Below are 135,635 nucleotides of genomic sequence, written 5' to 3' on the forward strand. Positions count from 1 at the left end.
TGTACTAGGTTTAAAGGGCCATAGACAATGTATTTGAATAGAAATTGCTCAGACAGAATCTCACATTGAGTATTTACCTCTCATTTCTTAAAGTCCCCAATAAAAGGATTCATGCTCTTAACATGACTCAGCTTAGGGACAAGTTCTCTGTGTCTTAGCTGTTTGTGAAACCCACTATCATGGGTTTAGCCCAGGTCAAATATAGCTCTATACCACTAGCACAATGGTAATGTGCACGCACACATGCACGCACGCACACACACATGCGTGCACTGTGCGTGAGCACACGCACACACACACACACACACACACACACGCACACACACGCACGCACGCGCACGTGCACACACACACACACACACACACACACACACACACACACACACACACACACACACACACACACACACACACACACACACACACACACACACACACACACACACACACACACACACACAAACAGTTTCTCGGTTGCCACAGCTGAGGTGCATGTGTGTTTAAATGAATTGGAAATTATAATTAAGGGCACTTCACAAAAAACTTAAAAGAAAACATATTTTTCCGTTTCCTTCGCATAGGCCAGTTCTTTTTTCCTACCCAGCCAAATCCAAAACCAGGAAGTGATAAATGGTTTGACAAAAGGGACAGACAGACAAAATGGCACCAGTGTTGTTTACCTGGCTGGAGGGGTTTTCCCCACAAAAACATCAGAACAACAAAACCAAGTAAACTGAGGAAACACAATTATGAACTCTACACGTACTACTTGTGCAGACCAAAACTAATCGTGACTTAAATACCATGTTATGCTTAAATATATTACAGCTTATTATTGCAACTTTTCAACAAGCCAGAAGTCACCAAACATATTTAGCTAGAAAGACGTTTATAAAGACCTTAACCCTGTTTGATATTCTGTAGATCAGTGGTTTCCAACAATGTCTGTGCCAAAGGCACTCCAAAGGGCATGTCAAACACCTTATTCATAACAGTGCAAAATAGGCTCTAAAATATCAGTCTTATCACTGAGTCTGCAAACATGTATTTTTATTTACTAATGCCAAATTAAAATATTAACCATTAAGCTAAAGCTCTATTTCATACTTTCACAGATTTTGTGAAATCTACAAGCTCAAAATGCATGACATCGCAGCGCATTGTGAGCTTAGGGATTGGCTATTTTCTCCATTTTTGAAAATTTGGGTGAAAAAAAGGAAATTCAAAGTACTGACAAGAGATAATTAATATCTTGTTGTACAGTTGTAAAAAATGCAACACAAATGTGTGGTTGTCACAAAATCCCAAGGCACACCTGGATTTGTCTCACGGCACACAACCAAACAGTGTAGATCACTGACTGTACTCAAACAGAGATACAAATAGGCTATTGCAACACGCTGGATGAGAATCTTTGTAAAGAGTGATAGGCCTACTTTAATTTTCAATTAGCCTGGATATATGTCCTTCTCAGTCTGCAAGTCTCTGTTGCTTGTTTTTCCAGGGCAGGATGAGGATTGCCTCAATGTGTCTAAATGCTTTTAAAAACATACTGTCTGTGGTGATGACATGGCCCTGTAAGGCTGTTACACTTCAGTGAGTTTCAAACAAACAAAAGATTTGAGTCTCATTAATCATTAATATAAATGACTGACAGAGCTGTGTAAGAATGAGTGAAATTGTATTTATGCTTGAACTATTTGTTGAACCTGGAAGTACATACGTATACATTACATATTATACCATCAAACTTGTTGAACCATGCTATAGTTTGTCAGCGGCCTCTGACCCCAAGTGGTATGAGCCTTTATATACTTTCTCACAGCTTGTGCTATAAATGCTCTGGGTCAACATGGGGCAGAAGTACCCCATGTTGACATCAATTAGCAACGAGAAAACAAATGAAAACAAAGTTGTGTCACTAAGTCCAGTTGAAAGTGTTGAATTCGGCACACTCCTCTTAACGGCAGGAAGGAACGGCAGGGCTTACACAACACAAAGGGAAGCTGTCAGTGCTGCTAACAGCAGTATGGTAGATAATTACCAAACACTTATGCCAGACATATCCAAACCAGAGAGCAGTTGGCTTGGTTCGAGGCTTTGATCAAAGGGATTTGCTCTAAATGTAGCAGCACAATATCTGGACAGAAAAGCAAGACTGGATTCTGGCTGATATGTCAAATGACATAACAGTTATAAGAGAAGTCATCAAACATTTTTCTCATGAAGAAGTCAATCCCATTTGCCATGAACTGAAAACTCATATCTTCAAGTAGTACTTAACGCTTGCCTTTCCAATGCTGTTTTCCTCTCTACCTGCAGCTGAGCTTTGTCCTGTGTACAGTAGATGGGATTACAGGATTACAATGGCATAATTTCCCTGTATTAACAAGTACAGTGCATTTAACCAAAAGAAAAAGCATATTGGGTGCATAGTTATAATTGAGTACTTATTGTACTTCAACCACTTGAACCTGGCATCACAGTTTTGGTCATGCCATTACAGGTTAAAATGTTCAAACTGTTTGAAACCGTTCAAAACTGCTGATATGCTAGCTCACTATGAATCACACTTTGTAGATCGCTATTTAAAAAAACGTTTGACAGATCGGCTATTTTTTTATGATTGGCCAAGTGGTAATGGGAGTAAAATAATTTAAGAAGAAAAGTTTTGGAGCAAAACATATGTATTGTATGCTGTGGCTTTCCATCCTATTAGCTGCATCTAATGTTAACAATCTGCTAGTTAAAACATATTTGGAGAGAATGAAGTACAATTAAAGGTCTCCTTACAGCCAGGTTTTTCTGCCTTATGTGTCTACCCGTTGCTGCTGATGACATTTAGATGTAAAGTTGTGTAAAGTTCTAATGGGACCCAAGTCATTGTTTGAGAGAGCACTCAGGACCATCTGGTTATTAGTCAGTCTAAGTGAGTCTTTGTTTTTAACACAGCACATTTTTAAACAGTGTTAAAGAGCTCAGTTTTATACAATAAGCTAAATTCATAGTAATGAGAGTATTATCAGAATGCATTATTCATCATTTTCAGCAAAACACTATTTGCCCAGTTCTATTCAATTCAATTCAATTCATAGTCCCGTTCACTTTGATATTTCATGTTGACATGAGTCAGAGCCCACAGTAAGTGTTTATAATATCATGTTTCTGTTGTTGGATCAGTCTTTTTATCATCAGTTATCTGGGGACACACCTCTGATTGTGTTGCAACAAGGTGTGCAATATATTGAACAGTTTCTTGATGTCCATGCAGATGCATACAAAATGCAACAGATTCTGCTGGACATTAGGGGGTTCTATTTGCAGCTTTGGAGAGATTCTTTGCTAGATATCTCAGCATGCCATTTTGCTGCGCAGCAAGCCTTCCCCTCCCTCACATGATCTTTTCGTGAGAAGACGGTGCAACAGAGAGTTGTCAGGGCAAAGCCACCACACGTGATGCTTGTGCTGTAACAATAACTCCTAACCAGCTCATCTTACCGCTCTACACCCTCTCTGAGCAACCCAGGCCAATTCCTGGAATCCAGAGAAAGAAAAAAGATCACAAATATACACACACACACACACTGACCTACACAATATTTGAACACTCTTGGCAGCACTGTTAAACAATCATTCATTATAGCAACAAGTAATGAAGATTTATGTGATACCTTTTTCATTTCTCTATGTTTTCTGCTGCATCTTAAATCAACGGTTTTAACATTGTAACACAACCTAAAATCCGACAACACTGCTGCTACTACCACTGCTAAATTCTGAAGGACTTGAACTTCGTTGAACTTCAACTGAAAAAGGGGTGTGTGACGGAGTGTACGAGAAGTGTGTGACTTAGTGTACGAGAGTGCGTGCGAGACTTGGGAGATGAGCCCTCGCGTGTTTCTCCTGCTGCTGCGACCTTGCCAGTCCAGTTTGGTGTGTTCCATTGAGCCTGACACATCCTCCATTACCTGGTTACAAAGAGGAATGTAAACTACAAAGAATGTCATGAGCTGGCCTGGAAAAAGAGACAGCCACATACAACAGAACACACAACAAACTTTTATCAATGGAAAGAAGCCATTCACATATACCATTCATAAATCTGCCTAAATGTCCATTGTCATTGTCGGGCTTTGTACGGGCCTAAGTTAACAACCCTTAGTTTCCTCAGAATTGGTTGCACTATGATCAGATCACTGAGCATCAGCTAATACCAAGCCACTAAGCCAGTGTCAGAAATGAGAATGACCAGAAGGTTTTGTTTCCCTTGAGTGAATTGTATGGACATACAGTATATTGCATTCCTATATTTCAAGCCAATGTACTCTATGTTCATAAAACATTGTGCACAATATAATTCTGGTCACATGGATTTTTTTCTTCAAAAGTGGAGACACAACGGACAAACATGCAAATAGAAAGGCACGAGCACATTTACTATTTGCCTATTGCATCTTCCTCTGGAGATTGGCACCAATCCAAACGGGGAGAGGAAGCGTGGGTTCCTCCAACTTGTAAATGTTATCTTGGGCTGTCAGCGCACATCAAAGCCCTGGTGAGACAGAAGTAATCCAGAATGACAGGCCTGCCTCTCACCTCCTCGCTGGAGTACCAAAGCCATGACAGCACTCCTTTATTTTCACTCTTTAAGTCAGAGAAACAAAACAATCCCACACAGTCCTGGCAATGGTTTGTATACCTTGTTAAACACCTTAGCAACCACAGCTTCCAGCACCAACACAGTGGCTATTGCTGCAGTGTTCCGAACATCGGTTCTTGCAAAATAGGACAAGAAAAAAGTGAGTTTTGTATGTAAAAATAAAAGGGGGAAGTACAGCATCTTTCTGCTCAATCTGTCATCTGTCTCATAAATGAACGGTTGCCAAATGTGCTCCAGAACCAAGAGGGTATAGATAGTACATGTAATCAGAAGGTGTGCCGTGACCTACTAAGATGGGCTTGCTGCATTCTCTGAAGCCATAGAAGGTCTTGGGCCTATGAGAGGAAAGCTAAGCAGTCTGTTATTGTGAGGTCCTTCAGTCAGTCCAGGGGAGAGGGAGGGACTACTCCACACTGCACAAAGCAGAAATCTCATTAGAGTTCTATCTGAGTTATTAGAGCATGTCGTCTTTTTGTGCCTTTGACCGTTAAACAGACCCCAAACAGTAGCTAAGAACGAGCACCTTCAGTTGACCTCACATTAGAGGGGGTGTCAATATTTGTGTTTTGGTTTAACCTCAAGACAGAAATACAAACAGTTTTACAAACACTCGCGAATCGGCACAAAATAAAATGTGTTCATATGCAAACAAAATCAGACTCGAGGGAAAAATATACTATGGTGTTTTGTACGGGGCTGCAATATCACACTTGTAGGTTAGGGTTAGGCTTAGGCTTAGTTATGATGCACGTGGTCAGACCAGTGGGACAAAACAATGGACAGTTGGACTAATGGCACCTGATAAAGAAATAAAGATTAAGCAGTACTGTGCACACTGCAGTTTAAGATAAGATAACATAGGATGGGCTTTATTAATAAATGACTGAATAAATAAATAAATATGTTTATTTATAAATTCATACAAATTGGTTGACATAACAGCAACTATTCCAGATACAAGAAAGCAAGAAAAACAGAACGAGAGCAAGTAATACAAATCTAAATGAATAATACAAAATTGAATAAATAGCAATTATATGAGATATTTATTTATGGTACAATAATAATGATCATCCAGAAATGTCTAGTACTGGGATATCATGCAGTGCAAGAGTTTTACAAGCGCTTTACAGTTTCAAGTTAATCTTGCCAAGATAACCTTCACACAATAACATAAATAAAATACTATGTTTGTCCTGCATTTTAATTAGAGTAATTATAAATCCATACATTTTGATGTGATACATTTTGATGCTTTCTTGTCGAATTACTCGTCTGATTTTCCATGTCCGTAAATTCGTCATCTCTGGTTTTACGGTCCAATTGGTCGGCTCCATCTGATTGGTCGAGTCAGGATAGCCAATGGCAGCCTTATGGTAACATGGTAAGAGGCTGTGACATTCTGCTAATGTTGTGGCAACATGATGAGAATGTCATGCTTGAAAGCGCTGTCACCACTGTCTTCTTGTTAGCTTGGCCTTTTGTTGTGTGAGACCGTTTCCTCCGGACACAACAGGGGACCATATAAGTCTTTATAGGTTATGTATTGAAGCACTTCATGGAGAGACAATCCTGAGAGTAGAGGCCAACTCACAAAGGCCCTCATTCATTTATCGCATAAAAACACTGCAACTCTCTCTCTCACGGCCATCTGGTGTACTGTGCATTAAAACATTCAATCCTAATGGATTTGAAATTGAACGATTAACATTTATTTTGAGTTACTTTTTGCTTGGTTGTCAGCTCATTCGTAATAATTAGTGATTTATTCAAAATATGAGTTGATGTAAGACTAGTGTTATTACAATCATCAACAGGATTAAAGAAAAATGTCTGGCATGAAACTAGGAGTTCAATCAATGCCTTAGATGATGCATTAGTTATTTAAAAGTCTATAATGTGTACAGGTATAGTATATGTGTATGTGTGCGCGCGCGCGCGTGTGTGTGTGTGTACGTGCACGTGTGTGTGTGTGTATATTAGGGCCGTCTTGGCATTTGGTTTGGCTCTAATGATAAGCTTTGCTGTGCTGCCCTCCGCTCCGCCCTTCCTTCTCTCAATAGATGTGATCTACTGGGAGCCTGTATTCCTGTCTACAGTTTTTAGTCCAGAGGGAAGAGGCATTTGGGAGGAGAGGAAGTGGCTTGTTTCCACCGTGAGTTATGTTGATACACGCTGGTATGAGGTGGACAAGTTAAAAGAAATTTACAGGAGACCTGTATTCCATCTTTCCCATTCTGTGTGTGTGTGTGTGTGTGTGTGTGTGTGTGTGTGTGTGTGTGTGTGTGTGTGTGAGTGTGTGAGTGTGTGTGTGTCACCCTCACTTTTCAAGGAGCTGTGTTGGGGTTAGGGGTTTACGGTTTAGGGGAAGGGTAAAATTAGGGTAGAGTTAATGTTAGGCATGATGGTGAGGGTTAAGATTAAATGGAATATAGGAAATATAGGAAAACAGCACTACATGAAAGGAAAGCATGATGAGTATTTTATAATACATATTACACAAGGATGTTTACTAGAAAACAAGAACATCACTATAATAATGCTGTTGGACGGTGATTTTGATGTATTTTTTTTCTTTCAGTTTCACATTTCTATTGAGCAATTACATTTTTATTTTAACATTGAATAATACATTTTGAAGACAGTATTTCCCCCTTTCAATAATCTTTGACTACAGTATACATCTGTCATTCACACAGTCTGCATCGTGTACTGTATGTGCAGTAACAGCATAATAAATAACTTTATATATACAACTCTGTTGAGTTTTGGACATCATAAATGTCTGTTTCGTTAACACAACATGAAGGCTGACACAAACATGTTAGTATCTGCAAGATGCCTCAAGGCTCCTTAGTGAACCTTTGACCTCGGCTACATCTTTCTATATGAACACACTGGCTTCAAACTCTTTGTCACTAAAATCTTCTAAACACGAACATTTCAGAAATTATGATTATTTTTGTTTAAACCCATAGAGGAAAACATAAGATAGAGCCACACTATTCCAAAATATTTATACTACTAACCTTTCAACTTATGTCTTCATCGGGGCATATATACATATATATACACACACACACACACACACACACACACACACACACACACACACACACACACACACACACACACACACACACACACACACACACACACACACACACACACACACACACACACACACACGTATGTATTACTTACTATATACTACTAACGTTTCATGGTGCCATCCTGTTCAAATGTAATTATTCTGAAATGACAAATAAGAAAATCTAAATTAAATAAAATGAGTAAATAAAACGAATAATAAAACGGGAAAATGTTCATATAAGTATTTGGTTTTGACCAGTAAATGAAATAGCAAAAACACTCAATAAAAATACAATATGTACCAGTAAAGCCTGACGTAATCTGCCTCTATAGGATGCTATCTGATCAGCCCTGAATACCCTATCAGCAGCAACCGCTGGCTCAGAGGAAATACCAATCCCCTGTGAAACAATAAGCTGAGAACATACAGTACAGTACAGCATCTGAACTGATTGTTATGAGGGACTTCTTGTAAGGGAGGGGATCTCCGCTGCCTTCCACGATCCAGAGTGTTAACCACTTAAGCCCTACAGCATATACTTTGACATTCAACGAAGAGAGAAAATAACCAATTAACAAGCTCACAAAGCATCACATCCAGACATCCGCAAGATGTACATAGGTTTTTCATAATACTGTACATTTTCACAAGAGCGTTTCAGAGTTAAAGTGACACTACGGGTTCTTCTGTGAGTTACTCATTGCCATACAATGCTTTCAACACATGGTACTGCTATACAACTATGTTGTGATTTTTAAATTGAGGATTATACAAAAGCAACCATAGATAAATACAATTATGAAAGCTTTTCTTAAAAGTACCTATAAGTTCACAGACAGTGCTACCCTGCACAATAACATCCTGAGTGTTTTAACTGTGTGACCATTTGTCCCATATTTTATTTTTTGTTCTTTAAGAAACATATTTTCCAATATGCACAAGTAAAATGTTGATATTTAACCCATATCCCAATGTGCATAGTGTTATGCAATGTCCTCACAAAAATGAAAACAACTTCGGGGCAAGGGCCCTCAAATTACAACAGTGGGCAATGAAACTTCAAAGCTTTGAAAATCTTGCACACAAGCAACCTGTTATCAGCCATGTAATCTCTGTTAAATCAATGGAATCATTTCTAATCAGCTATAATGGTCTCGTAGAGTTCATCACACCAATTTCCAACTCCAAGAAGTGTTGCGGGAAGGTTTACAATACTGTTCGAAAACTTAAATCTCCCCAATGAAGTCTCAAATGAGAAACTAAATGTCTGCTGCATCCATAGGAAAGCAAACAGAAATTAATGGATTATACTATCCCAATTCTTGTGACAAGACAATTTAGGAGGAGTTGCGAATTAACAATTTAGTATCAGAAGACCATCAGTGGTGATCCAACATCACGTATGAAAGACTCGAAAACTAATACTCCTGTTGTCTTTTTCCATCACATATGTCTGATACAATTCCACCATGGCCTCCTAAATCAGACTGCCCCACAATTGTGGCTGCACAATTGTATAGGCCTGCACGCTTCATTTTCACATGGCTGGCAAAATATGTCACAGCTTAATGCTCCAGAGAACTGCTTGGCCTATTCCATTTGTTTGTACTGTTCCAGGCCATTAAGAATGACACTGTAAACTACAATGTCACATGTGCATGACTGACTGAAATGTTTTTTGAAAATTCTACTGTTCTTAAGAATGATTTTTCAAATATCTTGGAGGAAAACAAAACACACAAAAAAACAACACAGAATTCTGTTAAATAGAATGGATCATTAAATTCATAAGGTATTGCATATAAAATGGGCAAATCATATAATCCTTCAGAATGCTGATCAGCTCAGCGATAATAATTAAAAACGAATGAAATAATATATAATAAAATTATAATAACAATAATAATAATTATTATTATAGCCTATAATAACAGCATTGCATTGGCCTATCAATCAGCTGTTATAAACAGGAAATAAAACAGTAGCATGTGCATATTTTAGATCACTGTGTAACTAAACCATTCATACATAAAGTAAGATAACATGTATTTGACTCTGGCACAACTATTCTAATATTTGAAAATTCTAACTCTTCCCTGCTTTAACCACAAAACTGTAACAATGTAACCCTACATTTATCTGCTGGCATGTATTTATTGATAAATGATCAAATATTATTCATTAATTTCAAGGTTTTCAATGTACAATTTTCCATGGAGCTTTTGCTTTTGCTATGTTCCAATACTATATTTCTAGGGATCTATGGACATATAAAGATCTTTTTGAAGTGTAGCCACAGACTTGTCTGTTGGACTAATCAGTGCTCATCGTGACAGTGTTGTTATACCCTCTTTTCAGATTGCTCATTATGCTGTGGTTATTATCAGGATATAAAGCAGATAAGACACGGCACCTTGCGTGACTTCCACCTCCGCAGGCCGCAGCCCATCGTGCGTGACTGTCCGTCATCATTACCTGCTTGTAAAAACACCAAAGACGGGCCTGGGGAGGGGGTCGTGGAGGAGAGGCTTAGCTCCCCTTTGAGCATTGCTTCACCTTTCACCTCACACAGGGGGGGAGAGATAAACACAAGGGGCGAGATAGCTAAGCTTCAGTGACTTTTAATGACAGACCCAGTTTGGGTTAGAATAGCAACATGTCATCATGCAGAGACTAGATCAGGCATCATCAGCCGCAACGCTTTATTATCATGCCTGGAAGTATATTCAAAATGGTGCTCTGCTGGCCTTCTGCCTTCAATGTACACACGAGGCTATTGTAGTTAATGTGGATTTAAGTTCAGTTTAATTGTTGGTTTTAATAAACTTCCTAAACTTCCATGTACTTTGGCAATAGGTGAAATTGTGCTAGTTTTACTGGTTCAAGTGGAGGTCATAATTTCCTACAGGAAATATTACACGAACAAACATACCATTCCATTGAACATTCTTTGCTAAATGATTCGTACAAAGGGCAGTGATAGGTACATGTCTACAAGCTGGATAGCTTGGACAAAACTCAAGGACAGAACTCAAGGATTAACACTGAGATTTCTTTTTTTTATTTGTCAGTCATTATCATAGGCTACTTAACGTCATGATTAATTTTCACATAGGCCTATCCCGAGTTCATCCAGTTCACACAGTAAACCTCAGCCTTCATTAGCAGCTATTTTCCTTTGTCAGAGACTTTCTTTTTTCCCAAGAAGTCCAAATCAGTCTTTTCAATTAAAAACAATGACTGATGACAACAGTTACAAGGGTAGACGAGGGCAAAGCTTTTAGAGTTGGCGTGCTTTTTGAAAGCACAGTCATGCGGTGGAAAACTCAATACGCCTCCAATTCATCCCAAAGTACGAGCAGTTCAACTGAACTCCACAGATTTCCGACAAAGCAGTCTTCCTGCAGTACGACAGAAAATGTGGTATGCACGCTGATTCAGAATTCAGAGGGAAAATGCCCTTTTAGTGTGAGAATGAAGGGAGACGCCTTCACGGGCTGCTGACTGCGCTTTGGCCAGGGCCTCCATAACAGTTGGCCAGACACAAAAAAAGCCATACAGATAGAGGTACCTCAATGAGCACTCAGTTAATCTGCAAGGTCATTAGGATACTTGAGAGGCTCATTAGCATCGTTCTCTTTTCATGAACTAAGGTTGACATTTTTTTTGCCGTTGGTAAAAAAAAAAACACAAACATGCACACAGGATTTGCAGTCTTCTGGGAAAATTCGGGAGAGCCGGGGGTTGCGGGGTTTGTTGTCGGACAGTTTGACATTTCAAGTCACGGGGGTCATTCAGTCGTAATGAGGCGCCCACAGTTGGACCACAGTTAAAGGGTCTGCCCCAATGCTCAACTCCCTGACTCATCGCCAGGCAGTTTGGTTTGGTTGTGGTCGGCCCAATCTCACAGCGGCTGGTTGTTTCATCTCTAGAATAAAGTAATTAACAAGATGGGGCCATACAGACAGTCCTGGTATATGTGTGTGTGTGTGTGTGTGTGTGTGTGTGTGTGTGTGTGTGTGTGTGTGTGTGTGTGTGTGTGTGTGTGTGTGTGTGTGTGTGTGTGTGTGTGTGTGTGTGTGTGTGTGTGTGTGTGTGTGTGTGTGTGTGTGTGTGTGTGTGTGTGTGTGTGAGTGAGTGAGTGAGTGAGTGAGTGAGTGTGAGTGAGAGAGAGATAGAGAGAGAGGAGAGAGAGAGAGAGAGAGAGAGAGAGAGAGAGAGAGAGAGAGAGAGAGAGAGAGAGAGAGAGACAGACAGAGAGAGAGAGGGTGAGAGAGAGAGAGAGAATGTGGGTGTGTCTGTGTGTGTGCATGCATGTATGAGTTTGTGTATATGTCCATGTGTGTTCATGCATTATATCTTTCCAGTCAAATTACAAAAAGTTAGTACTCTAGTCCTAGTCCTCTAAAGCTCACAGGAAGATATGATCAGACTGATCTTTGCCTGGATTTGGCTTGAGCCTGAAAGCACCAATACTTGATGGAGTAATGCAGACATTATTGTGTCACTTGAAGGAAGAGAGTGCATGGTAATACATACAAGTCATACTGTATTCAGAAATCTCTTTGAAATCTACTTATGATGTATTGTTACATACTTTACTTTATCCTGCATAGGCACAGGTCAAAATTATTGATAAATAACACACATTTTTATCATCTCAATCACATCTGAACATAATTATATCAACAGCACCTACATAGGGACTCACACAGTAAAATCTTACTTTTTACTCGCAGGAAATTGTTCATGCTATGTTTATTTCTATAATAACATAAAAAATGCTGCTATATTTCAAAGACTTGTATTCACATTTCTATTCATGTTATGTATGATATAAGTTTATCAACGTTAGGCTATCAAAACTGTGCTTATCCTCTAGGAATTCTGCAACAAGACTGTGACATTTGTATTTATAATATTATATCCATGTAACACAAGACACTTCAAACCGTTTCATGTAATTTGTAACTCTATTCTATGTAATTGTTTCCATCCCATGTAAATATTTCACATCAGAATATACCAAACAAAACCCAATTTTTTAATGTATATTATATATATATATTTGGACATTTTCACAATAACAGATGTACTATTTTGACCAGTAGAAATATATTTTTGATTTTGGACATATATTTTCAAAATATTGTACTATTTTGAAATGTGGAAATGTATTTTCTCCAACTTATTTTTTATAAACAGTATATATAATTACTGTATATATTTTTCAGCCATGTTCTTTTTTCTATATTTTGAAACATATGATAGATATAGCCCTTATTTTCTGTAGACCTACGTGTGAGTCGACTGTGTGAATGTTTATCTGTGGTTAGTGAAGTTGTCAGCGGCGTTCTCTGTGCATGTCACCCCTATGATGGAGCACATGTGCGTGACTCTGCTCCACACTTTTAGAATAGCCTAAAGCAGTCCTCTCTGTTCTCCTGTTCCCCCTCAGTAGTTCACAGCACAGATTGTGAGGCTAAGATAAGCCTTGTAAGCTTGGTGAGGTGCACACCTCTTCTGAGGACCCTGCACACGCTTCCATTAATTATAGACATAAATCAAAACTCTTCATCTATCACGCTCATTTGCAAATGATATAACATATTCCAAGAAAGACGTTACTCTGCCCCAGCATGGCTCAAATTGAATAGCAAAACACAAAACATATTATTTATATTATTTAACATCACACGTCGCACGCACGCACACAGTGTGTGTGTGTGTGTGTGTGTGTGTGTGTGTGTGTGTGTGTGTGTGTGTGTGTGTGTGTGTGTGTGTGTGTGTAACTGTCGAGGAATTCTGAATGGAGTTGTAGACACTTATTTCAAGGTGGTGGTAATTGTACTTTGATATCAGGGGGAGAAGTTCATTAGACACACAGGTTGGTGGTAAAGTGGTTCTGCCAGGAACACAGGGATCAGACCACAGTTATGCGCACAATCAGATAGAAGATGCTTGTGTCATCAAAGGACCAGGCTGTACCCGAAACAATAGCTACCAGGCCTGTACCATGGCATCTTGACTCTTTTATTTATTTATAAAGATAGGACCCATGCACACAGTACCTAACAAAGCCACTAGTGCACTTGTTATTGTATAATATTTTTGTACTATTTCTTTAAACTGCTAAACTAACTAAAATGTTATTGTTATTTTATTGCCATTTTTGCTATTTTCATGTTGCCACAATGTAGAAGATCCAAAAACTAGGAAGGCTATTGTCTTTACTGGTATAATGGAATGTAACAATAAAGAGTCTTGAATTTTTAGTCTTCTTCTTTTGAAACTGAACTATACTTTCAGTGCATCTTCTCATTCTAAGCCACTCGTTACACACACACACCTTTCTGAGCTCCTCCATGCTTGCTCACACGCGATGAGCTGTTGAGCTGTCACTCAAAAAGAATAGGAAACCAGTGTGTAAACGATTCTCAGAGGCAGTGCTAGATTTGGGGTGGGCTCAAGACAGAAAAGACACTACTAGTCCTGACTTCAAGCACAACACGAGGAGTGTGTTAAACTCACATTGAACCCAGCATCCCTCTTTTGGGCATGTCATTAAAGGTTAACATTTACAAATATGTTATCCCCCCCCTTCCCCAAAATCTGCAAGCTCACTCACAACGTGTCACATCTTGGTGCGTTGTAAGCTTGTAGATGTAGATATTTTCACCACACGACACTGTTGTACGACAAAGTATTGTATAAATCAGGCTTAAAAGCACAATGACACTTTGGTAGAGGTTTGGGTTGTAGATACCTTGCCATGCCATGATGTAACACCAAATATTGGCCAGATATTTTCAATAGTTGCTCCATTGATTAGAACTTGATAATTCTAAAGATGCTACCCAATGACTTTCACTGCAGACTGTGAGATCTGAACGTCACTCTTTTAGCACACACACAAAACACAAATAAAAACAATAACATTACAAAACCCGGCTTTGTGTAACTACACAACCCAAACCTCTACCAAAAGTATTGTTTTGCTTTAAGTAGTTAAGCAGCCAGGTTTACTCCGTCCATAGGCTGGCCCACACAAATATCTGGGAATTATAAGAATTATTTTAAGTTTTCTATCTGGTTTTCAAAACAGATTGTTTTTACTTTTTCTTTTAAACTTAACTTAACTTTGAATTTAATAGTGTAGGTTTGTTAGTGTAGGTATATGAACAAATTCTCATTCCCATAATCTCATACCCTCCATAGATATAAATGACATCTGATAGAAGCGAAAACAAGGGAAACTAATTGCTTAGGAGCTCTGATAAATGAACTGTTGTAAGATAACCTGTGGATGGAATTCCTCTTTGCCATTCAAGCACTAAATATGTCTCCCTTAAGCGAAACAGACAATACCCCAAACATCACAAGCTCATAAAGCACCCAAAGTGTCTCATGACCAGGGATGTTCAGGATCACTAGTTTGACCGTTGACTGTGCTTTGTTGGCCAACACACACACGCATGCACGCACACACGCACACACACACGCACGCACACCAAAAATCTAATCATGTGGATCTCGGATCCACATGGGAACGGCGTGGCTCCAACTGGATGTAGGACTTAGCCAGCTTGTGACTTCAGTCGTCTATGACATATCAATGATGTATGACTTCAAATTGGGCAATAAAATTAAAGTTAAATACTTAAAAAAGTATAAAACATAATGTGGGAAAATAAACAAGAAATGTGGAGCTTTTCAGTCCACTGGTTTGCGAGATTAGCTACGGACAGACACACACATGCGCGCACACGCACACATGCGCACACACACACACACACACACACACACACACACACACACACACACACACACACACACACACACACACACACACACACACACACACACACACACACACACACACACACACACACACACCCTCTTATAGACAGCTAGCCTCCTGCAGACTAGAGCCACGCCGTAAATGAAGGGTCATGAGGAAAGGTAAAGGGTGAAAGGTAATGTTAGGGTCTGTCCTCAAATGTCTGTCCTCATTTGTCCTTAAATGTCTGTCCTCATTAGTCATTAAATGTCTGTCCTCGTTAGTCATTAAATGTCTGTCCTCATTTGTCATTAGATTTCTGTCCTCATTTGCTCCTCCCCAGTCCCCAGTCAAGTATCATAATATTATATTTCTGGACACTCACGCATTTTTTAAGGGTCAGCATAGTATAATTCTCATAGCTATAATACATTATACAAACACATTTATAATGCATTATAATCCCTGTATTATAGTGTGATTATAAGTGGTCTTTGGGTTATTTATTTAAATTAATGACAGGAATTAAAAAATGTTGTGTCTTTTGATTTCATGCTATGCTTTTCTTTAGTCATTATAAAATGCTTTATAATTTATTATGGTTATTGTTATAAACTAAAGCATTTTGAGTATTCAAGACTATGTATAGATATGTAAAAAAATACAGTGTTATACTGCAAATTATAAAGCATATAAGTATGTTTATATTGAATTGTTATTATGGCTTCAAAGAATGTATTACCAAATAAATTAATGGAGAAATTAATGACACACTGACAGATGGATGGGCCATCCCATCCATCCATCCATCCATCCGTCCGTCCATCCATAGGGATGGGACGATAATCATTTATCGTAAAAGAACACTCACAATAATCGTATTGCAGAGATTTTAATGTATTCTGAAATTGTACTCTGTCATACACTAGGATGAATTATGCTTTTGTTTAGCTGCACATTCGAGTACCACTTCAACCCTCTATACTTGATAAAACGGACTTGTAAAAAGCGCATTTGGTAGGCTACTCTCTTATTTCACACTACACAATTCACCAAAATAGCCTATCAAGCTCAGAACTTGTAGATAGGCTATTTTGAGCGAATGTTCCCCCCAGAATAGGGATGCTGGGGGTTCATGTGGTTAAGTGGCATTTTAGGTTTTAAGCATATTTTGATTATCACTTTTTGACACAACAATCGTGACCATCCCTACCATCCACCATCCCTGTAGCATGCAGCTCCCCCCTACACTGTACAGACAGACAAAGCAGGATTACACACTATGAGATCTTGATAGTCTCCTTCAGGAGACTGCAGGACAACTGCGGAGCGTCCTAATTCACTAAGTTAAATTGAAAATGTAAGGCCTGTCAAAGCAACAGTAGCAGTGAGTAGGTCTAATGATTTTGTTAGTGAATATAATAATTAGTTTAAAGAAAATCTATGTATATTCTAATTCTAATGTATAGTCAAGGAAAGAATGATCGCCAGTTCAGTGATCAGTTGAATTGGCGGAGAAACAGTAAAGTATGCCAGGCCTATCTCGCTATTATTTGTTACTCGTAGCCGTTGTCTCGGTCTAAAACACGCATAAAGTCCAATGAAACTCAGATTTCAGTAAAACAAAACAAAAAACATACACACTTAACCTCCATTAAGTAGCCTAGGCTATATAGGCTACTATAAACTAGCTAGTGTAGGCAGACGCATCACATTTCTTTCTAGCATAATTGTGGGCCATTCTTGCAAGGCTTAAAGGGTAAGACCACTTTGGTAGAGGTTTGGGTTGTATAGTTACCTTGCCATGATGTAACTCCAAAGGTGGGCAAGAAATAAAAAATAATTGCTCCATTGATTAGAAATTGATAATTCAAAATATGCTCCTCATTGACTTACATTGTACGGTAAAACTGCTCTCAAAGTCACTCTTTTAGCACAAAAACTAACGCAAACAAAGTTGATTCAGACAATATAGAACATCACCAAACCCAGTACTGTTTTTTTTTTAAATAAAAATGTCAACTTCCTGTTGATTTTGCCATTTTTAATAAGTAGAAAACCCGGACTGGATCGGCGGATCCGGATCCAGATCTTCAAATAGTAAAATCAACAGTAAGTTGACATTTTTATTAAAAAAACAAACAGTACTGGGTTTGGTGATGCTCTATATTGTCTGAATCAGCTATGTTTGGGTTCATTTATGTGCTAAAAGAGTGACTTTGAGAGCTGTTTTACCGTACAATGTAAGTCAATGAGGAGCATATTTTGAATTATCAATTTCTAATCAATGGAGCAATTCTTTTTTATTTCTTGCCCACCTTTGGAGTTACATCATGGCAAGGTAACTACACAACCCAAACCTCTACCAAAGTGGTCTTACCCTTTAACAAATTCATCACAGAACGGTTTTCTAATATTTGTGAAACGGATTTGTGAAAAATGTCACATTCTATTAAAAAATCGCGGTAGAAAGGAAGGCCTATTTATAACAACGGGGGGAAACCCGTCGAAGAGCATACAGTATATTATTAAATTGAAGGTCATAAGGCCAGATTATTAACATGGCTTCATCTGTAAAGCGCTATCCATGGTGCTGAATCTATAGGCTATAAGATCACACCAGGAGGGACCATGAATGAAGCATAACCTACACTTAATGTTTGATGAAAACCGATTCTTACCCTTATACCAGTGGTTCTCAACCTGTGGGTCGGGACCCCCAGGGGGGTCCCCACATGATTTTGTGGGTGTCCCCAGTTGACAGTGAAGCCACAATTTAAGGACTTTTAAGACCGTTTTAATATCTCAACAAAAAAAAGAATGAAAAGAAAAAACACATTACTGCATAAAAAGTATACAAACTATACTATAATAACTGGTCAAACAATGGCCAAAATTGTCAAATAATATAAGAAAGAGGCAAAAATTGTGAAAACAGCCAATCTACAAGCTCACAACGCCTGACAACGCGAGAGGCGTTGTGAGCTTGTAGATCGGCTGTTTTTTTTCACAATATTTACTGTGGAACCAAGTCAAACAAAATGTATTGCCTCAACTGCTACAATTCCAAGTCCTTATCAGGGTGGGGGTCCCCATTTCAAATATACTTTTTTTCAGGGGGTCAGGCCTGCGAAGGTTGAAAACCACTGATTAGATCACCTCAAATTGTATTTCATTTTTTAAATCATTATTATTCTATAAACAGATGATAATGATCTTTTTCCAGACAGCCTATATTATAACATTTTGGTACACAGTGTCACAGAAGCCCTACACGAAGGCCTATTACTAGTAATCAGAGAACAGCCTATACTATTTAAACGAATGTTGTATCAATTAATTAGTGAAATTATTGCATGCGCAAGATCGTGGGGCTCTCCACCTCCTGGTGGCTTGATAATAAAACGCAGCCTTATTTCTCAAACTCAGCATTTTTATGGGTCACAAGTAAGTCACATAGGCTAAGCTAGTTTTTTTTTCATGAATTAAAAATAAAATTCAATGATTTTTCAAATGAATGAATCAATAAAAGCCTACTGCTAGTTTGCAGTACTGCTAAAATGCGAGGACATGGAAACCTTTTTTATTGACCCAGCACATTTTCTAATGTTTTTTTTTATATTTGGAGAATTACATTTACGACTTAGAAAAAAAATTATAACTATATCAGATAGCCTACTGCTCAGCAACCAAATACGCAACAATGTTTCATTTTATTTCATTTAACTAAATATAACAATCATAATTACCTAGGCAGCTAGGCAGCTGTGTATCATGCACCGATAAGCCAATAGGCTAACTTGTTGATATAATATCATAATTACGGCCTAATAATAGCTATGATAATAATGCCATGAGAATATCTAACGATATATATGTTTTGACACATTTATAATATTTTGTGACGCTTAGCCTATTTATAGCTTCAGAGGCACCATCAGTTGTTATAAATATACCTAGAACATAAAGCTCACACTCCGCTATTAACGCTCAGTGTCAAAAAGTAAAATCCATCCACTTGTAACTGAGTGAAAATGGACAAAACAAACGTAACCAAATACTTTCAGAGTTAAATTGACACGGCTGATTTTACTGATACGGTTTAGACCAGTGGTTCTCAACCTTTTCAGGCCGTGACCCCCAAAAATAATCATTATTTGAAATGGGGAGTCGGGACCCCCACCCCTGATAAGCACTTGGAATGTAGGAGTTTAGGCATTACATTTTCGGTTCCACACATACATATTGTGAAAATAGCAGATCTACAAGCTTTGCCGGCTGTGAGCTTGTAGATCTGCTATTTTCTAAATGTTTGCCTCTTTCTTCTTCTAATTTCGCAATTTGGCCAATGTTTGACCAGTTTCTGTATAGTTTGTTGTTTACTTTCAATAATAGTCTTTCCTCTTTTTGAGGTATCAAATTTTGGGACCCCCCCCCCCCCCAAATCATGCGGGGACCCCCCTGACGGTCCCGACCCACAGGTTGAGAACCACTGGGATAGGCTACTGTGCTTGGCAATAACAAAGATTTCTCTCGCCTCTACAACAACGAGGGAGGCAACATTCTGCACACATTCAACCATTGAATTACAGAGGATGCACACAGAGAGGGAGGGGAGAGGGAGGGAGGGAGAGAAGGGGGGGTGACACCCTATGCAACAAACCCACCCACTGTAACAAACCAGGACTCAGACGCTGACGAGACATGATGCTGCACTGTTTTGGATGAATGATAAAGCAAAGGCTATATGAGTAGGGAGAGAGAGAGAGAGAGAGAGAGAGAGAGAGAGAGAGAGAGAGAGAGAGAGAGAGAGAGAGAGAGAGCAGAGCATAGGAGAACATGGTCCAGTGCTTTCACATAGACCTCAGATGAAGCAGCTGTGGTTTATTCGGTCTTAATAATATCTACATTTAAGGATTTGTTGCAGGGGTTTTGTGTGTTGGTGTCAAACTGTCTTCAGGTCAAAATGTAAAACCCACATCAATTCAAGGACAAAAAAACAAATCTGTCTGAAATGGGATGAAATAAAAGAACCAGTCTGGATCAATCAGTCAAAACGCTGCTGCTGCTATTTATCACCGAGGACATAAGGACTAACATCCAGGTACTCAACATCCTCCAATTATGTTTCTTTTTTTTCTTTCCGATTAATTTAATAGGACCCAATGGAAACAAGCCATGCTTGATTGATTGATTGAATACTTTATTAACAGTTTGCAAAAAAAGAACAGAAAGTACAGTTCTATACACGGTCTGCTAAAAGGATTAAAACCCAAGAAAGCACTATGGCTTGTTTCCATTTGGGTCCATGTGTATTCAATTCATCAAAAGATTTAATTAAACATTTAATGCTTTCTAGGGTTTAATCCTTCAAGCATCTTTTTGTATAGAACTGTACTTTCTGTGCTTTTTTTGGCAAACTGTTAAGTATTCAATCAATCAATCAATCAATGTAATATTCATGGCTACTGTAACTTAACCATGATTATGAATTTGAGTCATTTGTATCAGTTAATTAGACCCGTACACTGACATAATCTGTGCGTAATGTCATCATTAAATGCCTTTAGGATCTACCATGGATGTTTTTTGGGATGAGATCAAGAAGCCATCGTCGTCACTGACTGTACTGCTGGCATCCGTCACCTTTCTGTTCTCCGTTCACCTGTGGCGTTGGTGGTTCCGACACCAGAGCGGATGTCCGCCCGGACCATTCCCCTGGCCCGTCATCGGGAACGCCGCGCAGCTCGGCAAGGCGCCGCACCTCGCGCTGACGCGCATGGCGCGGAAATATGGCAACGTCTTCCAGATCAAATTGGGCTGCCGGACCGTGGTGGTGCTGAACGGGGACTCGATCCGACAGGCGCTCATCAAGAGGGGATCCGACTTCGCCGGCAGACCGGACTTCACCTCGTTCCAGTACGTCTCCAACGGCGACGGGCTCGCCTTCAACACCGTCACCGAGTGGTGGAAGGTGCACCGCAAGGTGGCCCAGTCCACGGTGCGGATGTTCTCCACCAACAACATCCACACCAAGAAGGCGTTCGAGAACCACGTCGTCTGCGAGGCGAGGGAGCTGTTCCAGAGGTTCTTGATGGAGACGCGGCAACACCGGTATTTCCAGCCCATGACATACCTGGTGGTGTCTACCGCCAACATCATCAGCGCCGTGTGTTTTGGAAAGCGCTATTCTTACGAGGATGAGGAGTTCAAGCAGGTGGTGGGTCGTAACGACCAGTTCACGCGGACCGTGGGCGCCGGGAGCATAGTGGACGTGATGCCCTGGCTCCAGTACTTCCCCAACCCCATGAAAACCATCTTTGAGAACTTTAAATCTCTCAATAGGGAATTCAGCGCGTTTATTGGAGATAAAGTTGCTCAGCACAGAAAAACCATCCAGTCGAGCGCAATCAGGGACATGACGGATGCGTTTATACTGGCGATGGACCAGCTGAGACAGTCTGTCGGAGGGGTCCCCGTTGGAAAGGACTATGTGCCTCCCACTCTGAGCGATATATTTGGAGCAAGCCAAGATACCCTGTCGACGGCACTTCAGTGGATCGTCCTGATACTTGTGAGGTAGGTAATAAACTAGCCCAGTGGTTCTCAAACGTTTTCATGTCAAGGACCCCCAAAATGTATTTGGCTGCGGACCCCCCATCTCAAAAATATTTTGTGCCAGGGATTTTTCAAAAATAGCATCTATCTACAAGCTCATAGCATGGCATGAAGTGTCATGCGGTTGTAGATCTGCTATTTATGAATAGCTAAAGTATAAAATATCATATTAAAGTGGTTAAAATGATTGTGACGCTATATTAACACATTTTGCTGGGGACCCCCTGGTACTCCCCCAAGGACCCCTGGTGGTCCCCGGAGGCCACTTTGAGAACCAATGAACTAGCCCATCAAATATTCGAAATAAATACACTAAATATTATAATATATAGTCTATATAATATAATAATAATAATATAATAATTCATATAATATAAGATTTGTTTTTACATTTTAAATGTAGGATAACGGTTGTTAGAATAATAAGGTACAACATAAGTAATGATGCCATGAAAGTAGATCAGTAGCTCTTCACCCTGTTATAGCCCCAAACTCCATAAACCTATAGGTACAGTCAGGCACTACAGTAACACTGTTATGTAATAATAACCTACTGGGTATTAGGCGCCCAGGCAGGATCTAACACAACATCAGAGAGCACATGCTGATAACTGCATGCCAGTGTAAGTGATTCTTGTGCCCAGTTAGCTCATGAACTTATGTTTGTATCTTAATAATAATCTATTATGACTATTTTCACATCTCTGCTGTTCCGATCCCAAATGACCTTATTCAGACACTTGAATAGAAAAGGCACAGCAGCAAGCAGCATAAAAAAATGCACTTGTTAGCACATATTAGTGAATAATATGGCCCATAGGGCACAGCAGTGGCGGCCATTTTGTGGTGCCACAAATATAAAACCCTTTCCTTTTTCCATAGAGATTTCAAAAAATATTTATATAAATTATTTTTTATCCTGGAACCAAGCCATACAGGCTCCTGGTCAAGCATGACCATAAAACATTTGATTCTTTGTCAAAGCATATTTGAAAATAAAAAAACGCATTTTTTTTTAATTTACATAATTAAATATTCAATTATTTGTTTACACAGAATCAAATGTTTTATTCTCATGATTCACCAGGATAAAATAATGTATATAAATATTTTCGGAAATCTCTATGGGGGAAATTAGTGGGTTTTCTATCTGTGGCACCACCAAATGTCCGCCACTGCTATTCCCTATAGCCTATGTTCGATAACACTATCAAACGTCATCTATAATAATAGGCTTATGTGTGTTTTCTTTGTCTCATGATAACATACACTCGCTGTCACTCTGTGTGTGAACTCTGTTGGGATGTAAACCGTAGGTTTCACCTGTCAATGTAGGCATCCTGAGCTGCAACTCCGTCTCCAGCAGGAGGTGGACAAGGTGGTGGACCGCAGTCGTCTTCCCACTATTGAGGACCAGCAGCAGCTCCCTTATGTCATGGCCTTCATCTATGAGGTGATGCGCTTCACCAGTTTTGTGCCGCTCACCATCCCCCATTCTACCACCACGGAAACCTCTATCATGGGCTACTCCCTACCAAAGAACACTGTCATCTTTGTCAACCAGTGGTCCATCAACCATGACCCAGCCATGTGGTCGCAGCCGGAAACCTTTTACCCAGAGCGCTTCTTGGACCAGGATGGAGCCCTGAACAAAGACCTTACGAGCAGTGTGCTTATCTTCTCTCTGGGGAAGCGGAGGTGCATAGGGGAGGACTTGTCCAAGATGCAGTTGTTCCTTTTTACTTCCCTGCTGGCTCATCAATGCCACATCACTTCAGACCCGACCAAGCAACTTACTATGGACTATGACTATGGCCTGACTTTGAAGCCCCATGCCTACTCCATAGCGGTGTCTCTACGAGACAACATGGATCTGCTGGACGAGGCTAGCAGGCAGTCAATGAATGGAGGGACCCGGGAGGACGTTGGTGGACATAGATCAGACTGACAAAGAAGAAGCAAACAAAATGTAAATAAACATAATGTAGGCATGTAACTACAATATAAACAATGAAGGTTGGCAGGACAATACACTGAAGAGACTCAGCACCTGCATGCAATCAGGTGTCAGCTAAATAACTTTGAAATATATATTTATACGTAAGCTGAAAACTCAGGCGAAAGTCATTCTTTACTGCTTCACAGGACTGATTCTAGAGACACGGTTGTTTTTTCCAAGTATTGTGTTGACATTGGTCTCTCTCTCACTGGACACATCATGAAAAAAAACATCATGTACTGTATGCATTGGAAGCCAATTGCATAATTAGGCAGGAGGCATAGATGATTCTTTAATTTGTTGCTCATGATACACTCAAACAGCACAACTAATGCAAATTGAATGAGGTTCTTTACTGAATTAATGGATTCCGACCTATTGGGGGTGCTGGAGTCAACATATATGGTGTACTGGACCTGACAATGTTGTACTGTTAGTTTGACACTAAATAATTAGGACACACTTTGGGTTTGCAAAGAACTGCATTCAAATATGCACTACTGAGATTCAGACATAAATATGACATTCAGATATTACACTGTGGTTTCTGTAGTTAGGGGAGAATTCAAGTAGACTCCACTACAACATATCAGATTGAACCCTATACTGTATATCTATTAAACACAAGCTAACCCTCTGTAAGGGCTTCCGTCAGCCCAAAGCCCTTGAAATCTTTGCTGACCACGATTTCCATAATCTCACCGACTATTAGCTAGAATAGCTGCTATAATACATCCTGGCTATTAAGTGTAAACACTGGAATTCACTCTGTAAAGTACTATGGCAGAATACATATCATACTATGAAACAGAAATTCATTAAGCTTGTGTAAATTTAGCTATTACAATGTTGGAACACCTCACATTGTATTCATATGAGATCTAGTAATATAACTGTCAAGAGGGGAGCGTACCCATGTTCTCTCAGCTCTAGTATGTTCTCTCAACCTTAACCACTCTATTCTTAGACGGACTTGAGTTGCAACTGTACTTGCATCGCCTTTTCCCATCTACACCAAATCTCTTTGCCAAATATAGCCTAGCTACAAGTTCACAATGTGTAGCTTTTGTGACGTGTTGGGAACTTGTAGATCTGCTATTTTTGGCAAATGTTCCCCCAAGAATATGGATTCTAGGGTTTAAGTGGTTAAACGGTAATCTAACACTAACGCCAAGTCCAATCCCAGCCCAAAACTGAGGGAACATCGGAGCTAAGGGAATATAGGGCTGACTCCATCACGAGCATAAGCAATGCAATAATTCTACAACAGACTGATATGCACATGTAGGGCTTCAATCTTTTATCCATTTGTCATCTGACATACTACAAATGCATAGTTACTCAGGAATAAGGCCTATCAAATGCCAAATGTTTTACCTAGAATGCTTCTGAATGTTAATTAAAACAGACCTAGACTTTGATCCAAAGTCTCACTAGGCTAAAGAGCATATGGGTATCAAACATTAACCATTAACTGGCTGCGTGTGTAGCTTACGAATGTTGCTAGTCTGTGAACTGCTGTACTATGTAATATGAAATGACTAATGTTAGATCTATATTAGATCAGTGTTATTAAGACATATTTTTTTGTGACACACAATGATTTTGCTCATGTTCCACTGCATATAAGCTTGAATGTCCAAGACGCTGCTCTTTGAAAAACCTTATAGCCTGTTATTTAAGTTCCTTAGAGAAGATGACAGTTACAGTACCAAATTATTTCTTGTGCAGTTTTAAAACAAACACAGAATATTATCAGAAATTAAAAAGTACACAGCAAAATCCGGAATGTTAATTCAAATGAGTGTCAAAATGGAGCCTTTATAGAGTCAATCTTTACGCTTGCACAATTGAATGAACACTCAGGATTTTGCAGTGTATAATTGGAACAGGGTAAAATTGGTGTGTGTTTTTTTATCCTTGGTTGTGCCTTCATCTAATTTGTGTCTCTAATCAACAGATGCATACAATACATAAAGCAAAGACATACTGCCAGGCATTGGATTTATACTTTTAGACTTCCAGCTAATTCATAGTAGAAAACTGTCAATTTACAGAAAAAGTAAAAAACGGAGATAGATGACAAGCACCAAGCACTCATCTCTGGTTGTGTAAAGCTACATTTTCATTAGTTCAAAATGTGCCACTCGCCTCTATTACTCTAAACATGTGGAAAGAATAGCAGTATCCAGAGTATCCAACAACATTTAAAGGGGAATCACAGTGTATGGCTAGTAACACTTTATGTACAGTAGTTCCCTTGATAAGTTCAGACAAAACAAATGTTTGACTCAGTTAACCCATTAAAACCAGGAAAGAATCTGTGTCATTTTAGACATTGTTGGCTATTCAAAAATAGCAGATCTACAAGCTCACAGCACGTCACTTCGTGCCGCGCTGCATGCTTGTACATCTGCTATTTAAAAACATGTTTGAATAACTTTTAAAACAAATCTTCTCTACTGGGGCTCCTTGGCACGAAAACGTTTGATAAATACTGATTTGGAAGGCATTTGTAGAATCTGCCTCAGCCTCTTAATGGGGTAAGTCAGTGCCCCATTCAATAGGAGCTGCTCCAGGCTGTTCCTAAAACGCCTGGAGCCAGGCTGTTACATAAATGTGTGACATTTAAAATTAACTTTGTTTTCTACAAGCCTTCTACCCTTGGAATACTGAGAATTGAATCTGCTATGAGTGCAGATTGAAAATCCAGCAAAACTAGATTTTAGCCATAAACCTTTTTAAGACCCTCACTTTCACGTTTGTGATCATTTAGTATCGTTAGATGTCCCTCATTTGTGACACGCCACCACGTTGAATCTAACTGCGATTTCAGTCGTTTCTTTCTACAGTACTGTGGTACAGTAAATTGTAGAATACAATAACACATCCAACCCTCGTCCCTCTGTGCGTCAACTACAATGTACTGCTTGTCATAATTCTTGCATCCTTTGTCAGATAACACAAATTAGATGAGTACAGCAATAGGCCAATATTCACTGTATAGCGATAAAGTTTTTACTGTAGCTGTATCTTACAGCTGTGATGTTATTCTTCAGAGTATTTCTTCATATCCTCTTTCTTGAGAGGACAACCTAACTTGTTTTGAGTGATATTGTACAGTGATACTAAATAAACATATTTTATTCATTATTTTGTATTTCTTTGATGCAATTTTACGAACGCGTAACACAGGAATATTATTTCAGGGAGGTAAACATAATACAAAGGGTTTTCTGTTATTCACTATTACATAAGGCAATCGCATGCATTTCAATTATTTAGAGAGATAAGAAAGAGATTCTGCGATTCTTCAAAATCATCTGGTTTCACCTGCATAATGCATATCTTGTAACATAAGGCTTACTATATTCTTCAACTTGGCTGCATAGTAGCTTCAATAGAATGGCATTCTCTGCAACTATGTGCTCAAAATATAAGAGAAAAATAACTAGACAAAGGATTCTGTCTGCAAGGCAAACAAATGTGTATATACTGTAGTAATTTTCCATCACAATCCGCAGTTGATGAAGCATAAGGCTGATTAACATGTCTCATCCACTGTCAAGAGGGAGTTGAGAAGATGTGTACTGTATTTTGGGCACCATGCCAGGTCAGGTGGGAACAAAAGGGAAGTGTTTGGGAGAGCCTTTTCCCTGTGTGGCGTTTTATCTTGGCGTCCCAGAACATCCTGTACTTGAACAGCGAGAGGTTCTCTGCCAGCTAAGCTAGTCAAGTTAGTGTGCGTGACAAATTCAAATGAAGCTAGATGATTACTGATACGGCAACTCGGCAAGCAGTGTGCAGTTTTTCTCGATCTCTCCCCACTTCTCTACTAGGGAAAGTAATGTGTGGACTCTAGGGCCAATTTCAGTTGGGATCTTGGCTTGCTGCAAGAATAGCCTGGTAGTAGAGACCTGCTACTTTTATGTTTAATATAAATACTATACTATGTCATCTTGACTTTGAGAAATGCAATACCGCTCTACAACATTACAAGGCTAGCTTTTATTAGTTTTCCCTCTTGAATCACAGGAAGCTGCAGCAACAACTCCCAGTGCATGAGCATTAATTACTGAGAAATGAATACTGGCCTAACACCTGTTTATGCCAAAACTTTCCCAAGTGGTCACAGAGTTTCTGAGAGAGAGAATGTAATGATGGTCACTTACTGTATGTGTTTGGGGAGTTTGGGAGAATGTTAATTTGTCCATTTGTAACTCAGAGAGTATATACAAATGTAACGTGGTTACATTTGTACACAGAGTAAAAGAATACTGCAATCTATAACTCATTTTATTGTGTGAATAAAACGTTATTTCAACCAATATGTATGCTAGAGTATGTTAATACAATATAACAAACAACGATGGTTGGAGGTGGTCTCCCTTCTCTTCTATTGAGACATTTAGATGCTTTGGCTGGGTAGGACCAATAATGGTTGACAAGAGGTATTGAAATTAAAAAAGTAAATCTCACCTTCCCAAATTTACTGTCCATTATAGCTCAGCAGTAATAATGTAAGGTAGGGTGTGAAAGTAACAGACTGCAGCGTTTTACTGTTTATTATCCCTGCCAGGAGTGAGGGATTATGTTTTCGCCCCTATGAGTCTGTCCGCCTGTCCGTCTGTGAACAGCTAATCTCTTGCACCATTGGACCGATCAGCGTGAAACCCACATTTTTTAAATTGGCCTCATGGTGGTGCTCTAACAGGCCAATTTACATTTTGGCCTGTAACTCTTGAACTGTAGGGGCATACAATCAAAAATATTTCTTCCTCTGGATTCCTTGGATCATGATGCAACTTCCCATATAAGCCACCCCCATTTCCGCCTGATGATATTTCCCGCCATTTTGCATTGTCTTCCAAACACTTTGTGTTACTACTCCCTACAGATTTTGTCCAAAACTCACACAAATTGGTACACATCATCTTTGTGGCCACTTGATCATTATGTAGTCTATACATACACATACTATACATATACGGAACTGCAGCCAACACCACAGTAGCCTGGTGTCTCAATACGTTTATAAATTGACCTCATTATCTCAACATCATGTACGTTAAATCCTTTAACTCCTTTAAAGAGTGTAAAATTGTACCAGTTACGGGTCTCAGGGTTAAATTAACACTGAAGACGTTCCTGTGTGGGTATGAAATCTGTCTCCAAGACTACTGCTGAATGTGATGCCGTATCTGAACCCTAACCTCTGTCTTCAGCGTCCTGAGACTGATTGGCGGCGGAGGAACGGCAAGCATCAAAGCTGTGAATAATGTATCCCTCTCAACTACACTATTAACAGTCTTCAGGAACACCTCTTCGTACTGTACATCTTGTCTGTAATTACGGTATGCCTCATCCAGATGTCAGCGTCTTCTGAAGAACAGCTGAAAACCCTGCACGCTGCCTGGTCGTGTAGGCAAGCTCAAATGCAATCAATATGACTTAATTTATGTGTAAAAATGGGTCAAAATTATGGGTCAAATGGACCTGTAAGGCTCAGCAAAAAAGACACAGGGGTGTAGAAAAGTACACAAGTAATGGTACATTTTTTACACTTTCAGAGTGTAAAATCAGCTATTTTTTATGTAGAGCGAAAACAGAAAAGTCACTAGTCCTGCCCTGAGGGACTCAACCAAGTATATTGTTTACAACGGCTGTAGCCACATTGGAGGAGTCAAGTGGACACGTCAAAACTTGACGACACGTCTTTCAAGGCATTGAGTTCAAATATTGCAGTGTGTAAAGTTTGACCATTTTAAATTGTCTTTTGAGAAACAAGTACGTTTTTTATTGAATAGACGACGGTCGGCACAGATAAAGAAAAACAGGTTTGTCTGTGAAACCACTGTAGTCACATTTGACTACATTTGTTTCACAGCTCTTTAACCACTTAAAACCTATGCTTAGTTGACTGGATCCGCAAGGGCTCTATACCCCCTCCTGTTACGTAAACGTCTTTGCAGAAAATATATGATCTATAAGCTCACAACACATTGCGTTGTGATGCTTTGTGAACAGTAGATCTGCTACTTTCACCGAACGTTAGCCCCAGAATAGAGATACTAGGGTTTTAACTGCAAAAATATGGATGAGGAAAACGACATACAAAAGTAGGCTTCCCTGTTGGAGAGAAAGAGAAGAGGATTGCATGGAACGAGGTGAATAACACAAATGTCCCAGCGTGCAAACATGCTGTGTTTTGGCATGACCCTAGGCCTAGTTTCATTCGGTGCGGTGTGAACACATGGACTAACTTGACCTGTGTCAGTGATTCCTTCAGAATGACAGGACCTTAAGTGCACCCAGAGATAAACATATCATGCATTTGAACAATCATAGAAAATAACAGTTATCTTTGTAATGGTCTTAATTTAATTACGTCTCTCACAGTCTAAGTTGGTCACAGGCTAAAACAATCACAGCCAGAGAACGGAGTTCTTGCAAGACTACACAAACAACGGTGTTAATTTGGAAGCCAGCTCTTTAGGATGATTCCATCATGGCAAAGTAATACATAAAACTGAGACATGACTAGACTGGAAGGAAGTTAGATTGAATCAGATCCAGTGGCAAAATCCTAATAAACCTGGCACAATTTACAGTATATGTCTGCGAAAAAGGAAGGTGGGCCTTAAAACTACAACATCACTCAAAGTCACGCAAGAACCTGCCTGTTGTTCTATTGGTTTTGGACTTGAACCAATGTCAATATTTGGTTTATAATAAAGCAAAAAAAAATCCCCCATAACATTTTAATCATGCACTCATATTTAACTGTTGCCATAGATGTCGATTTAATGTATTTAAATTAAGTATTTAATTTTAAGTTGTATTTTGCTGGATGGAAGAAAAAAAAAAACTTTTGTCTTTGTGTACTTAAATGCTTACTCAATTATGGCATTTCATTCATGTCAAGAACTTTCATCACCAGGCTACTGAATATAGCTTGCAACACTCTTTAGATGCAAGTAAACCACCTGACATCCTGTTGGGTCCAGTGCACTTGAATGTAGGAGATAGCCGTTCTATGCAACTTGTAAATGTACAATACAACATGTGAATTTACATACTAGTGCTAGCCTGGGACAGTGGCATCTTGTGGTATCTATGGAAGACTTCATTATAAATGGTAAATGGTGCATTTATAGTGCCTTCATCCAAAGCGCTTTACAGTTGGTAACCGAATGGACCCTTATAGATCAATTAAGAGAATGTAGAAGAAATATTCAAAGTCTTCGGTCTGAGAGGCAAAATCTCATCAAATGGTGGTCCATGGCTCAAATGCAGAATAAATAATGGACCTTGATATGAAAAAGAGTGTAAACCACTGCTGTAGTTGATACTGTTTTCGATTTTCTCTCTAATCTCTTAGTCAAACCAACCCCTTTTCTTTTCAAATGCAGAGAGAATAGGGGGATGAGCTTCAGAAATTGTTCTGGCCGGCTGGGAATCAAACCGGTGTTTAGTGTGCATGTGGTATGAAAACTAAACACTCAGCTATCCTTTCTCCCAACACCAACAACAATGTTGAGGGGAAGTAGTCTTGGCCTCATTGGTCAAGTTTATTAATATCGGCCTCGACACAGCACAGTGCACCTGTGTAGGGTTGGGTACCAAAACTCTGTGCCAGCATATAACCAGTTGTTATACAGCATGTCTGGTACTTACAGGACCTAATCACAAGTTCACAACACATATATATATATATGTGCTTCGCTTCGATGCCACTTAAATGTCAATTTACCCCCCGCTGCTCTAAAACAGACATTACAGGCAACAGAACGATCAGCATAATTATGACTAAACAACATTACACTGGCTCTGACAGCAGCATGTAGGCTACCGTAGCTTGTTGCAGTATCTTAAACATAGAAAATGCCTTAAAAAAGCATCGTTCAAACTGCTAATAAAGTACTAAATAAAATTAAATCGATCAGAAACTAACTCGACCCTCTCATTGACAGCTCAGCGCCTAGGGGCCACACCATAAAAAAATGTCTTTCTTGTATTTAGATGATTTAGCACGTAGTTTTGTATTTTCAAATTACGAATGACTTTATTGCCAATTAATTTCACCAGTATTTATTTAATTTTGATGAGCAAGTATTTGTAACAAGACTTTTTGATGCATTTGTGCCCATCTGTGACTATTGCAGGTCCACCTGAATCAACAAACAAAGGTTTGCAAACAAACATCATATCAGAATTGCACTCGTTTAATTACAGTCAGGTACCGCTCGACAGTGTACAGTATAATCTCTATGTAGTGTATAATTTATAAGACAACTTCAAGGAACACTGTACATTACCTTGGTAAAACAAAATACTTTTTTTTTTTTCTGATACTCTAGAACAAAGAAAAACAATTTACATTTTTCATGTAGCTTTCATAATTTTGATACTCTAGAAAAAAAAGGAAATCAAAAACAGAGGAAAATGACATGATCGGTACAGTAGGAGAGGCCTGTCCTCATCCCAAAGTATAAAAAAAACCACAAAACCCAAAATTTTGAATAATCTCATCATAAAATATAGCTATAATGGATTAGAACAGTGTTAAAGCTTCCTTGCTAGATTTATTTATTGATATAAATTCTAACATAGGGTTTTCAAAGTATTCAGAAAATAATCTGCGTTGTGATAATAAATTAACATAAGCCTAAAAAATAATCATGTTTACTTTTATGACATAAATTACACCCGTTAATATCTCAAACGTGAACCATTATGTGCAATTTCTTAACTTACTGGGTGCATGTGTGGTTCAAAAATCATTAAAACGTGTGCTGATTCATGTAGATTACATTGGTAATCTGTGTGAGATAAATGTGTGAATATCATCTTTTGTTTGCAACAGAGCTTATTTTGCAAAAGTTCCACTGGCAATCTGCCATGGGAACCCATAGCATAAGTAACTTACAGGTTTGCCTTCAAAAAGACATCATCCCTGTAACACTTGATTAAATTAATAAAATGTTTAATAGGTTAAAGCAGGTGTAAGTTATACATATGTATTTGAATCATTAAAGTGATACTGTGTAACAATTCATTTTAGGCATCTTTTTTGGCAACTTTGGTCTGTAAGAACTGGGATTCACAAAATTCAGTTTGAAACAAAATCACGGAAGTACCGCTCCAAAACAAATGTTGCAGGGTTCTAGTGCTTAAGATTATTTTTGCAAAGCAACAACAACAACCTTGTCAGAAACAGTATTTATGAACTTGTCAGAGTAATTTTGGTAAGTGGCCGGTGTGAAAAAAGAAAATTGAATAAGTTACACAGTATGACTACAGTATGTGTTAAATAGTTCTATATTCTGACAAAAAGGCGGTTCTTATTGCGCATTCCCATCACGCCCACATGAATACACAGCAGACTTTTTTTTAAGACTAGAGAGAGAAGAAGACCCATGTTACTGAACATGTACATTGTGAGCAGTGATTGCTATTGGAATATAGAGCTATTCAACACTTATTTTAACAAAAATACATCACTTACACTCCATTTAAAGACGAGCTGAAATGGCATTTTCGAGCATCAAAAATCTGTTTTTTGGTCTGGTTAATATGTTTTTGAAGCTTAACTATGAAAATCCTGGAGATTTTGCAGTTTGCACTCTGCATATATCTAAAGCATTAATATGGAATTTTACCACAAAAATCTGCTTTCAGATTTCAATTTCTCTCAACAATCCTCTGCCGCTGTGGGAACAAGAGTTTGGAATGGAAGAGGGAGGAAGTCTACACAAAATTTGCCCAAGACTGTTGAGAAGAGGTACACAAGGAGGCTGTCATCGCCCCAGCTGAGAAGCCCAGAAGGAGGAGGAAACAGGAAATCAAGAGTCTAGTGCCTCCTGAATCTACAGAGGTTTAGGACAAACCGCTCATCACCACCACAGAGACACCCAAGGGCCAGCGCCACCTTCGTGCCCATCATGAAGCAGCTATTTTTGAGACAACTGCATGTCCCTATGCCAAATTAAAGTCTGCTACCCAGGGTCAAGGAAGGCCAAAAAAGGAGAGCAAAGCTCAAGATACTGACAGTAAAAGAGAGGTTTCTGCAGGGCCAGTCAAGAAAAGCAGAAAGGCAGCTCTTCCGGCCTACAATGACGTGGTTGTCCCCAGCACAGAGAAGATGGAAGAACGTGGTTGAAAATGTGCAACTTGAAGATGAACAAGAAAATGCATCACATTCCAAGAAATCTGCTGTAAGGGCCAGTCAGGGACGCAAGGCAAGACTTGTACACAATGAACAAAAACCCAGCACCGCCAAAAGAGGCAGACAAAATATCAAGTGGCCTTGAGGTTAAGGTGTCCGCGGTTAGAGAGTCCCGAGTTTGATTTCCGAGCCCAGTGGACGTTTAATGCATGTCACTCCCTGACTTTTCCTCATTTCCCGTCAAATCACCGCTGTACTATCAATAAAGGCAGAAAACCCCCAAAAATATCAAATACAAATAAAGCATTTGTTATTAATGTTATGTAACAAATGCATATTTGTCTTTGTTTTTAAAATGTTACTGCATTGCCTATTATTCAACTGTTTAGCTATAAAATGCGAACCTTTATTTGTATTTTTATATATATATTTTTTTTTATTATTGGGGGACAATTAAATAGCATATTGCAAAAGTGATTGCATATAATGTCACCCATTTTTTTGTTTGTTTTTTACACATCACAGAACAAAAAATGTGATCCTTTTTCACGCTTCCGCCATCCTAAATGTGGCCAGTGCATACAGCACCGCCCAGTAGTGTCTGTCTGTATAATAATGAATCTTAGGCTGAAGATTGATTGACAGGTGGATGTAATAATATTGGTTGAAATTGGCTTGTAAATGCTGATGTAAGCATGCGTATGACACTTTCTTTTGAAAGGAAAGAATCAAGATTGAACACACAATGATGTCCCCAATATGACTGCAGTTATGCTCTAAAAAGATGGATTTCAGCTCGTCTTTAATGTTCCATTCACTCATTTTTAACAGAAAATTTTAAATGTATTTACGTTAAGAGTATTTTTTAAAAACTAGTCAAATCAGCTGCACATTTACGTCACAGTATTATTGGAAAACCAGTCAGATTGAAAAAGGAGTGCTTGTTTTCACCGACGGAGGCACGGCGTCTGAAGGTGACTTGAGCCACGAGAGGCACTGCCAAGCGAGCTCAGGCGAGCGAGTTACCGTGCCATGCCGAGCCGAGAGTGGTGCGCACCTTCAGCCGACTCAGCACTGTCCGAGTTATGGGACAGAATCGTAACCCCCCCCCCCCCCCCCCCCCAGTCTCGGTACCTCCGAGACGTAATTTCGTTTTTTGACGGGGGTCCTGTCCCGCCACGGGGGAGCGCGGGGGGTGAACTCAAAGAAAACAAGCACTCCTTTTTCAATCTAACAGTTTTTTAATCATACTGTAACATATATATATACCTATGTTACAGTACATGTGGAAAATCTGTCAGATCGAAAAAGGAGCGCTTGTTTTACGGCAGGCTTCAATGTCGCCACCCACGCTATAAAACGGGTGCTCCCCCCGGACTGTTCTTCTCCAAAGAGTGCACCGCAGCCGGCTAAAAGTCGAAATCCGGTCCACCGAACGCTGACAGCGTAATAAAAATAAATGGCCAATCTGCGAGCTCGATCGGCATAACGGAGTATAAAATTGTCTCAAAACAGGGGCCGAAACGCTTCCCTGTTTCACTGTTAGCGTTTTAGCTCCCGTTTTAAGAAGAACCAGAGGAGAAAAATAACATAAAATAATAAAATAGCGTTCGTTTAGCGTCGATTCGTGTCGAAAAACGAATGCTCCATTTTCGATCTGACTGATGTACTGTAACATTATATAAAATATCAAATTAATTCAGTCTCATCAGGTCATATTACAAAAAGGGCATTGTTTGAATTGGAATGCAAATTCAAGCACCATGAAAACATACTAGTGAAGACTAGATGACCACTTCCTGCTATTTCACTGTAAATCCAGTAAGCCACTCAATTTTATGCCACCTCTGTCTACAGAGAGAAGCTGGACAACAGCGTTTAGGACGGATCCTACGTTTCTCTCAATAACTCCATTTACATACATGCATACAAATCTGAGAACAATGCGATCAAAGCATGGATAATGTAAACTTACTTAGCTCAAAATTATATTTTGAATTGTTGATACAGCAGATTTAGCTGTGTGATATTTCAGAATTTGTTACATTACAGGAGCGATGACATTAGCTCCAGTGATCCTACATTATACAAGTTGTGGCCCAGGACAGCTAGGGTTATCTATAGTAATAAGAGTAAATGAAATGCTTAGATTATGCTGTGCATGTTGCCAATCTGCATCCACGCTGGTTTGAAGACTGCAGTGAAAAGAGGGCCAAAGGTCATCGAGTGGTCACAGATCAACATGTTTGTTTGGGTGCACCATTGTTGGAGGTCTTGTTTTGGCCAGTGCCACTTGAACGTGAAGCAGGAGACAAAACAAAAACAGGAAATGGAGCAGAGGGAACAGGCTCCAACGATCGCTTTCCTAAAATGTTGACGGCTCTTTGTAGTTAAGGTGTTTTCGAGACACACTGGTGCATATACACTCATCCTCAGTGCAACTGGATATTCAATATAAAGTACATTTTTGATCTAACTTTGACACTGGAATACTGGATCAGGGATCAGGGACCGGGGACACATGCTTGCAACTCACAGTATCTTTACCAATAAAAGACAATTCACTTAAATTCTGTGAAATATTCACTCTTGTTAACAGTATTATCCTGCAGACTTGATTGCAAGATGTCTGTGTAGATGTCAGAAAAATACAATCAGATATAGTACAGTGTAAGTTCAGATATGACTTGTTTGTTTTCCTGAAACGGAATAAAACATAATCTGTTTAGTCTACCTGTTTGCTTTTAAAACTGAAGAAGATGGTTTTAACTCTGACAGTCCCTCATTCCTAATGATGAGCAAACAAGACGATGCAGCAGTTAGTGCGAGTGACCTGTAGCATAAATGTTACAGGTGTAATCCCTTATGCAGCCATGTGTCCAAAATGTAATTGAGCGACACCCTGTACCCCTACTTGCACCACTGTAAGAGTGCCAGAGGACAAAATATAAATGTACATATGGCTCTGAAATATCCTTTAACATATAATGCAATTATGTCTGTGTGCTCACTGGAACACGATAGTAGCTTTTTTATATACCCCCCGCCCCCATACACACACTCACAGAGTGAATACAATTTCAGGGAACACACTCTCACACACACGCAGTCAGGCATACACACAGAGAGTCCAAAGTAGATATGGTACCAGTGGAGCAAACAGTCCTTCTTTTCCAATCCGTGGAAAGAATGGCCACCGAAACATTGGACGATTGGACAGTGTGTTCATACACCAAGCGATGGGCAAAGTAAGTCCAGCTCCTTCTGTGCTTCCTCATCCTAGAAGAGAGGTAACGTTTTACAATACAGTACATACACTAGAGTGACCTCCTTCAGCTCTAATCAGTCTGGCTCTAGCCATGTTATGATGCAGTGTGGTTTGTGCCCCCAGCCAGATTACAGACAATAGCTATGTCTGATCAAAGGAAACGTAACTGTTTTAATACAGTATGTAATGAGAATACAGTGTTTTTTTTCCAGCTTTGGCCATATATATTATACATAGACCATTTGCCGGGTGATGGCTTTAAAGGAGTGGTTCTCAAAGTGGGGTCCAAGGACCCTCAGGGTTCCTTTGTGTGTTTGGGCATAAAAGGGACAAGGGCTGACAAATACAGAGATCTCCATACATGGGCATATCAGTCAGATTGGCAGTGCAATGCATTGCGGCCCGAACTCTAGATGAACCTCTAGTTACTCAAAACTCAATTTGAGGTGCTCCGACACCAATTTTTCATGACCAAGTATGAGTACTGTAGGAATGGGTTAGTTGTAAATGGGCAATTTTATAATGGTTTACATTTTGGTTATACATTTGTTTATTTTTGTTACTGTACAGTCACAGTGATTGTGTATAGTTGGGTCACGGGGATGTGGGTGGGAACATTCTTATCTTAATACAAGCACCTGTTGTTCATCTGCTGATAAGAGAGAGGGTGCATGACCGCTGTTTTTCTTTTGATCGCCGTGTCAATCAGCAAACAGGACGTGTCATCCTCTCAGCGACTTTTCTACTTCTCTCCAATAGTCGTAACAAGTATACAGATACAGAGTATGCTGTAGTATGCATGTTGCTATATTGTACTGCTCAGTCATTAACCAATTACAATGCAGTTGTCCCTCCAGGCAGATCAGTAACTGACACATCCCTCCAATTTATGGGAAATATGACAGTAGGAAACAAGCGTCCGTCCCTTTGGTTGATGGGAACAATGTTTGTGAATGCATACAAAATGCATACATTTTGGACAAATTGCACTGGCTATAAGTGTGCATTCAAATAAAAGGTCAAATATGTTGAGCGGGTATTGTTATTGCCATCGCCAGTAGTACTTGTACATACTCTACATTTAGCGTTTCTGTCATTGACTCATAACCCATTTCAGTGCCTGAAACTGGCGGAGACGATAATAACAATTCTCCAGGGATCTTTTCCTGCTAGACTTTTCAAACCAATATACGCTTTAATATGCATTCAAATGCAACAATAACTTTGACAATTACTAACTGCACAATGATATATTTAGTGTGTTGGATGACCTATCTCAAGTAAGAGATATCTCAAGTCTGCAAATTGATTTTCATACCATACTTTCTTTCTTGAAAAAGAAAGAAAAGAGTATGCTTTGGAAAATGGTCGGCGTTGTGAAGCCGTAGTCAATGGCTTAAACATGACAGACCCCCAGCATAGATAGAAATGTGCTTCTTCTCTCAAAAGCATGATTAGCCCCTGGCCAGTGGAGAAAATACCAAACTAGTAAGCTAGTGAGGTAAAAGGAGGTAAATACACCATTATGGGCCACTAACAATCATTACCTCTTTAGAGACAGTATCCATTGAACAAGCAGCTTCACACATCGTTCTAGCCTCTTTTTTCTGGTTCAGGTCTCTGTAGCACTGTCCAAGAAAAGAAACAATGATATTTATGTCATTATAGTATTCACAGATTAACACATAATGTGGTCCCAGAATAAGATCTGGCTATCAAATAAAGACACTGAATAGATCTGGATCTTAACCACATAAAACCAAGCATCCCTATTCTGGAGATGTCATGATAGTTGAACATTCAGCAAAGATAGTCGAAGATTTAGCGAAAATAGCAGATCTACAAGCTCGCAACGCAACATATTGCGAGCTTGTAGATCACCTATTTTCAACAAAGAGATTTGGTGATAAAAGGATAGACCCCGGTCAACAAAGTATCTAGGGTTAACTGGTTAAAGTCACATACAAACCTTGGCTAAATACGCATAGTTCACTTTGGAATATCTGGGTTGGATCTCCTCGACCTGTGAGTGCAAGAAGAGACAAAGAGACAAGTTCCACGGTTACCAACCTTTTTCATTTCAAAGACTCCCAGTTTTATATACATTAGGCCTCAATTAATTAATAACTACCTACAGTATTCCTCAGTGTATCTCTCAAGAGTTACAGCCCCATAAGGGTCTATTTGGACCCCTGATGGTCCCCGGACCCTACACTAAGAAACAGTGATTGAAACAGCCATTTAATCCAATCTGAATCTCCAGCAGGAATAATAAAAATGGATCTTCTGAACTTCACACAGGTAATCACAGACTGTGGACATTTTCCCTGGACTCACTTGCCTCCCCCCCAACAGCCTTAGCAATTCTGCCATAGTCAAGGCCAGCACAGATAACACCCGGCTATTGGTTAGCATGAGGATATGTTGTATAACCTTGCAGGACGTGTTTGTTGAAGCTAAAGACAGCCTCTCTCCCGAGTCCTTGCGGCCATGCGCGACAAGTTCTAACAGGGAACACTTATATCAAATTGATGGGTGAGATACACACGAGATGTGGAAGACGCATGCATAAGAATATTGGCCAGGAGCACATTTCATTTCTCTACTATGTAAACATGTGAAATGTGGGAACACAGATTAAGTCTTTCTAAACACAGAGGTTTTGGTCTTTAAAAACTGGATGCAGAATGCAACCTGGAGGCAAGTTTCAATTTAACACCAGACAAATAGAGCACTGTGTGCTGCACATGTTGCAATGTGTGTGTTCAATATTTCAGAGCATGCCAAAACATAATTAAAAACAAACAAATAATAAAAACAAATCCAACGGCAATTTGTGGAAATAAATAAATAAATCACAGTAGCAGGGTAAATCCATTTCTCATAAAAACAGTAACTGAATGATATTCAGTTACTAATCCTAGTAACTCTACACAGCTTTTTAGTTTTTTTGTCGATTTCTTTTTCATTTACATACATGCATACATACAGTATGATCCACCATCGACAAGACTGCAAAATGTCACAGAAATAGACTGGTTGCATATTTAGGGATCTAAGGCGTCTAATCGAATGTACGGTTATGTGCAGTTATCATCCAACATGTTGTCATGTGGATCTCACGACGGTGTTGCTCCCATGTGGATCTCTGGCTTCATGTAGCCTGCCTCTATGATGTCTGTCTTCTGATGTATCTGTGATGTAAGGTTTCAGACAGATCTGAGCCCCATTAACGTAAAACTTAATCCAACTAGAAAACAGGCAGGGTGAATGAACGTACCTTAAGGAAATGTTTCAGTGCATCTTGGACTGTGGCAGTTGGAGGCTCCCCAAATAAGGTAGCGGCAACTTTCCTCTCAATCCACGATAACTGAGCCACCTGAAACACACACAAAAATCTTGTTAAGGCATTAGACATATTATTGAATTCAATTGAATGACCAAAAAACCCACAATCCAGTCATTTGAGAAACAAATATATGACTTCTGCCTCCATAAGTCCATTTATAATACTGCCATAGAAATGAACACAATCTCACCTATTCTTTAGCACAGCATATTTCAAACTCTTTAGAAAATGTTGACTATTGAATTCGTTCCGATTTTCTGCTGCTGACAAGTTTATCTGAATGGCCAAGATGTTGCTTTGGCTTCACTTGGAAACTTGAGTAATCAAGCTCAAATCTGGCTTTTGACTTTTTATTCCATCAAAAGGCAATTACATGGAAAAACTGGCTGGGTTAAAAAAAAAATATCCACACTTCCTTTTGTATAGGCTATACTACATATCATTTTCTTTCTATTCCAGCCTTGGAAAATACAATATTAAAATCCCATGACCACAGGAACCCTGTAGACCGGTCTTTTTCCACTGACAGTTGTAAGAGAAGAGAATAGCCAGGAGCAGCCTGGGTCAAACATGAACTGTTCCTTCCTCGCCCTATTCATCTTAGCACAACGTGTAATTGCAGGTGTAGCGTTGCCTTGGCGTCATCATGGGGCCTTTCAAAGAGAACTGCTGCCTCAATGTAAACAGTAGATCATTGTTGAATACGAATACGCCATTGAGAACACATAAAATTCAACCCCCCAAAACATCAGGTGTTACTTCCACCACCAAATGTGCTTAATCACTCACTGCTTCCCTTGCTCCCTGTTTTTGTACAGGTAGAGGGGGGGTGTGTGTGTGTGTGTGTGTGTGTGTGAGAGAGTGAGAGTGAGAGTGAGAGTGAGAGAGAGAGAGAGAGAGAGAGAGAGAGAGAGAGAGAGAGAGAGAGAGAACTGGATATGAACAGTGAAATTCTATCAGCTATTCTACAAAGAAGCCGCCTAATGGAAGCCTGCTTAAGGGAAAATGCTGGTTTTGTCAAGTTTTCTGCACAACCACTTCTGACCCTGCTAGACCATTGCACAATATAAATACCACGGTATGTATTGCACATAGTATGTTCAATGCAAAGTCATACTTCTCCTCCTCACAGAAACCCATTCAATTGAAACCCCAGAGAAAAAGCTGTTCTACATTCTCAGCGATCCAGAGTCATGTGCATTACATAATCCATCAACATAATCTAATAAACTGTGTCTCCTTTATTTTAAGAAAAACTTCCTGCCTTTGAGGAAACCATTATTGTGAACAAGTTACCCGTGCTAATCAACACAAATACTTTGCACTTGTTCACTTGTTGACAGCTGGTTCACTTTTATACTTTGTCCATTTATTTTCATTTATTGAATTAAACGTTCCAAATCATTGTATGTGATGATCAATAATTGTTTCTTCTTTCATTTAAATGATTGAACCATAAGCTATATGGGAAACAGCTCCAAGGAGGAGAAATAGTTTACATATAGTTCTTTCATGCAAATGTAATTTAACCACTTAAGCCCTTCGTTGTAGGACAAATAGAGAAAATAGCCAATCTACATGATCACAGACCATCACATCCTGACACATTGTGAGCTTGTAGATCTGCAATTTTTGCAAATAAAAAAAGAAAAAAGTTTTAGAAATTGTTGAAACCTTTTGAAAATGTTCACCTTTAGTGACATGCCCAAAATAGGGACACCAGGGCTAATGAGGTGTCAATGGGTGGTGTCAACCTTCTGCAGGGCTCAAACAAACACTGCGGAAATCTGAACAGTGGGAATGAATGAGGGGAAACTGTGGGTGGGTTAGCAAAGATGGTAGGCCATGCAGAAATGTCAGCCTCCATAAATTCATAATTGCCAATGGGAGGAAAGATGTGAACAATGGGTGTGTGTGTGTGTGTGTGTGTGTGTGTGTGTGTGTGTGTGTGTGTGTGTGTGTGTGTGTGTCACGTACCGCATAGCACCAACGTCCTAGTAGGTAGTAGGACAGGGGGTCCTGTGGCTTAAGCTCAATGGCTTTATCTAGATGATCCTGGGAGGAGAGACAGATGGACAAATATACAGACGGGTAGAGAATAATATTTAGGAATATTGATCAATGACACGGGGGCTTTACCATGCCTTTTGTTCCCCACTTGATCTGTCCTGCTTCACCAACCCACAAGTATTTCACAAACACCCCCCGACACCCACTCTTTCTTTCTCTAATCTTCCTCTTCTCCGTGTCAAGCCCTCTCTCTCTCTTTCTGCTTCACCTGTCAGAGCTTTGCAGGTAAACAGTGTTGGGGAAGCAGATGACAGGCAGACAAAATGCTACGTGCCGTTCTTCCACCCTCCATCTTATGCAACTGGCATATCACAAGAACTGATATAAGTGGCCTCAGGGCTACAGGCCCTCTGCAACTGTGTGTAGGAAAAGCACTGCCCGGACTATTCATGGTAGATGCAACAAGAACGCTCATATGCGTTTTATTTTATCTTTCTTTCTCCATTTAAACCTGACTTCGTCAACAGCTGATCTACAAGCTGCAGTGTGAGCTTGTTGATGTGCACTTTTTACACCAGGTTGAAAGCTGAGATAAGGAGATGCTTATCAATATGCATAGGAGTAACAAATCTTGCATACTGTTGCCTAGACTATATGCTAGAATGCAACTTACCTTGAATATGTAGCCATTCTTTATCTTGTTCTGCACCGTGTCATATTCTGCCATGATACCACACATGATGGCATACCTGCAGACAAAGGATATTGTGTTCACTTTTAAACATTTGCAGACCACTAGTCCATATACCCGGGGATGTGCGCACGCAAACTATGTGCAGACTGCCCATACGCCATACCAAAAACGATATGAATCTGCTTTAATCAATTTTAAGATAAACAGACTGAGAAAAATGCATGAGAACAGCCATACAACATTGGCACAATTACACAATTGGAAACACCTGCCAATCAATTAACCATGACACTGCTCTCTGAGTCACTCCCCCCGGCTCCACCCACAGCAGTCTTAATTGAGTGAGGGTGCACAAAAGTCCTAATAAACAGTTTATAGACCATCTGAAATGGCTTTTTGCAACCATATCCTGACATATTTCCTAGTGAAACAGAGTCTGGGTGTTTCCTCAGCCAATCACAGCAGTGGGGGCAAGTCTGTCCCGTCCCCTCGGGCTATTAAACTCCTGCACGCCGTGTTGTGTGTCGCGCATTACACAACAAGGCAATGCTGAATTAAGTTTATGTTACTAAACATAAACGTTTGTTTAGCTGCGTCCATTTGTATAGCTGCATCCGCTATATTTGTTTTACTGCGTCCATTTGTATAGCTGCATCCGCCATATTTGTTTTACATTCTACCTTCTACAGAGTAGCGTCGCCCTCTAGTGTCTAGCACCAGCTCTGTATGGAAGAGGGATTGACCAGTGACACAGGGATTAGCCACTGCGCGTTGGGACTGACAGGTGCCAGTCATCATTTTATTGGGTGTAATTGGTAGTGCCTGCTGATGTAATCATACATTATGTTTTTTGTTTGACTGGAAGTACTGTAATTAAGATTGGACTTTTAGGGACTTCGGATATAAAAATACACAAACATTTAATATGTTTGCCATCTATTGTTGACTATGCCTCCATTATGACCACAGATATGCTCTAAAAGTGTGCGGCATCCTTTTCTTCACTCGCAAACTCTCACGAATACATTACTGTACACCCATTTTACAGTCAAGAACTGGAGGCTTGGGTATACGGATAGGAGCAGTGAGCAGTGACTCCCAGCCAGGCTACCCTTTCTCTGGGTCACTAGCTACAAGTCAACCCTGGGGCCACAGCACTCTGCCTTCCTTAACAAGGCTCCTCATTAGACAACATCAGCAGACATAAGCTGCTTTGCCTCTCATTTCCCTCACTCTATTCCCTAATTAAAACACAGACTTAGAACAGTGAGTGATGAAGAAGGGAGTTCTACTTCCCCCTTGTCTGAAGTGGGCCAGGCATTGCTCGGAGAGCTTGCAGAAGACGGGGAAGAAGTGATCAAAGTCCTTTCACCACTATGCTGCCGTAATCCTGCTGGTGCTCTGTGTCAAACACTGCAGTGCAACACAAAACACCCTATTATATGGCGGATTGGGGGTGCAAGGTCATCTTGACAGTGTCATCCGACATGGTGGTACTGATGGTAGATGGAATCCGAGTGTAGAGAGTGTGTGTGTGTGTGTGGTTTTCTTTTCCTTAAGCAGAGCATGATTTGTAGTTGGGCTCCTGTAATCACTCACTTGCACCATCTCTCTGGATTTTGATCAAGTGAAATGAGCCAGGCACAGCGTGCCTAAACAGTGTGAAAAGCAAACAGTGATTGTGAAAAGGGGGGATTATTTGGCGGTTTGTGGCAGAGCGCAAGTTTTGATTCAGGTGATGGGGAAGTACGAAATTTAGTTGGAGCATGGTTTATGCATTTCAATCGCTCCCCGCAGATATTTAATTGATTTATGTGACTTTGGTGATTATTGCTTACAACCGCTGTTCAAAAAGAACATGTAAAAAAAAAAAGGAGCTGTCATCAAGGGGGCTTGTAATTGTGTGCAACCATTTGCGAACATAAATCTCAACCCTTTCGTGCTACACAATGTAACTTCCATTTAATGTGGGCGGTGTGGAAATGAGCAAAAATAAAACAAGTGCCAAACATCATATGCGTTAAGTGTCTTACACTTTCTCTGCCAAGGAAACAAAAGGTGGGCGATCCGTGAGTAACTGTAAAATAAATGCCCATGTTTATTTTCTTAAGATGGTATGGGTGTGCCCACACCACTGCTGGTTGGCGCACATTGAGAGGGGAGCTTTACAACATCACAGGAGCAAAGATGCTATCTGTCTGCAAGTTGTGCCGTCTGGCTTCCAATGAAAACACACTTCTGGATGGGAAGGCTTTGAGCAAATCCTAAAACCATCGCTGGCTACCACTTGTGAGGAAACGAAGCCAGAAGGCTGTTGGTTTCCTCCTGGTCACCACTTCCTACCAACACATGAACTCCCGCTGGACACCCAAATTGTGTTGTCCTCTGGTTCTGCAGTGACCGTCAACTAAAGGTAAGTAAGTAGCCTTGGGATCCAACGGTTCCTGAGCCATGTGGCCCATAGGGGCAGGAGTCTATCTCCTGTTTCTATAGCGTGAGGCGGCTTGATGTACCTTGTACAAGTATATCCCCAGCCATGATGCTAGTATGTCGCAGGGACTAACCCCCAATCCAACCCTTGATACTGAGTGCCAAGCCGGGAGGCATTGGGTCTCATTTTTATAGTCTTTGGTATGACCGGGCCAGGGAATTGAACCCGACCTCCCAAGCTAAGGACGTACACTCTAACCACAATTACTTAATACTTCTATAAATATTTCTCGATTTGCAAGATTTTTCAAATTAAAGTTTGCACTCTAGCGTGTTGTGTTACTATGTAACTAATATGACCTGATAGTCTATCTCTTGTCTCTCTCCAAATAGAAATCCCCCCCAATGCTATGTGATATGTGCTCACAGCAATACAAACATGAATTCAATCCTCGCCATTGACGTTTATATCATCCTAACCTATCAGGCAGCAATTTCTATGTATACTTTATCCTTGCGATCTGAAACATATTATGTTATTAAGAGCAATAAATCTCAACTAAGGGCAAAGGAGGGGAGAGATGAGAGTAGCATACCTGAAGGTAGTACTAATCCCAGTTGAGATCAAGCATTGCACAGGTGAGGGCTGTGTGGGGAAGATTGCTCAACAGCTAGGCTACCGCAGGACATATTTTCCCTATTCTCTGATTGGTGTCGTGTATCATTATTCAGCATGTAGCAATGCTGGCAGTGCTTAATCAGAAGTATTTGGACCCAGGAGTGCAAGTGCCAGTGCCAGCGCTCATTGGCCAAGCACATAATGGTGTTGGCTCACACCCCCTACCTGGAGTTTCCCTATGGAGCAACACTGGAGGGGAGCTCATTCAACACAGGACAGACCAGCGATTGTGTTAATGTTCATGCCTAACTTGTATTTATAGTAAGTGTGCACCCCCCCAGCTATTATTTACAACCATTAACAAATAATAATTGGTATTTACATGCAATGCATCACAAAACATTGGGAGAGAGAGAAAGCACGTACAGTATGTCATGCCGGTATAAATAACGCTCACTGTATAACGAGCAATGATGGCAAGAGGTCTACCTCGTTCCTTAAATAAACTTTACATTTTCGGCGTGTGAAAAGGTGCCGTGCCTCCAGAGGGGAGAGATGCATGGGAGCAGAGAGCCGAAGGAGAGGTGGGAGGGAGAGAGTGTCAGGGAGATGGGATGTGAAGGTGTGGAGAGGTGTGTCAAGCCTCAGGGGCCTACCTGCTGTTGTTTAGCCTTTCCTTTCTCTACCTGTGTTGAAATACTATCTTGCATGACTTTCCACCGTGAGGGGGGGAAATATCGACAAAGTGGGAGAAGGGGGGGGGGGGGGGGATTACAGGGGAAGATGAGAAAAAGACAGAACGCCAGTTGCGCAAGGTGAAGTCCATGCTTTCATCGGGGCTCACTGAAATCCCCCACTCTGATGGGTAAAAACAAAAGTTTCTAAGTGTTGGCTGCTAGGCGGAAACCGCAGATTGATTTCAGCCTTCAAGTCCAAACATAGAGAGCTCATTCAGAGAGAGAGGTATAGGCTGTGCTCCAGGCTAAAAACCGCTCTGTACAGATGGGAGGAACTCTAGGAATTCACGGGCAACCTGTTAGAAACATGGTGTGGGAATGAGCAATGCCTGCTGATATACGTATATATTTTGCCCATGACTGAAGAAATGGATAGTGTTTTTGCATGCGTGTGTGTGTGCTTGTGCGTGGTGGGGGGCATTTGATTAAACCCTGACACTGTGAATGTAAAGAGTGATTCATACTTGGTTGCGCACAGGTGTCGCACAGCGAAGTGAGGCGCGTTGTGAGATCTTTTAAAGTATATCGGCTATTTTAAGTATGACTCAGCCTTAACCACATGAACCCTGGCGTCCCTATTCTGGGCATAATAGTCAACTATTCTGCAAAAATCTAGCCAATCTACAAGCTCACAATGCGTCATGACACATTTAGCTATTTTCACTTGACTTACCATGAAGTACACAGGGTTTAACTGGTTAATACAGATACTTCCACACACAAGCGATGCGTACAATCAAAAGCATGCAAGAGTCGCCATAGCAACAAATAAAACATGAGGGGGGGTAAGGGGTGCATTGTTGTCATGACAACCCTAATGATGACCCAGCAACAAAAGGCATGTGTTCAGTTTTAAAGTTGTCACTCCAGAGGTCAAAGTGACCCCCACACACACACACACACACGCCACCCTTCTGACTGGCACTGGCAAAGGCCCTCTAGCTAATCCATGGGTCTTTGTACCATCAGAGGGGCCCTATAGTCAGGGATTTACATGGGCTAAATTCACACGGAGGGATCAATGAAAACGCACCTATAAACAAAGCCCGCGATACAAGAATGCAATCACATCTCCCTGGCCGTCAGCCTGCTGGGATTATGCAACTGGGCTTCATGCTCGCAGGCACGAATGCACACACGCAACCCCATAACCCCATCCATGCCTACATGCACACATACACGCAAGGCTCACACACTTGCTGAACACCTATAGTATAGATATACATAAGTGGTAATAAGTAACAAACACACAAAGACTAGCTGCCCAGTCAAATCCTCAGTGTTCATTTATCTATTTGTAAATCAGAGTGCACAAATTATTACATTTGTGCACTTTCAGAGTTAGATTTTTTTTCAAAAACCGTATATATACGGTTTTGGCACTCCACGGTTGTATTCCCAGGGGGTTCCAGGGGGTCCCCAGCTAAATGATGGACAGGGACCAAATGGACCCTTATGGGTCTGTAACTCTGAGAGTGTACAAATGGAACCAAATGGACCCGTTAGGGTTGTACACTCTCAGAGTTAAATTAACATTGATTTTACAATATAAATTTGGGTCCCAGAGACATACATGCCATTAAATGGGGTCCGTAGCCCTAATGCATGTCAAACTGGGGGGTCCTTGAAATTTAAAATGGTTGAAAATCACTGCTAGAGAGCCGTACAATCTATTATGAGGGTCCCTGGCATATCTTTTCAAATGGGGGTCCGCGGGCTAATAAGTGTCTATTTGGGGGTCCTTGACACGAAAAAGTTTGAGAACAACTGGTATACAGTATCCCAGTTGTGTTCCACATCAGTCCTCTGTAAAGAGGTTTACGTGAAACAATCTGCAGTAGATACTGGGAGGGCATCATGGGAACAGGCATCTGGTTGGACATGGCTGCTGGAGTTCCAAAGTAAGGGAGTAACAGTATGGAGTGCTGCAGAGAGGCCGATAACATTCAACTCAACAGTGTTCTTTGACAGATGTAAGTGCCTCTCCCCATACACGCAACTTCAAAGGAGTCCTCTCATCCACCTCTTCTGGGAAAGAAGTTCTGCGCAGGCAATTTGGCCTTTGACACAGGGTCAAAAAGCTGCAGTATTCTATTAAATAGTGACGACTGCTAGTCTAGATCACTGATTCCCAAACTTTTTAGCTTGACGCTTGGCACTTTTTTAGATGTTTGCCTGGGACCAAACAAGTGAAAATAGCACATCTACAAGCTCACAACGCGTCGTTTCGCGCCGATGTCCATCTACACAGTGGTCTAGATGGATATCTTACTCCTGCTGCCTAGACTTAATCTCCCGCAAGGCCGCTTACCCCAAAAAACATGCTTTTTTTTGTGTGGTTAGTAAGGCATTTGCATAAGAGAGGCAAGAATTCCCTGACAGTGCAATGGCACAAGTGCCTTGAAGAAAACACAACATGGTTTATGCCAAAAGTCGTGACAAGTACGGCAGCAGTTTGGAAAGTGGGGTGAGAAGTTTTCTCACGACATCGGCATAATAAGTAAACAGCTACTTCAGACAAACTCCCTTGCAACACTTCCTGGCACACTCCCCAGTCTCCATCCCATCCCTTCTTAAATCATAGCTTTATCTAGCTTACTTTTCCCCTGTCCATTAAACTTAGGCAGCATTTCCGACCAGCTTAAGAATCTCACAAATTCCATTAGTGGATATGGGATTAAGCATTAAGCTTCTTTTAAGCTGTTGGTCTTAATTAACTAAACAAACACAGCCTTCTCTTTCACTTGACGTCTGGAGTGCTGTGGTATGTGCATGAGCTAATGCCAATTATTTCCTTACTAATGAGGGCAAATAGGACTGCTTGTTCGACAAGGCACTTTAGGGTAACAGGATTGTTCCCGACTCATAATGGACCTTTGGGGGTAACTATGCATCGTAAGCATGATCGGGCTGCATCGTGACAAAGCGTAACAGTGAAGGCAATGACTCTGTGTTTCTTTATTTGATAGAAATCTGAAGTTTCTGTCATAACACAAGATAACATCTCTCCAAACCACAGAAATAGCAAGAAAGGGGTAGAATAGACTGAACTTGAAACTAGCTATTAGACACACAGAAGATTCAAATAACTATTCTTTTCTCAATTCATATCATTTTGGTGCTGGCTAAAAACTCTTTTAGGGGCACCAAAAAATCCTCTATGCAGGAAAGACGCTGGATAGGTTTTCATAAGAAAACTCCAGAAAACACCTGTTGAATGATGCTCACTTAAAACTAAATACCATGCTGTGCAATAGTGTTGAGACCCATAATAGTGATGGCAAAATTGTGGACAAAATCTGTATAGATCAATGGGTCCTGTATAGCTCAATGAGTTGGAAAATGGCACTTATACAAGGGGTAAAGGATTTCTAGATGGGGCCACCCATGCTACAATACATGCTCTCATGATACTTAAGTTTAAGATTCAAAATACATTTTAATGAATTAATTTATTTTTATTTGTATTAATTAATTTAAAAAAAAAACAATGGGGATATCAAAGTTGATTGGTGGTATCAGGCCAACACTGTGTTCCAAATAATTTTCAAACTCTAGCCGCAAGAGACCAATCTCAATCTCGGTGTGTAATCTAGTGCAATCCTCCTCAGCTGTATTCCATTCACCAGTTCACCGTACGAGAAGTCAAGTCTTAACACGAGCAGTGTTTCAGATGTGGAATGCAGCATTGGGGCCTCCATAAATACAAACAGGATCCATGCCATCAGGCCCACTCCACACAACTAATTAAAAGAGAGGGGATTTTTCCCTCGAGTCACCAAGTAACTTAGGTGATATGCTTTATATACCAAAACACTAGGGTGGAGTGACTGCAGCTCACAAATGGGCCTCACGTCAAAGCCCATCAGCATGAAATCCCAAAACCAACGCTTTCAAAGGTATTTATAACTACTCCTGCTTTATGAGTCTATGAAAAGCAGTGAGCAAAAATAATTATGAAATAAAAAAACAGGACACCCCAAACATGTACTGTATGACTCAAAGGTATGACAACCACCAACCTGTAATAACTGGGGTTCATTAACCAAATGCATATGTTATTCCAATGTAACCATCAGGTTATGTGTGGCAGATCAGACCATGTTTACATTCCAGAAGCCAGAGAGGATGTGCTGCTATCAACTGGACAACCTTGATTGGAACTACAGGAAGGAGAAGCTTGGTAGCCCACTACTCTTATCTACCACAGAGGGCTAAGCCATGTGGTAAAATGTTTTTATTTAATTTTTTACTTATAGTAAATTTCAGTGGTCCTGGGCTGCTTTACTTCGGTCCTAACAGAATCATAAATACACAATTGCACTTATGGACATATCCATGCATTTATATGAAACCGTCTGAAACTTCCCCATAATTGGTACTGACAATCAACTAGGGGAGGATGTCTCAGCGATTACTTTTGATTCACCAGATTGATGATTGGTCTGTCGTATTTCACCGGACGTGGAGCACAACAGACTGTGTGTAGGTGTGCACTGCACACACTGTCTGAAGAAAGGCCTTAGTCATGGATTGAGGGACAGTTGCTCCAGGCATAGACGTCACTCAAAAAGCTGAAGGCCCTCCCAGCTGTCTTATCTGGGGAAAATGCCTAGCGTGTGTTGTTTTCATTCTGTTTCAGAGCTTTGCCATTTGCTCAAAGGGTTAATTGGATGAGAGCTCAACAACACATGACTGATTCACAAAAGGTACTGTAGGTGGCCCAAAGATAGTATCACTCAAAAACAGCATTCTAAAAACACATTTCATTAACCCTTTGTGTCATCAACCACTGGTTTGTGTTCGTAAGAGCGGTTGGGAATGGGAGCACCTTTCTGCTTCTAGTTCTCACTGTGCGTGTGACGTGTGTGCATGGTGATCTCTCTCACAGCGGTAGTACTAACTGCAGGATCACACAGCAGCAAGCGTCCCAATATCCCATTACAATGAACCTCTCTTTGGACAGCCAGTCACAATGTGCTTCACAGGTGGCAACACTAGAGTCGGTTTACCTAGTGCACTTGACCGACCTTGTGTGCACGCCATGGTTGGGATCAGTTACATTACATTTTGCATTTGGGGTATTTAGCTGGCGTCCCTACCCAGGGTAACACATAGTTAAATGAACGAGCAAGTAGTGGTTCAATATTTTTCTCAAGGGACACTTTGACAGCATACAGTTACAGTATACCGTTGGTGGACACTTTGACTAAAGCAGGATTAAATTGACACGGATCATTCACTATTATGCTTTCTATTATGCTTTCTCATTGTGCTGGGGACGAGGCCAAAGACAATTTTCCAGCTGTGGTTGGATAATAAAGTTGGGCATTGGCCAAGTACATTAGCTCATACCTGGGAAGCAGTTAGGTGTTGCTCAAGGACACTTGAGCACTATGCTGGGAGCAGCCAGGATCTGGGAAACTTTTGGTTTCCGGGCTCTATCTCCTGCGGCATTGTCTGAGCAACAGGATTCATACTGTAAGTCTCTAAAATCCGGAGAAATCGTTTTTCTATATATTTGACAATGTATATACAGTATGTGTGTGTGTGTGTTGTACCAGACTTCTATAATTGATGAAACATTGAAAAAAAGAATGAAAGAGGGGGGCGCCGCTGGCCTAGTCGTTAAGACGCATACCACATAGGCTCTAATGCAGCCTGCCAGCAAGTCGCAAGTTCGATTCCCGAGCCCGACAACCTTTGCTGCGTTTCACTCCCCGTCTCCCTCTACTGTGTACTATCAATAAAAGGCAGAAAAGCCCAAAACATACTTTTTTTTTTTTTAAAGAATGAAAGAGGGGGAAAAGTATACCTACCACTGATGACTTTCAGCACACAAAGGATTCAGATTCACGGCTTCTTCTCCTACTTGTTTCCCTGAGTGTAAAAGAAAGGGGACAATGATGCTGTGCTGAAACACACACTAACCATCTAGGACATTCTTAATCACGTGAGCAAAACAAGAGAGCATGGATTAGCTGGATTAGCAGAGTTAGGAGGGAGGGGTTGATTGGATGAACATAACAATAGCTACACAAACCAGAAACGCCACTAGGCAATGCATTATAGCAATAAAAACAAAAGTGATATGTAATGCAAGCCAGGAAGAGATGGGTTGTAAATCCTTCATCAGTCAGTGGCGACAGTCTCATTTCACTTGCTCTATTAATACCAACGTCATTAAGTGCTGTATACGGTGCCCTGTTGCTTTGAATAGGCCCATCTCCAACATTATCAACACCTTTCACAATGGTGTCTTTGAGGAAAGCACCTGACCAGCCTTGATTAAAGGCACATTAATGAGGAAGGATTATAGAAAAACAGGTCAATCCAGTCTGAACTTCAGTACGCTCACACAGCTGCCTCTGTTTGAGGGAAAGGACATTGTGGTCTACATATTGTTATAGTGTAACTCAAGACGTGAAGAGCGTGGAAAGTTATTAAAACCGGCTTTTAAAAGCACCGTGGGAGGTAATTGTAAAATCATAAAAAATCTACAGTCATGGTTGGCAGTGCACATTTGTACCTCAACCATGCAGCTCTATAGGAGTTGCTGTTGGGCCGTCAGCAACAGGCAATAGACAGCACTGTATACTGTAATCATTAATCCATTAAGACCGGGAATGCATCTGCGTAATTTTAAGATTTATTTGGCCATTCAAAAATAGCAAATATACATTGAAACATTTGAACACATTTTCACGATTTTTTAAAAAATAGCAGATCTACAAGCTCATAGCGCGGCACTCGGTGCCGTGCTATGAGCTTGTATATCTGCTATTTTTGAAAAGCCAAATAAATCTAAAATGACAGAGATGCGTTCCTGGATTGAAGCTTTTTATGAGCTGTGGTCCATCGCAGGAGAACATCACAACATAGTGAATGTATAAGTTCAGCCACAGCCTAACGATCACCTTGTCGTTGGACCCAAAACACAGACCAGATCACTGAATTTCTTTCGAGAAGAGACCAATGCTCACTTGGGTTTTCCAGCTAGAAACTGATGGCTACTACGAGAGCTTCCACGCAATGATCAGTTGGGGAATAGCCAGCATCACAGCTGTGTTTATGACCTCGCATCAACTTGTACCCTGAGTGGGAAGCTTGGAGAACAAGGAATACAAACGAGAGATTACCAGTCTCTGCGTGGGTCTTCTTTTCCTCCAGGCTGGGGCTAATGTCATGAACATCACAGTAGGCACGGATTAGTCGCCATAGAAACGTCGAACTCTGTCCAAACTAGGAAGAAAGATTAATTTAAAAGAAAGAAAGAAAAAGATCATAATGACAACTGAGACCTGCCATTTTGAAATTGGATTGCTGATAATAATGTGTCAACATTCAACACACCTCCTCTCGCTTCTCCAGCAACGTGCTGAGGCTCTCTCTTTTGTCGGACGCAGTGCCTTCATGCAAAGCGTCAATCCTATTGAGAAGTATGGACAGATCGTCCGCAGGCTCTTCCTGCCCACTCTGACCTTCATCATTTGACTCCTCTCCCTCAGAGTCTGTCAGGGCAGTTATGTACCTGAAAAACACAAACCACTTTCTTTAGCACAAACAAGGAAAGAAAAACCACGCATTCAATCACTTTAATCAGACATGATTCAACTTCACTGACATGCACTGAAGAGTGAATACTGGTTACAAATACTAAATGTGACTGTCTTGATTCTGCAATAACCACAAGATGACACTTGGCTTAGGGTGTGCACCAATAAATTATCGGCAATGTTTGGCCCAATAAATGGGCTAAAACCAGTTCACCCTATGATCATAAAAACACAGCTTGGGTCGCAATATAAAACACATCTCCTTCCCTTTGTGAGTGGAATGAAATAGACTCTCCTGAGGCATCTATGTTGTGATGACTAAGAGCCATCATAATCAAGTCTTAACGAGTAGCTTTTACTCGCAAAGCCCCCCCCACACGCATATCCCGCCAGACATTGACAATAATGGATCAGCACTAGTCTGTACACTTGTACAGTATGTCTACATGCAAACCGCCAAAAGTTTGCTTACACAAGGGGGGTCACTTAATTGTTTGTTGGAAAGTCTCGACATCTTAAGGTAGATACCTGAAGGCTTTTCTAATGCACAAGGGGAGACTTGTTGGCCGGGACGAGGCACGCGATGTTCGTATTCATATGTGTTACGGCCTCCTTTCAACTACCCTAAGTAAATTCTAACACCCTAAGCTACCACTTAAGCACAAGCAGTAAAAAGAATTATGCATTAATGCCATAGTCGGGTAGAAATGAAAGACGCGGAGGAAAATGAAAATATGAAAGGCCTCTATTAAGCGTTGGCAGTAGCAACACATGCGTCATCAGTGGTTAAGGGAATGTTTCGGGGTGCGAGTGGTCCTGGCGGGATGTGTCAGAGCGGGCTGCTGTGGCAGAAACATTATGGGACTAACAGGTGCTGCCGTGCCAGAGGCTTCCTCCAGACTCCTCCCTTCAATCCCACACTGATGTGATTAAAGGAGTCTGGGCCTCTGAGCTACAGAGGTGTTTTCTTCAGTGAAAGGAAAAAACGCCGTCAAGTAAAACGTGGCTGACATGGGCAACAAATCAAGAGAACACCGCAACAGTGTGGCGTGCCGTAAGGAAGGAATGCTTCTGGCTCCGATCAATCACAGCCTCTTCTCATACCACTAAAACATGCATATTCTATATTGAGACAATAATGACAAAGATCAGGGTAACTGTCTGAGGGAATTTCTACTTTTTATTAAAAAGGTAAAGATTTCAACTAAGATGCATGACCTGAAAGTGCAAATGTCATTGCTAGAGGCCTATTCTTTTCCTCCGTGTTTAAACCGACTGAAGTCAGCTACATGTAGGCACACCCAGTAAGAGAAATGCTTTCTGTGGGGATTACAGCCGTCAATCTCACCTACCATTTCTGTGGCCGACAGGCCTGGCCTGTTAGCTCACAGACTCCCAGCGCTTGTTGTTTTAAAGCCTATTTGCTTGAAAGGAAGACTCCTAATCCCTCTGCACACACACACAGGCAAACTCTGGGAAACAAAGCATGTTCTTGAGCCATCGACCTCTACCTCACGCACATCCAACGATTTGGTGCGAAAAGGATGACAGATCTAACCCGTAACAGCAGGTAGGCTTAGGCCATCATTTGCCACCAGAATATCTACATATGTTGATAGTACACTATAGTCCCAGTTTACGCTTTCTGGTCCATAATGTCTTCTCTGTCTGACTGCAGGGTAAAATCAAAACCGTATAGGCAGACACTCCAACCATTTATTGGAAAGTTTGTTTAATCTAGGTAAGCTTAAATAAATCTAAATGGGCATGCGTTTGTCTGTATAATGGCCATGTAGTTTGATGCTTTATTCTCCCTCTTTCAGGGAGTTTCATCATTCATCCATTCAATCACTAATTCATTCATTCACGTCCTTTCATTCATTCAGTACTCTTCTCTCTTTAACTCTCCACAGTTGTTTACTCAATGGAGGTGGTGAGAGAGGGAGTGCAGAGTAACTGACTGATCAGCGCATTCCTGTCACAGCGTTCCTACAGCTCATGAATCACTTAACCGAGAGGGTACAAAGGTACATCCGTGAATGTGTGTGTGTCATCATTATCCTTAAAAGTGATTATGACTGTACCCGAATGTAAAGTAAAGAAAAGAAAAAAAAACAATCACAAAATGAGCATTGCTATTTCAATGTCAAGTACAGTACGTCTCACTCTCCTATGTACTGTACCACACAATGGTGTTAAATGGGAAACCTTTATTTTCTTGAAAGGAATGATTGCAGTGTAAGCACAGGTTGAACTGGAAGCACTCAGAATGCTGCATAGCCAAAAGCATAAAAAAAAATAATCACAAAAAGGTTAAAAACAGGGTTAACTAGAAAAAGTGCTCCTCGGAGCACAGGTCTCCGCCAGGTCAGGTAGGTTATTATGACCTCCTGGTGGCGCTGTAATAGGCCAATGTGAAAAGGGTGGTATTTCTTCCTAGGCCTTTCATGGCAATCGGATGCTGCGTTCATGATTTGAGGCATTTTGTTCCAAAAATGGGTTTTGCAAAAATCGGCCTGCTGGTGGCGCTATAACAGGCCAATGTGAAAAGGGTGGCATTTCTTCCTCGGCCTAGTGGGAATGTGCGTGCAAAATTTCATGCGTGCCTAGTGGGAATGTGCGTGCACATTTAGAGCCATTTTATTCAAAATGGACCAATCCTGCAAACTTTGGAAGCCAATCAGGATGGAATATAAAACATTGGACAGATCCGTCTGGATCACATGACTATAGAGATACTGTGTGCCGATTTGCGTGATGTTTGGACAAAATCTGTAGGAGTAATATAAAAAAATGTCTCGCAAAATTCAGCCTCCTGGTGGCGCTATAACAGGCCAATCAGAATTGTTTTAGGCCTGTCTTGAAAGACTTCAGGGTCTGCGATGTCCTTAAGTCGCCTGGAAGGCTGTTCCACAGGCACAGTGCAGCCGAGCAGAAGACCCAGTCCCCCAAAGACCTTGGCAGGGGGAGGCGATACATTCAAATCAATGTCTAACTTTAACCTAAAGGTTCAGAGTTTCAGAGCAATGCACTGCCCCATTACATGTTTAAGGCTCTTGTACCTCGCTCTGCACTGACACACATCTCCTCTAACATTACCATTCTATCAGATGAATGTTAAAGCCGGGTAACAACTAAAACGAAACCTATGAAAATGCATACCAAATATTGAAAATACTAAAAGAATCAATGAAACTGGTGGACTAAAGTTGCAAAAGCTGCTATTTGTGTAGAACACAAACCACTGGAACATTGAGGTTGTATCTTTGTATCGTGCAAACCTTGACCAACATACAGAAGTTGGCGTTTGATGTCCTGTGTGTAATATCATCAACTATTAAAAACACTGGTAAACAACATGAGCTAAAACAATCTCCAAGACTCCAAAAGGTTCTCTCCATCCATTTCAGCATGCTGTGCACTCACCAAGGGAGGTTGGCCATTCAATATGCAAGGACCCTGGGGGGGAATGAGGCACTCTTTCTAGGGAGTTTAGCAGTGCCGGGCGTCATGGTTACATCCTTCAAAACAAACCTGATGAACAGTTACCATCCCAACATCGTTGGGCCTCGGAGCATTCAGCCCCGGCTCATTCAGCCTGTGTACCACTTGTGGAAAGGTCACTGAAACTCTGCAAAATAACAATGACTGGCTGGACCAGCATCAAATCTGTAAGAGATACCTTCCAATTTTCCCATTCTTCCCACAGATCAGCTGCCGACCTGGCCATGTGGTGACATCATCAGGTTTCACTTCACCTTGACATCATGAAACCAGCTGGCGCTGACTATGCCCCCTGTTTGTTGTGATAAGTAATGGCATGCACAACAACAAATGAACACGACGAACAATTAGGTGGCATTCATCTGTGAAAGACAGGTTGTGACATTATCAGCGCTACAACTGTGATAAATCACACTGCGTGTTTCTTTCATACTAGATTACTCTCAAGTTGTTACCGACAGGTGTCATTGACAGCTCTCGTCTACACTGGAGAATCAGGTTTATCAGGAGATACTGTGATTTGTCCCTCAAAAGGACAGGTACTGCATTGCATAATGAGCTTTTAACCCTCAGATATCACCTCTACACAAGAAACTTATTGTACACAAAGGAGGCTTAGGCTCGTAATGAAACTTGCCTAAAGGCAAGAACATCCAACAATATACATAAACAGGGTGGAGAGAGGGACGCCTGTACTTATAACTGAAAGAAAAAGAAACATAGGTGAGAAATATCAATGTCACTGACATGGTGTGAGTTTCTTACGAAGCTTTATCCCCTAAGCATGTGCGTGTGTGTGCGTGCACGGGGGGTGGGGATGTGAGGCCTACAGTACTAGTTTTTCAGCAAAACACTGGAATTGATAGGAGGAACAGAGCCAACCGACAAAGGCCGCCAGCGTGTTCACGTCTCGTGCTGAGAATTACCACAGAGGCATAACATTTTCCTCCTTTTTTAGATAGTAACATGTTAAGCCCAGTTGCATACATTTGGAACAGTACAGAGATACTCTGTGTACACCGTTTGCAGGCGTCCTTCAGATCAGATGCAGAAAATCAATAAAAAAACACTAGTTTGAGGGTTTTTTGAGCATGAGAAGACTTTTCTATAAATGGTGCACCTGGAGGAGCCTAGGAAAGCAACTGCGGGTGATTGACAAACAATATTTGTTCTATAGTTTCCAAAACAACATGTAAATGCCTATAGTGGAGAAATTTGATCGAGTCTGTTGGAGCCATCTTGGACACTCAACACCACCATGACATCATTGAACAATTAGGCAAGAAGCGTTTAATCCCAAAACAGACAATGAGTTCCTTTTCCTCTTTATAAACATTTCTGTGTGTGATGATCAGACATGCCTCTTGTTAAACAAAACTGATCTGCTTAAATCAACAACTAGCCACTAGCCAGCAGCATAAATGGTATTATTTAGAGAGAGGGGGGGTATGTTATAATGTCCTTGAGCTACAGCGGCGTGACGTGAATAAACGGCAGTGGGAACTGTTGGAGGAATTACAAGTTCCTACAAGAGACATTTAAATGAAGTCTCTGACAGCTTGGCGCAAAGTCAAGGTGATTGATGGCCTCTTTACTTGTAGAGGTAGCACTGAGGAAGCTGTTGTGACAAATGAAGAGTGAATGGGGCAAGCGATTGGAACTCTCTACTTTTCAGTGGCTGCATCTAAATCTTTATCATTTTGATATACACTGCCCTGTGTGAGATTGTGACATACTTACTTACTCATTTTAACATTTAAACCTGATTTATGCTTTGTCATACGAGGTTTCGCTCACTGAAAATATCTATTTTGTTGTGAGCTTGTACAGTAGATCTGCCATTTTTGGGAGCGACACCATTGTACACATTAAGAGTGCTGCAACAGCACTTAAGTACTCTTATGAGTGCACACTGCACAGACTCATGTTTGAGCAAGACCCATCTAATCAGCAAGTACACCAGGAATGGTCACAGTTGGGATATCTTTACAAACATGCCAAACAAAGCTGGTTTTAAAAATATGATGACTAAGATTATTACATGAATAAACTGCAATTTGCTCTAGTAGAACTAGAAAGCCAGTTTCCAAACACAGGTTGGAAAAGTATGAAGCTTGAAAAAACATTCACATCCAGTAAAATAAGCAGAGCTCCGTCCTTACTGTAAGAGGCCAATCTGTACATGCCCCTGTAGTTGCCTCATAGATACATAACTGTTTATGTTGTGATTTACTGGAGTGAAGTTTATAATCCACACATTCTGAAATGCAATCTTTGATGATGATAATAATTGTCAGTCAGTATTTGGCATCAACAGTTTTAGAGTCTTTAGAGTTTTAGAATCATACAGACCTGTATTTCGAGCAAAGCAAAATTCTTCCTAAACCCACAAATCCGTGCCATATTTTTAAGGCAGTTGATTTGAATCAAAAAGCTATATAACAGTACAGTAGTTAGCAACAAGGATTGCCCCACCCTTACCATCAGGGTTCTTAGTTACATAAGAGAATTTAGCATGGAGATATTATGCTATGATTTCCAACAAGTTCCAAGACAGTCCAAACAGACATGGAGAGCCCTTTAAATGGATGTGAGGATTAGGGGGTGTAATTGGTTTCTCTGGTTGAACGCCAGGCATTCCCTAAGGGGGTGGAATTTCTTCACTGCACCTTTTCCCACAAAAACCCACACCCTCCGCTCGTACAAATAACAGAGCGCGGGGAAAAGGCTCTTCAATTACCGCAAGGTGTGTGCGTGATTTGATTTCTCTTAAAGCATAATAACCCGGACTGTAATTAAGAGCGTTTGATGAGGGCCGATGCATGCCAATCAAGAGCTGGGATTCTTGGCTGCTAGAGGGCAGTCCCTTCACGCTTCTGTCTGCCTCTCAAACAAATGGGGAGAGTGATGTTTACAGAGGGGAGAGGTTTGAGCTGATATGACCCCTGTTCAAACATAGTCTGTACACAGGTTTTTTTTTGTATGTCTCCGTTGCATTACACTTAATCCCAAGGATAGGGAACACAGGCAAAGTCTGTGCAATGTTCACCTGCTATAAACATTAACATCAGAGGCTATTACATGCCATTGACCAAACATAAGACACAGATAAGCACAATGAGCAACAAAGACATTAAGATGATTAAAAACCTCTTTCCCACCAAAGAAAAATCATCATTATCAATAATTGTGATTCGTAATCGTGATCACAATATTAAGCAAAAATAATCAGGATTATCATTTTAGCCATAATGGTGCAGCCCTTCAAACATGTGTCCAGTATTTATGAACAGAAACTGCTAAAGCTAAAAGTGTCACTGACCTCCAGCTATGCCTCCAGTGTGTGCAATGCGCTTCTTAAAACAGAAACAGTCAACAACAAAAAAAGAAATCGGATTCATTATTCCAGGTACTCAGGTACTGGATGTTCAGTTGGCCTGTTCAGTTATGTTGTTGTTATACAAAATCGCTCCCAGCTGAATAGCAGATTGCTGCCAGGGTACACAGCAAAAACCTGAGAATAATGTATCCTCATGGGTCCATTGTTACACATTCAGAGTTAAAGTCACACTCAGGATTTTGCTGTGTATAAACAAGGAGCGGAGGTGGGGAGGAACCACATACTGTAGCTCTGATCTAGGGCCCATTACACACCTCATCCCTGACTTCCCTGCCAATGCAGGTAGGGCTCAGCTTTTTAATGTCTCCTAGGCAGAGCACAAGAATTGGTCGAGTCAGTCCAGGTGATGCATCGAACCCTGCTAGAGAACGTCACATACTGTAGAATGTAGATCACCCGAGGCAACACACAAGGACCAAAACTGTATTTGTCTTGTTCACAGATTTGATACAATTTATGACACGAGTGTTGAGAAGATACCTTTGCTCGTGTCCAAAAAAAGCTTAAGCCTGCCTGACTGCAAAACATTTAATGGGTTAATGATTGTCACTTAACTGACGATATTTGTTTTCACAAGATGAGATTTAAAGTGGCAGTCCATTCTAAGGAAAGACATCTGTTGTTTATGTTATTTTAAGTTGGCGTGTGATCAAGGTATTTGGCTGTGGATAGAGGTGGATGACTGGGCATGTGGCACTAGATTCCTCGGCTGCTCTCTCCAACACCTGAGGCAGATTCATACCTCACATTTAGCCACAGAAAATAAGCAAGTCAGGCGGTTGGCAATGCCAAATGGGCACATGACTTAAGATACTTATCTAAAACACATATCAACCATACTGACAACTTTACAAATCATGATCAAGTTGATCATGATGTTGTTGGATGAATCTAAGGGTGACAGGGTTAATCATAATAATCAATGAATCGAATTATAGAACACTGGATTACATTTGGGTACAATTTTCTATCTTTTTCCCCACAGTTTTTACAACTTGACCAATATGAATACTTGTCTTTGTGCCATATTATAAGATTAAAAGTTACAGCATTTTTGACTGCAAAACATATTAGGCAATTTTAACATTACCGCTTGGTCCTACTGTGTTTTTATACCACTGCCACTTGAAATCATGGCATTGAATGTGATATTCTACTCCAATCTCATTGACAAACACATACTGTAGGTTAACCTTGATTTATGTCTTTTCAAAGCATTGTGCTACCTCTCGTTTACCCCCACACCACACTCCTGTATAAATTATTTTTCCCTGTAATTCGGGAGAGTGAATTCTTCCTTTCGCTGTGTCTCGAGTGTCGAAAACATGTCTCTGCCTAATCTCTAACCAGTTATTCGCATTTAGACAGCAAAAGAACTGGCTCTCAGTAGTCTAGAACTAAGAACCGCTTACGAAAGGGGCTTGGGGCTGGATTATCATGACCAACAAAGAACATCATTCATGATGTCTGTCTCTATAACATTAGTCGTCTATAACATATCTACGTATGTAGTTTGACACAAAAATGTAGCCCCTTTGACTTTAGAATTCACTATTTCAAAACTTATAAAACATAAGTGAAAATATAGCTGCAAGCAGCGATAATACAGGGCCAGATTGAGAGAGAGAGAGCGAGAGCGAGAGCGAGAGCGAGAGAGAGAGGGAAACTGGAGAGAGAGAGAGAAACGGAATAGATTGGAGAGAAAGAGAGGGAGAGAGACAGACAGACATGGAAACGGAATAGATTGGGGAGAGAGAGAGAGAGAGCCATGGAAACGGAATAGATTGAAGAGAGACATGGAAACGGAATAGATTGATGAGAGAGAGAGAGATGGAAACAGAATGGATTGATTGGACATCTCAACCTATTGCCATTAACAGGAATCGAACTCTCAACCTTCGGACTAATAGGCTGCAACACTAGCTATAGTGCTATAGCTTTGTCCAGGCTGATGTTGTCTGTTGAGGATCACAAACTCTTGCCTTCTGTCATGACCCAAGCTCCTGTTTGACTAACACTAAGATCACTCGTTCACAAACCATTTACCAATGAAGAAATTGTACATCTCCTCAGAACCAAAACTAGTGAAAGTAGCCGATCTACAAGCTCACAAACCATTAAAAGTTGTCAGATTGTACATCGGCTATTTTCACAATGAAATATGTTATACATTGAAAAAACATACTCTCATTGCTATCTGAAAAGTTGTGAGATTGTAGATCAGCTATTTTCACAATGAAGTATGTAAAAAACACTCAATTAAGTATTTCATGTTATCTTTAACAATTGCAGATGTATTCATTGATAGTCATGTTGTGTGAAATGCAACTTAGATGAAGTCTGCACCAAGTGAGGCTTGAACCTGTGACCTTGAGGTTGTGAGACATACACTTAAGCGGGACGCTATTGGACCAACAGACAAACCTATGAAAAAAGAGATCACACCGATCATACAGTTTCACGCAAATAGCTGAAAAATCCTGGGTTTAAGTGTTTTTCAAACTGCTCAAGATTGCGGACAATCTAAGGGCGGTGCTTACTGGTCAACGTGATAGATGTGTTCCTCATTAGTCAAGGCACATGTGTAAGCAGGTCTAATGGCAATCGGCCAAACGAGGCATGACTTTTGCCTGTTTAAAGTTTGCATTTTAAAAAAATTGCTATAGCGCCCCCGTTTGACCAATTGGAGTAAGATTGGTTTCAGTGATATTTGGAATGGCCCTTTACATTTCTGCAAAGTTTCAAAGAATGGTAAGTCTGCATGTATATGTTAGGGGCAGATGAATAATTGTCATAAAACTGCAATATTCAATGGCTCATTAAAGCTTCATTTTTTCACTTATGGAAAATCTTTTGCAAACGTTTGTCGGCATAGGTCCAAAGTTCATGTGTAAAACGTTTCGTGCAGATTGCTCAAAAATCCCAGGAGGAGATGCTTTTTACTGCTTTTCATATAATTCGAAATGGTGGGAGATCTAAAGGTCAGAGGTCAAAAGTCAAACAGTGAAAGTTGTTAGGCATGAGGAGACGCATGTGTGCATCGAAGTTTCATGGCTGTAGGTCAAACAGGGCATGAGTTGTACCTGTTCAAAGTTGGCATTTTCAACTGAGTGCTATAGCGCCACCTTTTGACGAAAGATTGTGAGAATTATTTCTTGATAGTTTTTCATGACCATCTACCATATGGCCGAGTTTTGTAAAAAGCGTATGCACGGTTCAGCCAGAACTGGCAAAAACGGCAGAAGAAGAAGAAGAAGAAGAAGAAGAAGAAGAAGAAGAAGAAGAAGAAGAAGAAGAAGAAGAAGAAGAAGAAGAAGAAGAAGAAGAAGAAGAAGAAGAAGAAGAAGAAGAAGAAGAAGAAGAAGAAGAAGAAGAAGAAGAAGAAGAAGAAGAAGAAGAAGAAGAAGAAGAAGAAGAAGAAGAAGAAGAAGAAGAAGAAGAAGAAGAAGAAGAAGAAGAAGAAGAAGAATACTGCCAATACCAAAACAGGTACAGAGCTGAGAGCTCTGTCCCTGTAATTACCAATATAGTATGGTCAGGGCCAGCCAAGTGCAGGTGGAAAAGGAAGAAATTGAGAAAGATAGAAAAAATAGCAAGAGAAGGAAGACTAAATAAGAAAAAAACTGTTGTGTCTGGATCAAAATGTTCATAAAATCATTAAGATAGAAAAAATAGCAAGAGAAGGAAGACTAAATAAGAAAAAAACTGTTGTGTCTGGATCAAAATGTTCATAAAATCATTAAAGTAATTTTGTCTTCAATTCCACTGTATATTTTGGTCAAGCCCCAGAACAGAGAGGGAAAAGTGAAGCTCGAGTCGCCTGGAGGCAGACTCTGGAAGTGCAGCTGGCTATGCATAGAGACACACGGCCGGAAGCGGAAGGCCTAAAAATTCACGCCCACTTTTGAGACCGCGCCGCTACTCGAGGTCCGTTAGAACGATGAACTGCAGCTCTCAATGCAATCTCTATGAGAGTCATTGTAAAATACCGTAATTTCACTGGTTAACTAGTGAGGCTGTAGCAATTTTTTTTGTGTTATAATAAACTGTCCCATTTGTTTAATTTATCCTTTTTAATGTCCCATATCTGTCATCTCGATATACTACCCACAATATACTATATTATACTCCATCAGTGTGTCAAAACCGCTAGCATCGGAGATCTAGAGTTTAAGTGGTCGCATGGTATATACGTCACGGACGCATCCCTTGAGGTTTTCAATACCCAGAAAACTGGCGAAAGTGGCCGTTTTCAATATGTTTTGGTCATTATCTCTGGAACAGAAGGTCCAATCTGCTCGGTTCAAAGGTTGTTGGATGTGAGGACATTAAGCACGCAATGACACATTTTCGGGTTATTTGTTTTTTTTTAGGGGAGGCGAGATCTTAGTTGGGGAGGCGACCGCCTGTCCTGCTTCTACAGTGGGTACGCCACTGGGCTCGGCGCTCGTAAAGACAGTGATGTCACTGAAATGCGACAACTTGTCTGTCTGCTGTTTACCCTCTGCTGTGTTAACATTATGGGTACCTCGTTAAAGTGGCAAATTAAATGTGAAACACATCAACTATTAAGAAAACAAGAAGATATGTTGACAAAGACACTCCATACATTTGGAAACATATTTTTATTTAAATCAATATCGTCTCATGTAGGAATATTTTAAAAGTAGGCTAACTCTCATATCCTCTCATAGAGATTACATTGAGAGCTGCAGTTCATCGTTCTAACGGACCTCGAGTAGCGGCGCCGTCTCAAAAGTGGGCATGAATTTGTAGGCCTTCCGCTTCCGGCCGTGTGTCTCTATGAATGAGCGAAAACGGTTTCAACCAACGGGCTCGACTCAAGACCTTGCGCACGGAGGTGACACTACTGTGCATGCGAGACATAACTCTATGACGCAAAACGACGCGGAGGAGCCCTGTGACGTAATCGTCCCCAAACACCGAAGAAGGGGCTAAAAGGCAGTATGTGCTGGGCGAGAAACTCCATAGAAATGAATGGGCGAGGTTACCACTCTAGTTATTTTGAGTCTATGGTTTTTCTTAGTTACTCAGAGGAAGTCTGGCCTAGCACTGGACCAATGTGAAGAGTTGTGTTGGTTCTAGTCATACGTTGAGTTGGCGGTGCCTGGTATTGAACCCAGAACCTTGTGACTCAATTTGGCACCCTATTGACTGAGAAACACAGGACCCAGGAACACAGTACATCATGTTTACTGTTCAGTAAATGGATGCTAGTGTCAAAAATTCATTTATCAAGACAAATTTCAGACAATACATCTAGACAATTTAGAGATGTCTGTCATTTATTTGTACAAATATTGATTTCTCCATAAATGAGAAAACTCATGTTTAACCACTTGAACCCCAGCATCTCTATTCTGGGGGGAATATTGGCCAAAAATAGCCGACCTACAAAAAGGCGGAGCAACAGGCCAATAACATTGTATATAGTAGACAGTGGAGATCCATGATTAGGATACAAACAGCTGCTCATTAGGATACAAACAGCTGCTCATAAATAATAATGGGGTTACAATGGGGTTGTTTTTATCACATGGTAATCTGTCTAAGCTAATGAAAGTTATAGAAACAACCAAAATACTAAAGGCAGTTCACCAACACTAACTTTGGCAAGCTTGCCCTGCAAATATGCGGAGAAACAAAACACGTCTAATAACGGTGAGGACGTCCCAGTATGATCTTTCAATATTGATATTAACTAGTGTAGTGACGGTTTATGTCTCCTTTGATCAAAAGGAAATATTTTTTAAAATACATTACCTAGGCCTATAACAATAAGTACAGGACTGCTTCACCCAAAAATGTTTGTGTAACTAAGAGATGTCATGCATAGATTTTCAACTACGATAAAAACATTCACACGTTCACTTTGGAATGTCCTGGTTGTACACAGACTGCTGCACTGCTCTTTCGTGGTTTGTGATCAGTTATGGTTCTGTATCATGATGTCATGCGGCCTGAGCTGTGATTGGTCTACTTTTGATGGGTCATACTGTGTACTGTACACACAGACAACGGCTGTTAAAGATGGCTTGGCCTTCAGCCAGGCCATAAAATAACAAAAACAAATCTACTTGCCTGTAAACCAAAAATGTTTTGTTAAGAAGTCAACAAAGAAAACAAGTATTCTCTTCAGCTAGTGCCTTGCACTTTGGCTGCCAAAATGTGGTCCGAAATATACTGTTTTAGGCAGGAGAAAACGCACACCAAGGATGTGAGATGAAGTGCTGTTGGCAAGCAGAATAATAATAATAATTATTATTATTATTAACTGACCAATGTTTCAGCCATAGCTTTCGACTGGGTCTTCTGAAGTCTATGGAAGACCCAGACGAAGGCCCATGGCTGAAAAACTACAGTATACAGTATACAATGGGGGACTTTTAGGGTACTCACCCGCCCTCGCTCTCTGCTTCTTCTGAACTCTGACCCTCAGCTCTGGCTCCAGAGAGGGCCCGTGCAGCCCTCTTCCTGCGCGTGGGTGTGCTCCTGTGAAGGGGTCCGACGGCTCCCTCCGCTAAGCTACGACCTCTCAGCTCATCCCTCACATGGTCCTGCAATGTGGGTAGAGCATTCTTCAATGCCTTCATCTCATCTTTCAGCTCCGAAACGCACTGAATCAGGGCTTCAAGGCGGGCCAGAACTTCGGCCTGGCCCCTGGGCAGACACGTGCCATCCACCATCATCATGCCAGCAGCCCGCTCATCATTACTGTGGAGGTATGCTGATGGAGAGGAAGATCTTCGTCTGGACGTTTGGCTCTGGTACCAGACTGCAGCCAAGCTGACACCGGCAACCCCAGCCAATGCACCCAGAAGCAGCACCTTGCCGTCTGCCTGGGCCATTCTGGAGACCTTCAAAGGAAGGAAAGGGACACAAACAGATGAAACGTTGGAATGTTGTATCTGCTGCTGTTTGCCGTAAATAAAATTTGGCGCATTTAAAAGAGAGTTGCCAGCCCCCATCTTGTTTTGATGAACAGATGAAGGCAGCCACACTACTGATAAATATATTAATCTTTCAGTTGTGCTGAGTGCTGACTTGTTTACACACTGACGTGGCTGATGTCTCAGCATACAGTAGGTGTACCTTAAACTCTTGTTCCCTTTTATTTCCATCTCACAAGGAGATAAAGCCTTGTAAAGAACTACTGTCGACAGTGTCTAACCGGAAATACGGGAAGTACAGGGATACATGCTGTCCAGCCTACCAGAACTTCCTGTAGCCTTGACCTTCCTGTATTTCAGGTTCAGACACTTTCGCCTGTAGTTTCTGTCCAGCCTTAGGTGTACATTCCTCACAGCATTCTGCAAATATTTTTGCTGCGTTCACAAGTAATTAAAAATAAATAAAATGAAATAAAATTGCTGCAAGTTGGTTTGGATTTAAACTAGCCTGCAGTCTTTTTGTGCTAGCTGTTATGTATCTAAAATCTGAAACTGTATCACAAAACATATTAGACATTAGCCATGGACCTCCAAAAAGTAAAATGTTAAAATGTTAGATGTTAATCCAACTGATTAGCATAATGTATTATGCCCACCATGAAACATTTTCAACTCCTTGAGCATGCCTGAAGAAGGTCAAATGACGAATAGCAATACATTTTTGGCTACTTGCAGAGTGTTCTGAGTATGCGGTTGCCGCTTTCTTTTGAACTACTTGAGCATTAAAACAGATTGTAGTCCGTCAATGTCAAATGTTTTGGTTTCTTTGTTATTGTTTTTTTTTCTTGAGCTTGATTTTTTATTTTAGGTATGAACATTAGTAGATAAACATGCTCATTACAGAAACAGAAATTGCTACACTCACAACAATTTGCTACACGCACAACAATAAATAAGCTTCAAGCTCAACGATACCTTCTTGCTGACTGATTTCATCATCATTCACCTGCAGTACAGTAGGGTGGTTGAATGTTTACACACGAAAGACTGGTTGGCCAGCCATGGGTAATTGGATAAACACTAATCACTTCACGAGCAGTTAATTCTGACAAGAAGCTCTCTAACGTTACAAGATAACATTACAAGAGCCTTTCACACACTGATATCCAATGACAACACATCCAGCAAGCAATCTGCCTTCACTTAAGTTAGTTAATGGATGATGGTGTTGTATCATAAACCAGTGGTTGCCAAAGTGGATTACAGGGACTGTCTGGGTTCATTGATGGAGTTCTAAATGGACCCTTACAAGTCTGTAACTCTGACAGTGTACAAATGGAACGAAATGGACCCTAACGGGTGCCTTTGGTTCCATTAGTATACTGTCAGAGTTAAGGGGAGACCTTGATATGTAAAAGTGTGAGAACCATATGTCATAAACAATAACAGTGAATTGCCCCTGTTCAATGTCCTGCTACCAGGATACACTATTCCATGAGATTTCACTGTCAACATACGCTTACTTTTACACATGCATAATCAAGTCAAGGACTTCCATTCATATGTCATTGTTATTGATAAATAATACAATAATAGAGACCTTTCCTCGGCAGGTAAGCAGGCCAGCAGCACCTAACGTCTCTTTAAGACAGCAGAGTCCAGGTCACTGTGCAACTTATTAAACCTTCCGTCTTTGCTAAATAGCCCCACAGAAGGGTTCCGCGCTGCACCAGTCGTTCAGCCTACTCCTGTTTCTTGTTATTCTACTTGGAAATTTGGTGCAAGCTAGGCGCAGTGAAGCCCCGTCTGTGTTTTGTTGGTAAGAATTGATTATTATTGTTTTGTACATTGGTAGCCTTGGATCAAGACTAGCATAGATGTATTTGATCGAGTCTGACTTTTACTTTCGTATCTACGATAGTCTTGGCTAGCACCCCCCATTTCGTCCTGCACTTTGACCAGGGAAGCCCGTACTTCTCCGTACATGTACAAAAAATATATGTAAAGGTGCTTACCCGGTTGCCCGAACTGTTAACTAGCGTTGCGGAGTCTTTTTGCAATGTATTAGTCCATATGTCTCAATAAAGAAGTGTTTTAATCCCGTCTGTTTTGGGATTCTGTCGGAATTTCCTTGGCGGTAGTGACAGATAGCATCCGGTGAAAGCCGGAATTATACTCAATGTAAACAGGAAGTAAACGAGGGGGGAATGGTGTTCGGCCACAGACGGGATTAAAACACTTATTTATTGAAAAATACAGACTAATACATTGCAAAAAGACCCCACAGCGCTAGTTAACATTTGGGGAAACCGGGTAAGCACCTTATGTATTTCTTTTGTACCTGTACGGAGAAGTACGGGCTTTACTGGTGATAGTGCGTCCTGCATTGGGGGGACTACTATCGTAGATACGAAAGTAAAAGTCAGACACGATAAAATACATATGATAGTCTTGTCTTGATCCAAGGCTAGTACATTGGTTTCCTTAATCATTTGTATAATCATTTTATCTCCCATCTTTATCAGAGGATATGTTTGCATAATTATGTACTAGTACAGTATTTTCTGTTAATGCAATTTGCACTTAAATAAACATGATATAATAATCAGTAGGCTAATAATAATAATAATAAGATCCATCCAGTTATGAGAGGCAGCCAACAATGGTAATGCTGATTAAAAGCAACTGACATGCAGCAGCACACTGCGCTGTAAACGGCTGCTCTGCAGAAATACCCAGACTCTTCAACAAGATAAAACTCAATGAAGGAGCAACACATTGACCAAGAGATGCACAGTTTACCTCCACCTGTTCCACAGAACAGAGCTGTCAATGCCACTACACACCTTGTGGAGTGAGTTCTGACCCTGCTCCCCAGAATACTGTAGGCCTAGGAAATGCCCTGAGAAAGCCAGTGCGCAATTCTCAGTTTTGTCCACATAACAAAAGCTGTTGTGTGCCTTTTTGCAGCCATAGATTCCACATAGCAAAAATGCATTGAGTTGAAAAATCCTAGACCTAAAATAACAATCCTTAGGCCTAAAGGAAAGGTTCAGCCTGACCGTAGCATAAGGCCACCCCTTATAAGCATACAGCTTGGGTGAACCATTAGGGCACACAAGTCACTCACTCTCTGCTAAATTCACTGACAACAGAACACAGATGTGCTCAATTGGCTCAAACTTTCAACAAAGCCTCGAGCGCAACAATTCTCACTGAGCACATCACAGGGTGTCTCCTTCTAACTCCCTGTAGGACGCATTAGGACAAACGACGATGGAAAATGACTTTCCACGACTCCAAACCCCAAATGGCACAAGGAGATAGCTGATGCATACTGTACATTAACTTTGACCGTGTCAAAAACCCTGAACATTAACTGCTACTGATGACCAGATTGGTGGTTTCCCGTTTGAATGGGTTAATGTAACGCGCATTGTAGAGTGCTTTGGATAAAGGTGCAATAGAAATGTAGACCATTTACCATTTGATTGAAACTGCAGTAAATGAGCACAGAGCTGAGGAAGCATGTCGCTAGATCAACTCCTCTTTCTACACACCACTTCTGGAAGCCCAATCATTTCATTTCACCTTGCAAGTGGAGGTGGTAGACTGATAATGTGTACCCTGTAATGTCTGCACCACTGTGGGAAACAATTCTACAGTAGCTGTAATGTTCTGTCCATCTTCAGGAGCCAAGCTTTCAGTGGAAGTTACCGGCGGGGCATCACTGGTATGTTCCAGGGGATCTCCAAGGGCAGCGTCACCTTTAGCTGGGTCACTTCTCCTCAACAGCTCCTCAACCCTGACTCTCTCCAACAGTGGGGGATCAGAGCAATAAAGGCATAGAGAGCAACCATTTCAGCCGTGGTGTGTGCAAACACATCCACTCCAAGGGGTGGATCTTTGTGGAGTATCAGTGAGAACCAGAGGGGAGAGCAGTTATTTTGTTTTGTGGTAAACAGATCAATTTACACCCACCCCAAATTAGTCCAGATTTGTCTCACAACTCTGAGGGAGTGGAGACAGAGTGACTGCACCACAGGTTCTCTGCAGCGTTCAACAGCATTAAAGAATGCCATCCTGCCATCCGGTGGAAGTGGAAACAGGTGAGAGTGGCCAGTAAATGCAGGTCTGATGAAAAGAGTGGGAACAGGTGTGTAGATGGGCAGGTAAAAAAGGTAAGGAGAATGAGGTTAGTTGGAAGGAATGTGGGAGTTGCTGGAAGGGAGAGAAAGAGACAGACAGATGTGGCAGGAAAGGAGAAGACAGACGGTGACACTTGGCAGATGAGCTGGGGCTAGGGTCAGGACCTGTGCTATAGACTTTTTATTTATATGTCTCTTTTTAGAGTTACGTTGGATATGTACAAGTAGGATATTATGAATGTGTATTTTGGAATTTAAAAAGTAGGGTTCTTTGTTAAAAAAAAAAAAGTCAGGTTGGTCACCAATTTCATCCAATCAGGAGAGAGTACCCATTTATCTGCTTAAATGTTATAGCGTTCCAGTTCCAATTGTCATAACTTTGAATTTCACTTGTTTATCCTGTATCCTGTATGTGTTCTCTCTCCTGATTGGATAAAATTGGTATCCTGACCTGAAAATGCATTTTCCGTTTACTAAAGAGCTGGACAGACGGGGAGACACTGACACCTGTTAATAACACTCTACACTACAGCAATGATTTCTATCACAATATAGAGCTATTTAACACTTATTTTAACAGAGAATCACTTACCCTACCTTAATCTAACATCTGTTGTTATGAAAGTAATATATATCCAGTCGAGGTGAAGCTGATAAGAAATATGTTTATTTGTCGAGTACAACCGCATCAAAAACAAGCATGTTTCTCTTGAATGTCCTGTCCCCCCAAAGGCCAAAAAGGGCCTGTACCCTGAGCTACAAACTCTAATCCTCCTCCCCACGTGGTGTCCCCTCCAAGCCCTCTTTAAAGAAGTCCCCCCTCATATCAAGCCAGGCCCAGGGGGTCCCATGACCAAGAAACAATAGGTGTGGCATGGGCTTTTACATAAGCTTGATCAAAAGCGTTGATTCAATCAAAGGCATGCCTTCAGGGCAAGGTGTTTATGATCCCTTTAACAAAAGGAGCTAACACCTAAAGGATTACAGATAAAATGGAATAATGAAATAATAGCATCCATACAATCATAAATGATAAATCAGTATTTGACAGTACAATATTGCCATAACACTGTCTGCGGACTTGGCTTGGCCGGTGTATTTGTAAGTCTACAGTTGACTAGAACTGGTACAGTACATCCCATAAGCTGGAGGTACAGGATCATTGTAATTGGCTAGTAGAGACATTGCTCTGCAACATTTGTTTTAGTTTTTTGAGAATTGAATGATGCTGATTGAACTAGTAACGCATTGTATGCATGTATGTATTTTTTCAAGGTGTGCTTGTGTAGCCTACTGTAGGAGATTGCAGATAGAAAACCAAGAAAGGTTTTGTAAACAAGAATGATCCATGTCTAGTTACACATTTTCATTACACACATGAAGGCCATTTTAGTCACCCTGTACTCACTCCAGTGACGCAACCTTACCTCACATCCAAGGCTGCAGATTGCGGCAACTGAAGCTCCTGTTCTCCCCTATCCACTCACAGCAGTACTGCGTAACCTCAAGTGATCTCTGTCAGGCAGCGCTATATTTTATGGCAAATGCCTTGTGGAATTTATTGACCCTTTGATATAAGTTTAGCCCTAAGCTAATACATACAGTAGCATGTACAGTAGGTTTGGCATGCTTGGATCATAGCACAGTGGCTTTGTTCTTTCTGTGTATATGCTCGTATGGTGACCCCTGAAAACAGAATGTACAGTATGTCCTTTCAGTTTGGCTATGTCGTAATATTAATGGTTTGATCTGTCCAGCTCCAGTTGGCTTTTCAGTTTTTAATTCCCAATGCACTTTAGAGTGAGATATATGACCCTTTAAAAATGATTAATCACCATTCTTTCTTCTCAAAGACCACTAGTAACAACATTTCCTATTCAACCTAGTTCATCACACAGGTCCCTTATAGTCTTTAGCACAAGAGTTTTGTTTAATGTATGCATCTGGTTTTATATTGCTTTTGTTGTTTTTATTATCATTATTATTCTTTATGATTATTTTTCTGAAGATTAATTTGTCTGAACAGACATTTACAAGAGCTAGACACAAACTCATAATTTACATTAACATGTCCTCTTGAATGGCCAAATACCGGTGATATATTCTTAATTAAAGAATTAAATTAAATTAGAATTGTCTGCGAGTTAGATTCATGGTTCAATTCATGGTATGACAAACACCAATATGTATGTCAGTGCTAATTTAGGATGAAGTGGTAAATGTTCAATCAATTGTCTTATAAACCTGAAATACTGGGCAACATACATGAATAAGAAATGTTGCTGAAATGTTTTCAGACAACTTTCTGAAAATGCTAATGTGTAATTTTCCTGACTGTTTTCTCACTCAAGGTTACTTCAGGTTTATAGGGATTATCAGTATTACAAATTAACTGTACCAAAGTACTTGGCATGTTTCATACAGTATGTTTTAAATTATTCTGTATAATTATAATATAATAAACATACATTGTGCAAATCTGTCATGTATTTTCAAGACTTTCTATGCTGCAAAAGGTAGCATTACCATTTACAACATACAGTACATGTACAATCAATATTAATATTGAAAACTACTAAACTTACCTCTAGAAAGAAAAATGTATCTCCTTGCGAGAGTTCTCCCTGCTGTACACTCTAGTGCACTGCGATTGAGAAGGTTTCCAAATACATTTATAAACAAATCAACCTTGAACTTGGTGTCAGTTCAACTGAAGTTGTCCTTAACTCCAATGATACATGGCTAGTGTAATGGGGGAACGTACAATTAGTTTATTTATTTTATTCCATTATGTACACATACCCAAAAAAATTACTGGACATATTAAATCATAAAAAGATGGACATTTTTCCTGTTTGCCATTATAGTCTGTCATAATATCATCACGTCAGCTATATCTTATCTTGTGGACAATGAACTTACGATTATTTGTATCTCACCTGGTGAAAAAGCCCTCATTGGAGAATGTTAATCAAAATAATATGATACACTGGATTACATTACAACATTGATACAAAGTGTGATGAGGTAATATTTAGAATTTCCTTCAGAAAGATAACGTGTGTGTGTGTGTGTGTGTGTGTGTGTGTGTGTGTGTGTGTGTGTGTGTGTGCGTGTGAGTCTGTCTGTCTACACACTGTACAGTCAAGAAATATATATTTTGATTATGCACAACAGCACAAATAATGTTTACTTGACCTGACAGAGGCAGCCAGTCATACCCCACACAGAGAGGCATAACAGTCAGCTGGGGTTCAGAGGCACAGTAAGGGGGAGTTCCCTTACTTTAGCGATCTGACGATCGCTACGTGCAGTTTCTTTCCTGTACTCTGTACACAAAGTACACAGTATTGTTCCTCAGCAGCCCACAGCCTGCATTCTGCCAGCACGGGGAACAAAAAGCCCACCTGAAACCCAGAGGCATGGCGTCGCGAAAAAAAAGCTTGGCCACAGGCCCTGGGCTCGCCCCACAGACGTAGATTTGCTGATAAGGGAGGCGCATCCAGCCGTGGCCTCGCTCCCACCGGCTCAAAGCCAGCAGATAAGGAGCCATCGTTAACACGGATGTTTCATCTACCCACCACACAGCTGCCCGAGGGCATGCCACAGGGAAGACATAAAAGCAGCCTTAGATTTGCTCTGTGTGCAGAAATAAACCCATAACAGTTGTCAACTCTATAGAATGGAGAATAATCCAGGTGAAATAAAGCATCACACCAGTGTGACCTCCAATTAGTCCCTGTCAGTTCTGAAGTTTTTTTTTGTATTATTTTTCTTTTTTACCAACTTGCATAAGTTGGAGGAGAAGAAATTGCATCTGTGTCAGTTGCATACCATGTTTGCAGGTAGTTTAAAGATTAATTCAGCCATAAAACAGTTGTGTAACAGAAGGCATTTTATCTTTGAGCTGTTGTAGAGCTGTAGAGTTTGTGAGGATTGGGAAAGTCTATCTGATATGTCTACACTTGCTCTATTGATGTCTATCGTAGCTGCTATGCATTCAGTTTTCTCATACTCACAGTTGGCTAACATTGTGAGCCCAGCAAGTGATTTGGGGGATTAGAAAATAAACAAGGCATTTAAGACCTCTTTCACGACAAATAGCATAAGTATATAGGGCTGTATATATTTAAATTTGATCATTTATTTTCTTTTGAAAAATGTCACCTTTAATGGCATGGCCAAAATAGGGGTTGAAAGCAGTTAAAGCTACAATCCCTAAGTTTTATGACTGTTGTCTCCCTCTCCCGATGGAGAGATGTAATTGCAATGTATCTAGTGTCCAATCTGGTGCACCAGTGGAAGAGTAGGAGACTACCTCCAGGGCCGTGCTTTGCTGTAGGCAAGGCTCGGCAGCCGCCTGGGCCACATCACAGGCAGGGGGCCTCATGAAAAAAAAAAACTTTTTTTTTTTTTTTTTTTTTTTAAATAATACATAGAAATAAACAGCTTTCCAATCCATTCCAGGCCTTTAAAAAACAGACAACATTCACTCAGCCTGAGTGTTTGGGGGCCCCTCCTGAGTGACTCAGGAGGGGGCCCCATGAGATCTCCTCAAATTATTATTTAAAATATATATAAATAAACAGCTTTCCAATCCATTCCAGGCCTTTAAAAAACAGATAGCATGGGCCCCCAAACAGTCAAACTTTAAAAAGTAGGGGGCCCTGGTGAAGCAGTGTTGTCGTGGCATTTTTAAAAAATGAGGTCAGTCATGGGGCCCCCTCCTGACTGTATGTTCTCTCTTCCCTTATTGGCAAGAGAGAACATATGGTAATGTCCCTGTATGTTGCCACAACCTCATGAAAAAAAAAAACTTTTTTTTTTTTTTTTTTTTTTTTTTAAATAATACATAGAAATAAACAGCTTTCCAATCCATTCCAGGCCTTTAAAAAACAGACAACATTCACTCAGCCTGAGTGTTTGGGGGCCCCTCCTGAGTGACTCAGGAGGGGGCCCCATGAGATCTCCTCAAATTATTATTTAAAATATATATAAATAAACAGCTTTCCAATCCATTCCAGGCCTTTAAAAAACAGATAGCATGGGCCCCCAAACAGTCAAACTTTAAAAAGTAGGGGGCCCTGGTGAAGCAGTGTTGTCGTGGCATTTTTAAAAAATGAGGTCAGTCATGGGGCCCCCTCCTGACTGTATGTTCTCTCTTCCCTTATTGGCAAGAGAGAACATATGGTAATGTCCCTGTATGTTGCCACAACTTCCTCCTTTGAAGAAGGTAGGCTCTTTGGTGCAGGGGGTTGTTAACTGGACTGATGATCCATGGGTCATGAGTTCAATTCTTGCTTGCTGCAGTTCTGTTTGGGGAGATCTCATGAGGGGGCCCCATGAGATCTCCTCAAATTATTATTTAAAATATATATAAATAAACAGCTTTCCAATCCATTCCAGGCCTTTAAAAACAGACAACATGGGCCCCCAAACTCTCAGGAGGGGGCCCCATGAGATCTCCTCAAATTATCATTTAAAATATATATAAATAAACAGCTTTCTTTCAAATCAATTTGAGGCCTTTAAAAAACAGTCAGGAGGGGGCCCCATGACTGACCCCATTTTAAAAAAATGCCACGACAACACTTCTTCACCAGGGCCCCCTACTTTTGAAAGTTTGAAACTCTCTCTAATTCAATTCAAATGAGCCTTATTGGCATGAGAGAACATATTATTGTAGTGTCGCGATAGTATTCCACAACTTCCTCTGGTGATCTAGGAAACTTCTATGGCGCAGGGGTTTGTTGGCTGGATCAATAAACCATTGATTATGAGTTCAACTCCAGCTAAAGGCGCTGCTGTTCTCAGCCACAACAGTATTATGTCTACATTAACAAAGCAAAAGGCTCCCTCAATCCAGAGTAGACTTATACTATTAGCACAAAGAAGCACCATTTGTCACACCACTCTCGAGCACTGCATTTACATTTGAATCAGCACAATCTACAGTGCATGAGTAAGTTGAGACTCTCTCTCTCTCTCTCTCTGAGGAGTGAGTGTGTGTGTGTGTGTGTGTGTGTGTGTGTGTGTGTGTGTGTGTGTGTGTGTGTGTGTGTGTGTGTGTGTGTGTGTCAATTCAAGGAGCTTTATTGGCATGATAAAACATATGTTTACATTGCCAATCGAACAACAATCTAAACAAAACAAAACAATGAATGTACATGTTAACTTTGTGGATGGTTTTAGCATGTAGCTAATTACAATGTGAAAATATTTGGTCTCTCAAGTGATCTGTATCTGAAATCTGAGAACAGCCACACATTAGCCACAGACACCACCACACATGTTGGCTTTGACATGGTAATGTGTGTTTCACTTCAAATTGAATTGTTCTACTTCAATGGTTTGTTTTAAATGTCAATAATGAAAGTAGCTATTCTTCTTCATAATAAATGTTTTTAAAAGTGCTATACTGTAGTTATAGCAGTGACTGAGACAACAGACTGAAAAACAATGCTTTATAACTGAATACCCAATGCCACCATTGGATAGAAAGAGAGTGAGACAGCAATAATATGTGATATTATTTAATTTAATAACAATTCACTATGAATATAACTTGTAATGAAGTAGTGAGATTGGAATAGAATTATCAGACAGACAGACAGATAGACATCTGTCTGTCTGTGTTGGTGTACATTTGTGAAAGTTTGAAAATCTCTTTGGCTTTAAGCTCCCTCTCTTCATACAATACTGTGGCAGCCATAGCTGAGTGGTTAGGGAGCCCGCCTGGGAAGCCAAAGCCCTGGTAGTCGCAGGTACGATTCCAGGCAAGGTCAGCAATGTGTTTATGTGTGTCCCCGAGCAAGACTACTAATTGCTCCCTGTGTGCTTCACAATATTTAAAATCCTAAATTTGGGAAATATACTTTTTAGCTCGATCTGCTATTTGCATTACTTTCTTTATTTAAATAAACATATTTTTAGTTTTAAAGTTATTTAGTTTTACATTTATTTTAATTTTTTTGTCAAACATTTTTTGTCAAAACTTTTGAAATAATTAAAAACAAAAATGTAGGAAACAAAAAAATAAAGGGGTATTTTACTCACAACCCTTAAAAATTGGTCCGCGACCCACATATGGGTCCCGACCCAGGGGCCTCATACTGGGGTTTGCCTAGGGCCTCCTGATCCCTAAGCACGGCCCTGACTACCTCCAACCACTGCAGATGTGCATGTAATATTCTATTAACATACTCTTTTAATTTACCCTGACTTACAGTAAACATGAGTTGTGAAAATCTCTTAAATGTAACATTGATGTGTTGTATTCATGTTACTGTACATGTAGGTAATAATGTAGATAAGATTCCATCAAAGACACTTAAAAAATAGCTTAATGGTAACGTATTTGCTTTAACTTTTGTAGTTTGAAGCGTATGTTGTGATATGTGGTTAAGATTGACATGTGGTAACTTGACTTGTTTTTTGTTTTGTTTTCTTGTGTCTGGGGGGGCGGGGGATTTGACCCATTTTGGCCCATTTTCTTCGCTCGTTCTTTGAAACAATTCATTAAAACATGCACATGTTTTTACATGTACAGTAGTTAGGTTTCATACTCTTTTTTTATTAGTAGTCTGCGAATTTGGCGAGTGTGCGTGCATGTTCTTAGTCATCAGATCAAGGCCCTTCCTCACATGAGTACAGTTGCATGCAGTTCCCGCTAGTGTTGTTGGCCACTGCACAGCTTCACCGGAGCTGTTGGGAGTTCATCTGAGGGCGGGTATAGCATTACTCATTCATTTTTGTGGTCCAGATTAAAGTGATTAATGGAGGATTTATTAGCATTCTCTACATTGCAGTGGCACGTCATGCACATAATCCTGGCCCCTGTGCCCAGTGAGCAGATTGGCATGCCATTTGTTCACATTTAACATTACTTGGCTGTTTATACTTCCCATGGCCCTGTTGTAAACTGTAGTTTATTGCACCTCTGAAATGGCACAGATTTAGAGCCTCAGTTTATGAGTTGCATTTCAACCATATCGCCAATGAAACATGTTGGCATTGTACATTTCTGTCGAGGCAGGCGACATTTGTAGATCATTACATTTCCTATAATGAAGACAATGGATAATGATGTTATCTAGCTGTAATAGACTAACATTAGAACACACTTACTTTTTTTTTTTTTTTTATACTTGTTTTAGTTTTTTTTACTTTAAAATGTTTTAATATTACTAAAAATAGTTAAGGGTCAAAATTGACCCGTAAACCATAGAAGGTAAAAAATCATTTATTTTTCATATACTCAAACTTTATTTTACTCCTGATAGCAAATGCTAATTTTCTCTCACTCTCAAACATGTAAACATTGAATATTGACAATTTGGAGGGAATTGAGCCACACTTCTCTGCCGCGTCAAATTTGACCCTTAACACCACAGGTGTCACTTTTTTTTTGAGACCATTAGAATGAACTAAAATGGGAACCCACCCAAGGAACCCTGGGGGTCTCCGGACCCCACTTTGAGAACCAATGCTCTGAAGGGTGGTCCGCCCCCGAACGACTATAGTGCAGTCCATGTAGGACCTTATGGCCTTATTCACAGGACACAAGTTGTGATGCTTTGCTGGCTCACTTCCTCCAGAGACAAAGGCCATGTTACACCTTTCCCCAGCAAGGCAGAAACCTTGTTGGCCAGATGGTGTTGCTGGAGCTCCTTCTCTATCGTCCTACGCCAGATCATTTTAGGTGTGATTAATTTGATATATAATGCTCCTGATCTGAGGTTAGGCCTGTATAGTGGCAAGGTTACAGAGACTGCTATTTTCGTGTGCGACACCGTCATATGTACGACGGAGTATAAATTAGATACAGGTTCCTCACCCAACCTTACATTATTGAAAAGTGTTCCCTCTGTCAGGCAGGCACGTCATTTACACCCAGGTGTGGCAGATAAAGGTGCAGTGGAAAGGAAGATAACTTTGAAGGAATGATTACATAACCATGTTTACATGGAGGATGGTAGCCTCCATGTAAAATGAAGTACAGCAGTTTCATGTGAGAATTTCAGATCACAATCAGATTTAGAGTCACTTACATCTCCAAGTACAAAACATGAACAGGAATTTTACTTATTAACCTTGGAGTGACGTACTAACCATTTATAACTGAGCCAGAATTCAAAGGGACAGTGCAACACATACTCTGGACATAATAGATGCTCAACATTTAATAGCAGTGTGAGTTTGAGTAGTGTGGCAGCCTACTCTCACAATGTAAATTATGAATCAGTTCAGTATTTGGTTGGTGTGGAATTGAACCCATTAAAATCTGCAGTGTTAATTTAACTCTGAGAGTGTCCAAGCCTGTAAGGGTCCCATTTGGTAACAGTTTTACACTCTCTGAGTTACAAATGGATAAATGAACACTGAGGACTTTATTGTGCAGGAACCAAGCTGAGCTGCATGTGCATGAGTCAGCTGAAATGCTCCAATAACAATGGAAGGGAATAATATGCAGAATGATCTCTGACTTAGGTGACACAATGAGGAAATATAAGGTGTATGGATCAGTGTTTCGAAAGCAATGGGTCGTCCCAAACAATGGGTCGGGACTTGGGACCCATTTTTGGGTCACAAACCCATTTTTATGGGTCGCGAGTAAATGTTTAATTTAAAAATATTTTCCCCAAAAAAAATCCATAAATTAAAAAAACGTAATCTGTAGTGGAAATAGCAGATCTAGCGAGCTTTTAGATATTTTCACTAGTTTGGGTCCAGGCCTGGGAGACATAAACTTTCTCTTTTGAGTCTTGTATGGGAACCACTGGATTACATCACAGACCTCGCTGTGACTTTTGTGTGGCCCTCCTGTGGACAACATTACAAATGGTTTGTTCTTCATTGGCAGCATGCCAACAGGGGCCTGAGTTGATTCCCTTCCCTCCCTCTCTGCTATCTCTACGCTCTAGTGGTTCAGGGACTCGATGTGACTCACAGCAGCCAGCGGCCTTACATTCCTCTAACAGCAGATATGCATCATGCCATGCTTGTGCTAAATTTCTGTGAGAGCACCCTGTCCTGTGATATTATCCCCCCCCCCCCCCCCCTCTCTCTCTCGCACGCACGTGCACACTCTCTCCCTAAACAGAACACAGCAAAAAAAAAAAAATATTGAAAAGCACACAGTCCTGAACAACACCTTCAAAACAACCCCCACTCATTACTGGCCTTCGACTTTGTCCGGCCCCAGTATTTACAGGTTGAGAATAAGTAATGAATAACTAGTTCTGTTGGCATGCGCATGCGCGCGCACACACACACACACACACACACACACACACACACACACACACACACACACACACACACACACACACACACACACACACACACACACACACACACACACACACACACACACACACACACACACACACACACACACACACACAACACACACACACACACACACACACAGTTGGGTTTGCAAACTTTTGGGGATATCGCAGCATTGCAATTTATTGCAATGCTTCTTCTCCTTCCCTTAACCTTAACCATAACAGATACACACTTAAAGGTAGGGTAAGTGATTTGCAATTATTCAAATAATTGCAAAATGGGTCTATGTTCTGATAGTGCTCGTTACTATAGAGTGTCCTGTCCATATAAGGAGTCTCCATGTCTCTCCAGCGCTTTATAAAACAGAAAATGCATTTTCGTTTCAGTTTCAGTTTCATTTCCAATTTTATCCAATCAGGATAGAGAACTCAATCAGGATATAGATTAAACAAGTGAAATTGGAAGTGATGACACTAAGAAATGAGCAGGCAAAATTAGAACTGGAACACTATAAAAATGAAGCTTAAAATGGGTACTTTCTCCTGATTGGCTGAGATTTTGACACCTACCAGAAAATGTATTTTCTGTTTATTAAAGAGCTGGAGAGACGGGGAGACTCCTGTTACTGAACAAACACTCTATAGCAATGAGTACTATCAGAATATAGTGTTTTAACCTTAAAAAAAATACTTTTTGTTTTAACCCAAAAATATCACTTACCCTACCTTTAACCTTAACCTGACCTTATGAATCTGCAGTAAAATAAAACTGGGGACAATGATCTTGTCCCCAATTACACATGCCGTCCCCATTCAACTGGTTTGATGCAGCTTCAACAACAACTCTATTTGATGGTGCTGTATGTGGCAAGTCCTACAACACCTGTCCTGCCATTTTTTGTTTTAGGCCAAACATGGCCAGCAGGTGGCGCCTAAAGAACTATCATTGAGATGCTCCTGCGGTGATGAGCAGTGGATGAGGAACATACAAATGAGTAGCTCCATGACCTCCACACAATACGCGCATATTGCTTATTGGTGTGGAATTCTAAAAAGGTTTATCACTTTGAGCTAGACACTAATGGCTCTGCATGTGTCTGGATGGGAATAAGCAGTAATCAAGATAATCTGTAGACGCTATGCATGTTGACTGGTGTGGGTAGAAACACCTGAGTCAGTTGTCTTTATTGGTACATTATGTATAGACTCAAGCATCATACAGTAATTATATATGACAAAACACCAGACAAAGCTCCACCTCAGGTGGGCAGGAATATGGATTGTTAAGCACATTAGGATAGAGGTTGTAAGACTTATCTGAATCAATGTACACAAAGAAAATATCTAACTAAATAAATAAAGAGGTAAATGCATTTAGACATTTCAAACAGACCATTCCATATGAAATGTTTTGCCTTTTTTAGATATAAACTAATGTCAAAACCAACTGAAGTAAAGATAGCTCATACAAATGTTGATTGAACATTTGTTAATGGAGATGCCTGCACATCTCACATCTCTTTTTGGCAAGTTCATAATGGAAGATCGTCGAATGTAGTCATAAGGTAATAATTGTATCCATGGTGGTAATGTCATGAAACTGATACTGATACTGTGGGATATTTCCACCTAATGAAAGGGACCACAATGTGAATAATGAGAATGAGTCTTGTCATGTTTTTACAAAGAAATGGTTCACATTTACAATGACAGTCTAAGGCCAGTGTAAAAGTGTGCACGACGACGCACAAAAAAAATAAAAAAAAATATATATATAGCTGTTGTTGCCAACATTATTTATCATAGCTGTAACAGTACAACATCTGGTGCCTTATAGCATTACAATTATTAGTGTTTAGTGGTTAAAGATACTTTGGTGCAGGGGTTCCCAAACCTTTTCAGATCGAGACACAAAATAGACATTTCTTTCTCCCCCGGGACCCAATCGTATAAAATACGTTATGAATTAATTACTTACGCCCTATTTAAATAATAATAATAATAAATAGTGAATATAGCTGATCTACAACCTCACAATGTGCATTGTGAGCTTGTAGATCGGCTATTTTCACAATTTCTGAAGACATTAGAAAATGTATGAAAGACCTTTTATTTATTTTTATTTATGGAAACAATAATTTGAAAACAACAAAGAAATGTAGGAAAGGGGAAAACAAAAAACAACTTCATATTTACTTGAGACCATTTAGGAAACACTGCTTTCATGTATTTGTTTAAGGCTGATGTGTGTGTGGAACCATCGTTGAAACTTCTGGTCGAGGACCAAATCCCAGAACCTTCTCTCCTGTACAACATCTCCCTAACAGCTTACTGTTTACAGCAATAAAGAAACAAGATATACAGTAGTACTGTCTAAAAATGGTTGTGGCCTCCCTGTCCAATCTGTAACCATCGATAGATAGTACTGTACATCATTACAGTATGTGTGCAGTTGGTGAACGAAGACTCACAAATCGCAATATGACATTCACTGGCGAAGCCGCACTATTCAGGCTGGCTGCTCATGCGCTGTGCACATCACCAATAACAATGTTAGTGTAACAGAGATTCGCTGAATGTTTTATTTATACTGCATAAATAGATTTTCAACTACAGCATGAACCAACTTTCACAGTCTTCATAAGTTTCACTATTACTTCACCAGACTTTTTCATTATTTTATGGCCCTAGGTGCTTCAGGTTTGTGATGTGAATGTGTCTGGTCTACCTTTTGAAGACACGCACGCACGTGCGCGCGCACGCGCACGCACGCACGCACGCGCACACACACACACACACACACACACACACACACACACACACACACACACACACACACTGTTGTAGACAGCTTGGCCTACACCTACGTAATAATACACATCTGAGAGGGCTGACCATTCCTAAAAAACGAAGACAGTATCAGCAATAGGATCGGATTGGTCATTTATCTCATTAATGTCTTTAGAACAACTGCAGAATAAGTTGAAGTCATGTCTGCCCATCTGTCAAACTGCTCAGGAGTTGTACAGACACGTGTGGGATAATGATCCTAAACCACACAGCACAGGGTTTTGGGAATACAAATAGTTATAAAACATATAGTAAATATAGTTTATTTTTATATATATATATATATATATATATATATATATATATATATAAGCCCTGGTAAAGGTACAGTACAATCTGTATTATTTTATTTTATTTAAATGATCTCAAATGAACATAATCAGTCTTCTATTAATTACAACATAAATGTGAGTCTCAGCTCTCGGTTTCTTTGTTGAAATTGAACGGTGTCCCTCTTTAATGTAGAGAATGGACACCATATTTCAGTCAGACAACTCTTGGATTTAATATATACATTTATTGAGTATAAATATAGTGCATAAATATTTATAAGCATATTTGGAGTCAAGTCTCATTTAATTTGTTCCCTTTAAGCATTAAATATTATATTAACTGATTTTCCACATGAAAAAATCAGTTAATATGAATGAAATAGACCTCCATAAGGGAATCATATAGAAACAGCTAGCCCACAGGTGGATGCTGGGGTAATGGTGGGAGCACAAAAAACTTCATAGAGCTGAGCACAAAGCAGCAGTAGAGCAGCAGCATAGCAGAGCAGAAGCAAAAATAATGAGATGTGAGCAGGGAGGTTTAAATAGCCCGCCCTAATCAGATGGAGTGAGCATGTGACTGATCAGCTTTGAGTTGTCAGCCTGAACTAGCTCCACAGGCTTCGCATCGTGAACCACAGCAGGATGCGTCTTTGTACTGGTAAAACTCCAGCTCCATAAATCACAGAGGGAAAAAAACATGATAGCAAACAGCAAGAGAAAAAACCCACAAAAACAAAATAACAATGAGCAGTGAATCTCCTCCCCTTCTCGCTTGAAGCTCCAGTTTCTCATGTTTCTTTGCTCTCATACTTTATTTGTGTGGTTGCTGAGTGAAAGCCACCACAGTGGCAGAGCGGCCCAGAATAGCAGAGGGCGGGGAAGGCCAGTGGACTTGCATGTGGGCCGCTGAGCTGTGCGCTCTGTAGCGTTTCTAAACCATACGCTGGCCTGTGGAATGGAGGCTGCTTCCTCATGCATGCCAGTGGTCAGAGCTCGGCCTACACACCCTCAGCTATTTCTGTCTCCCTCCCCCCCTCCCTCCCTCTCTTACTCCCACTCTCTCTTACTCCCACTCTCTCCCTCAAACACACACACACACACACACACACACACACACACACACACACACACACACACACACACACACACACACACACACACACACACACACACACACACACACACACACACACACACACACACACACAGAGTTTAATTGCCCTCCTCCATACTGCTGAAATTATGGGAAATTAAGTGGAAGGAGATGGGAGAAAGAAGGTGAAGGAGAAATTAAAGTTTGAAGATGAGCACCTCACAAAGTTCAATCATACCGTCAACTTCAAAACAGGGGGGCGGGGCGGCAATGTCCAGTCCTACAGAGGGTAGAGGAAATACGAAAATACTAACACATCACACCACACCCGTCCTCCTTTCACTACACTCGCTCCCCATCTCCTTCAGGACTGAATGAAAAATCTCCCTTTTGACCCATCAGTGCATCCACAGAAATTCTCCCTCCTACCTCAAAGAACTCCTCACCCCACAATCCTCCGCTCGAACCCTCCGCTCTGCCAACACCAACCTTATTCATTCCCCCAGGACCAAGCTCTGCACCATGGGCGAAGGGGCCTTCTGCTCCGCTACTCCTCGTCCGTGGAATGCCCTCCCTGACCACCTGAGAGCACCAGACTATTGATGCTTTTAAAAAGGGACAAAAAAACTACCTTTTAACAAAGCTTTTTCCTGGTTTTACCTGAAGGCTTTTATGCCTTTGTGTGCTTTTATACATTTTTAAACTACTTTTATTCATTAGTTGGATTTTATGCCATTTTTTTTGTTTTTGTTCTGTTTTTTATGCCAACGTTTTTTTTTACTCTGCAGCTCTTTGATATTTGAGTGAACTGTAAAGTGCTTAACAAATAAAAAATATATATTTGAGGAGCATGCTTGTGACCAAAAGGTTGCTGGTTCGATCCCAGGAACTGGTTGGAAAGAGCTTGGCGATGAAGTGAGTGAGTAACACTCACTTCTTTCAATGCCGGCTGTGGAAATGTCCTTGAGCAAGGCACTTAACCACTGCTCAGTGGCTGACAGTACAAGGTTGTGGTTGTAATGGGCAAGTGAATGTGGCTAACCATAATTGATTTGAAGCAGGGCTTTGCTAAAAAAGAGCATTCATGCTCAGTAAACCTATCCTGGATGAATAAAGGTAAAAAAGTACAAAAAATGACACCTGATCTCTTGCCTGTCTTTATAAAGGGTCAAAATAAAGCACTAATAGGTTTGGTCTTATTACAGTACCTGCTACTCTCACTACTACAATTGGAGTAGACAGACCAGGTGCCCATTTGCTTCCAAACTTGTAACAAATTCTGGCCTTTGAATAGGCTAGTTTTCCCGCTTTTAATTTGCATACAATTTGTACACTTTGCATAAACAGTCAATTGTTGACCCAGATTATGGAGACTAGGAGGCCCACCCTACTGCGTGCAAGCACCATCTACAGGGAGAGAGCACATGCCCCCTTTCACACCAACGGGGCTGCTATGGAAAGTGAGCCGCTTCACTAATTGCTTGGTATGTCAGATGGGGGGGAGATTGTTGGGGGGCTTTCAGGTAGAACTGCTTGTAAGATGGAGGGGGGGGGGGGGGGGGGCGTATAGGGTGTATGGGGGTCGCTTTCAGGTAGGAAGGGGTCAAACGCCCGAAGGTAGCATTTTTCAGTTTTGGTTGCTGGTGAAACAAACAATCTCTGTTATACAATTTCTACACACTCATTTTCCTAGACCTAGTACATTGGGTATTGTTATTTTAACACTTACTCAAACACTGTTTGCTCGTAATGTGACAGGAATATATAATTGTACTCTCACAATTCATCATTGTGAATCAGTGTGAAAAGTAAATGCAAATGTCTTTCCAGTGCTGGAGGAAGAAATAACAATGTGCCATGGAGTAGACGACTATACTAATGCTATTTCAGGTTATAAAAATGCTAAGCAGATCTGGAAAATGGATAAACACACCCCATGGTGTTGTTAATCATGGCGCCAGTCATCAGAGAGCGATGCACTTTGAACGATAACAACGGCATTCCAAAGACGTTATTGTACTCAATCGCACAATTACATGAGGCTTGATTATGGCTAATGCAGTGTGAACATTCAGCTGGCTGTAGGCAGAGCAGCATCAACGAAATGGGAAACATTCCTTTCGTTTTGGTTCGCGGACGTCTCAGGTAATGACACCACTGGGAAATAACTCACCAGAATGTAATGACAGGCTATTGAGGAATTCCAGACCTATAGAGAGGGTGGTATTTGTTTGAGAAAGAGCTGAGTTCATGTTTGTTTATTCCCCAGCCTTCGTTGGTGACCTACATGTGTTGAATGCTCTGGTGTGCAGTACCATATGAGTGAAATTTTCTCCACTTGTACAGATACGCTGCAGGCACCTGATGACGCAGGCAAACAGACACACACTACTGAGGTATGTGTCTACTGCACATTGTATAAAACTCTAATCCCTGCAATATCTCCCACTCATATAAATTCTTTACTGCTTGTATTGTCTCTTCTCTCCGTCTCCACTCTCTCTTTCTCTCTCTCTCTCTCTCATCTCTTTCTCTCTATTCACTCACTCTCTCATTCTCTCTCCCTCTCTCGTACAAACATTCACACTCAAACATACTGCAGACCATTGGACAGCGGCCAACTTTGGGCTTCTCATCTCGGCTGCTCAGTGCAATTCACTGCTACCTTTCTGCAGTCTGGAAAGGAAGGCCCCACTCCTTGTGCTTTGCTGGCCTACTTTATCCCTGCTCACTATATGTCCATCCCAACACATCTCACCCCGGTTCCACAAAGTAAGAAATCCAAAGCATGTCTAACACACACCAGTGGTGGAATGTAACTGCCTTTATACAAGTACTGTACATCGCTTTACAATGTGCATTAATTACATTCAATCATTCACACAAACATGGCGAGGCAACCTTGCTATAGGCACCAACCTGCTGACCGGTTAGGGGTTCAGTGTCTTGCTCAAAGACAATTCAACACTAAGCCAGGAAGAGCCATGCAGGAATCAAACTGGGAACCTATTTTTACACTGTGGTATTGCTACTTTTCAGTGGTGGAAAGTAACTAAGTGCATTATTTTTTATTATGACATATTTAAAATAAATAAATTACATATTTATTATTTTTACTTGTTACTTTGTAAATTTTGATTATTATTACAAAACACACTAACCACTTCAGCCCAATATATATATTTCAGCCATTTGAAAATAGCAGATCTACAAGATCACAATGCGTCGCATTTTGAACTTGTGAAATGGGACATAATGAGTACTTTCAACTTTTGGTCCTTTAAGTACATTTTGATACCAATACTTTTCTACTTTGGATTTTTAATTCCGGATTTCAACTTCTACATTGCCGTATTGATACTTTTACTTAAGTAAAGAATGTGAGTACTTTACCACCATTGCTACTTTTACTAACAAACACAAACACACGCCATCCTTCTCCCAACGCACATATTCCCACTCAGTCTCACCCTGACACAACATCTCTACTTCCAGAGTCCTGTCTGCATCAGGGGGCTGAGGCTTCTGAGTGACGGCTAGCCATGGCTCCAGAGAGCAGAGGATAAGCAGGCCCAGATGGGGAAGGTTGGATACGTCTGCCCAAGATGATTTACTCCTTAGTCCAGGACAATGGAGGGGACCAGCCTTGGCTGCACCTACACATGGTCACCCCCCCACCATGTCAAATTTGAACCACATGGGAGAGGTGTAGATCACCTTTTGATCTGCCCTGTGGTAGAATATCCAGACTGCCAGGCAGCCTCGCTGTGACCTGGCTGCCAGAGCGACAGGGAGATTGTGATACTGATAATACCACAATATCACAATGTGTAGTATATGTGTACTGTACAGGCTGTGAATGATAAAACACATTGGTAATTGTGACATCAATAATTGGTACAGTAACAAGGGAGGGGGGCAATTAGAGCTACAGTATATCTTAATTCACGATGCAGTAAATGTCTCTTTAACACTGCTGAATGGTAAGGTTAGGAGGTTGGGATGTTCGCTTTGGAGTAAACTGCAGCACATTAAGGTTTACTGCTGATGATGCCACAAAGATGAGAGATAGGCATATTAGTTGTGCATTTTATCACTTTATAAAGCCTTCTCTCTGTGACCTGGATGGATAATATGGTTGAGAGACTACATTAGATAGAATAAATTACACACCAAGGATTAGATCTTTGTCTTATGTTCTGTAAGTAAAATGCATTCGTTTTACTAATGGGGTCACATGTTATCTACATACAGTACACATCTAATGTTATTTATTTTTCATACAATATTTCATATTGTAATGTTTCTATACTGTTATGCCAGTCACATGTGTTGTTGTTGTTGTTGTTATTTTATTTACATTTATGATGACACGTATCAAATCTATGTAGTGACATTACAGTTTTATCAAACTCACATGCAAGGTACAGTAAGTATGGGCTTCAGTCAGTTCAGTCCATATTTAATAGATTTGTAAAAGCTTAGGGACATTAGAGTCCCCAAGTATACCTGTCAATTTACTAGATCTGTAAGGCTCCCATACCTCAAAGCTGTACCTGGCTATTAGGATGGTGCTATACATGCTGCGACTAAGCTTGTGTCCTGCTTCTGCGTACACTATTTTGGCCCACTGCATTAAAATCTCTTTCATACGGGGGGGGGGGGGTAACTTCCCAGTACTTTCATAAACTAAACCTGTAATTCTGAATAATGGAAGCTTTCATGGGGCATTAGATCATAACTGTGGTGAAATTACTGGCATCGCTAAATCACCATTTTGTAAACTGGAAAGACCTCTGAAAGATATATTTGTCCGTAAATTATCAGATAGGCTCCACAACAATGGCCTCTTTCATGGTCAGTGTGTGTTGATGCCACACACAGTTAATGTTCCAGCTATCAAATGGCCTTCCTTTCGCGTGATCAGCTCCTTTGTGCCCCTCTTGGTGCCTCTGTCTTTCGCACATGCTCAGTTTCACTGCACACGCGTGGTGTCTCTGTTCTTCTGCACACGCTCAGTGGCTCTGAATACAATAAAGGCTGAGGTATCTGTGGCATGTGCCTAACCCCCGCAACAGCTCTCACTCTGCCTCTGAGACATACTACAGTCTCTGGCCTTCTTACAGGCCTCTGCACTATAGTTTCTCAACTAATTTCTACGTTTGGGGATGGGGAATGCAGAGTGTTGTATTTTGCGTGGTATGTGCATTGTGCAAAGCATAGAATCAGCCTGTCAAGTGAACAGAGACTGAGAGAAATGCCAGGCTAGGAGGACATTGTTTGTGTCAGAAGGGTTAAGTCCTTCGAGGACTATAAATCTTTACCCTGTGAGAGTTCGTCCTCTAAGGGGACGGACAGGTTTGAACAAGTAACCCTCTATTGTTGTATACGAAAACTTCATGTCCAGAATGTGATAAATCTCTTCTGGAAAGAAAATCACCCTCTCCATATTTTCAAGTTTAGCATGTCAGTGAAAGCAACATTGTGAAATCACTGACTTATGTACTGTTGCCTACAAAACTACATTGCATAATTCTGAGCATCCATTTAACTTTCAAAATTTTGCTGTCTACTACTCTCAAAAATAATATTTAATTATAATTAATCATTGGTCTTTTGTTTTTGCTTGTTTTCACCTTCAAATTGTGCACTCAGTTTGAAACAAAATTCATACAGAGTAAATGTTATCATTCTATGTACATTAGCACTAAGAATGACTGAATCAATTTGTTACAGATAAGAGCTTCATGCCGAGTCATGTTAACCCTTTTTGAGTGGTGCCAACCACTCCTATATCTGACTTTGTCCGTGTGTCCGTATGTATGTATGTATGTCCAATAAACAAACATTGATGACAACATCAATACGGGGCTCATCAAAGGCACCACTCTCTTCACACAGGGTGTGATTTTTTAACATATCAAACCTTCACTGTCTTCACAAGTCTGCAGCAGATGTTGTCTGGGCACCAGAAAAGCCTGGGCTCAAATCTCACCATGCCCTCATACAATGCTCAGTACTGTGTTCAACTGACTCATCAGCATTGCTATGGGACAGATGCCACAGAATATCTCCAGAATGTGTTCCCTATTTTACATTATATTGATTTTATATGAGAGATATGAACACAATCCACTTAATCAAAGCATTTCTGTGTTGGCAGATTCAAGCACCCGACTCACAAGGCCGCTAATGAACTGTTGAGTCGTTGACTCAGTCAAAGCAGCTAAAGATAAACTCACCAGATGTTCTAAAGCATATTGCTATTCCTGAGAATGAAACCACACATCTCAATCCAAAGCAGATGAGGAGCTGCCAACGCACAGTCTGAATATGTACAGAAAGAAGTGCGTGTGAAAATGTGACCACTCCTTATTTGGCAACATATTTGTTGTCAATGTTCGAATTTGACACAAAAGCGTCTGGTGGTGTCTGGCAACTCATACGCAGCAAGAGTCCATTTAATAGTGTACAAATTGACCCATAATATACTGTATGCCAATTTCTACACTCTAATAGTTAAATGTTATGACCATCAAAAAGTGTTTAAAGGGAGTAAAATGAAGTTTAAGATGCCAGAATCAGATGGACACAAACATCCTTGTGGTGATTATTCTTCATACCCCAGGAATGTTATTTACTGACAACGTAGATAAGACTTCTCTAAACCCATAAACTGGGGCGACACGTGGATTCCCAATGGACCCTATAGGAGGCATGGGAGAAAAACAGGAAGCCATACTTTGATGAGATTGTGCGCTAAACTGACAATGATTCAGTAGGGACCTCTTCCTCTGAACGTGTCATGCAGCGACCATATAACATGTTATGGGTCCTAAATGGAGCCGAACGATTATCCATCATCACTGTATCTTAAACACGTGGGAAAGCTAAATGTTTCATTTATCCTGTTCCCTTGTGTCCAATTAGATACATCCCCGCAAACCTTAAGCGTGGTTTGTTGTCAGGGAAATTGATAAGTGCATCCAAGCATTAGTTTACTCACGTTATCTTCTCGGATGAAAAAATAAAAGCATTATATAATTCCCCCTGTGTACATTCTCCAGATTCCTACACGGTTGAGCGTGGTCCTGGAGCCTTAAACACATTTCTAATGAGAAACAGACTCTGCCAGAGGCCATGTCTTCTGTTGTGAAGAATAAATCAAGGTCCTGCAAAAAGCACCCCAAGCATGCTATGTCAAGCCTCAAGCTATCGAACGATCTCCAAAACATCTGTAACTGATGTCAGTGTTAATATCTCCTACCTCAGCCATGGCTACTGTGGTGAGGAGAGCTCAGGTCTAGGCCTCCAGACTGCCCTGAATTTGACTCTAGCTGGTATCCTACCCCTCTCACCACTCTATGATATGGGCCAGGGCAACCTGCCAATTCTCATGGACATAATAGTGGTGTGGCTGTGCCTGGAGCAAGATATAGGCTGGTGGAAACGGACAACCGCAAGTTGATTGCAAGATGGTGGCCTGTGGCAAAGCTACTGGAATTCCAATGGGAGGGCTCATGTGTCTCCTCATGGTGCCATATAGATCACTTGTTCTCTGGCCCGGATGTGTGCTAGACACCATCACACTAGTAAGGATGTGGTCAGATGGTCTGATAGTGGACGATCGAGTTTGGGGAACATAACATTTCGTGGAAGACACAAAAATAACGTATGCACTTATAATAATATATAATATAATAAGGAGCATAAATTGCTTTGGTGAAAAAATAAAATCCACTAAATCTGCTAACTTTAAAAAAATAGATATCAAACTTAGCTGGACTGTTGTTGCACTTGTGCTTCCACAATTCACACAATTACACAGTACCTTTTGTACAATTCCTAACTCACGCCAAAGTGCAACTAAACCTCCATTGTGTGGTCCAATGTAATTGAGAAGGTGCAGTGCATCACCCTCATGCACGCAAGAAAATCATTTTGGGATATGGCCACAGAGCAAAACAGTGTTTAGACTACCCACAATGCCCTCCTCTCTTCGCTTAGCTACAAATCTCCATGTGTTTCCTCAGAACATTGGCCATTACCCTCCCATAATACAGTAAAGTACAGTACAGCCTGTGGGGCTGAGAACATTGTGAAATGTTTACTGTCAGGCTGGAAATAAATGTCCACATGAGGACCAGCAAAGTAAATGTGATAAGACTGTAAATGGGGCCATTATGGACAGGTCTTTTAGTCTCTCCAGACTCCACATGTTCCCTACATCCAGTATGTTATGGACGGGAGAGTTTAGAAGGTTTCATGTTTTTACAGGTTGTAAAAGAATGCTGACAAATGTCAGAAAACAGAGGACTGCTTAAATGTCTGAACAACCCCCATGAGAGTTCAGAGTAAAGGGAGTGTTTTCATTGTTATTGCAATAGGCCTACAAATCTTTGTTATTTTATCATTTCTCATCTGGCACTGTGTATTGTTATTTCATTGACGGTTTGAGGACTGATCATAAAGTATGATTTAATAAGATCATACTGTACAGTATATACAGTACTTAACGTCAAAATGCTTGCAATTAATCTCCACCAGGAGATTCATGCATTCACCCGTGTCTGTCTCTGTGTGTATTTGTGTGTCTCTCCGTAGCTATTCTGGCATACTACATGGCCGATTAGTGTCTGTGCACATTGCTAGCAGGTCAAGGACCTCAATTCCCAAATATTTGTTCTAACTAGTCAGTGACAACTATCCTATATAATGTACATTGTGTAATAATATCAGATCTAGCTTCCCTTCAGGCTATGGAATATGTGTCCTGCAAGGCTATGCTCTGGAACTACCCAATTGGGCATCTATCCGTCCAAGTTATAGGATCTAGACTAGTAACTACCCAATTCCCTCTCTCACGCACGCACGCACGCACGCACGCACGCACGCACGCACACACACACACACACACACACACACACACACACACACACACACACACACACACACACACACACACACACACACACACACACACACACACACACACACACACACACACACACACACACACACACAGGTTTGAGGTCTCATTCCTGAGACTATGCTGGCATGGTCTGCTACCTTATACCTTTCTGCCTTACATGCCATTACTTTCCAGTTTCATGTACTGTACAATTGACTGTCAACTTGTGTAGGCATAATGTCAATGACAGTACAGCGATCACAATCAAACAACTAGAGAAATTTGAAGGACAGCAATCTGACAGACAGATAGAGAGGTAGACAATGAATGTTTATAAGAGAGAGGGAGGAAGACAGTAGAGACGATATACAACTGATAATCATATGCCATGTTTCATGGCTCTAAGTAGTCATTTCACGGCATGCATCGCTATTATTATTAGGGCATGCCCCCTGGTGTAGATTTGCGTGCTACTGAGCGCACCTGTCTAGTTCTCTTTACACTGTTCATAGACTTTGCTGCATAATGACTATAATGGCTTTTCTTCAAAATGTGTCAACTTCCGATTTCCAAACTCTTCAAACATTTGTAATATCCTGTGACAATATATTAATTGTCCTGTCCTGGTATGATCAAATGATAAAATATTCCACTGACAAGGCAAGTGCAACCATCGCCTAACAAAACAGGAGTATAAAGTCATCAACCACACACCCTGACATGAAAACATATCCCAAAAACAGACTGTTTTTTTTTTCTTTTTCGTTTCATATTTCTCACTATGCTCCCGTTTCCTCCCTCAAACACCAAGTGATAATGAGGTAGCTTACACCATAATGGGTGTGAATGCGCCTATTATAGCATCTGGCGGAGGGAAGGGTGGAGTAAAAGACAGGATGTGTCGATCGGATGAGCTGTTAGGCAAGAATTAGAACCTACAGTAAATGTGTGAGACAGAGAGAGTCATCAGCCACACAGACAGCATCATTCTGTACTCAAGAGTTACAGCAGGAAAGAAAGCTGGTTCTTTTGCAACAGCAAAGGAGAAACTATATGCTGCAAATTTGAGTGTTAATTCAACTATGACACTGTAAAATACACCATCAGATTTACTATTTTTTATTTATTTTTGTAGTCAGACATTTACTTTTGATAGACTGAGACAGGCCTGTTTACCGGATCATGGTGTTGAGTCAGATGAGCTCAGTGGAACAGTTCACCTACAGTACTGTACTGCACAGTAAAATCCTCTGTGTTCACTTTAAAAGGAAATGTTTCAAATGGACCCTTATGGGTAAATTTAGTAACATTTGTACACTCTCTTGAGTTACAAATGGATGAATTAACACTGAGGATTTTACTGTGTGGGGAGAAAAACCACATACTGTACAGAGAACCGTCTTGTTCGAGAGGCAAACACCTGCGCCAAAGCAAATGGCACCTCATGGAAATAGATGAACTGGAATAAAAGTTGACTTGTTCCTCCCACAGCACATCACCAAAACACGACTTGTGATGGGGGGAAAAACAAAACAAAAAACAAGATGACAACGATATTCCTGGCAATTATTTTGTATTCGGCAGAACCGCCCTAAGCTACAATTTTGTATCCAGTGATGTTGCCTCCAAGGTTCCATGGAGGAACCACTGTGAATGGTGAATGGCAGGTGGAAAAAAAACTCCAAAAACCCAACCCTCCATTTTGCAGCTGAAGTTGCAAGTGTGAGTGGAGTGATTCAGGTTAGCCAGATTTATACTTTTATGCGCAACCATGTTGTGCACCAAAAATAGTAGATCTTCAAGCTCACAACACTTTGAAGTGCGACATGTTGTAAGCTTGTAGATCCGCTAGTTTGGTTGCACTACATACACCTTGTGCGTCAAAGTATATCAAGGCCTTTTCAGGCCCCTGAAATCCATCTAATGTTGGATGGGAATTGTCTGGTTAGGGCTCTGAGGATGAATCGCTCTACTGTTGAGTAATTCATCTTGCGGGAGAAGTTATTTTTAGTTTAGCACAGTAGCATGCCCTACAGGGCTCCGGAGTTTCCGAGGTTTATCGTCCTTCTCGAGTTAGAAGATCATATGCTGGCCACATGGAAGGCTGGATGACATCACCTCCGGTGACACTTACACTGCTATTGGAAGAGATGTGTATTCGCAAGTGCTGTTTAACTGGTGCAAAGTGATGGCTGTGTAACTTAAATTGAGGGTGTCTCTGCAACTGTAAACTGTCCACACACAGAGGCGACCTAACAACATTCATTTCAGTGTGGGACTTGACAATGCCTTATATATGGCTGGTTATTACACTGGCACATCTGTCACGCTGGACTTCATTGTAGGGTGGAAGCGGATTAGAAGAGTGTGCTATCCATGTCGAATGTTCCAGAGATGACAAGGGAATTTGTTGAAGCCTGTGATTGTTCATATATGTCGGACGTGACAGGATTATTGGCAGCATACTATTTAGACTTGCAAGGACTTGTATTCACCCCATTTGCCCACCACAAAGAGAGCCACATGCACACGCACGCACACACACACACACACACACACACACACACACACACACACACACACACACACACACACACACACACACACACACACACACACACACACACACACACACACACACACACACACACACACACACACACACACACACACCTCTGCTTCCCTTTATCTCCCTGTCTTTCTCCATATCTCCATACTGTATCTCTCTCTCTCTCTCTCTCTCTGTCTCTCTCCCTCCCTCTCTCCAAACATATAGATTCACAACACCGTTCTTTCACTTCCCAAATCTCATTTACACAAAGCATGACAGTGCAGTATCGGTTTGTGAGGTGATGTGGGCTTTTTCTCTAACCCATTAAGACCTGAGGCCGATTCTACAAATCCCTTCTAAACCAGTAGTTCTCAAACTTTTTCGTGCCAAGCACCCCAAAATGATATACTGTATATATATATATATGGCCGTGGAACCCCATCTGAAAATGTTTTGTGCCAGGGACCCCCAGAATAGAAGATTTGTGTTAAAAAATGCAAAATTATTCAAAATGTTCAAGATTTTCCAAATTTAAAAATAAAATAGCAGATGTACAAGCTTGTATATCTGCTATTTTGTAATATCCAACGCTAAAATTGAACATGACACAGATGCTTTCCCGGTTTTAATGGGTTGATCAAGAAAAGAACAGATATCTGAAAAGGCTGTGTCCTTGACTCGAGGGCATCAGGTCAGATCACCATTAGGCGTGATGAGGTCTCTCCTCTCACCTTGCATTTGAGTACTGTACCAAAACAGTGATTTAGTTTATTTTTTATTTCAGTACATTTTGTGGTGACATTCCTACCAAGGAAGTCTACTTCTGCTGCAGCAGCTCATGTGTTGTCCATTTGCCAATTAATAACAGTCCTCTGATACACTGCAGTACTGCAGCACTCTGCAGTATTAGTAATGAGTCCATTCAGCAAATGTCCCATATCCCAATTCTGGCAATTGCAAGCGATACACCGTGCATTATTTCATGCAGGAGAAAATGCGGATTTATAGGAAGAAAATAATTCCATAGTGAGCATATAGTGTGTGCGTGTGCGTGTGCGTGCGAGAGAGAGACAGAGAAGAGGGAGAGATAGAGAGAGAGAGAGAGAGAGAGAGAGAGAGGTGAGAGACAGCCCCCTGAAAGCAGCCAGTCAAGTGTTTGCTGTCTGCCTGCCTCCTAGATTGACTCTTATCAGATTGAAGGCAGAGGCAGAGTGGAGAGGAGACACAGAGCCAGAGAGACTGCTGCAGTACAGTTTGTGCACAAACAAACCAAGAGTAAGACACCACCGTTTTGGGAAAGAGAGGCATTTTGTGAGGCAGCATCTCTCGGTGCACAGCGCCAGCCTCCTCCACACACACACACACACACACACACACACACACACACACACACACACACACACACACACACACACACACACACCACAGCACAGTGCAAAGCTTCACTTCCCACTGCTGTCTCTCTGTCTGTTCGTCCGTCCGTCCATCCAGGGGACACGTGCGTCATAGCTAATATTCGGGACAGGAAGCTGGGAGGATCCTCAAGCCTGCTAGAAACAAGCAGGTCTTGGTAGGAGGGAAGACATACGAGCACAGGTGCTGCAGGAGAGAGAGAGAAGAGAGAGAGAGAGAGAGAGAGAGAGAGAGAGAGAGAGAGAGAGAGAGAGAGAGAGAAGGACAGAAGGACAGAAGAGAGGGAGGGAGAGGAAAAGGAGAGAGAAGAGACAGAGCAGGACAGAGAAAAGACAGAAAGGGGAGAGAGAGGAGAGAGAAGGAAGCAAGAGAGAGAGAAATTCTGAGGAGTAGGAGCGAGACAGAGAGAGAGAGAGAGAAAGAGAGAGAGAGGAGGGGGTAGGAGGAGACTGCTTCAGAGGGGAACTGTGCCTGTGAGAAGAATTCCAAAACAGCTGTCCGGCAGACATCCCAGCCGACAGGAGCGTGTCCCTGAAGGCAGAGACAGAAGACATAGCAGTGTCAACAAGGCACGGGAGCCACACACCACCGGCTGCACACTGTGCATATCAATCTGTGGACCCGAACGTTCAGGAGAGCAGCCAGGATCACCAGCAAGGATCAAGACCCCTCCATTGGAATATCATAGGTGAGTGAGAGCAGCCAGCATTGTGTCTAGTTCCACCGTACTGTCATGCTCTGTGGAGAGGTGATTTAGATACTGGTTTAATATTATTAGAACTTCATGGATTTGTTTTTTCTTTGCTATACCTTACAGTGCTTCGGTTTGTGACAAGGGCGTGTAGCAGCAGAATATTAGGTTGTTTGCTCAGCGACAGGCAAAGTGTGAAAGCGTGCATGGTAAGTTTAGCCGGTCTAAGAATGTTTGCTCAGCAAACGCTCTCATACATACAACACAAGGGCTGAACTGTTAAGAGCAACATGATACCCCTCTTTCCAAGAGAGACATTTTTAGTCTGGCTACATGCTTAAGGCATGTTCCACCAAAATGCAGAGCTGGCTTTTGCTTTAATCTCTTGAGGGAGCCGATTCAGAGGAGTTTTAAGGGTGAAGCGGGAGAAAGGTCTGCGCGCTCATCACTTTGCCAAGATGCATTTGTGTTGTCTTCATGTTTCATGTGTTTTCATATGGTTTCCTGCCCCGTTTTTGCCAAGGATAACTCTGGCAAACGGTGCGTGTGCTTGCGGGTGGCACCAGGGAGAGCAAAAGAGAGACAGAACAAATACTCCACCCTGCTATTCACCATAGTCCCAGTGCAGCCACCAGGCCCCCAAAGGAAGGCCTTTGCCTGTAATTGAGGGCTTTTTTATGTAACAAACAGCTTGGTCTATTCTGCAAGGGTACCATTATCATGTGTGGTATGTGTCTATTCTTTTTATAACAGCCCAAACTGAGGGTCTTTCAGCTATTCATAGATACGACAGAAGTCAAGACCGGGATTGCAAACCTATTAACTTCACAGTTCTAGTCATACAGTAGGATACTTCAGCATGAGGTGTCCTGTAAAGGAAAACCGGGCAGAAGTACAAGTACATTGTCACCAAGTTTGTCCCTCTGTTATTATCCTGTGTATATTACAGTCTATAATACAGTCATTACAATGTGACAGAATAGCACTTCATTTTCAGTGAGAGCCTGAGCATCTCCGCTGTAATGCAAGAACATCAGCACACTGAGCACAGTAATGCCCATATGGGACAAAAATGTAGTCGGGGCTTTCTGTTTTGAAGACAGAAAAAGCCTTATGCATGTCAGAATTTAAACAGCCATTCTGCCAAGCCCTCTTCCTTTTGTCGCTCTGTCTCTGGCTGTGGTGTATTTCAGTCTGCAACGATAGTGAGCTGTAAAGCATCGTCAAACTGGAACCGGATTAGTTTTTTGGCACCAACGTCCACTAAAAAGCTCCAGGAATACATTGACCCAGTTATTTGGCACGTGACCCAAAATAGCCCAAAATAGCCAGACAAGGCATGAGCAGTATCTTTAATTATCACATACTCCCTTCTCCCATTACCCCATATCTGTCTGTCATTACACTTGAAGACACAGCAACACCCCCCCAATAATAATAACTAACCCCCAAAGGGGGCACATAATTCCCCCTTCCGTTGCAGTGATGAGGCAAAGCCTCATCGTCAAGGCTGGAGAGACTCCAGATCTCATTATGCCTGCAAAGATAGCCACAGCTGACCCAATGACACACACACACACACACACACGCACGCACACACACACACACACACACACACACACACACACACACGCGCGCACACACGCACACATGCACACACACACATGCCTCTATCCTGCAGCACTTGTCAGGAGTGGATAGCAATCCTGAGGTAGGCGCCACTGCATGCCTCCTTCCCCGGAGGTGTAAATGAAAACCGTGACCGCATTCTGCAGTGGCGTCGCCGCCTGGCTTAGAGAGGGCAGCACGTGCCACGCTGCTTCTTCTGGGCCCGTTCCAAAAGAAGAGTGCATATCTGGCTTTGGCTGTAAGCTCCACCAGAATGCACCTGCTCAACTTCTAACACTCCGACGAGACAGAAATGGATTCATCGGGTCAGCAGGCCATGAGGCATCATGCAGGGCTATCCTGAGCTACTGTAACTAATTGATTTCCGGTCGGGCCAACATGAGTGTAGCTTTTGAAATGCCCTATATAGAGTTTGATTCAATTATTTATAATTACCCAATGAACTTAATTCAAAAATTGGATTCCACTAAGCGAACACTGAGACAGTGTAGTGGTATTGTTGTTTTTTTGTTCCTCATAATTTATTTGATGGTGACCCCTAGCATTCCTGTCATGTTTGCCACATGGGCTAAACTGGACCACCAGTGGGATGGCTGACATGAAGGTTAACCTTTCACCATACCACCTGACTTCTTCTCAGGGGCCACAACTGTTGACCTTGAGTAGGATGCACAGCAGCAGATGTCTCCCCTTGAAGTGCTTCAGGAAGAGCCGGGTTGATCCCCTGGTCAAGGATTTCCTACACATTCCATCCGGGCTATTGATTTCAAACCATGTCATGATCTTCTATCATAATAAAGCAGGAGGCTTTGCATTTTCTTCAAGTCACTTGAGAAAAAAATGAGTTTACATTTGTCAGAGACAAAGCTGGCAGACCAATACAATTCCATGAGTATATCAGACAGGAAGTGCTACACAGTAAAATCCTTGTTGCTAATTTATCTGTGTATAACTCAGACATTGTACAAATGTAACCAAATGGACCTGTATGGGTCAGGATTTTACTGTGTAGATCCAGTGGTGGAGTAGTGACCTTTATTTCTTGTGATTAGCCACAGGGTGGATATTATAGCTATAGACGCAGCATACACACTCTGAGCACCACCCACAGAGGCAGGCAGCGTGGTGCATTAGTTTCACTTCCAATCGTGGCCTGATTTCCCACCGCAGCACGTGCATCTGTTGTCAAGGTCAGGCATTATTGAGCAGTGGAGGAAGGGAAAATGACAGCAAAGACTAAAGGAGAGGATGACTGATGGAGACAACGAGATAGAAAGGAGCCAAGCTAGCAAGTAATCTAACTTGAGCCATCTTGCATCAAACACTGCAGCAGTTCTTCTCATCCCCCTCCCTTCCGCCCACACACACCTTCCCTCATTCCCTCTCTCTCTCGCTATTCGCAAACAAACATGCTCTCTTTCGCACACATGGCAGCCATTCAAAACTGCTATCTCTCACGAGCCCAGTCAAGCACCTCGTACAAACACTCACGCTCACACTCAAACACACAAGGTCCCCCTTGGAGGGCGGCGTTGCCGTTCAACATACTCACACATGTTTGCATCCTTCCACTGTGTTTGTCATGTCTATGTATAGCACCATAGTGCCTGCTAAGTGACAGGTTTATTTGGGCTGTAATCACCTACAACCAAAGTGAGAACATTTTCTGTATCACTATATATTTTTCTCTATGTCAAGGTTGAGAGACATGGTGAGGTGAAAATGTAATGGTGCGGTTAATGATACAGCGAGATCATTTGAGTTAAAAGTGGTAGTGCTGTACTAATGTGTCTAGTCTAGTTTGTAGTTATGGTTTAATGATTAGACACATGATAAATGGTTAACTTCTACATATAACCCTAATTAGTACAGATGAGGTCAAAAGCAACTAGAGACAAAAACACACACAAATTAATCGGAAACACAATCCAAACTGCATGCTATGCGTGCACATTGTGAGCTTGTACATCGGCTATTTTTGATGTGAGACACCGGCATGAAACTAAGTATAAATCAGGCTTTAGTGCTGTGGTTCCCAAACTTTTCAGCTCGAGACCCAAAAGATACATTTGGTGTATCCCCGGGATCTAAACGCACAAAAATACATTATGAGTTAACAACTCAAGCCCTATTCAATTGCAAAAAAACACGTCACAATGCAATGCGTTGTAAGCTTACATATGCTATTTTCTTTCAAATATATATATTTATGGGGGAAAATCTGATTTAAAAAAATAAATAATTTCAATTTATTTTGTAGGAAAAAATAGGTCCGTGACCCAAAAATGGGTCCCGACCCATTTTGTTTGGGAAACACTACTTCAGTGAACACTTGATTCAAGTCTCTCTAGACCAGCCAAAATACCTAAAATGCAAGAATGTAAACACGTCATGGTGAAAAATTAGGTCTACATATCAAGCGGTATCTAGTTAAATTTGGAACTCAAATGCACGGCAAGTGTCTGTGTGTCTCTCTCTCCCCCTCTAATGTGTCGGCTGGATAAATATGGCCTGCTTTTAAGAGGTTCTGATAAGACTGCTGTAGTGCGTCTCTATGGGGTCAGCTGCAGCAAGAATGTGGATGTTTTGTCAGTCAACCGTTTTGTTTTGTTATGTTATGTTTTGTGCGGTGGACCGCCCAGGCACGGCTGTGCAGCCGTGCACTGTGTCAGACGGTCACTGCTGACAGACCTCTCATAAGTAAATATGTCTATAAATGGGCAAGCGCTCTCTCCCTCTGTAACCCCCCCCCCCCCCCCCCCCCCCCGAGACACACACACAGAGACACACACACACACACACACACGACTCCCTTTCTATTTTTTTCCATCTCCTTGGTTTCACTGTGTCATTTCAAATGGTAAAACCGAAAAAGGACATTTTCACTTGAAACTGAATAATTAAAAAATAAGTGCATCAGCTCTCTCTTATGAAATCCAATACCTCTTTTGTTAAGATGCTGGAAGCTACTGTATAACTGGCCTCCCAGCCGTTATTAACCACATGAACCCTAGCGTCCCGATTCTTGGCATATCATGATAGTAGGCGAACATTTGGCGGAAATAGGCAAACATTCTGAAAAAATAGGCAAACATTCTGTGAAAGTAGATATACAAGCTCACAACGCATCGTGTTGAACTTGTGACGCGTTGTTAGCTTGTACAAGATCTGCTATTTTTGCTATTTGACATGCAATAGTTTAAGTGGTTAAAAGCTATTAAGCCTTCTGTGTATCAATGCCAGTTCAAATCACAATCTGCATTGCCTTGTCTCTTAAAATACACCCTGTAATCCCTCTCTCTCTCTCTCTCCCTTTATCATGCAAGCCCCCTAGACCCCTTAAACCCCTTTTTTCCTCATGCTGCCACCCCCCCCATCCTCATCTCTTTCTTCCATCTCTGTGCGTGTCTAAGCAGTAGGCCTCCCCTAAACTTCCTACCCTGCCCTGATCCTAGTAAATTCCCCCATTGCCTCTCTCCGCCCAATCTGCTGTCCAGCTGTTCCACATTAGCACATCCAGAACAGGGGGAAGCCATCGGAGGCGCTTGCATTGTTGGAAACGTGAATGTGAGCAGAACAATGGCAGCAGCAGAAGAACTTTGTACCGGGCCTCATCCTCCTCCACTCTTGCAGTACAATCCTCAGTGTTCATTTAACCCTGAGAGTGTAAAAATTGACCCAACACTGAGTATTTTACTGTGCTGGCTCCTTCGCTCGCCAGATGCAGGGGGATGAGGATATTATGTCTCGGCTCCAGGAATTAATTTAGGGACTGTTGGTAATCAGATTTCTTTATCGGGATGGCTGGGTGACAGGAGCTGTAGATCAGTAGTGGAAGGCCTCATGGAGACTTCAGTAAATCTGTCAGCAATGGGTTCAAATTTGTTATATAAATATTGAATGGAATGCCTGATGTAACATAGACCCCTTGCATGCAGTATACCCCCAGCAGCAAACCCACGGAAATATGTTTAGTGTCAACATGTTTTTTTTTAACTGATGCTATTGACCTGAAGATCTGACCGTTCTCCATTTCCATCTCATTTCAGAACAGAGGCTGGTCGACCTTTCTGCGACCCCCCCAACATAATCACCGCTAGAACTTGGAATCCCATTTCCTGATCAATGACACTACCAAAGTTATTTTTGGAGTTGCACATGACCCCTGCCTTACTGAGAATGTAACTCGAGCATCTCACCAGGGACGCCCTGTAGACTGTATCACGTTCAAAACCATATAAAGATTATTATTTTTTGTTATTGTTCTGTCCTGCATATCTGACGACATGCCGGCTAAAGCTCCCATCTACCTGAAACCCATCAATAGTAAGAAAGGGAAAAAATGTCGCCTGAGAGACATGCTGTCCCCAGATATGATCAGTCCACCCCTGGGGGACTTCCGCCACACTGTCCACATTGGTCGGGGTGGGGGGAGAGACACCTTTGGAGACATGTCCTTCCTTCAGGGGAAGTTTGAACTCCTGCCAGGGAAGGACAAGACAGCCCAGCCTCAGTTTGGCATCCAAAACGACTATCTGCGAACAAACAGCGCCTCCGAAGCTTCCTTTGCAGAGACCCCCTCCCCCGTTCTCAAGAATGCCATCTCCCTCCCTACCATCGGCGGTTGCCAGGCCCTCACTCTTCCCCATATCTCCTCCGGTGTCTTCCCGCTGCCCCCGGAGCCACTGGAGGACATAGTGGGGGCTCCGGCATCCATAAACCCTGACCGGATGCAAGAACTGGAGATCATGCAGATGGACGAATTGCTACGCTCCATGGACGTCTTTAGCGGTGAGCCCTCCCCACCACCCAGCGCCATCCGATCGAAACCTGACGTCCTTCTGGATCTGGCACCGGAGAAACCAGAGGAGCCGATCAGCAAGGCTGTCTCCAAAGCCAATAAAATGAACAAAGGTGAAAGGGGGCGTGAGAAGCCGTCATCCTACTACATCAACGGTGGCAACAAGGGCAGCTTCAAGGCCAACGGAAGCCTGTACAGCAGCACGAGCAGTGACAGCTACGACAGCTACGATGGCAAAGGGCACAGCAGTGCCGTTTACAACGGGAGTCTCAATGGCAGCAGGGGCTTCAACGGGAATAGCAACTGCAATGGCTATGGACGCTTCAACAATGACATTACTCTTGGTTATGAAAAGGAGCTCTCCGACTGCATTGGAGACTGGGTGGACAGGGACAGTGGGATGGAGGAGGGGCGCATCTGCGATTTTGATTTGGAGTTTCCCAAGGATTCCCTCGCCCAGATCACAGGGTCGCTGCTCTCCCTCGAACTGGATTTGGGCCCGTCCATCCTGGATGATGTGCTCAACATCATGGATCAACCCACTGTAAAGAGCAGGCCTTGAGCAGTGCTATGGCCTCAGGGGTGGAAAAGGGGGAAATTATTAACTATAAGCCATGAGAGACTCATGAAGCAATCAAATGGTGTCTGGATATATCATTGTGATGAAAATGAGCTAAAATATGAACTTGCTTATGTTTTTATTGTCAAAACAAATAACTATTGTTGCTTCTATGGAGTGTTGATTTTTCTTCTTTGTTTGTCAGATGCTACCAGCATGTTTAAGATGCATGCACTATTGAATTTCAACTAAAACACAGCCATTGTGCCTTTGTTTTGTTTTTTTCTCCTGGATTAAATTAATAATAATGAATTATAGTTTTGGTTTATTTTCCTGACATCAGCCATTTATATAAAAGGTACTTAAGTTTTGAGGTTGCATTAGCTTTTTTCATTTTTTTACACACACAAAAAGCATTAAAATAATGCATTTCACGTGACCTGTATTGTGTTTAACAAAGCACTGTTTTCTTTGCCACACAATTCATTTGCCACATGACTATTTCAAGGAACAGAATACTATGCATATTTGTGTTTTTATTATTGTAACACAAATAAATACATTTTGTCCTATTTTGCTTAATTTCTTGCAAGCGTAGGTAATACACTGAGGATATGAGTGTTTATTCTAAAACAGAGAGAGAGAGAGAGAGAGAGAGAGAGAGAGAGAGAGAGAGAGAGAGAGAGAGAGAGAGAGAGAGAGAGAGAGAGAGAGAGAGAGAGAGAAAATTAACTTTACACAAGGAGTGAAGAACAGAATAACGTAGGACAGTGAAAAGACAAGACAAGGGATGTCTTATCCAGGAAATAAAGGACGATAGACTGGCAGAGAGAAGGATAGAATGGATTTATTTTCTCGCCCCTGGCATTCCTCACATTCTGCCTGCCTGCCCTGCTGTGGGAGCAGTTCTGGGTGAGCAGCCCCTCATCTGTCCAACCAGGCGCCTGCTCCATTTGTTTGCAAGTGGAAGGGGACAAGCAGAGGAGGGGTCTTAAAAATTCCCTGCATTCCAAACCACAGAACACAAGTGTCCAGGACCAGACATAAATCAGCTGTTTCAAGTGAAGAGGGGGGGGGGGGGGGGGGTCGGTCTTGTTCTTAGACCCACCTATCCATCAACCAGAATGTGCAGGGATATGCGGTTGTAAAACCTGTAAAACTCAAACTTTGTCCAGAGCAAAGCAATGGACGTGCCCTCCTATGTCTAGCTAAGATATGTTGACTTGATAATGTTAAAGTAGGCTAACAGTTTGAAAGAGCAAGACACTGGCCAGTATGTGATTACACATGCCTTTGTACCCTTGAACCCAACCACCCCTTCATACAATGCATCCCTCAACCCTACCCTCCATCTCCCATACGCCCTAAAGTGTAGGCACATACATATACTGTAGGGGGAGTCAATACAAGACCCTATGGAGGCCCTCAGAGCCAGACATGTTCCTCTTCAACATCACACACAGGAAGTCCTTCACATTTGCAAGATAAGGGGCTGTCACCTTAACACCAACATATATTTGTCTTTTAAGTGACAATGTACCAATCTTGGTCTGAGGGGCCTAGATAGCAATCCTTACTCCCTCCCGCTGCATGAACACAGGACGTCCATAAGTACCGACCATGTTTGCGTTAGCAAGCTAATTATTTCACATGCAAATAATTAGCTGGGTTCAATCCCATTTCTGTCATGGCGTGGGTCACAGTGGCGAACTGCCCCAAATCAGTCGAAGACCTCAGAATGTCCGTAAACAACCGCGACCAACCCAGTCAAGGCGTCTCAATCTGTCGTAAAACCAGATGGTAGGAGACATAAGCATTTCCCCACGCAAGAAAACCCCCATGTCGTGGCAAGGGCCTTAGCCATTGGAAAATCCTTCCGTTACAAGTAAAGGGCTTACATTTGCATAGCGTATACAGCAACATTCAAACATGAGTAATGGAAACCTTTGCAGTCAAGTTAATTACTGTATTTATACCTGCAATGGTACATCGCTGACATGATGACAGTCTTCATTTGACAGGCGTGGACCCTTAACAAACTCCCTACTACTTACAGAAGATGTTGTGGCCACAGCAGTACAGCGTGTTGTGTAATATGTTAGAGGTATTACCGTGGAAATTCCAAAGCTATTTGACTCAAAATGCCAGGAAATACCAGTGTTTTATGAAACTCAATACAAATACTTTATATACACTATTATGAACATTGCAATCATGTTCCCTTACTTTGGCTTTGGTGTCTCATATCAGATTTTGGAGTGATAAAAAAGGGTTATTTCTGTTATCTGTGGGATCTTCTGGCTTTCTGGCCTTGATTTGTAACGCATTGTGTTATGCAAGCGAGGTACCATTACTATTTCCAGGAGTTCTATACAGTGGGACTTGCAAACATAAGCAAACGCAGAATGTATAATATTTCGCTGTGTTGCTGTAGTGATTGTATTTAATAAAAGCATGGGTAATCTTTCATACGCTATAGCCTAGCAGTCTCAGACTATTCTCTTGTTGCTTGGTTTAGTCTTCCCTGAGCCCCCAAGGCAGAACAGATAATACATCACACAGAAGCCAAAAAGACTCCTGTTGGATTGATTTTTATTACAACAAGGCCCAGGCCAAAGTAACAGGTTGACCGTAAGAAACCCTGGATTCCACTGCCGTAGGTTTATAATGTTGACATCACAATGATGCTATACAGTAATAGACTTTTGCATCACATGACACACTCCCACAGACTAAAAACTGAACAATAATCCACTTGTTTCTCTGACCACAAGTCACTGCTTGTTTTCTTGTTTGTCAGATTGTTTTTTGTTTGAGTTTTTTTTCACCAACTCAAAAGAATATTATTTTTTTGATAAATAATGTTTTAGTCTTTTATTGTTGTGCAGAGTCAAACACATATGGCTAACACAATTTCAGAGAATGGTGAACTTGAAAGAGGGAGGTGACTCGGGTGTTGCCACCTGGTGCCTTGTAATTTCCCAGACGGTTGCTGACTTGACTAAAACAGAGAAAAAAGTAGAAAAGAAAGAAAAACAAAATCATAATTGCAAAATGTTGGTCTCTTTGATGCTGTGGCTCAGTGAAGTCATGATACAAAATCCATGGGAATTCTATAAATGCGCATTATACGCAAAATTAACATTCTCTGGAGAATTCTACCACTGACAAAGAGATGTAAGAAAGAAGATCAAGAGTAAAAACACAAAGGCATCATGTAAAACATCAGAGGTAGGCTACAGTATGTCTATGAAAAATCAGGCAAGTGGCTACTATTGATTAATAAATAAATAATCATACATTCAATATACGGTATACAGTATATTCAACACAGGTTGTGATTGTCTCTTTCCATCACATACAATGTAGATATTATTACACAGTATTACACAGTAAAATCCTCAGCGTTAATTTAACTTGGAGAGTGTACAAATGTAACTAAATGGACCTGTGTAAGGGTCCATTTGGTTACATTTGTACACTCTCTTACAAAAGAGTTAAATTAACACTGAGGATGCGATAAATAGGCTGTTTTTACTGAGGCTGTTTTCTCAATGCATTTACCTCAGTAAGTCAGTACAGTATAAGTAGCCTACAGATAAATCATTCAAGAACATGCTGTGAATGTTCTTCCAACAGCCAGACATTGGTGATATGAGGAATCCAGTTCCTCCGTTTCCCCGGCTAAGGTGAAGCTGTCAGTTACAGATGAATAAGCTTTGGCCCTAAGGACATGGGTGCCAAAGAAAGCACGCCTCAGACCCAGGGAAATTTTCCACCCGAGCCCCACGAGAGAGCTAAATAATACGCTCACTGTCTTTCACATGGAGGTGTTAGTGAAAGTAAGACTTGTGCTGTACTGTAGGTCAGGCGGATGATGAGAGGGAAACTTTTACCACTTAAGCCTGATTTACACTTTGTCGTAGGAAGGTGTTGCACGGTGCAAATGGACAATCTACAAGCTCACAGCGCATCGCACCCCACCGCGTTGTGAGCTTGTAGATTGGCTGTTTTCGGGAAAATGGAAAGTGTGAAAATGTGTGAACATTTTCGCCTATAATGACATGCCCAAAATAGGGACGCCAGGTTGAAAGTGGTTAATAAGACGTTTCCTCACTGCCTGGCCCTAGATGGAGACAGCAGAGACACAAACTGCCAGATAAAGCCTCACTTGTCTTCTTCCACTCGCTGTGCTGCCTCACAACATAAGCCTCAAGCACAGCTACGAACAGTTGTTTCCATCCAGCAGACAGGACAAGTGGAAATGTCTGAGACGTGAGCTACTGTGGGCTCGCCTCAGAAATGCGAGTGTTTAAATATTATTATTGCTCACATTGGGATTGAGTTATCATTTATTTTGAAATGCACGCTGTGTATGCTCCAAAAATGTTATACGGGGGATTAAGATAATCAGGCCGAAGCAATTGAAGTTTCTTGGGAACATTTACTTTGGGATGCGGTGCATGAAGGTTGGAAGCTAAATGTTCCCTGGCTCTGCTGATTTAGCAGGTTGAAACCCCACGCTCACCTTCAACAGAAAACAACAGCACCGCATAGCGAGAGCTTGTTCTCAGGGTATAAACACAAGTGGGAGAAAGGGGCATGATGCAGTGCAGACGCGACTGTAGCTCACTTTCAGCCCCGCTCCCCGGGACAATGGATACCTCCAGGTCAAAATTCTGTTGACTGTTGTTTGGCTGACAGTAACCATGGAGAGATGGCTTTGTATCTTCAGCACGTGAGGGCTGAGAGGAGAGGAGTGAGAGGACGAGTTAAACATTAGAACAGTGTCACTCCATAGCCAGGACACTGACAGCAAGAGAAGAACCAGACGCCATTCAGTTGCAGTGCAGTACTATGTAGACCAAAACACAAGCAACACTTAAATATGCATTTGATTTGAACTCCAGCTCTAACTGGTTTGTGCTCACGTGCATTGCAGCTACAGTATATGAGGCTCCTTGCTTCAGCCAGTGGTGGAAATCAGAAGATCATGCAATCAAAACTGATAACATTACAGAGTTATTTTTCAAATCTCTTATGATTACAGTTGCATCTCTTAATTTGTCAGTTACTACTGTAGATACAGAGATGTGTACTACTTGACTTGACTTTACCGTAAGCATCATTCTACCCAATTAATAACTACACTGTAAAAGTAAAACAAAATAACAATAATAATTGTGTGGCTTCCCTTAAGCCCGGACAGGAGGCCACCCACAGAGCCCAGGTGACCCCGGCTGGGTCACCTGGGTGAGGGTGTATGTTGCGAGACCCGAAACACCCGTCGACCCCAGGGTACAACATTGATGATACGTCCCTCCCAGGTGCATCCACGTGATGTTTTTCACGTGATGTTTTTTTTTTTTTTCAAGTGTTCAGTTTGTGAATGAAGCAGCAACTAGAAAGGTGTGCTCATTGGAAGGCATATCGCCGCCTGGGCAGATCGAACTGCACATCATCAATGATAACATAAGATGCTAACCTGATTTTTGTGTGGTACAGTAATATTGTTGAGCAGTGACTTGCATGGCAGCGTCAGCTGAGTACTAAAGTGTCTGAGCTGTGATTGGCGTAGCAATGACAGCTGAGCTGTGTAGTCCGTTGTGATTGGTCTACTTTTCTTGGGACATACAGATGGGTTACTCAGGGGATATACTTAAATACATACAGACCGACGCTGTTCTATACGGCTAGCCCTTTGGAACCATGCCTCATAAAGAAGTTAAAGTTTCTGCCATTTACTGTAGCTGCTGCTCTTATCCAAAGTGATTAACAACGAGGCAGGGGTTCAGCTTCTTGTTCAAGGACACTTAGACAGTTATAGGGGTCAAACTTGTATTTGTTTGGTTACAGGCCACCGTGCAACCCCACATGCCCTAACAATGCCACCGACATGCCTTAACCTCAACTGTATTGTACCCTACATGTCACTTTGCCAAGTAGCTCAGACTGGTGACACTCGCTCCTCCTGTCAGATTAATGAGGAATGGAGGAAGGGTTCTTCAGGACATGGTTGCCGAAACACAAAGCCAGCACTTGCCAGTTTAATCGGCGTAATTTATGGCAACCCAGCCACAAAAACAAACCATGAATTATTCATATTTGATTTATATTCATTTCAAAGAGGCAGATAATGTGGTTGCGGCTGCATTCAGTTAGACTTGAGGTAATGTACAGTATGTGCTGGGTGCCGTATCCATAGCTTTCCTTCTAAGGCAGATTGGGGGCCAGAAACCAAAGGCTTTCATCATGTGATTCTTTCCAATACCGTCCTCGACTATATTTTTGTCATAAATTCAAGTGGCATGCCTCTCATCTCTGAGGCAGCACTACCCATTAGGGTCCTCTGCCTTGCTCCTCAGTCTATATTCACACATTAGCAGAGGTATTTATATATTTGCTCTTTGCTGAATTTCCTCCGAGCAGCCCTCTGGGAATTCCTTCAATGCCACGACAGGGGAAGGGTAATGGACAGGGTGGGGGACTCTCCCTTTATAGATGTGGGTGACATCACTTGCCCTGTTTTCCTCTCACAGCTCAACAACACTTCTGTCGCCCGGACGGGATGAATGCACCCAGTAACCCATCTGGATCCCAAGTCAGTCACTAGTCAGTGTATCAAATTGATTTGGTGTAGTCCCGCATGGCTAAGTAAAGAAAATATATCTGGGGCATAGGTTCACAGAATAATATCTTATAGAATAGACTGACCCGATGAGCAACATTTCTGAGGACTTTAATCCTTCATTAGTTTGATGTCGATTGACTGATTGATTGGATTCATGCTTTTATTCACAAAATGCATATACAGAACATTAACATATGTATTTGTACATATCTGTCAAAACGATAGAACACAAAAAAGCTTGAGATCGTAATTCCATTGTGGTCCTTTGAGTGCAAATGTGTGTGTAAATTAAGTGTTTACGTAAATGGGACCTGTTACAACTCAATTAGGCTAATTGATGGATAGGTCCAGCTGTTATTCAGCCAGCTCTTTATGGGGGACTTAGATTTTCTTCATTTTGTTACTGTAAGCTGATTTTTGTGATTGGAAATTTGTTTTACACGGGATGGTTAATTCACTAGTCGCTTTACGTAATTTAAATCGTTTATGCAATGTCATCATGCGCATTAGCCTTTTCGTGCAAGATGCCTGTTAATAAATCTACCTGTAAGCTATCGTGCAAACATGAAAAATGGAATCTATGAAGACACACAGTGCACAGGGGAGTGCTCAGGTCAGGGGACTACATTCCTACTGTTATGGCCAACAGACCTCAGGATTCTGCCTTTTAAGGTAAGACCCCTCTCTGTTTTCTCCCTCTGTCTCCAGGGGGGCTCGCTGGGTGCCCCAGACTCCCCTTTTTATAAGTTGTCACCAGTCGGTCATGCAGATCACATCTGTAGAAAACTTCCAGCAGGTTCCTTCCTGCAAAGGCTTGTGAAGGAACAGCAGCTGGTCGGCATTCACTTTACGTTTTGTTTGTAACAAAGGAACTTCTGGGTTTGCTCGCTTGAATTATGACCCAGCAGTAAAGCGAAACAACACACAGTATGTCCAGAGAAATTGAGCAATAAACACGGCATACTGTATATGCTCTCAAAATGTCATACCGCAGACAAAAAGAGAAAGACTTATGAATTGAAACTGACCACAGTGATGTGTGACCTTTGATCTCTCCTCCGGATCTGCATTGTACCTCCCTGAGTACGGAACTATGTCTAAGAAATGCATTTCTTACAAAGTATATTCCGTTGCTGTCAAACAGAAACGTTGTATCTCCATATTTAAACTTTTTATGTTTAGTTTTTCCCCCCGTAAATGAATGCCCTACTTCACCTACTTTACAAGTGTGTCGCACAAAAGTAGTGAAAATAACCGATCTACAAGCTCACAACGGGCCACGATGCGACGGCTATTTTCACTATTTCATAATGTTTTTAAAATCATAATAAAACTAGAAAATGTGCTCCTCGGAGCACAGGTCTCCGCCAGTACTGTTCCTGATTAATCCTGTCTTACCTCACTTCAAAAGATATAAATGATCTTTTGACGTGACACACATATTTATTGGACTCTATTTCATCATGCGTCTCGCTAGCCAATCAAAGCACACCCTTTCAACATAATGTCAGGTGTCACGTGAAGCTTGACCAATGTTAGCTTGGTGGACACACGGAAGGACTAAAATGAAAACATAGTCTCCTGGCGGAGACAAAAAGGAAAGGTTTTGGATATACAAGGTTTCCGCCCGACAGCAACAATTTGACACTTAGGGGAATAGGTCAATATAGCAGAACATCGGCTTCCATTTCAGCCTTTTCCCCTGGATTGCCAATCATGATAAGGGGGCTTGCTTCCTTCACAAGCACAGTCAACACAGGAAATGTCTTCTAGTGCCTGCATTTAGGCTCCAGGTGACTCGATGGACATCACACAATGCAGTCCACACACATGTCTCAATAGACAAATGCTAAATGTATGGTGGATGTTTCAAGCAAGGTGTATGTTTTAATATATTATTCCCATAGGACAATGTTAGATTAATACATGAATTAGACAGATGTATATCAACTGTGTACTAAAGCTGTCATCAAGTGAAAACAAAAATAAACAATAAATCAAGTGAGCCCTCTATAGGAATTGCAAGTGATAGCACCTATTAAGTTTCATGTATAGCTGACTATTCCTAGCTATAGTATGATCTTCTTTTGCTGCTGTTGCCATGGTTTTCCCAGTATTGTAGAAAAAAACGAATAAAATCAAAACAACGTGAATTATATAAAGCAGTGCTTGCATAACTGGAATGTCAGTAAATGACCTTTCCAAAGGTCCACAGGGCACAAGGTTTTCAGGCATGAGGGAAAATACCATTGCAAAGATTCACAGATACAAGGTCCCACCCCCCCCCCCCCCCCCCCTTTTTTTTTTTTTACATCAGTGCTTTGAGAGAAACAAAGACAGATTGCTTATGTCAACGTTCATTGCCTTTGAGAACTTTCATCATTGTGAGTGTTTGGACTCTTGAAGAGCAGATTATTTGAAGAGTGAGGTTGTGACAATCTGATTGTTGGCTATATTACATAAGGCATCTGTCATAAGCTGAATGCTTCAAGCAAAAAGCCATTGGAATCTAATATAGCTCACACTCTCTGTTGTGGTAGTCCCCGAGCGGTCTATACTACTTTTTTCCCCACTATACAAAATATTATTGTCGGCTAATGTTCTCCCCAGAATATAGGGACGCTAGGGTTCATGTGGTTAATATTTGCATGAATATTTGTAATAGTAGTAGTAGTGGTAGTGGTAGCGGTAGTATTTGAATAAGTAGTTGTGGTGGTACCTGTAATTTGACCATGCAAACAATTGCCATGCAAAACCACACTTTACAAATACAGACCAAATCATCCAAATGTTATCCAAATGTAATTAGTGTAAACACATGTACAGTATATCTCAAATGTATAATGAAAAATACAAGGTTATTCACATATTCAAAGGTTTAGGTGCAGAAGTTTAGAAATATTTATAAATGTCCAAAATAAAAAAATTGAAATGACAAAATGATTAGAACTAAGCAAGCAGCGCCCTCTGCTGTGTTAAATGAGATACTGCCTATTCAGTATAAATCACAAGGCTGAGATGACTATGGTCTAATCAACTGTATGTTGCATGTATTCATTTGAAGAAACAGATACTATACTTCAGACTTTAGACATGTTTAGTTGACTACCTTGTCTTACTTACTGTACAATACACGTGTCACTTAACATACCCTGAGTGCCAACTGACTCAGGAAGCTGCTGCACATGTGGCTCCATTCAGCCAACACATGCACAAGCACAGCTCAAAAGGTCCAACTCAGTCTCTATTAAGAGGATTACTCACTGGTTGGTCCATTACTGCTGCTAGTCAACTACAGACCACCCAGATATTTCTTAGCACTTGACTGGAACATTCCACACTTGTGAATGTCAAATAAAATCACAGACAAACGTCTCTGCAGTAGCCGTAGCCCTCAGTGTGGGACATGAAGGACTTGGTGGCAAATAGGCAATTTAAGCAGTTTACAATGTGGATATTGTGAGTAGGACCTCATTTCGTATCAGACACTGTCCCCCCCTATTTAATTATTACGCGCCACCACAGCAAGCCAATCAGTATCCAGACCAATATGTCCAGGAGGTTCCCCTTCATATGTGTCCCACTGATCAAAGCTTTTTCAATGACAACACAGATGAACATTGTTGTGATTTAGCTCCACAGATTGTGTCCTGATTACCGTAAAGCAGCTCATGGCACCTCTAGGGTCACTCTCTCTTTCAGACCAGGGCCAGGTCGAGGGTCAACCCTAGAACCCATGCACCACTTGAGCACACAATCAGCAAGTGTGTGCTGAATCCTGAAGGTGGGCCTCCACTGATCCGCAAGCATAAAGAAAATGGAAAAGAAAACTATGATGCATAAGAATAACCTAATCTAAAGTATTTCGTAATTAGGTACATGCATGGGCTTAAAGTCAGCGGATCCCAAACCTTTACATGCCAAGGACAATTGGCTATGGCCCAAATAGCCAGGTATAGCCAATGGCATGATGCATAGTGAGCTTGTAGATCTGCTATTTTAGAAGGTTTTTTGAAGAATTGTGGCTAATTTGCAGATTATTTTTTTTAGATTTTTTTTTTCAGCTAGTGGGCAGGGACAGAAATCATGGAGAAAGTCGAGGAGAGACATGCTTCAAATCCACCACGGGCTCAGGAATTGAACCCAGGACACACTGGTAGGCATCAAAACCTATGTGTTATAAGCCTTAACCATTTGGCCATTGGCACCCTCAAAGATTTTGACAATAACAGTCTACCCAACATAGGGATGCCAGGTTTAAAATGGTTAAACTGGCACAATAATCTTGAATGAATTGAATTTGAATTGAAATTAAATTCTTTATATGATATATTTTCTTTCATGATTGCCCCCCTGGCGGCCCCCTACTTTGAAAACCTGTGGTCTAAGCCACTGTGCAAATGTTCAGACAGGGTTTAGACTAAAGCTCTGACAAAAGTTATGATTTACTAATGAGATTATCTGCGCTTTCGCCTCACTCTAGGCGTGCTACCACAGAGCAGGGGGGAGGAGAATGAAAATGACCCAACAAGTCTGGGGTTTGGCTCCATCCCAAGTTCTCTGCATGCAACCTGCTAATTCATCTGGCTGGTTAACGACCGGCTTGCATGCCAGCCGATCATTAGTGATCGAAATGGTCACCAAATATGTCACATGCCCAGGTCACTTTATTTAGAAGGGGGCGACTGCTGGGGCCATGCATGACATGAGGTGGCCTGGACATGGCTGGGCAAGTTTCTTAGACAAAAAAAAACAAACAAAAAACGAATTAGCCTATGAAAAAGACAAGGCTATTAAATCCAGTTTAGAATCAGCACTTTTTCCGTCAAATTCATAATACATATAATAAATGGTGGGGAACACATGGGCAGTTGCCTGACCTAGGCCCCTTTACAGACAACTGTACAATACCCTATTGAAAAATGTTATTCTCATTGAGTTAGCCGATAAAACAAGATATAATTAGAGCTCACACTGACAGGAACATTTCACAAGTCTTGGGAATGTCCTCACTGAACCCTTATTAAGCACTTCGAATCATCACAACGCGATGTAACACATTGTCAGCTTGTAAATCATTTATTTTTGCTATTTTGCGCGAGTAGTTTGTGCTTATGTTTAAGTGAATGGTACTAGCCAGCAACTGGATATAAACATCTGAAGTCTCTCTGATGTAAAGCTGATCAGACTTGATGAGACTTAGGTGTTAAAATTACAAATATAGTCTAAATTGTGGGTTGTGCAAGTGAAACGTGAACAAGCTTTCATTGCTGCAGGAAAATAGGGATAAAAACGCATAGACTCTACCCTCCCAAGTCCCACTTGTCCAAAGTGTCCGTTTTGATTGTAATACTTTTTGGAAGAATGATGGGAAAACATACATTTCAAAACGTAAAAATATATTTTGTTTTGTTAACACAATACAGAACAATAAATCTCTAGGCCTGGATCGCTGGCCTAGCAGTCTGGGCACTCTAATGTAGCCTGACAGCGTGTCGTGGGTTCGAGTCCCGTTCCCGACGACCTTTTCTGAGCGTCTCTCCCCGTTTCCCTGTCCCTCTTTCCTGTCTATCTTCACTGAAAACTATCAACAAAACAAGCGCTCCAGCTCAATAAGACACCACCAGGGTCCGGTCGATGAGGAAATGACTGGCTTGTTGTTTTTGTGGAGGTGCAAATGTATGCATAACTCATAGGATATGGGACAATAAATGAGAAAAGGGTACTGTAAAGCTTCTTTGGGGACATTTTGGCTTGTACATTTATTGAACAAAGATGATTACTTTGAGGATTTAAACTACACAATGGGACATGTGGAGAGGGACTTGAAATTGGTGTATAATTAATAAAAGTTTGTATAATGTGTCGAACCACTGGGTGTCACCCTACTATTAAAATATTGAAATTCCCTTAAAGATGGAGTAGTTAATGCTTGCTATTGAGGGGCAATTTATTCATCAACATGATGGATATTCTTGCAAAATATACTGTAAAACAAGTTACCACTTTGGGACCTTGCTGATCTCTATTTCTAATATCAATACAATTAGCCTACCAAAATGTTCTGATCAGCCATACTATATTTTACCTCCATTGTCTGTTAGATAACAGCGTAATAACAGAGTAATATAATCTTATAAGAAACGTGCAAGACATTGAATTCATTGAAATCTACTAAAACAGAAACAGATTTTGGAGGAAATCCATAAAGCCAACAAACAAGGATATACACAGTATCCTTTTTTTCTACCACGTACCACAATACATTTTTGATTTTCTTGCAATGATCGTTTTATAATGAGTATATGTCACTTCTTTCAAGTAAGTGTCAGACATAAAAATACAAAATCTTCAGTTTGATTCATAAAGGCAAACATTCCTATAACATATCCTACAGATTCCTGTTTTATTCATCCATGCAGCTTAAAACTTGATTTATAGTATACTTAGCTATTTTCAACACGATGCACAATTAAGTGCAAATCAGGCTTGCATGCTAACTGATCCATTAAACCCTGAAATGATCCAGTTCTAGTCAGCTTTTCTAAATTCCCATCAGTGACAACTCACCAAGTGGAGCAGTCACAATATGGGCTCCATTTGACTCTAATCTATCCTGAGAACAAAAACAAAATGTTGTACTAAACCTGATCCGTAATCTCTCATATAAAACACATTGTTTGAGGCTTAAACCAATTCCCGCTGATCTTCCAAGCCATGTGGAATGTTTTTGTTTGGATTTATGAGGTCACATCACAGTTCACTTTCTGCCCTGAACACTCTTGTGTGTGTGTGTGTGTGTGCGTGCGTGCGTGCGTGCGTGCGTGCGTGCGTGCGTGCGTGCGTGCGTGCGTGCACAATAGTTTTTTTTATTGAGCGCTGATCATGGTAACAATGTTTTCTCCAACATGGTTACAATATAGTGATAGTCTCTAGTAATTCAATTATTGATCACTACTTAAAATACGTGTTGTTTTGCAGTGCAGTATTGTAGTGTTGTAATGACATATTCACTTCAAACAAATAACCACATGATTATTATTAAAGGTCTATATCAGTAATGTTTTACAACTTATTCTCAACTAACACCAAGTAGAAAAACTCTGTTCTTGATTGCGAACTGAACAGAACTCTGTATCATTAGTAGTACACTACTACACATTCAAGTCTATCAACAAAAAGTTATACAATAAGATCAAGGAAGGCACTTCCAAGCAAGCTGAACTTCCAAAAGGCTCCCGCATAACAAGATAAAGTAAAGTAACAAGACAAGTAAAGTAACTGACTTTAAGCCTATGCATACCTAATTACGAAATACTTTAGATTAGGTTATTCTTATGCATCATAGTTTTCTTTTCCATTTTCAGTGGATCAGTGGAGGCCCACCTTCAGGATTCAGCACTCAAGTAATGTACAATTTTGAGGTACTTTTACTTCACTGGAGTATTTCCAATTGTCTATACTTTTACTTCTACTCCACTACATCTCAGAGGCAAATATTGTACTTTTACTCCACTACAATTATTTGAAAACTTTAGTTAGTCGTTACTTTGCAGATATAAATTATTACATTATAAAACATACATTAACAACCACTTTAGCCCTATTTTATATCTAGGCTATTTGAAAATAGCCGATCTACAAGCTCACAACGCGTCGCATCACGACTTGTAGATGTGAGCTTGTAGATCTGCTATTTTCAAACATTTTAGTACTTTTACTTTTGGTACTTTAAGTATGATATTTTGATACCAATACTTTTGTACTTTTACTCAAGTACATTTTGAATTCCGTACTGTAACTTGTAACAGAGTACTTCCACATTGCAGTATTGATACTTTTACTTCACCCCATTCATTAGTAGCATATTTCTCGATTATTTAACCTGATCTGCCATCTAGTGTTCATATACTGTAAATAAGCTGCACTACCTGCCACTGTATCTTTTAGCTAACAAAATGTCTAAGCCAAACATTTTATTGTATTATCATAAATGTGTTCAATATTTAGTGTTATATTCAAAGTGGTATAAAACCCTTTTATTGTGAAGTACAAGTTTGAAATAAAAGGTTAGTATTACACATTTTAACTAACAAAAACGAATAAAAAGTATTACACATGCAAAAGTATTACACGTTTTGACAAACAAAAGCAGAATAAAAACGTAGTGAATAAAAAGTATTACAAATGGCTTATTTCTAATATCAGTAACTTGCCATGCTACTCTACAGACTGAGTAAGTCATTTTCACAAATATTATACAATATTAAATCATATATTTTAAAATATATAGACATAGTTTGGCAACTATACTTTCTTAACTATAGAAACTTTTATATATACTCCTACCATATCCATTTTCCTGTAGTTTCTGGAGTTATCAATGTAGCACAGTCTTTAGGTTTTTCACCCATACAGGTGGAGTAGCAGCACTGGTTGGTGGTGGTTGTTTGTGTGACTGACTGCCCTTGACCAGTGGTTCTCAAACAATTCCATGTCAAGGACTCCCAAATTGATATGTATTTGGCCTGAACCTCCATTTGAAAACATGTTTTGCCAGGGACCCCATAACAGAAGATTTGTGTTGTTAAACATTTTCAAAACTATTCCAATTTCTTCTAACAAATCTTTGAAATTTTCCTTCTACAAACATAACCACTCTACATGCTTTTCTAAAAGAAGGTTAAAGTGGTTAAATTGTTCCTCATTTTCCTGGGACCCCCTGGAACCCATTCAATAGAACCACTACCCTTGACAACAGCTACTTTCCACCTCATCCTGTTGATTGGGATTAGAATCATGTGTTTAGCGTAGGAACACTTAACTTGAATACAAATGGCCACAAATCAATAATAGTACTGCAAAGGACACAAGGGCAGTTATAGTGGCAAGCATTGCATTGTAATTTGTTTGTATTTTTCTGCATGCGTGCGTGCGTGCGTGTGTGTGTAAACATTGTCACTTATTGAAAGTAACAGGTTTTTGCGTGTGATTCCTCTGACTGTTTTTACTGAATATCTAATAGGTCATTTAATACATACCATGTACTAAATGAAATGAATGAAATTAAATGTTGAATAAAATAAACCTGTTTCAGAATCTTTATTAACCCTTTCAACAAACACGCTTAACACCAAACCCTCAACCGTCTTTGATGGATATTTATCACATCATGCACATGAATAATGCAATGTACTTTACATGGCACCACCGAAAGCCATCTCTGAAATCGATGGACGGTTATTTTATCATCCATAGGGGGTCATTATGCATTCCCTTTACGTTACTTCACAGAAGGTCATCAGTAATGTACAGCAGTTTTATGGGGGGAGTGCCCTGATAGGCTTAATTCCATTAAACACTTTTAAAAGGCTGTCAGAGGGAGGGAAAGGGCAGGCTGAACCCCACTCACACCAAGGTCTTTCATCAACCTGTGTCCATAGCAACGTGAAGCCTGCAGTGTGATTGGTGAAGATCAGGTAAGAGGTTCCACCCTCTAGTTAAATTCCCATGTTCCTCTAGTCTATAATGTCCCACGATGCCTCATAAAACATTAGGCTTCACAAGATAAAGCTCCATCTAACCTCAGTAACATTAACTGATGAATTACTCATTGAACAGTTTGCCCTCTCATAGTTAAGATATTTGTCTCTTAAGCTAATGCTGCTGTATTGCTACTGTAAAAGGTTTAAATGCATACAATCCCCTCTGGTTTCAGCACACACTGCATCCTCCTTGTTGTACTATTTTCCTGTGTTCTAGAGTTGCTGTCTTAATAACAGCCCACTGCCCCAGATTTCACAGGTTCACTACACCAGTGAACCCCTGCTGACATGCATTTGCTAGCTGCCTTCCTATAGGAATAAGTAATCAAAGGGACCTCCTATGTGGAAAAAGCATGGCAGTATGACATGCAGTAGCCAAATATCTCTTCCTCCCTATACACTATCTGGCTGACTGCCTCAGAGAGGAGAGCATTCTTTGAATAACGAATAAATAAATGTCAGTCTGAGTCATTGGCAGATGACACCATTTCCTTCATGCTCTGAGATCGTTTGTGAATGAATTGACAAAGTTACAACGCATAACATGGTGTTCATTCACTGTCATTCCCTCTTAATCTTCAGCCGTGTCGGTGAAATGTAGGAGCCTTGATAGCATGCTGAGTTGTACTTAGATACAGCAAGAATTAATGTTAATGCAGCTGCTTGTTCTTTTGCCTTTAAAAGAGGGAAGGGCTTCTTCAAATATGATTAGATTGTGCACTGAACACTCAATCAGAGCTCCAACCTCCTACTCGCTCAAGTAACCCAGATATGCATTTGTTTTCACCATGTGTCCGCATTCAGACTTTGTTTTGCAGACATTTTGGTTGTTTGCTTATTGTGCCCTTACACTCATCACTATTTTAATTAAATATTGTAAGTTAAGCAACCATTACTACAACCTTCACCCATGCAATTGCATGTTAGTTTCAACCCCTCCTCTCTGAAAGATGCTCTCTGTCTGCTCTTTGGAGCATGACAAAAGGCACTACACAATGTTCTTATATCTCTGAGAGACAGTGATTTGAGAGCAGGAATGTGCCTGAGGGATGCAATGAGAGCAACGTGAACAATTGATTATCTCAACTAGCTTTTTCATTATAAAAAAATGTATGAAATGAATTGGGATTTGTTTGAAATCATTTAATGATTTCAAACAAATCCCAATTAATTTCTCCAAAAGTCAAGTATTTCTATCACCCAAAAAACATCTGTAAATTAGTTTTATAGCCCCTTGAATTTGACTCTGTCTGTGCCCTCATTAACAATTCCAGGATCTATTACTTATGCCATTATGCCACGCCTGCAGGAACAACCCCTGATGAATCTGCTAATATGCCACATCCTTGGAATCAACATGCAGGGGGAAAAAAAGGGAAAAAAAGAAGAATGAACAAAAATAATAATAATAATAACATAAACATTTTGAATATACTTTTTAATGTACGTTTATGAATTAGAATTTCTAAGTTATAAATGAATTGCAACATGATTTTGTGGGGAGTGCGTCTTTAAGCTCTACTTCCACTTTCAGCTTCACAGCGGTAGAAAAATGGACAATGGCCGACTACATGACCTGTGGGGACAATATGAGCCAAAGAGATACATCTCAAGGATATACAACTACCCAGCCATAATCAATCTTCCAATCGAGGGTTCTTTGATTCACAAGTCTTCTAACAGTATCTGGCATCTATGGGAGGTCCTCTGTAGCTGCAGAGTTTTGGGAACCTTGCTGAGTCCAGACAAAGGTACCTTGGGTGATTTACACACCGGAGGAGCAAGGAGCATAAGAGACCTGTCCACCATCAGATGTATGACGAGGAAAGGATAGTGAATAGGTAAAGGCTGGTGTGAACATTCTTTTAATAGGCCAGTACAATAAATGCAGTAGAATTTGACTCAGTCAGTGGCAAGTTAAACAAAACATAACAGTACTGACAACCTAATACATTACTGTATATATCATTTCATAATACGATACAGTATGGTATGAGGAAAACAGTAGCTCATTCTATACACTGCAGAGGGACAGTTGACAGTTCATATTGACAGATAGCTTCTATAATCCATACATTCAACATTTAAAAGCCCACATTGCCAGGCTCCTGTCTCTTAACTTTGCAGTTTGTAATTGCTGTTTGCAAAGTGAAGAGAAGATTAATTACGCAGACATTTCTCCAGCATTAAAATCAGTGTTCCTCTCAGAAATATTGTACAATATTGCAGTTTTAATTTTATTTTTTTTAATTTTTTATTGGTGGCTTTGGGTAAAACATTGGTGGCTATAGCCACCGAAGCCCCCCCCTAACGACGCCACTGGTTAGAATAATACATTATTTGAATATTCGTTATTCAGGATAAAAATCGTATATACTTTTTTTTTTTTTATTGTATTTATTTTGCAGAGGCTATATTGTCATCCAAACCCTGGCCATAGTAAATAACTACATTTTAGAGAGGCCTAGTATGGGTATAATAGCCTAATGTAAAAGGCTAGTATGCTAGACTAAAAAAATCCTGAGGATACCAGAATAAATGTACTGTTGAACCTTTTGTTTTCTTGGTTTAGTTACAATAATGTAAAAGATGCACATGCTACTGACTTTGTTTATTTCTTGATAGGCCGATGCAATCCTGTTATTGGAACCTATAGGATGGTCATTTGATGGAAAAAGAAAATCCTCCAAACCACTAAAAAACAGATAAACAAAAATATGTAATTATCGAATATTCGTTGTCATTTGTTAGTTGTTAAGCACATATAGTTGTTGTTAGGCAACAGATTAGTAAGATTAGCGTGATGAAACTCGATCAGTGAAAGGGGGGGAGAGAGAGGGGGGGAGAGAGAGAGAGAGAGAGAGAGAGAGAGAGAGACAGAGAGAGCGAGAGAGAGAGAGAGAGAGAGAGACAGAAAGAGAGGGAGAGGGAGGGGAAGGAAGGGAAAGGGAGAGGGAGGGGGAGAGGGACCAAAATCTGAACACTGATCGATGTGTTGCGAGGCGATGCGTTGTCAGCAGTCAGCACGTTATCAGGGCTGACAGGATGCACTAATGACCTCCACAAGTTGGACACCATCACAATGGTCTGGTCTTCAAATAACACCAGAGGCACTTCGGCACGTGTTCAGGTCAGCTTGGAGCTTGTAGATCAGCTATTTTTGCCCTGTGCCAGTATGTAATAGTATGAAATAGGCCTTAAGTGGTTGAATCAGAACTGCTCAGTGTGGGGGCGTCATGTTCATTCCTGGTAATGGTGCCTCCAGCTTGGCTGGGCGCTCCAACAAACACAGTTGTTGGTGTTCGCAGGGGGGAAGCCAGTAGCCTGACATTGGCCAGACTCATAACGAGGATTCACCCCCACGTTCCTGCCAGGAGGAACTTATGAGTGAATCCACGTTATCAGTATGGAAATGCCAGGCTAGGAAGCCAGCAGGGTGTTGTGTCTCCATGGCCACAGTTACATGGACCATCATGTATTCATTCAGAATGAATTCATTCCGAATGAACTCATTCTGAATAGAGGAATCTGATCCACTCACCTGTTTACATGGGACCTGAATAAAAGTATTCCTCGTTTACATGACCAAAGCATTCATTCAGAATATAACTTTTGACATGCGCAAAGTGGTTCCCGCCTACGCCCGGGCATGGACCAGGGGCCACTACCCGGAGCAGAGCTTCCCCTGGTGGGCATGGGAGGAGGCAATAGCCCCCTTGTGCCTCCGCGGCGGAGGTCTATCGGTCGTAGGCAGGCCCGGAAGCAACGCACCAGGCAGCGTTGTATGCGGTGCAAGCCTGTGTTCCTTTGTCATCGCCGTTTTAATGCAAAAGTAGCAGATCTACAAGTTCAGACCAGTTTCTTTTTTTGTATTGGTACCGGACACGGTAAAACGTAGGCTAGCCTATAGTATTTGTCACATTTCTCATGTAGGTACCGTACGATGATGTCATCGCGCATTCGCACATGGTCATTCATTATAATAAGTAAATAATAATACTTAAACACCGGACCGCTCATGGTCATTATAGAGAGAGAGAGAGAGAGAGAGAGAGCGAGAGAGCGAGAGAGCGAGAGAGCGAGAGAGAGAGAGAGAGAGAGAGACTACAGTCTATGAAACAAGGCACGCTCATTTATGGCAAAAGTACAAAAGTATTGGCATCAAAATATACTTAAGTAGAAAGTATAAGCTACTCATTATGCCGAGTGTCACGTTTTCTTGTATTATTATGAAAAAGCTTTGAAACATGCTGTAACTCATTCACTGTGACGAAAACCCTCTTTCTGCGCCGAGTAGCGCGCGGTGCGCACACGGGGTCTGTCCATAGAGGTATAATATAACGGGTCTGTCGCCCTAAAACACAATCGCCACCATGGAGCAGCCGTGGATGGCCCGCTCAAAAGGTGCGTGGGGCGGGGTGTTTTGGGACGACCGTTCCGGCTGCCCATGTAATGAATTGATGAATTAAAACTCATCTGTTTTCGCTGCAGTTGCGCCCTAATAATGTTGTTTTCATTTATTTTTGTTCACGTATGCTATTAAAATAATGCAGCTATTGCAGTATTGGGCCTTAACATGCGATTAAAAATGTATATGTATTTGGCCCCTCATATATAAAATAAATAAAAATAATAAAATAAAATCTGATTTAAAATTGAAACTTGCATGCTGAACAATGCGTTTCTGCGTTTACGTGTGGACAGGGATTAAAAAAAAATAATCTTTGTCATGTGGCCAGGGATTCTTTTTAAAAACTGAGGACTAAAATACCTGTTTAGAAAAAGATCCATATAAGTGTAGCCTATAGGCCAGCAATCCTCGGAGCGTCCGTTCTCCTGGACAAGTCTGGGCCATTACAGGCTTATTAAATGACGCTATTAGAATCATTAATTTTATCCCGCAGGAGCGAGCGCTTCTCAGCACCAACCATGGCCGAATTAGAGATTTGATAGGTCATTTTTGGACACTTCTGACAGCCCTACTAAGGACATGCGCAAAGGAACGCATGTATTCCAAACAGACAGGAGCGTTTGGAATAAAGTGTTTACATGGACAATTCCGATTGATTTAACCCGATTCAAACGGTCTATACCACCCCTCCTATTCCGAATGAAAATGCATTCGGGTCAGACTGGAATGGAATATTCTATTCCAATTGGGGTGTTTACATGAGCAAATCTATTCGGAATGAATTCATCCATTCATTCATTCCGAATAGAAGGGTATTCATTCCGAATACAACTGTCCATGTAACAGCAGCCCATGTGAGTTACATTCTCCCGGTGAAACTCTTCACTGTCCATTGCTGGCTGGTGTCTCCATGTGTATAGGAGCAGGCATTTGGTTGTCTACTCCCTCCCCAGGCCCATTGTGGGGGCAGTGACAGGGACCAAAGACAAAAAAAGAAATACTAAAAAAACCAAAAACATTTGTGTATGCAGGAGGTAAAGCTGGCGATAACACATGATGGATGGGGTCAGGGGTCAATCCTTTACAGGGCATCTCAGGACAGTGTGTGTGTTAAGCAATAAGCTTTGCATCAAGACAGCTGTATTAGCATTGGTGGACCTGCATAGGTCATTGGGAAGAGTACACAGATCTTACATTAATAAATAAAGGGGGGGAAAGGTTTAAAAAAGGAAAGAACAGACAAGAGCCCTTTCCTCTGACCTTTCTAGCAGTAATTATCCTCCTAATTATACTGTATCCTAATTATACTCCAAATATACAGCATTTGGAGTATAATGAGGTAATTATACTCCAAATACATCCAGGGAAATTCATTACTCCACTACAGGACAATTGGATGTGCATTGTGAGGGATGCCATGATACTACCATGATAGCATTTTATGTACAATAATGATAAAATAATTATAACAACAACAAAAAAGGCCCACCTCTTATGTTTGGGTTACTTTTATTAGCGCCAATGAATGTGGTCTTTTAAATGTGAAATTATCATGAAATCATACCATTAGAAGAAGTATGATTTGATTACTGGCATGAATAACAACTTAAATACAGTATGAGTGACCATCCATTCTAGTGAGAACAGTCATTGTATTTTAATGTTAGTAGGCCAGGAGGTCATCCAGCAGCCTCTGGCTATGAAGCATCCAGTGAGAGTGCTCTGACCCACTTAGTGCTTTGCTCTGCGGGGACTTACAGACCAAACTGTAATTGGCAGGTGACTAAGTACATGCCAGAGGGCCACGGCAGCATACATTTCCTGACTCAGCAAGCTTCAACCACATGAACCCCAGCCTCCCTATTCTAGGCATGTCATAACAGGCAAACATTTGGCAAAAAAAACAGGTAACCATTCTGTGAAATTCAGTTTTGAGTGGTTAACCACATTCAACCTGGCGCCTGAATCAGGTTTAACTGGTCCTGTCATTCTAAGGAGATATGTTCACACGAGGCAAGGTGACGTGGTCAAACAGCGGAACTGAGGAAACAAGCGCAATACGGGGGTATAAGCAGAGATGGGGCTTGCCAGGTCAGTCACCACTCCTCAAATAATCTTGGAGAAATGTCCAGACTGTATAGATCCCAGTCACACTCACATCAGACACAAACAGTGGCCATATGGCCTTATGGTTATATGCTAAATAACAGTGAATTATATCCACAAAAATAGCCAAGGAAGGTGTAATTTGCATATTTTATAATGATAATAACTATACCTGCTGCCCATGGCATACACACATACGCACACAAGCATGCTCGCATACACACATGCAGGAACCTACTGTATGATTATTGATTAACACCAGATAATGATCAGCTTGACTGACAGAAGAGTTGAAGCTACACAACAACATTACTGTACGGTTCCTCACAGACTATAAAAATATATATTTTAGTTTGCTGCGAGCTCAGAGTATACACAGTGGTTACAATAAATAACGCAAACAAAAACAATGACAGTATTTGGAATAGTTTTGAAAAGGCTCAGGTTCTAAGCTCAGTTTGTCACAGTTACGGAGAAGAAATGCCAAAAAGGTTCCCCTTAATCAGTCACAGCTCTGACACTGACAAGAGAACAGGAGAGGCTGGGCTGCAGTGTGCAACGAAAGCCTAAGCAGAGTTGACATGCATTCTAGACAGGTATTGAACCATATCATTGTGTGCGCACGTGCGCAAGTGTGGCTGCATACTGCATGAATCTGAGCTCCTTGGAACATTGGTTCTCAAAGTGGCGTTCGGGGATCCAGGGGTCTTTTGGGGGGGTCCCCAGCAAAAGCAGTTAATGTAGCATCACAATAATTTTAACAACTTTTTTATCTACTATTTAAATAGCAGTAGACTGACAGGACATTTTGGGGAGAGAGAGATGGGGAGTGACACGCAGAAAAGGTCAACGGGATCGGGATTCAAACCCGTAACACGCTGTCACGCTGTCTGCTACGCCAGCCAGCCGTCCGGGCCCATTTCATTTTAACAACCTTAGCATCCTCAGCTGCTTCTGCTAAAACCTCAGTTAAAAAAATAATCACATGAAATAGCTGGAGCAGCAAACAAGATCAGAAACTGTGAAGGAAAAAAAGAAAAAAGATCTCACAGATCACAGCTCGTGTTATGAGCTTGTAGATCTGCTATTCTCAGTGCACCACGTCATGCACAACCAAATACCAGGATATAGTATACTATGATTTATAGGAGTGAGTTTGTTGTTGTCAAGGAGTGTAATTTTAAGTGCAGTTAAAAGATGTAATTGCTTGTTTAGTACTCCAGCCTGATGAGATTTCTTGAGATGCATATTTCCACCCATACAGAAAATAAATGTTTCATATTAAAAAGCATACACAAATTCCAAGTTTATGTTTAAATTATTTCATTTTGGCCCAGTTGTTTTATTTATGTATAATACAAAATGAATTATTAAATGAATAAATGTATATTCCATGTGTGTGTGTGCGTGTGCGTGTGTGTGAGTCTAAATATAGCTGTGCTCTTATGACACATGGGAACAAGCACCCTTGAGTATGGTATAATGACTACAATGACAGAGTAGCTGAAAGTGCGTGTGTGTGCATGGAATTCATATGTGCTTTGGGGGTGATAACAAATGAACAACAGATAGATGGACTTCCTCATAGAGCGGTGGTTTAACTAAATATCTGTTTCCATTTCTAAAAAAAGATCAACATGGCTGCTGTGATAAAGGTATAGTGCATGGCATATCTTCAAAATGAGGTACATATCACACAAACAGGTACAATTAAAAAAACGCATTTCAAACTATATGGGTCTTTCTCAGGCAGTTTTAATGGGTTGAATACTCCACACTTCCCATATTCGCAGTAGATAAGCCTACTATCCCCTACTTTCATTCATTTTGCTCAGTGTCTTTCTTTAATGTCTCACATATTCAGCTCCCTGTCTGTGTCATTCTCTCCAACCCCTCTCTCGTTCCCTCTTGACCTTGAGATTACAGTGTATACCTCCTTTCTCCCTCTAACATACTGTAGACCATTAACTGCGAGTGGTGCTGCACACAAGACAGAAAACAAACAGAAGTGATGAATATCGCGCACCAGTCAGGTGGATTGTTGTTAGTGTGGCTTTCAAAGGCGAGAAAATAAAACATTAGTCTAATATACAGCCAGCATCCAGTGATTTACCATAACAACTCTTGCGTGGGGTCTCATTGACTTGTCTCTGTCCTTAAATGTGTCAGAGAGAACGCTCAATGCCAATAGTTGTGCACAAATGCTCATGTACTGTATATATGCATGCTTTCGTGTGTGTGTGTGTGTGTGTGTGTGTGTGTGTGTGTGTGTGTGTGTGTGTGTGTGTGTGTGTGTGTGTGTGTGTGTGTGTGTGTGTGTGTGTGTGTGTGTGTAACATAACATCCGCTCCCTGGTGCATTCTCCCTTGTTCAGTAGGACATTTGAGTGTCATATATTATCAAGGGCGTCTAACACATGCTATATTATTCAAAACAATACACAGCCAAATGCTCAGTGTTAACTCAGAGTGTACAAATGTAACCAAATGAACCCAAAGGGTTTGTACACTCTCAGAGTTAAATTAACAGAGTGCAGTCTCATGTTTCAGGGGAACTTGCTCATGGAAACACACTCCGTACCCAATGAAGGACATTCCCTCAAAGTGACTCCAATGAAGCAGTAGTATTGCTTGCTCAATATCAGCTAGGGATACACACTGTGTGGACACCAGGCTAAAAATGGCATCAAGCTAATGGATCAAGCCCAATCAATAGCCTGTCACTAAACCCTCAAGGAGGAGTAAGCAGAGGCAAACAAGCAACATACTTCTATTGACAGTGCATCAAAGGGGCAAAGCTTCTAAAAGCATAATTCTTTAATCTAAAAAAAAATCACACCCAGTGTGAAGTGAGTGGTGCCTTTGATGAGTTCATTATGCGCATGTGTTGCACTCCTATTTGTGTTTAATTAGTGTAACTGGTTGCATTGTGTTGCAATCAGCTGCAGCTGTTGAGGCCAGACACAAACATTTTGAGGCCGTCCGCAAACATACGGACGGACGGACAGACAGACACACACACACGGTCAAGTGTAGGAGTGGCTGGCACCACTAAAAAATTAAGAAATGATTGTTCATCATGTCTTAGCAGTTTTAAAATGCTATTGGACTATAAGAACTTTAATGGGTATTGACTTGACACTGAGGCTGCTTAGTAAAATATTGCCTTAGGCAACCTGGTTTCTATTTCCTTCATTCCTCTCTAAGCAGTCCTCTTTGCATACGATAAACTGTAAAACCTACTGAAAAAGCAAGAATTCACTCAGTAGAGTGCAGACCTCCCGCCATGGCCTACATATCTCCCCAGGTTGCTCATTCGAACGTTTGTCCTGAAAGTGGTCCTAAAATCAATAGGGTTCTTCCTTTACACAGGTATTTCTCTTTGGAATGAGCTGCCTCTGTGTGTCAGGCAGTCTCAACCCAAACTGTCTTATAAAACAGTGTGAAACACCCTGTGTGAAGGTAGCGGCGCCTTTGAATACATTATGTCATCGATATGTGTTTATAATGTGTTTATAGCCATGTGTCATGTGAAGCTTGACCAATCACTTTGTTGACGGGTCTGACCAATCAGAGCGTCGACGACAGATAAAGTTAAATTGAGGATCTAACTTTAAATAACTTACCTAGAAGGAGACTTTAGCCAAATAAAAATATATACAAAAAAAAACATGAGGAAATAAAAAATAAACCTTGACATCATAGTGATGTCATGAATAGTCCCCTTGCCTGACAAATCACAACCTTGACGGGCCTGACCAATCAGAACCTTGACGGGCCTGACCAATCAGAACCTTGACGGGCCTGACCAATCAGAACCTTAACGGACTCTTGGATTCTCGATCGTCTCTATCAAACCATTCTGTCATAACGGATGACTGGGTCCCGAACTCAGACTTTCTATACATTCACCCTTCATCTGTTCTTGTATCTTTCTCTTTCTATTCGTCATATTAACTTTAAATAACTTACCTAGACGGAGACTTTAGCCAAATGAATAATAAGATGAAGTCATTGTCATCGTTTATATAGACATCGAATTCTATATTCATGACATCATAGTGATGTCATGAATAGTGACCAATCACAACTTTGGCGCACCTGACCAATCAGAACGTTGACGCACCTGACCAATCAGAACGTTGACGCACCTGACCAATCAGAACGTTGGCGCACCTGACCAATCAGAACGTTGACGCAAAAGCCAGGCATAGAGGGCTAATATCCGCTCTATACCTAAAGGTATAGAGCGGCTAGCGCCGCTAAAAACTGTTACGGCAAAAGCTACAGGGTGATGCATTTTAATTTGGGCTTTTACGGTTTGGTTTGTTTTAGGGATTTTATGTTGTTCTCAATGGTTGTGTTATTTTGTAAATTCATGTGAAGTGCTGCGTGCTAAAATGTATTGGTGCTATGTCATTTATTGGACTGTTTATTGTTAGTTATGTTGCAGGACCACATTGGGAATAAGTATTTCATTACGCTTTGATGTGTTATCAAATCCTGGGATTTTGCTCACTTTTACCCAAATCAAATCAAATTCCTCTTGATACGACGAAGGGTTCAAGAGATTCTCTCATTTGAAAATGTTAAGTTTGGCTCGATGATGGCACCAGAAGAAAGGTCATGGGGTCACCAAAATCAATCGGTTTCTTCCTCTTAGGAGCATGAAAGTACACAGCCCATTTTGTGACTCTTCACCTTAGGGGTCATGAGATACATTCATTTGAGTGTTTGGTCTCATGGTGGCACTATTGAAAAGCCAATGGGATCACCAAAATCCACAGGTCTCTTACTCTTGGGAGCAAAGATACACTCATTTGAATGTTTGGTCTCATAGAGGCTAGAGAAAAGGTCATGGGATCAACAAAATCAACAGGTTTCTTCGTCTTGGGAGCAATCGAGCCATTGTACCTTTAGAGACATGTTGGTC

At 41.0% G+C, this 135,635-nt stretch overlaps 3 protein-coding genes across 4 annotated transcripts; 2 read left to right on the top strand and 1 right to left on the bottom strand.

The window, feature by feature from the left end:
• The first annotated feature begins 20,196 nt into the window (after positions 1-20,196).
• cyp1b1 (cytochrome P450, family 1, subfamily B, polypeptide 1) lies at positions 20,197-27,304 on the top strand. The gene is made up of 3 exons (XM_084076710.1): positions 20,197-20,638; positions 21,105-22,113; positions 23,488-27,304. The coding sequence occupies exons 2-3, from the start codon at positions 21,113-21,115 to the stop codon at positions 24,098-24,100; spliced, it is 1,614 nt and encodes a 537-aa protein (XP_083932836.1). The 5' UTR covers positions 20,197-20,638; positions 21,105-21,112; the 3' UTR covers positions 24,101-27,304.
• A 5,056-nt stretch (positions 27,305-32,360) lies between these two features.
• On the bottom strand, positions 32,361-70,443 carry rmdn2 (regulator of microtubule dynamics 2). Of its 2 annotated transcripts, XR_014602162.1 has the most exons (12): positions 70,398-70,443; positions 68,307-68,764; positions 54,780-54,957; positions 54,566-54,668; positions 53,246-53,306; positions 43,620-43,695; positions 42,914-42,991; positions 40,868-40,966; positions 39,557-39,610; positions 39,135-39,215; positions 33,358-37,598; positions 32,361-33,317 (listed from the first exon to the last, which is right to left on the bottom strand). XR_014602162.1 is itself a non-coding variant. In XM_084077347.1 (11 exons), the coding sequence occupies exons 2-11, from the start codon at positions 68,753-68,755 to the stop codon at positions 37,545-37,547; spliced, it is 1,233 nt and encodes a 410-aa protein (XP_083933473.1). In that variant the 5' UTR covers positions 68,756-68,764; positions 70,398-70,443; the 3' UTR covers positions 32,361-37,544. The 2 variants fall into 2 exon arrangements, 1 of the variants encoding a protein (XP_083933473.1); XM_084077347.1 differs by having other exon boundaries at positions 32,361-37,598.
• Positions 70,444-100,563: 30,120 nt separating this feature from the next.
• Positions 100,564-108,582, top strand: cdc42ep3 (CDC42 effector protein (Rho GTPase binding) 3). Its single transcript, XM_084075709.1, has 2 exons — positions 100,564-101,018; positions 106,700-108,582. The coding sequence occupies exon 2, from the start codon at positions 106,937-106,939 to the stop codon at positions 108,011-108,013; it is 1,077 nt and encodes a 358-aa protein (XP_083931835.1). The 5' UTR covers positions 100,564-101,018; positions 106,700-106,936; the 3' UTR covers positions 108,014-108,582.
• The last annotated feature ends 27,053 nt before the right edge of the window (positions 108,583-135,635 follow it).

This window comes from Gymnoscopelus microlampas (assembly GCF_963454915.1).
Source record: "Gymnoscopelus microlampas genome assembly, chromosome: 13".
NCBI classification, from domain to species: Eukaryota; Metazoa; Chordata; class Actinopteri; order Myctophiformes; family Myctophidae; genus Gymnoscopelus; species Gymnoscopelus microlampas.

Bases quoted from the DNA above. Each gene is read 5' to 3' on its own strand.
- cyp1b1 (XM_084076710.1), top strand. From the start codon at position 21,113: ATGGATGTTTTTTGGGATGAGATCAAGAAGCCATCGTCGTCACTGACT. The intron at 22,114-23,487 runs GTAGGTAATAAA...CTGTCAATGTAG, and splicing joins ATCGTCCTGATACTTGTGAG to GCATCCTGAGCTGCAACTCC.
- rmdn2 (XM_084077347.1), bottom strand. From the start codon at position 68,755: ATGGCCCAGGCAGACGGCAAGGTGCTGCTTCTGGGTGCATTGGCTGGG. The intron at 53,307-54,565 runs GTAATCTCTCGT...TTTTACACTCAG, and splicing joins GAAGACCCACGCAGAGACTG to GGAAACAAGTAGGAGAAGAA. The intron at 40,967-42,913 runs GTACGTGACACA...TGTGTGTTTCAG, and splicing joins TAGGACGTTGGTGCTATGCG to GTGGCTCAGTTATCGTGGAT.
- cdc42ep3 (XM_084075709.1), top strand. From the start codon at position 106,937: ATGCCGGCTAAAGCTCCCATCTACCTGAAACCCATCAATAGTAAGAAA.